General features: G+C 36.6%; 1 protein-coding gene across 1 annotated transcript; it reads right to left on the bottom strand.

The window, feature by feature from the left end:
* Positions 1-76372: 76372 nt before the first annotated feature.
* DTHD1 (death domain containing 1) lies at positions 76373-143676 on the bottom strand. Its single transcript, XM_078002614.1, has 10 exons — positions 143281-143676; positions 140814-141429; positions 134010-134340; positions 130890-131069; positions 129554-129798; positions 116124-116288; positions 113974-114263; positions 105914-106158; positions 82943-83000; positions 76373-78577 (listed from the first exon to the last, which is right to left on the bottom strand). Exons 1-10 carry the CDS (start codon positions 143549-143551, stop codon positions 78255-78257), a joined length of 2724 nt encoding a protein of 907 aa, XP_077858740.1. The 5' UTR covers positions 143552-143676; the 3' UTR covers positions 76373-78254.
* Positions 143677-144179: the final 503 nt, after the last annotated feature.

Raw genomic sequence — 144179 nt, 5'->3', positions numbered from 1 at the left:
GGGTTTTTGTATTTCTGTGAAGTCAGTGGTCACATCTCCTTTATCATTTCGAATTGTGTTTATTTGGATCTTCTCTGTTTTTCACCTTATTAGTCTAGCCAGAAGTCTCTCTCTCTTATTCATTTTTTTAAAGAACCAACTCCTGGATTTGTTGATCTTTTGTATGGTTTTTGTATCTGAATTTCCTTCAGTTCAGCTCTGATATTGGTTATTGCTTGTCTTTCAGTAGATTGAAGTTGATTTGCTCTGGCTACTCTAATTTTTCTAGTTGTAATGTTAGGTTGTTCATTTGAGATCGAACATTTTGATGCAGGTGTTTTGTGCTATAAGCTTCCCTCCTAACACTATGTTAGGTGTGTCCCAGAGATTTTGGTGTGTTGTATCTTTATTCTTATCACTTTTGAAGATTTCTTGATTTCTGCCTTAATTTCATTGTTTACCCAAAGTCATTCAGGAGCAGGTTGTTTAATTTTTGTATAATTGTATGATTTTGAATGACTTTCTAGTATTGATTTATATTTTTATTGTACTGTGTTCCCAGAGTGTGGTTAGTTTATTTCAGTTTTTATGAAATTGCCAAGGATTGTTTTATGTGTGGTCGATTTTGGAGTATGTACCATGTGGTGATGAGAAGAATGTACATTCCATTGTTTTGGGGTGGAGCATTCTGTAGATGTCTATTAGCTCCATTTGATCAAGTATAGCATTCAGGTCCTGAACACCTTTGTTAATTTGCTGCCTCAGTGATCTGTCTCATACTGTCAGTGGGACATTGAAGTCTCCCACTATTATTGTGTGAGATTCCAAGTCTCTTTGAAAGTCTCTAAGAACTTGCTTTATAAATTTGGGTGCTCCTGTGTTGGGTGCATGTATATTTGGACTACAAGAGGCTAGGGGTGAGTGGAATTACCTGCCCTGTCACCTTGGTGCAGAAGTAGGCCCACTGGACTGGAAGCTCTAGCAGGCATGCCTCACTTGGCTACCAGTGAGGGAGGTGGGTGGGGTCACTTGCTCTGCCTTCTGGGTGGGAAAACAAGAAGATGCATCCTCTAGATGAGTTTACACAGAAGTGGGCCACTGGACCAGAAACCTTAACAGGCCATTGTTCAGCTAGCTAGAAGTGGTGGAGATGAGTGACATCACCTGATCTGTTGTCCTGTTGTTTCCCAAGACAACAAGTGACTGTGCCCTCCAGTTGAGTTCCCACAGAAGCTGGACCACTGGACCACAAGCTCTTGCAAGTATTGCCTATCAACTATCATTGGTGGGAGTGGGTGGAGTTGCCTGCCCTGCTGTCTGGGTGCCTCCAGGGACATCAGGAGGCTGTACCCTCTGACTAAGCTCACACAGAAGTGGAGCCACTGGACAGGAAACTCTAACAGACGTTACCCACAAAGTTATCAGGGACGGGGTAGATGAGGTCACAGGCCCCACCATCTGGGTGTTTTCCAGGACAATAGGAGGCTGTGCCCTCTGACTGAGTTCATACAGAAGCAAGGCTGCTGGGCAAGAAGCTCAAGCAAGCGTTGCCTGCCTGGCTACCCGTGGCAGAGGTGGGTGAGGTCACGTGCTGTCCTGTACAGGTGTTTCCCAGGACAACAGGAAGCTGTGCCCTCCAGCTGAGTTCACACAGAAGCAGGACCCCTGGGCCAGAAGCTCTAGCAAGTGTTGTCCTCTGGGCAATCAGTGGCAGGGGTGGGTGAGTCTACAGGCCCTGCCATCTAGGTGTTTTCCAGGATATCTGGAGGACGTGTCCTCCAGATGAGCTCACAAAAAAGTGGGACTGCTGGACCGGAAGCTCGAGCATTGCCCACCTAGTTACCGGTGGTGGGAGTGAGTGGACTGGCTGGTCGAGTTCAGGCCAAAGCAGAACTCCTAGGCTGAAAGCTGGTGCCAAGCTCTGTCCAGCAAGGGGGCGTAGAGCAATGTTACTGCTCCCAGACACCACAACTATGGCTTCTATTGGGGCTAAGATGATGATGCACTAGCATATTGGTCTGCTGTGGGGTCAAGGATTGTAGAGGTACCCTTAGACTGGAGAGTTGCTCCTGCAAAATGTCTGGGTAGCTGTCTGCCTCAGTCTAGAAGCATGGTGGGGAGATGTGGGGTGTGGGCAGGAGTCTCCCATTCCCAGTCTTGCTCAGGTCACTGTGAAGATCATGAATCCCCCTGGGGGCGCTCACTCATTCACCCTTTCTCATATTGGAGAGGTTTTTCTGGCTCTGTGTTGAGCTCCGACAAGCTAGTGTCCAGCTTCGCTCTTTGCTTTCTGTAGTCCCTTGCTGCCTTATGGATCCTAATGTGGTTTCTCAGATGGTCTGCCTGCAGGATCAGTGTTCACTAACCCTTTTGTTTCCTTTCCAAGAGAGCGGTGCACATGACGTGCTTCTAGTCCACCATCTTGGCCTAAATTGCTCAGGATATTCATGTTGTTTTTGTGTCTGCTAACACAACGTCTATTCTGCAGCCCACAGATCAAGGAGTGTTTTTCAAACTTCAAGCCTTACTATTTAGTAAATACACTGCATAAGGCTATAGCTTCTAGAGACAGTGATTCCTCTGATGGATCTGGGCAAAGTAAGTTGAAAAATCTTCTGCAAAGGTTTCACCATTCTATATGAAATTAGGAACATTTGTAATTTATGGGAGGAGGTCAAATTATCACAATTACCAGGAGTTTGGAAGAAGGGGAGTCCAACACTCATAGATAACTTTGAGGGATTCAAGACTTCAGTGGAGAAAATAACTGAAGATGTGGTAGAAATGGCAAAAGAATTAGAATAAGTGGGACCCGAGGATGATACTGAACTGCTGCAATCTCATGATAAAACTTTAAGGGACGAGAAGTTTTTCCTTATGGATGAGCAAAGCGAGTGGTTTCTAAAAATGGAATCTACCGCCTTGTGAAGATGCTGCGAACATTGTTGAAATGACAACAAAGGATTTAGAATATTTCATAAACTTAGCTGATAAAGCAGCAACAGGGTTTGAGAGGGCTGACTTCCATTTACAAAGAAGTTCTACTCTGTGTCAAATGCTGTCAAATAGCATTGTGTGCTACAGAGAAATATTTTGCGAAAATGTCCATTGATGTGGCAAGCTTCACTGTTATTTTATTTTAAGAAATCGCTACAGCCACACCAACCTTCAGCAACCACCACCATGATCAGACAGGAGCCATCAACATTGAGGCAAAATTGTCCATCAGCAAAAAGATTACTACTTAACTGACAGCTCAGATGATCATCAGCTATTTTTAGCAACACAGTATTTTTAACTAAGCAATGTACATTTTTAGACATGATGCTATTGCACTCTTAATAAGACTACAGTATATAAACTAACTTGTATATGCACTGGGAAACTGACAACAAATTGTGTGACTTCCTTTTAATTGTGATATTCCCTTTTTTGTGTTGGTCTGAAACCAAGCCTGAAATACCTTCAAGGTATGCTTGTTTATCAAAGTCACCTACCTTTTTGCTTGAAATAGAGAAGATATTTCAATTGAAATAATATATTAAAGGCCAAGTACATACCTAAATCTCAGGAGAAAACTACAGCCTGTTTGTAAATTGGGTAACCTATTTTTCTCCTGCAGTAATAAATACGTGTCTCTGCCATGGTTTCTATAATAAGGTTTCAACATGAACTCCTTTTTGAAGAATTGTCACCTAGGAAACAAATTTTAAATTATTTTCAAATGGAAAATCTCCCAAAAAGGACTTACGATTTTGAATTTCATACTTCTTCAAATACATAATCTCAAAAGAGTATTCTTTCACTGACCTGACAAAAATTAATTGGATGAAGTGATACCTAAGTTTTTCATTGTTCTGAAAAATGCTCACAGAAAGCACAAATAAGAGTTTTCTTATTTACTAATTTTCTACAAAATTTCTCATTACTTGTGTCAATTCCAATGTCATTTGAAGATGGAATTTTTACAGCCCAATTGGCAAAATTAGCAACATTTTAGGAATATGGCAAGATTATCGTGTCTTTTGACATGTAACGTAATGGCCGTTATTTCTTTAGGAAAGAATTTAGCAAAAGGCAAACAAGGCATAAGAACACAATTCTTTCCAAAATCAAGCAGCATAATTCTAAAAGGAAGTAAGCGGGGGGAAAAAAAGAAAATTATTGAGATTGCATGTCACTTAGAAAATATATGGGAAATTAATATTGAACTAGAAACTAATGTGTCTTAATGCCTATTAATGCAACGTATACTTCATGTGTTTATATAGAATCATTTAGGTCCTACTATTACTAGTTTATGAAGGTTGATAACAGTTTTCCGGATGATTTTGTCAACCAGTATTTCTCTTCACTCTACTGGATGATTGTCTTAAGTTATTCTTATTCATCACTTAGCATTTTCAAAAGCATTAAATACCAATAATAGTAATAGTAATAGTACCATTTTAAAAGGTCATTATTATCTCTGCTCTTTTTACTTTTTTAAAATGGGTATCCTCTAAAACAGAGGAAGCCCATATCCAGGCATGCATTCTAGAACAGGTTCCATTTGTCAGGACACAAGTAAACTGAACGACCAATCTAGATATTATTTTTAACAGTAAAATGATTAATTGACAATTATTGCAGTCACACTACAGAATAAACCACATTCAGTTTAGGAAATAACTAACTTTAATATGTCTGTGTTAAACAGACTATAAAATAATATACAAATTGAGTTTTTAAAAAAAAATACACTTTTTTTTTTTTCTCTACTAAGTAATTGAGAAAACTCATAGCCGTGAGTGACTAAGCAATTGTTTCTGTTCTGGGTCTATACACTTTCTTGTTATCACCTTTCTTTCACGCACGTGTTTGTTCTCTGTTCGTCTTCAGTTCTAATGATTGTCCCTGTGTCAGGCTCATACAGCTTGGTCTCCTATAATTTCTTCTGTTGGTAAAATAAAGTGCATATTTTTATCAAATACTTCTTTTTAACCTTTAACTATTTCTATATCTATTTGCTGTTTGCACAATCTGTGTGAATGCTGAAAGTGTAGCTTTTTTTCCAAATCCTTAAAAGTTCTGGGAATGTCTGCCTCTGAAATGCCTTCTCCACTGTGGGGATGGATGTTTCAAGAATTATTGTGTTTCAGAGGGGAAAGGAAATTATTGAGTGTATTCCCACTGTTCCTTTTCTGTAATCCACTATAATTTTAACTAAATTAATTTCTTCTCTCACCAAATATTTACTAAACATTCCTGTATATAAGACACTGCATCTGATTCTAAAAATATAGCAATAAGTTACACATAAATATTTGCCTTCATGAAGCTTAACTTCTAGTGATGAAGATAGACCATAATAGTAATTAAATAAGTAAAATATGTAGGACAGCAGAGAATGATGAGTGCTGTAGGAAAAGGTAGGGAAATTCATTGAATAGGGTCAGGGTGGAAATTGTTGCAAATGTTAACCAGGTGGTAAGAGCAATGCCCCAATCTTGCAGAAGCAGACAAGTTTGCTTGTTTGTTTTTGTTGCTAATTACTGCCCTGAATGTTTTCTCCATATGCTTCATGTATTAAGCAATAAGCAATATGTTCCTCCCTGACTTGAGGGACGGAAAACAGAAAAAATGGGCTCTTGGCTCCTTTTATATCCTAATATAGTCTATACTTACAGTATGTTTAGTACAGTGAAAAATTGCTCAAGTTGAATCTACCTGCATCAAAATCATCTGGGATATGTGCTCAAATTCATTACGTATATCTCAGCTGCATTCCAAACCTATAAATCAGGATCTCTCAGAGGTGGGCTCATGGTGTCCACATAATGAGGCACCTTACCAGCTGATTCTTTTGCATGCTATTTACAATGAGGTAAATAGCTGCACTAGAATACTAGGAAGAAGCAAGAAGGGCCCTACCCTGGCCCTGCACTTTCAGGTGCCTTGCCCCGCTAGATAAGGCAGCTCAGTTCTCTGGAAAACAATCTCTGAGACAGAACTTAGGGTGCAGAAGGTTTATTAGGGAGAGCCCTTATGATAATTAACTGTGTAAGAAAGGGAAGGAAAGCAAGTTTGGGTAGAAGGGAAGTCAGGTACATGACAGCCTTGGCCCACCACAAAGGAAGCCCTGGAGCTTAAATCACTGTTGCTCCCCACAGGGACAAAATAAGCTAGACTTTACATGCTGACCTATATCAGTCATTGTATGTGGGCTCCCAAGGAAGAATGAAATCTTGAGCTAAGTGGCTGTCTCTCACTGAGGCAATTCCTGCAAGTGCTCAAGACCACACTCCAGGTACCCAAGACCCTGGAATTCCCTGCTTAAATAACTCTCAAACCCACATACAAGGTCTGTGTTGGCCTCTTCCCTAGAGCTAACAGCACCACCAGTGGGTACATTCCAAGCCCAGAGAAGTTGTCAAGGTGCAGCTGTTTGTAGATATAGACAGAGTTCACAAGTGCAACCTAACATTGCTACATGCTTATGTTCAAGGCCACTCACACAGCTGAAGTGGGATGGAAAGAGCATTGAATGGGCTGCCAGCCCAGGAGTCCACAATTTCTCTATTCAAACATGGGCTTTCAGGTTGTCATGTAGAGTTAAATAACAAGGAAGGGTGTCAGGACATATTTTATTGTACGGTTTACTAACTTGACTTATAATTTTGATTATTTACACACACATAGCTTATGGCTCCCACTTGTACTTATTTCTAGGCCATGCAAATATTTTCAGTCCTGTACAGTAGCATTTCCTGTGATGAGAGGAAAATAAAATATTTGGAATTCTTTCTTTTATTTGCACCATTTAAGTTATTGCTGTTCAGGAAAGTAAGGAACTATAGTAATGTATCATTTACTTTGAAGGAGTAATCTATTAAGCGGAACCATTATCATAGACTTCTGGCTCTTGCCTACTAAAGCAAAGAGATGTTTGTCTTCTCAATATTAATGATGATGATTTAATTTACATTATGAGCTTTACTGTCTGGTAGATTAGAGAAATGAGAGAATCCTATTAGTACATATTTCCAGGTACTTCCTAAGTAATTGTCCACAGAAGCTCCCCTAAAATGTTGGCTTAGGCCGGGCACGGTGGCTCAAGCCTGTAATCACAGCACTTTGGGAGGCCGAGACGGGCGAATCACGAGGTCAGGAGATCGAGACCATCCTGGCTAACACGGTGAAACCCCGTCTCTACTAAAAAATACAAAAAACTAGCCGGGCGAGGTGGCGGGCGCCTGTAGTCCCAGCTACTCCGGAGGCTGAGGCAGGAGAATGGCGTGAACCCGGGAGGCGGAGCTTGCAGTGAGCTGAGATCCAGCCACTGCACTCCAGCCTGGGCGACAGAGCGAGACTCCGTCTCAAAAAAAAAAAAAAAAATGGTTGGCTTAGTATAATATTGCAGGGGTCACATTTAGGTTGAAATTAGAAGAGTAGAAACAGCAAGTGTATATTTCCCAGTCAATGCCCAGGATTTGGGGTTGTAAAGACAATGCTGCCTCTGCAGTGGGATGCTCTCTTGAAGAAGGGTGACCTCTTTTTATTTCTTACTGATGATGATTTGAAGTTTGTTTACTTAAACCTCAGTTTTTAGGATAAACCTGCTCGCTTTTTGGACATTTAAAAACACTACATCAGCCAAATACAGAAAAGGATAAGAAAGAACATTTAAATTCCCTAAAACCAATTCTATTGCCCAGTCTATTCACAATTAATATTTTAGTGACTGCTCTTACAAACAAGAATGCACATGTAAAAATATAAAAATATATTCATTTTAGAAAAGTAAGATGGTACTATATATATTCTTGCGATCTATTCTTTGCTCAAAATGTTATACATCTCTTTTCATGTAGACCCATATAAACATACATTCTTATTTTGAACCACCACTTAGTATTCCATTATGTAGCTATAGATGTAACTTGTCTTGATCATTTTCCAAATGCTTTAGAAAATATATTTTGTCTGATCCCAAGTAACTTTTTTTAAATCAGTTTCAGTTAACCACAAAGAAGGAATAAAACAGCTAAAATTTGGTTTTCAAAGTGTCTTAATTGGTAAGATGCTAGATATTTTTTAACATATTTTATTTACTTATACATGCTTTAATGTGAGAATTCAGAAATTGATTTTTGTTTATAGGCTGGTAGTTTTTATATTCCTTTTTAGAATTACTCTACTGACTTGAAAATGTGAATTTTTTTAATGTAACAAACTTACTTCTGAACACAAATCTTAGGCTAAAAGGAATTGTTGCTAACTCATCATATTGAATTCTAAAATGAAGAAGTCACTTAAACTTAAATAAACTGAGTAATTTTTTAGTGCACAGACATTGGTGCTTTATGTTCATAGTGGAAAATAAAACAGGTTCTCATAATCAGCGTTTTTGAAGACATGCTCCATCATTAGTCAAGACATTTAGAGTCAAGAAAGTAACTGACTATCTAAATCACTTATTGGGAAAACATAAAAGCAAGAATACACTTAGATTCTGTAAAAATCAGCAAATTACAGTAACTTGTTTGACTTGTAAGTTATTTTTGACTTTTTTCCCTTGTAACCCATTTTTCTTGATTGTGAAAATAGTATCCTTACTGAAAAAAAAGTTAGCACAAGATCACATTCATCAAAAATTTTAAAACCTAGCTGCATAATTGTGCAATTTTAAATACCTCTTATATTTGCCTTTTAATGGCAAAAACTGCAATTACTTTTTCAGCAACCTAAATAGTTGTTTTAGACAATTCATTTATTTCAAATAGAAGACTGTGTGAACGACACTCCATTCCCCAGATAACATACAAACACAGATTCTCTACAACTAATTGGCATATCTGTATTGTCTTCAGTGACAGTATCAACTCATGAACTCACTGTTTGCAGAACCAAGACAGAAAGAACAGAGAGGCCGGGCGCGGTGGCTCAAGCCTGTAATCCCAGCACTTTGGGAGGCTGAGACGGGCGGATCACGAGGTCAGGAGATCGAGACCATCCTGGCTAACACAATGAAACCCCGTCTCCACTAAAAATACAAAAAAAAATTAGCCGGGCGTGGTGGCGGCGCCTGTAGTCCCAGCTACTCGGGAGGCTGAGGCAGGAGAATGGCGGGAACCTGGGAGGCGGAGCTTGCAGTGAGCCGAGATCGCGCCACTGCACTCCAGCCTGGGCGACAGAGTGAGACTCCGCCTCAAAAAAAAAAAAAAAAAAAAAAAAAAAAGAAAGAACAGAGAATCTGTCTGATGCAGGATTTTTCTCTGCCACTTTGCCAACCAGAGATCTCCAGCTGGCGATACCCCTGCCCAGGCCTTGCTCAGCCTCAGGTTCACCACAGGAGGTACCCCACCCACTGGGCCTGTGCGTGGTGCCTGGCTTGCACTCCAGGGCAGATCGTGCAGCCACCACCACTGGATGCTCATCCCTGTCAGTGGAGGGGTGGTGTGGGCAGGCGAGTGTGGGGTCTTGCTGGCTGGTCTGAGAGCTAGCACAGGAGTGGGCTCCATGTGGGGCTTGCAGCTGGACTAGGTGTGTCTCAAGCATCTTCTTCAAGGGACTCTGGTGTTCAGATGAGGGCAACATGGTGGCACCCAACCAGGGAAGCCTTCAACCCCGAAGCCCCGGAGGGGGTGTTACAGTATGTTAACAGCTCTTTGAGTCCCACTGCAGCCTGACTAATGGGGGCATGTTAACAGCTCTGTCAGTCAATTGTCCCAGTTTGCCCTGTGGCTCCCAGGTTGGACCAGTCCTGCCATTGCTTCCCATTGCATGGGGCAGCTGCTGGGCACTGGCAGGGGATGGAGGGCTAAAGTGTTACTGCATTCTTTATACCCACATCCAGCGGAATCCCAAGTTCTTGACCTGTGTCCAAGAAGAATTAGATTATTCTGACAATCAAAGGGTGAGGAGGGCAGAGAAGAGTTTTATTGAGTGACAAAGCAGCTCTCAGTGGAGAGGACATGTAAGGATGGTCCCCAACTGAAATCAGATGGACTCTCTCCCAGTGTTGCTGGGTCTGGGGCTTTTATGGGCTGAGAATGGGGGAGTGCATGCTGATTGGTTTGTGAATATGTAAAAAATGGCTAAAACAAAAGCATCACTCAAAGGTGGGCACAACAGTGTAAGAAACCAATTACGGAAGGGTATGTGTATGTAAGATAAGTGAAGGGTGACGATCAATCAGAGGAAAGCATGCCAAATGGGAAGACGGGTTCTCAACCAGGTCCATGGATTTATCCAAGACTTGTAGTTTGGTTTCAGGCTTTAAACTGTCTTTGGCTTAAAGGTGGGGTTTCACTAGGGACCCACCCCTATCTCCCTAAGGATTTGTCTGCCTTCTGCTGCTATCATGTCTTCATAGCATATGCACCTTATGATTCTAGTCTAGAATGTCTACAGCCTACACTTTAAGAAATATTCTTGTAGCATTTATAAATAAGAGTGTAACTAATTTCCTCGAAGTGTCTGGATGCTTTCTAGATAAATGAGAGTCTCTAAATTGACACATTTCTCTTCTTACCTTCCAATTCATGGCTGATAGAATTGGAGGCTTGCTCTGCCCTTCATCTGTGTGCATGAAGCCCTGACACACAACCTAACAGTTAATGGCTTCTCTGACTCTCATCACTGTGGCATTCCATTCCCTGGCTGCCAAATGGATAGAGCACCGGATCCACAGTAAAGACATCTGCCTCACCTGGTGTATCCCCACCTGCCATCTGTGATTTCTTCTCAGACATGCCTGTTGGATAGAATGAATGCCCAAACTCTGCAACATTCCCTAATCTTACCACATCAAACACTAACCTAAACTCTGCTTGAGTTTACTTCATCCCTTTCCAGGTATTGGATTATTCATTCAATTAAAGAGAGGCTTGCAACTGCCATTTCTACAATCTCTGTTTCTATTGAGTCTCTGTTGGCAAATGTTACTTAAGTTCAGCATCCGTATGCCTGAATTCCCTCATGTTATGAACAATATCTAAGCAATGATAAGCATAATAGATAAAATGAAGTAGTTTATTAAATTCATGAGTTATCAAACTGAGAATAGGACTCTGAAATAAAAGAAATCATGTCTTTTTCTGCTTATTTGGGTTAAGTTGTTGTTGCTATTGTTGTTTTGTCTTTAGGATAATGAGGAACAGTTTCCTGGGAATCTGCCTAGAATGCGAAAATATGGGTAAAGAAAAATTGAGTGCTTGGGCAATCTGGTGGTGGCATGAAGCCAGGGGTATATGTAGGAACAGATATAGATATGCTGACAAGATAAAAAAGAGTTGATACAATGAACAATATTGGGTATCTATTCTTGAACTCTTTCCCAAAGTTTCTTGGTTGTTTATTCAAAGCTCTGAATAAAGCTACTTAAAAAATCCATTGTATTCCAGTAAGAAGTCTTCCACTCTCTGCAACTGGGCGACTGCTGACTCACTTCTAGTAGACTAGAATTTATTCCATAAAGAAGGCATTAATGATACTCGGAACTGAAGGACACTAGGTTACAGGTGCAAGCAGGACTCTGGTACTGGAAGGAAAAACATGGAGGTAAACAATTGCATACTCAATAATGACACTTTCACTTGTCTTGACCAACTAGGCTCGTACGACTCATCTCTCCCCTGACCTGAAAGTTCTACTCTGAAGGCTCTGACCAGTTGAGGGGAAAAAGCTGATTATGCATGTGTGTTGGTTAGTGAAGCATGGTTATCTCTGGGTCATCCACTGCTTCTCTCCTTTATACTTTTTTGTATCTTCCCTTTTTATGTAATAAGCATGTGTTTCTTCATTTGGAAGCATAAAAATTAAAATTCATTGAGAAGTACTTATACTAGGCACTACACTAAGCAATTCAAATATATTATCTCATTTAATTCTCACAGTAATTTTATAAATTAGGCATTGTTTAATCTTAATAATTGAGGAGATAGGGCTTTAAATAAATTGTTCAAGATCAGATAACTAATAAGTGACAGGGTTGGACTTGAACCCAGTCCATCTGGTCCCAAGTCTCCTTAAGTACCCTAAAATACCCCAAATAATTTTAAAGCATTGGTTTTAAAGGAAGAGCTTTTAGATCTCTCAAATTGTTCATTCTAACACTTCTACTAAGTGGAAGTATGAAAACACCTGATGTTTGATACCTGACTCTGCTTTGATTGATATAAATGGGTAGAAGTGCTATGGGGTGCTGGTGATACTGTTGAGGTGATGTCTGGAGAAACTTCGGTTAGAATATGGTGAGTCTAGGTAGAGAAATGCAAGCTGAGAAGGGCGCTGCAAGTTGTTTACTTTCCTCTGCGCCTGACTCACCTTTAAAAGTGTATACATCTAGTTCATAAAATGAGATACTACAGAGCCATTAACCAGATATTTCCAAATAATATCTGAACAGTATTGATAGAGGCAGGAGGCAGAGAACTCTCCTAGGCAGATATGGGAGGGTCTTCCCAGATGGTCTGACCCACCAAGGACGTTGTGCCCAGGGGGCTTCCTTAAACATGCCCGTGGTGAAAAATTCCGTCCCTTAACACATGCACAGTAAGGGATATAAATCAATGTGGAGTGGCTCAGACTAAGGGCCGGCAAGCACAACTGGAAGGACAAGGTGCGGCTGCCAGGAATTGGCACTTTATAAACATAGAGAACCCAGCCCCATCAGTGGATATATAAAAGCCCTTGAATTCAACCTGCTTTCAGGACCCCTCTTTTTGCTGAGAGCTTACCTTTTAGCTTAATAAATTCTACTCCACTCACTTTTCAGTATCTGCATGCCTAAATTTTCCTGGTTGTGAGTCAAGAACCCAGATTTAGCCTAGCTAAGGAGTGTAAAGTCCTGCATCAGTATTAAAAATTATCGTAATGTAATGTTACTATGGAACATGCAAGGGAAAATTTTAATATGACAGATAAAAATAGAACAAACCAACAGAAAAATCAATTGAAAAAGAGAAAACAAGAAAATACTAACCAGGGAGAATAAAATAACAAAAAATAAAAGAAAAGGAAAACAAAGACACTATGCATACTATTCCTATTCTGAGAGAAATAAGAGATGTTACATTCATGAAAAGAACAAAGTAAAATAAAAAGGATAGATTCAGAGAACAAAAGAAGCCTTGAATGCTGAAAATACAATGGTACACAAGAAAGAATCAATAAGACGTTGAAAGATAAAGTTGGGGAAAACTGCCAGAAAGTAGAACTGAAGATGAAAAAAGAGAAGAAAAGAAAAGGAAAGATCATTAGAGAAAAACTCCAGAAAATCCCTCATAGGGTTACCAGAAATAAAGAACTGAAAAATAGAGTGCATGAAGTAATCAAAAAAGTTTCAGGATTGTTTCTGAGGACTGAAGAATACGAATTTTCTATTTTAAAGCACTCATAAAAATCACCATAAAAATGGAAGAAAAGCAGACTTAACCCAAGCCACTTTTAAAAAGGTAAGAAAAATGAGTCAAGATGAGATTCCACAAACTTGGATAAAGAGAGAGAGCAGAAAGTGTCAGATGAAAAGGGAAAGAAATAGAAGCTACAGGGAGACCTTTAGCATCTCAGGACAAATTAAAGGAGTTTTTCAGACATGCAAGTCCAGAACAGTCAACCTCCCATGTACCATTTCATAAGAAACTTTGTTTGAGGAAACCACACAAAAACAAAGGGGGAAATCAAGTAAGTGGAAGACATGAGATTTGGAAAAGAGGGGATACATCAGAGAAGCAAAGAAAATTTTCACGATGGTGAAAAATGTGACATCCTATGTTGAAATTGTATTTCCAGCATTGACGCTACCAGTCCAGTTTCAGACAAGTCAATAAACAGTCTCCAAGAGTGATTTCTAAACTGTATAAAATCTAAAGAATGCTTGACGCATCTGAATGTATTAAAAATGTTTTGGTGAACTAGAGAGAATTTCTAATGAATCAGGATACTAGCCCTTGAGTTCAAGTGTTTGCTACTGGCAGGGAAGTAGAAAAGTTAGATTAAAATTACAAATGACTCTAATATATAGCATTATATTAAAATATAATAAAAAGAAATAATAAAAACAAAAGAAAAATAACCTGAGAAGAGAAAAAAAGGTTACAAAGAATAAGAGATTAAAGAATTCATAAATTCTGTTTGCCATATTTGACGCTGAAGCAATATGAAGCCTTTTAAAAATTAAATTTATTCTCAGAGTTCTTCCATGTCAAAATTTCCAAAACAACTTGCTCTATTTTTTAATAAATTTTAAGAGTGTTGGGCATGCTTTGAACAATATTCGCATTGTTAGAATAAATATATATAAGACTGTTCCAATGAAGAAAAAACATCTGGATAAATTAGAATATGTATGTTTGTTTAAGAAATTGTCTTACTAATTCATAGTAAGTAATAGAAAATTAATGCAATCCCTAAATTTTTGAGTCAGTATTTAATAGATTAATTTTCTCATTTTGTTGAAGGTGAACATGTTTCCACAACCTGTATAATTCACTCAAAATTCTGAAGAACATACATGGAAGATTCTCAATTAAGATTAAAAACTCACATTTTGCACATGTACCCTAGAAAAATAAAATAAAAACTCTCATTTCTTCTGTTTTCCTGCCTCCAAATTTAAGAGCGGGGAGAGACGAGGTGGGACTATATCTTAGAAAAAATAAAAGGTATGTATTTTACATTTGAAAGATTTGCTACAGGGCAGAACAGGTTACTGAGTTGAACAAATCACAGTAGGTATATCAACAAGTAATTATACATCAATTATTCAGTAAAAAATGTAATACCACTGACATTTACCGAATCAGAGAGATAACAAAATAATGACGAAAACATAATCTCCCTCTAGAACTGATGAGATGATCATGAAGATTTTTTGTATCAGTAAAGTAAGTGATAATATTTTTTTGCTCCATATTATGGCTAGAAATGAGTACATAAATACCTATAAGGAAAGCAACTATTTGATGACCTTTCTGCTTTTAGAGATAGCCCATAACTTTGCCAGTCTAAGGATAGTGTTCCTTTCATGTAAGTTGATATTCGGAGTTAGAGAATTCTTTGTATTTGCCAAGAAAACACTCAAACTTCTCATATTTTCCTCAAGAGGTATCTACTAACTAAAACATTTTAGATAATGTGGGAAATTCAAGTGCTTACATGAATATTAGCTCTTGGTTGCTCTTCTAGATTTTCTAAGTAATTGAAGAATAAATGGAAAAGAAAAAACAACTGAACACAAGCCAGATTTCTTCTTTGTGCAGTATTTCTTGAGCCAGCAGAAGAAAAAATAGAAAGGCAGAGCTTGTGTGTTTTCAAAAGATAGCATTTCTGCCCCCTAACAATAAGAAAAAAATGTGCTATAGTTATTTTTCTTTCTTTCTCCAAAAAAAAAATTTTTTTTAATACTGGGGATTAATACAGACATCCGCAATCATTCCAGTCCCAAATAACAAATTAAGATTTGAGCAAGTGCAGAGAACTGTTTCTGAGTTTACAAGTGCCCCCGTGTGGAAATGAGCAATTATTACTCTTTCACAATTTCATTCTATTTGCTTGCTATCACACCTGCTACCTTGAGATTTATGAAGATTTCTGATGAAAGTCGTTCAAGTAATCATCCCAACAAGATCATTGTGAATTTTTTAGCCACTCAGATATATTTGATGGCACCATTGATAGATGTGAGCCAAAGATACAAACAAGCATCATTTTGTTTCTCGTATCTCTAATGCTTACTGTAGTTCCTGGCACAAAACAGAAGACAAAGACATATTTCTTGAATTAATAAAATTATGATTGTGCAGTCACATAAGCGAGAAATCAAACGACACGTTCATTCTTCTTCATACTCATTCGGATGGTGATTATGAAGTAACCAAGTTCCATTGATTGCAATTCTAAAATTTCACTCAAATTCAGACCTACTCTGTTTTGCTATCCAAGTTTAAGTCCAAAAAGTTTCTTCTCTGATCATTGGTAAACTTCCCCTAAATGACCTGGTTTGACCCAACGTTCACGACTAGCAGAGGTATTCTACAATCGAACACTGATTAACTGTCCTTCTGGCCTTTAAGAAAACTGAAGTCGAATCTCTAGTTTGTCTGAGTGAGAAGATTGGTACATTTCGTCCTCAAAAAAATAGCTGTAAATCCAAACAAAATGTTTAAAAACAAACTTTTTCAAAGCCCTAGAAATTGATGCATGGTAACAAGCAGAAATAATGTCTTTTCTGTAGCGGTCAATACTTAATACTCTAGTTGTCCATGTGGGTAATCATCCTTTGAAGTCATTAAAGGAATAATGCATGATTGAATTAAAATTAAAATTTCAGGTTCCAATTCACATTTGTAAAGAGCTTGCTTATCTGAATATATTTGCCAATGTTTTCATTAGATATTGCTTTGATATTTTTTAAAAGATATAAATACTTTGTTGAATTTTTTTTATCTTCAAGATCTAAATTGTTAGTAGTGCATTTAAATTAATAAAATTATTTGATAGTAGAATAATTCTAATAATAAAATAAAGTTAGATTTTTTACTAAACTAATGCTTGTATGTACCTTTGTGTAGCCCATTTTAATTAAAACAAACAAAAGCAATAATAATTTTGAGCTATCCTATTAGAATTAATTATATTTATTCAGATTTTATTCATGAAGGAAAGAAGGAGGCATATATATTTGACATTGAGAATTCAGAGTGCATTATCTTACAAGAGATTCTTTTAAAACTTCTCATTTTATCAAAATTATGAATAATTAGTTTTAAATATGGGTCATGAGAATTGACAATTGAGTAAAGAGGAATAAAACTTGTATTATTGCAATAATATAAAAAATTATTTTACTTATCTCTTTTCTGATCCCTGTTTCGTTTCTCAGTTAATTTATAATTATTATACAAAGGTTGAAATAAAATGGTTTCCAGCATATTAGGACTATGATCTATGTTGTCATTAATATGACATTTAGCAAAAATTAGTTTGAAGAGTTTTCATATTAATATGCCAGTGCTGCAACACAGATATGCATGTTGTGCAGTGGCATCATGCTGCTAGCTGGTAGGGATTTTTTTTCTCCCCATTTCAATGGAATTCCAAAAATTAAATTGATTCTAAGTGGACTTTCTACCTTTTGAATATAGGAATAATTTTCATCTAGTAAACTTAGTTGTTTCATGTTTTCTCATGGAAAAAACATGTTAATAATTCAGAACTTTTCACTTTAAAAAATGTTTACTACATATATTTATAATATACATTTCATAAAATCCTAATTATATCAATCAATACAGAAATCTAACTCCTTGTCTTATATACTCAAAAATATTGATATAAATAAGAACCATATATGTTGAAATCTTAAAATTACTGTTACAACTCCAAACAAAGAGATAACTTCAGTGAAAATACTTTTTATAAGCCTCATGACACACATTATTGTACAATGATCCCATTTTCTCTAAGGCTCTAACCCTCATTGTGATGCCCATATCATCTTTTCTTGTTTCCCCAACATGTATGTCCGTGGATACTACAAATGTGATGACATCATTGCTCTGTTTAAACCCCATCAGGGGTTTTCTGTTGACTGCAGAGAATAGTCAGAGCTGTTTGTTTACCTTCATAATCGTACTCCTGTTTCTCTCTCTCTGGCCAGATTAACTTATTATTACTTTCTCTCAATTATTATATCGGTAGTAATTGAGTATTTCCAGTTACCCAACTAAACCATGATGCTTCATGCCTCTTCCCATTTACTCAAGCTGTTTCTCTCTCAAGAATTCCCTCCTTTAAATATCATTAGACTTTCTCCACCTTCTTTCTGCCAAACTTGTCAGATTATTAATCAATCCCTAGATTCTCACCTCCAAGAGATGGCTAATCACACCTACACTGTGCTACTTGTGTTTCTTACCCATGATTCTATGTTGTATTTGTAACTAATGAGATTTGCTCATTTCTCTATCTCATCAGACAGGCTGTGTGCATCTCAAAATCAGGTACTACATCACCAACATTTAATAATGTTGAGTCCACACAGTGCATTCCAAATAAATGTTTGCTCAAAGTATAAAAGAGCAAAACTGGGGACCCAGAGAACCACACAGGAACTTGAGCCCAAGAACTACGCAGGAACTCTGTTCTTGTGGAAACAAGTCTACGATCGGAGATTGAACCAAGGAGAATGACTTCCTGTTAGGGGAGGTGCACATCTCTGAGCACCAAAGCCTTGGAAGCCACGCTACCAGTCATTTAATATCAACTATTTCATTTTTGTGTTTTCCAGACTTCAGTCAATGGTATATTCTTTAATGCCTTTTGCTATTTTTGCCTAAGTTGTATACATAATGTTTACTTAATATCTTTGTTTAAATTGACTCACTTTTTACTCACTAAATGTATTTTAATGAAAATCTTGCATTACTATAAATAGAAAATTCAGTGTTATGCTCCAAATTCACAAATTACACTTAAAAATAAATGTAACAGGAAGTTAGCTTTGGCTGATGGCACAGTAGGTAATTAGGAAAAATCTTCCCACTAAAAACAACAAAAAATCTAAACAAGATATTTTTAAAAGTTTGTTTCAATGCACTGGAGATCTACCAAGGCGAGGAAGAATTTCTTTAGAATTTAATTAGAATTTAAAAGCAAGATCTGGGAGAATATAGGAAACCAGAGGGTGGAGTTTCACACTTTAGAATCACCTTTCTTCCTACAGGTACTTGTTCTGTGATTCTTAGGAATCAATCAGAGCTTTCAAAATATTTGCATGTCTAAAGAGGAAAAAAAATAATTTCAGGGCTCAAAAAAGAGGGAGGCTAGTAAAACTATAGGCTTTTATAAACTGAAATCTCTGCCCCTAGAGAAATGGCACAGTTGTGATCATCTCAAAGCATTAAATTTTGTCTGGCCATGGTACTTTCTTCTCTTGTCTGTATTTGTTCATCCTCATCTAAGCCTCATCCACCTCCAGAAAAGACTCCCACTTTCCATTTTTCCCACATTATACCCGCAGTGCCCGTGTCTAACTTGTTAAGTGGTAGTCCTTCACTAAAGATAGTTTAACGTTGCAGTGGTCATGTTAGGGAAGTTTTGATTCTAACAAAGTTTTATGGCTCTTCAGAGCTCTAGGACAAAAGGGAAACAATGATCTATTGGACAATGGTCAGCCTTTTGAGTTGTTATGAAATCCGTCATGATGTGCGCACTCTGGAAATATCTCACCCAGATAAGTAGATCCTAGGGAGACTCAGCTGTGTTTTGTGAAACAGCTAACTGAGGGGAGTCCATTGAGGTTTCCTTAGGTAAAGGAGGGCTAATCTCCTCAAGCAGGGATATAAGTATTATTTTTCTGGCACAGAAGACTTGGTAGAACTTAAAGAATTCAGTATCCCCAGCTATATTAGAAACTGTCTAAATGTCCTATTTCAATTTTTAGGATCCCATTTCTTCCCAATCAATGCCCTGACTTTAATAGAAGGCACCCGGAGAGGTCAATTCAATTTGTCTTGTAATTAAGCCACTTGCAGGATGGAGCTCTGGATTTAGTTTTCAGAAATCTTGGCCGTATAACTGTAATTTTCTTTCAGGGAAGATATAGAAACTTTCAAATAGCTTATGTAGAACTTGACTTGGGGATTTCAAGTCCTGAGTTCATCAACTTATTTCTCCCTTTTTTCCAGCACAGTTAGAAGCAGCCAGCCAATTCCATTGAATTACTTAGTTCAATGAAAATGTTGTAAGGTAGCAAATACATAGTCACCCAGAACCTTGCCTGCTATAGATATTTGACTAGGAGTATCCAATAGCAATCAATACTTTGCTTATCTCTATTGCCACATCATGCCATGAACTATCAGTGCTCTCTTTACTACTGAAAATAGAGCCTTAAGTGCCTTTAAATCTAACCAGATTTGGTCTACTCAATTCCAGAAAACCCAAAGTCAATTCGTAACACTCCTCCTTCTGCTTCTGTTCCTCTAATCTACCAAAATTTGTATCATTCAGAGTTCAACCAAAGAAGCAGAACCAGTGGAAATTATATAAGAAAAGATTTATTGTAAAGAATTGGCTCTTGAGATTTTCGGGACTGGCTAGGCAAGTCCAAAAACCATAGATCATTCGGTCAGAAAGGGCCAATTGGAATTCTTGGGCACATGCAGATGCTGCTGTCCATAGGTGGAACTTTTTCTTCAGAGAAGCCTCAGTTCTGCTTTTAAAGACCTTTCAACAGATTAAATTGGGCTCACTCATATTGTCCAGAATACTCTGTCTTACTTAAAATTGATTATAACTTTAATCACTTATATAAAATACCTTCAGAGCAGTACTTAGATTCCTATTTGATGAGTAATGGAATTGTAGCCTAGCCAAGCTGACATATTAAAAGATGATCATGCCAGGCATGGTGACTCACGCCTGTAATCCCAGGACTTTGGGAGGCCAAGGCGGGTGGATCACCTGAGGTCGGGAGTTCGAGACCAGCATGACCAAAATGGAGAAACCTCATCTTTACTAAAAATACAAAATTAGCCTGGTATGGTGGCACATGCTTGTAATCCCAGCTACTTGGGAGGCTGAGGCAAGAGAATCACTTGAACCCGGGAGGCGGAGGTTGCAGTGAGCAGAGATTGTGCCATTACATTCCAGCCTGGGCAGTAAGAGTGAAACTCCATTTCAAAAAAAAAGGTGATCACATGCTTCTATATGTTGTTTAATATTTAACAGGAATTATTTTTGAAATTTAAAAATAATAAAATACATGATCGAAAGTTTTTTCAGTGAAATGACAGGGGATGTATTTTGAAGGTTGTTTTCTTCTTTGTACTTCACTTAGGCAATCACATTCTTGGGATCCATTTCCCTTCCCTCACTGACCTTCCTTCAGACTTGGCCCACACTCCCTGTGTTTGAAGTATCAAAGACTGGTGACATAGCACATATGATAGTTGTTGGATGGTAGTCCAAACGAATACAGCTTCCAAAGATAATTTTCTTTCCCTGAAACGATAGGTTACATCCCAAGATAATTTTACTTTTAAATCCCAGGAGCTCTATCATCTCTTATTACATCAAAGCTACCAGTTATTCTTTATAGCAGACTAAATTCTGAACTTCAGATGAATAAAAATGCACAATGACTATTAATCAATTTTAAAAGTCACATTAACTTGAAAAACTAAAGATGAGACACTTTGGCATTGTGACTATAACAGCACAAAGAGAATCCAATCCCACAGAGTGTGATATTCAGTCTCTTGGCTGGCATGGGCTATTATCACAGGAGATTCAATTATGTTAAAGACAAAATATGACATTCTTTTAACACATTTTATATCAATTCATTTTGTTCTGTAATCTTGTTTGGTCTCTGTCATGTTCTAAACAGTTCAGCAGAAAGATGTTACAAACCACTATCCCCATTTACACTGATTCATTTTCCAGGAAATCTCCATGCTGTCTCTTTTCATTAGAAAAGAAATGACTAACCATTCAACCAGATATTTTTCGTGCCCTTGGCAACAAAACAGGGTGACTTCTTTTTAATAAAGTCCCGTGGAAAAGTCATCTGTGTTCTGAAAACATTTATCTCAATTAATTTTTTAAAGAAAGAAAAAATTAATGTCATATCCTAATTAAAATACACTAGACAGAACCCTGTTAAAATATGATGAGAACAAAATCATATTTATAAGTGATTTAAAAGTAGAAGAAAGATGCTGCATAGAAAGTAACATACAGGACCCACTTATTTGTTATTCATGAATTATTAAACAGATAACATTTTTCTTCTTATCTCAACTTTTCAGAGTATTCCTCTACTTTGTCCTTTATCATCTTCATCAAGAACAGAATGAGAGGAAACCAAAAAAAAAAAAAAAAAAAAACTAAGAAGAAGAACTGAATGAGAAAGTTGTCCCTAAATATAATTGGTTCCAAAGAATTGCTGGTTTATAAGGAAAATATTTCATACATGTGACCTCTAAGGAGTTGTGGAATAAAATTGTTTATATTCAATTGAAGTATTTGTCTTTTCAGTTTGAAAGACTTGGGTGGCCTTTCCCGCCCAAGAAATAGACTGATGATACCTGAGCTGGTGTCAGTAAAGAGATATTGTATTTGTCTCTCTGAAACAGAAGATTCCCAGGATGGGTGGGGTGAACCAGGATGTTTATGTAATTCTTTACCGTTAAGACATCTTTTCTTAAAATTGTTTTAATCTTTTAATCTTCACAATTATCTCATAAACTAGGTACTATTGTTTCAGTTTTTAAAAAGAAGAACTTGAATCTTTGAAAAATTGAGTTCCTTTCCCAACTTCACAAAGCAGTTAGCAGACTCTGAATCCCATAGATCTTTCTGTTAGAATACCCTTCCATCTCAGAGGGTGTATCTTAGGCTGTGCTTCCTTCCAGAGAGATAAGAATTAGTATGTTTCATATAGGCTCAAAGATTTTAACAGTCGGAAAGGAATTCATTTTATAGAAAAATAGAGGCCCAGAAAGATAAATTAACGTATTAATAAAAACTACCAAATAATGGTAGAATTAGGATCAGAACTTCATCTTCTGATTTTCACAGCAGTACTCTTACCACTAAACAAAACAACTTTACGTCTTATGATTTTATTGTTCATAGATAGTCTTGCTATGGTACCTACATGGCAGAAGGTAGAGTCAAAGTTACCAATTTGGAAGAGACTTCCAAGGAAACCAAGTGAAATTGATCCAACTTGTAAAATAGTCTGAGCCAATATGGCCCCTCAAAATTACTGGCTTCATTTTAGTATCATAGCAGCCAATCTTCACAGGCAAGTGAGCACTAAGGACTCTCTTCTAGACACCTACTGCCAGGTATCAAAACAATCATTAGAGTGAATTCCATACACATACAATTGTTTATAACAAACAGGAGTTAAGCGAGTCATGCAACCTGTTCCCTAAGCTCAATGAAATCCCAGCTCTCTGTCATTTAAAATGATTTGATCATGATTCACACAAAATCTTTCCTTGATACAAATGTGACAATATGCTAAAGACACAAATCTGCTTATCTACTTGTAAGCAACAGACAACCAGATTCTTTCAAATTAGTGACTGAGTATCAGACTCCTTGGGAGTAAAAACCCAGGAACCACCAGAGACATAGACTGCAGGGCTTAGTGTTCCTGTAATGACCAGTGCCTCTACAGTATTTCTAGTCAAGTCACAATCTTGTTTACTACTCATTTTATCAATAGAGTTCTTTTTGCAACATGAGTTATCCTAGTTAAATATCCTCTAATGTTGATAAGAGATAAATAAAACTGAAGTCCTGTAATAGTCATTTCTCATGTATGAGCAGGGTCTTGCAAATTGTACCAAGGTCACCTGTAGAGTATGTTACTTGTGATGGTAATTAACCATATCTCCAGAGAGAGAATTAACAGATACATCACAATGTCTCTAATGAAATATTTTAAAGTAAACTACATAGCAAAGGGATAAAACATTGTTCTGGGTGGAAACATACATATTCTGATTTGTGCAATCCAATACGTTGCCCCCATCTGAGTCTTTCTGTATTGCGTTTCCTTGCCTTCCTAAAAATTATTCTCAGAAAGTTCTACAGTCTACATTTTCAGACATGCAAAAATCTGTTCAAAATATGTTTAAAATTATTTTTAAAGATTTATTTAGTCATACAGCATTCATTTATTATCATTCTAATAAAAACTTACGTGGGAGTCTTAACTATGATGGCAGTCCATGTGGCAATATATCATTTGTTATAAAAAGACTGCTTACGTTAAATAGTTATCACTTTATTCACCATTACCATTAGACTTTATAGAAGAAGGCAGTAGTGATGAGGCCAGGTTATTTTTAACATCACAGACACCAGTGTAAAAATCAGCAGCTGGGAACTTGGGAGGCAGGTTGGATCCCAGAGCTACTTATAATCAGGATTCCTTAGATGAGGGCCGTTAATTCATATATTTATGTAGCTGATTTCAATATATACTCCAAGTATGGAGACTACCATTAAAAATATTTCTGCTTCTTGGATAATTTTCCCTAGATGCCATCATATACTTAAATACAAATATAAGAAAAAAACTGCTCAATCCCTACTGATAATACTTTCAGAGCCCCTTTATTATGTTTTATTGCAGAATAGAAACATTTTTGCACCAACAGAAGGAAACAATTGACAATAAATAAATGCACTACATAAAATGAATTACATAGATCTAACCAAAGAGTTAGGAAGAGGTCCTAACTGGCTGTATTCTCAACACATGACTGATTTATTTGAACTACGAGTGTTTTGTCTCAGTTTTTCAGTTAAAATAGTTTCAAGCATTTCAGGGTAACACACAAAATATGTACTTCCATTTTCCTTTGAACAGAACTTGACATGATTCCACCAGGTCCACTTTCTCAAATGGCCACAGCAGACATGTCTGAGCCGCAGCTGTCCCACTGAGAATGGCATATCCATGCCATGTTCCTAGAGTTTCTAGTCCTTCCCAAGCCTAGGTTCAGTGCTGCGCGTGGGGATTTGATTTTATGACCTATGAGTTCATGAATCACAGACATACAATCAGTTAGCTAATGCATAATGTGAAGTAATTAGGGCTATGCATGGCTACATATTGAAGTCTCCGAAGTGTAATCATCAGAGAAAAATAAAACTACCCGAAAATGAGTACATAATGATAGCAGTTATGCAAATTTTAAAACAAAAAAAGCAATATTTTACTTTTAAAAAATATATAACAGTTGTATTGTTTATAGATACAGGCATAAGTAATAAAAAATTTAAAAAGTGGAATAAACACACACAGTGGCAGGATCATAAATGTTTCTAGTTAGAGAGAGAGAATATAGAAGAGTGACCACATTCTATCTCTATTTTCTCTAAAAGATAGAGACAGAAAGGGAGAGAATCAAATGCAATAAAATGCTATCATTTGATAAATCTAGGAGATAGTATTTTTCATTACATTTTCTGTAATGTTCTGTATATTTGAAATATTTAATAGTTACAATTAAAGTATATAGAGTTATAATTCTAGAATAAATTCATTCTTTGTCATAAAAAAATAGTAAAATCCATTTCCAATTGTGAGTAAACAAGTGTCAGGATCCCTTCTGTTTCCAAGCGGATACTGTGTCATCACAGAGTCTGTCTGTGATCTGTGTCCCTGTCATTTGTGACCCAAGCTAAGTTGTGCTGAAAGATGTATTTTTTTTTTCCTATTCTAGAGTTATTTGGTTAAGTTTTCATTTGGAAACTCAAATCAAAAGTGCATGCTCCAGAGAAGACATCAACTCATAAGCCTCATCTATTTTTACCTTTTATCAACACCAGAATTTTGGTTAACATAATGGATATTAGAAATGACTAGTTGTGGTGGGTTGTCCTGTTTCTGGAAGGAATAATGAGCTTGTGGATTTTAGGTTGCTAATGAACTAAGATGTTATATGTTTTACTAAACAATAAAGAATTACAACCTTTAGTTGCTAGTCTGGCATGTAAGGAACTTAGAGGTCACCACTCTGTCATAACAACAAGTAAAAAACTGAAAAATGTGGAAAATCATACATTCTTCTTAAATCTATAAGAGAAGTGAGGTCACAGGAAAAATCATTGTCCCTGAAATAAGGGAGACAGAAGGGCAAATATAGAGACTCACAAGCTACTGGAGCAGAAATCTGAGTGGGAACCAGTACTGAAGTAGGAAACCTTAAAATGTAATTGACTAATTAGGAGTTAAGAAAGGGTAAAACTGGGAGTAAATACTCCAGTAGGGTCCCATCATAGAGGACACTATTAGTCCATTTTCACACTGCTGATAAGGACATACCCAAGACTGGGCAATTTACAAAAGGAAGAGGTGTATTGGACTCACAGTTCCACGTGTCTGCAGAGGCCTCACAATCATGGCGGAAGGTGAAAGGCAGTTCTCACATGTGCAGAGCTTGTGAAGGGGAACTCCCCTTTTTAAAAACCATTAGATCTGGTGAGACTTATTCACTATCATGAGAAGAGCATGGGAAAGACTTGCCCCTATGATTCAATTACCTCCCACTGGGTCTCTCCCACAACACGTGGGAATTTGAGATGAGATTTGGGTGCAGACACAGCCAAACTATATCAGGTACCCCCACACTTTTTTGGCTTTACCTACAGGAGATGAAGTTCATTCTCCACAGTAAACATGAGAGATAAATCTCCAGCTTCCAGCAGGAGAAAGATTCTGTTTTTTACATAGCCTGTCCCTGAGAGAAACTATTTTATCAGATCCTGATCTGAAGGGGTTTTATAGGAGCCTAACGTACCTGGGAAAGTGAAAAACCCAACCCTAACCCTCTCTAGCTTTTCACATGGGGGATGAAAAATACTTGACTCCATCACCCTGTAGCCATCCTCTACTGGTCGATAAAACTGAGGGACACCTGTGAAGTTCACAGTCCAGGGACATAAGCTCATTAAAATACTGAGACATAATCATAGGACTCTAGAATGCTTGCTAAATGCCCACACCTTACCGGCACATCACTAAAGGCCTATTTACTAGAGTTTATTTTACCCACTACATCATGTCCAGCTTTCAATAAGAAATTACAAGGCATACTCATAAAAAAGCATGAAATCATGTCCTTCACAGCAACGTGGATGCAGCTAGAGGCCATTATCCTAAGCAAATTAATGCAAGAATAGAAAACCAAATACCACATGTTCTCACTTATAAGTGGGAGCTAAACATTGAGTTCACATTGACATAAAGAGAATAATAGACATCAGGGACTACTTGAGTGTGGAGGGTGGGAGAAGAATGACGGTCAAAAAATGACCTACCAAGTGCTATGATTACAACATATGTGATAAAATCATTTCTACACCAAACCTCAGTGACACGCAGCTTACCCATGTAACAAGCTTGCATATGTACCCTGTGAACCTAAAATAAAAAGATGAAGAAAAGGAAAGTAAAAATGCCCTAAGGCTAAAAAAAAAAAACAATTACAAGGCATACTAAAAGACAAAAAACACGGTGTAAACAAGGAAGGCATCAGAACCACTCTCAGACATGGCAGGGATATTGGAACCATCACACTGGGAATTTAAAATGATAATGATTAATGCGCGAAAGTGTCTAATGGACAAAGTACACAACTTGTAAGAAAATATAGGTCAGGTAAACAGAGAGATGGAAATGCTAAGAAAGAATCAAAAGGAAATGCTAGAGATCAAGAACACTTTAACAAAATGAAGAATTCTTTGATGTGTTCATTAGGAGACTGGACATGGCTGAGGAACGAATCTCTGCGCATGAGAATATGTCAATAGAAAATTATAAAACCAAAATATGAAGAGAAAAATGATTGAATGAATGGAACAGAATATCTAATAACTATGAGGCAATGACAAAAGATGTAACACATGTATAATGAGAAAGCTAGAAAGAAAAGAGTCATGAACAGAAGAAACATTTGAAGTAACAACAACTGAGAATTTCCCTCAAATTAATGTCAGACGCCAAACCACAGATCCAGGAAGTGCAGAGAAAAACAAGCAGGATAAATACCCAATAATTTGCACCTAGCCTGAAAATAAAAGGTCAAGAAAAACCTTGAAATGAGTCAGAGGAAAAAAAAACAACTTACCTATACAGGAGCAAGACAAAAATTCCATCTGACATCTCAAAACTCATGCAACCAAGAAGAGAGTGGAGGGAAATATTTAAAGTGTTGAAAGAAAAAAATACATCAACCTAGAATTCACTCTCCTGCAAAGTTATCCTTGAAAGTCAAGGAGAATGAAATCTTTCTCAGACAAACAAAATTGAGGGAATTTGTTAAAAGTAGATCAGCCTTACAAGAAGTTATTTAGAGAGAAGAAACATGATAGAGCTCAGGAATTCAGATCTGCATGATAAACAGAAGAGGATTAAAGAAGGAATAAGGGAAGATAAGAAAATTTTCATTTTTCTTATTCTCAATTGATCTAACAGATAATGATTTGTTTAAAATAATAATAGCAACAATGTATTTGATGATTATAGCTTATGCATTAGTGAAATAAATGACATCAATGATACAAGGATGATGCGAGGGAGGAATTAGGAATATTTTGTTATTGTAAAATACTTGCACCACACACAAAGTAAAATAATTTTATTTGGAAATAATAATGAATTACTCTTACCACTCTTGTTCAACCTCTTCCCTCTGCTCAGAACGTCCTCCCAGCCTCTGGTCTAAATGAAAAACCTCTCCTCTTCCCCTAAAACCCTAAGAAACATTACCTCTTCTATAAAATCTTTCCTGGTCTTCCTTCCCAGCCATCTATTATGTGGAAATATTTTGATTTATTTCTTTCCATTGATTTTTCCACATTGTATGTAGATGTCTACATTAGTGCATATTTCTCTGTGTTGTATTTTTTTCTGTTAGGAATAAAGTCTACATATTACTAATCTTTATACCCTAAGACTTTATAAAACTGTGAAGTCACATACATATAGAAGTTATTATTCATATACTGCTAAGACTGAACTAGGGTTTCTTGAGTATATCTCTTTGGGACAGCCCCCACTTATATTTTCCTATGAAATGCTAGACACAAAAAGAGAAGTTCAAAGTTCAATTGCCTGAATTAAGAAAAGTGCTGCAATAATGACTTTTGTCACCAGAGGGCATCACTGACTCAGCAGCTGCTTCTCTAATGCTAAGACATTTTAAAACTTTGTATTTAAGTTTCCTTGACTAAGTCAAAAAAGTATTTATTGAACACATACCTTGTGTCAAGCAATGTTCTAGGTCTGGGGAAATACAGCAGTAAATAAAAGTGACGAGGTTTCTTTCTTTGATCTTGTTTATATTTCACTCAAAACTGATGGTTGGAAACAGCCTAAATTCTGTCAGCCTTAGGAATCTAAACTTGCCTAGATTTTGTTTCCAGTATGGGAAACCGGGTTAGTTTCGAGTTCTCCTTCTGTCACTCAGTCAATAAATACTTACTAAAAGCCTACTATGTGCTATATTTGGATTGAGTATTCAACAGACAAGACAAAGTGGCCTTAACTTTCATGGAAGTTACAATATAATCGAGAACACAAACACTAATTTTAAAATGTACAATTGTGGTCAGTGATAAAAAGGTAAATAAATTACAAGGTGATTTCACAGTATACAAGAGGGTAAGCTAATTATTTTTTAGAGTTTAGGGAAAGTATTTTTGAGGAAAGAGAACATAACTCCACCACCACCACCACCAAGATGAAGCATGGGTAGAAATAACTTAGGGAAGAATTTCTATGAGGATGTTCTAGAAAGAAGTAACCAGAAAGAGTCTAATAAAACATGACATGATGCCCGAACAAGGGAAGAACTGTCTAATCACAAAGACAGTTTGATATAGAATAGTAGCTACATAGGAAGCTGTACTAACTTTTCTTTTGATGATCTGGGATATGTCTGCTAATCTGGCTCTTTACCTAATGTAATCTCAGCCGTACAACAGCCTCATGACAAATCTAGAGCCGTAAGAGTTTGGGACAAGACTGAGAGTGTTGCTTAATAAAATACAGCAAATCTCATTGAGTTTAAATAGAAGACTAGCTTCTATAGTAACAAGATATGGAATAAACAGCCAATAAAATAAAAAATATACAAAAAGTTTACAACAAAAGATGCATTATAACACCAGATAATTCAAATTAGTTCCACTTTAAGTAAGAATGGTAATTAATCATCTCAAAGGTACTGGAAATTAAGGATAAGGCCCACAAGAAACCAAAGTAGTCTCATGTATATGAAGAATAAGGCATGACATTTTAGGTATATTTAGCTAGCTTCACGAATGAAAAAAATAAATTTGTTATATTTTTGCTTTAAAAAAAAAAAAAATAGACCCAAGAGATCACCCTCTTCCAAACAGGGAAATCTCTGTTCTAAATAAAATACATTATTAAGCTGGCATGTTTTTTTCTCATTGACTTCCTTGGAAAGTGATTTGAGAATTCTATAATCCAGGAAAGTATAATATCAGGTAGCTGTAAGGAGAGACTGAAATGAAGAGATATACTATTATTACTTTTGTCTGTTTAGTATTTCTTTTCCATTCTTTCTCTGGCAACCAAGCTAATTTTATCTGGGGTGAAACAATTTCATGTGGTTCTATGGAGCCTAAGACGAGACAAACAGGGCTTTGAAGAGCTCTTGTGACAGTAATTAGTTCAATGATGATCATGTGATCCAAGTCACATGAATTTGCTTTTTTGTGAACTTTTCTTCAATTGATATCTTAAAGACTATTTTTCCACTGAGGTTTTAAGTTTGAAAGATATGAGTATACGGCTTGATGATGAGAGAGACAGGATGTGAAGTAGCTCCAGGATCTAGTCATGACTGAAATTTGCCATACTCCATAACTTCCAAGAAATTTGGTGTGAAATATTCTTACTCCACTTGCAAGTGAAAATAATTCTTACTTATACCGAATATATTACAATCTATTCTTGTTATATACATTTTTTTTTTAAATCTTGAATTTCAAACTTGAAATGTTTTTAAAGATAATAAAGTCGTAATTTCTGCATTAAATAGGCCATTGAATCCTGATATTTTGCATTGTTCATTAACAAAACTATCGTTAACTAAAAATCGTTCAAAAATATAAAAAAGCAAAGCAAGTTTATGAGATATTAGACTACGAGACTTCTGGGATTACACAAACAACACAACGGCTTACGTCAGATTCTGAGGTCATGAATTTCTCATGCAGATAAAAATACATATAGGAAATGAGGTGGATTAGTGAGTGAGTGCAGAGAAAGAGTCCAATTTAAAACTCATTATAAAATTTACCTACTAACAATGTAGGATGCTACACATGCAGTTATAAATGTACCTTAACAGGCTACAAAATGAAATAGAATTTTTGAAGTGTTTAGCTCCAAGCAGAAAGCTGCTGGAGTTGACAAGTCCATTTTTAATATTTGATTTGAAAATCTTGGGCACAGCAGTAACAACTTAAGATGCAAATTAAATTTTTCAGGAAACAGGAGAGACAGATATTTTAATTGCATTTCCCATGAATAAAATGTTATAAAGTTCCCCACTGGAAGGGAAGCAGCTTTGTTTCACAGTCTAAATTTCACTTTGGATGGTTTGGGAGGAAGTCTTAATGTTATTCTCTTTTTTAATTTTCTCCTCCAGTTTGTATTAAGAATCCTCCCATACCCTGATGTCTTAGGATGTTGTCAGAAGAACTACCAGGACATAAGCTTTATTTTAAAAGGAGTTAGTTACAAATGAGACCAAGTGAATGGGCTACATGTGACCTAGGATTAGAAGTGAATGCCTTGGAAAGGCAGTTCCCTCCAGGTCTACCTGCCCAGCTAACAATGAACTTGGGTTTGCATTTCAACACAATTTGCAATTTTTTTGCTTTAAGAGATATCAGTGAGCCTAAACTAAAAATTAAGTCCCTTGTTCCTTGACCAACCGAGGGTAACCAGCCTTTTCTCCAGATGTACATGTAGCTTGTCACAGCTTCATGTTCAACTCTTAAGACTAATGAGATGGTCTGAATGTTTGCCTCCCCTCCAAGTGCATATGTTGAATTCCTAATCCCTAAGATGATGGTAATAGGAAGTAGAGACTTTGGGAGGTGATTAAGTCATGAGGGTGGAGTCCACATGAACGAGATTATTGTCCTTATAAAAGAGGGCCTTGAGAGGTCCTTTGCCCCTTCCAACATGTGAGGTTACACTGAGAATATGGCCATCTATGAACCAGAAAGTGGGCCCTCTTTAGACACTAAATCTGCTGGCACCTAGATCTTGGACTTTCCAGGTTCTAGAACTGTGAGAAATAAATTTCTGTTGTTTATAAGGTATCTAGTCTGTTTTTTTTATAGCAGCCTGAACAGATAAATAAAGAAGGTTAAAAAATGTTATTACTAACTCTATTAGTGCTGTAATAAATTACTGTATTATCTCGCTGATAGATCCAGAGGCTCACACATGGGGGACTGCTACTTGATGTTCAATGCTTTCCCCATAATACAGTAAACATAGAGATACATAAGAGCTTGCAAAGAAAATAGCAGTAGAAGAAAAAAAATGACCTTAGGAATTACATTTTCAAAGGCAGTAAATTGTCATGTTCCTGTATTGACTGACAGTGACCAGATTGCAGACTTCAGGACCCAAAGCAATGTCAACAGATGAAGTTACAGGATCAGAGGTGAGAGCATGTGGCTTTAGCCCAGGGCCTGGGACTGTCATGTGACACTTGTGTAAAGTCAGTTCAAGCCCATGTTGAGCTGGTCATCACAGTGGCAGCTGGGATAAGAGACAGGTGAGGCCAAGAGGCTCTGACATGGTGCATAAGAGGTGTCTAATACACAGAGACTGATAGAAAACTTAGTTCCAAATTTGCATACAACCACTGACCAGTGCAGCGAGTTTACACATGCATTTTGTGTATTAACTCCATTTCTTTTAGACATTTCCAAAACTTAATCAATTTTTTTTGTCTTGAAACAAGCAAGACTCTGCAATTTTAACCAAAGGTATAACCAAAAAGAAAAAGTGCTATTGATAATACTGAACTATATAAAATACATAAGGGGAAGGCAAGATTCAATGTCATATATGATGGAGAAAATTTTACATTTTGACATATTTGAGATAGTTGGAATCCTACCAATACAAATCTGGCATCAGGGGCTTCTTTTCCCTCTTATGATCCAAGACATTTAGTGTATTGAAAATATCTTTCAGTTTTATTTTTATATCTATTTTATATAATCTTAACTCAATAATTACTTCACAAATTTTTAAATGTTTATAATGAAGTTTTTATTGTGTATTTATAACTGTATGTAGAGTATATATGTACATATCTATAATTTACATATATAGATAACATATAAGCAGATATATATGCATATGTATGTTATGTTTATGTATGTTATCTATAGACATAAATTATGGAGGTATACTATGTGTATGCATATATGTGTTATCAATACACATAAGTTATAGATATATACAGCAATATAGAGAGAGAAAAAGAGGGAAAAAGAGCAAAAACAATTATGTAAACTTTATAATTTGCTACTCTGAGGAAAACACGAAGCTGATGTTTGTATCATTTATTCTAATTGGTCTAATGCATATCTTAACATATTATATTAAACAGAAAGTCAATTGCACCTCACTGATGATACTGTCCTCATTAACAATGATCCAAAGAAGAAATTATACTTCAATTAGTTTATAGCTATTCTTGGGAAATGTAAACCATTACTCTGGAATTTTTGCATATTTAAATATTTATGATTGGTTTACACATATTTATACTTTAATAATTCTGTATATTAAAAGTAAATGAAAACTGCTCTAAATGTGTAGTGGAATTGAGTAAATAGATGGCAGGTGGTAGGTGCCAGATATGACTGGCATCTATAGAAAAGGGAAATTTGAACACAGACAAACACACTGAGAATACCATGTGAAGGTAGAAATCAGGATGGCACTTCTACAAACCCAAGAACTTCAGAGGGTGCCAGCAAACTACCAGCAGCCAGGAGAAAGACATGAAACAGATTCTCCTCACTGACCTCAGAAGGAACCAACCCTGCCAATGCATGATCTTGGACTTCCAGCCTCCAGAACTATGAGACAATACATTTCTGTTTGTTTAAGCCACTCAGCTAGGGGTACTTTGTTATGTCAGCCCTAGCAAACTAATATAGTGATTTGGTTCCAAAGAGTGCAGAATGGAAAGAGAGAGAAAAGAAGAATAACTTTAAAGTAGATAAAATTTACAATGATCTCAGCCAGGTGATCAAGGTGACATCAACAGTGATGAGTCATAATGATGGTAGGAACCCTTGGCATGATGTGGTGACAAAAGCACTTTACCTCTGTGACCTTCCTTGCAAAACCCCTAGCCCCAGTCTGGTCATGAGAGAAAGTATCAGACAAATCCCAACTAAGCAGCGTTCTACAAAATGCTGACTAGTGCTCCCCCAAACTGTCAAGGTCATCTAAATCAAGGAAAGTCTGAGGAACTGTCGCAGCCAAGAGGAGCAATGGAGACATGATGACTAAATAGAATGGAATTTTGAATGGGAGTAAGGAATAGAATATTTACTTAAAAGGAAGAAAATCTAAAAAACATTATGAACCTGAGTTAATAATAATGTATCAATATTGGTAAGTTAATCATAAAAGATGTGCAATATTAATATATTAATAACAGGAAAAATGGGTATGGAATATATGAAAATTCTCTGTACTATCTAGTACATTTTTATGTAAATCTAAAACTTAGTTCTAAAATGAAAAATGTATTTAAAAAATAAATGAAAATTTGATCAGCTGTATGTTTTGTGATGTGTTTAGAGTACATAAAACAAAGAACTGTGAAACACAGGTATGTTTAACATAAAATGCAGTTTGCAGTAACCCCCATGTGCTCATAAAAGTTAATGTACACATTAAATAAAAATAGTACTATCATAGGCCATTTATGTAAATAATGTAGTTCAGTGAGGCAGAATATAAATTTCAAATATTATCTACAGCACTTTTTAACCTTTTAAAAGTGTAATTAATAAATTATTTTCCCCTGTCAGGTTGCTAAGAATCATAATAATTTTTGACATAGTATCCTTAGACAGTTACATAAACAACCTGTGGTTCATTTATTTTCAGTGAAACAATAATTTTTGGTTCTACAGTAATAACTTAAGAGAAAATAAAGGAACAGATTGAAAGATTTATTGTAGATTTTATCTTCTGTATTATGTGCAAAATCAGATTGTCTGGGGATTTGCACAGAATTGTTCTGTCATTCTTCGCCTTGTCAGTTTCAGGCCGCTGCTTCTTAACATCAACACAAGACAAGATAGACCATTTACAAAAACATCTGAGGCACTAAGATACCAACTCATGTATGGTATATTAACTTTCCCAATAGAATAACACTTCTTACGAAGACATTAGAAATGCTTTTACTGAGAATTCTGTATCTGGGAATAATTAATTAATGTCTTGCTTTCTATTTGACTAATGATTAGCATTTATCATTGCTTCGGGAATCAACGCAGTTTTATCTGGTGGAGAACTGTCAGTCTGAGAGTCTTCGCATCAGGGATTATTGTAGAAAATAAGCCTTACTACACCATTGTAGGAAACACAGTTTCAGATGAAAGATTGAATCAGAGATTAAGTCACCAAGCAGTCAATTAGAGAAGCCAGGTCCTTCCAGCTAGAGACCTGAAGAGGTGTTTGTGGAGAAACCTATGAAATGCTCTTGCTTCTGCGTAGCCACTGCCTCTGTTGGTCAGCAGGACCAAGAGTAGGAAGAATGACCGAACACAGAAGAGGTATCTTTATGAACATCTGTCACTGTATAGAGTTGGGATAAGGCCTTTGGAGAATCATGACCACTGCTTTATTTCTGTCTTCAGAGTTCACAGAAGTACCTTTTACCACTCTAACTGGAAACCATACAGGAAAATGTAGCTCTCAGTATAATCAGTTTAGCCACAGTGGGTGTCATATGTATACTCTGTCCTTCTAAAAATCAGATAAAGCTATGAAGTATGTCTGTGCTTGAAATATTTTCGTCTACACATATGCAGGACTTTGTTAGAACACTGATTTGACCATTTGATTCCCAGAGTATACCCTTTATTAGAAAACTTAATGGGCTTAGATAATGACATTTTAGTGAGGATACTGTAAGTTAGGGTTTCACAATAATGCTGCTGGTAAACGCTTTCTTCAGAAATTTAAGAAAGAAAATAAGAGATACCAATGGTACAGCTGTGATTACATCTATGTCTGGATGCAGTCATCAAATATATTACACCTAGAGACCAAATCTATTCTGGAGTGAAATTCTGCTGGAAGAGATAGGGAGACGAAGCCCTTAAAGGGTCAAAGAATTCACAGAACAAAAAGCATACAGTAGGAGATAGCACAAATAATATTTAAAAGCAAGCATTAGACCATTAAACTTCTGAGTCAGATGTCAGACAAGCCTGGGTCTGAGGCTCAGCTCTCTCACTTACTAGTCACTGGACCCTGATCAGTGATTCACTCCCTCTAAACCTCACCTTTATCATTCTATGCTTGTATAATCCTTGCCAAAAGAGAAACTGCTTCAAAATTTTATCATGAAGAATAACAATAATAACTGCCTATGAAAACTCAACTGTACCTAGTGCCTGACACACGTGAGTACTCCATAAACAGTTCTAGGAAGGCAGGGATTTTATCTATTTTGTTATCATGAAATCATCAGCTCTTGGCCCTGCTTACTAGCCTCTCATTACATTAATTAATTGAGTAACTAATGACAACTATTTGTATTGCTATTCTTGCATTTGTTGGTGTCATGCACTGAGGTGTACAGTATTCATAAGGAGATATATCATGATTGCTTTGTTTGTCTCTCTCAAAACCACATAAGCATGTGCTGCTTTCAAAATGTTGAAAGAAGACAGATTCGCCATTGGGTTTCCAGTATACCAGGAGTCTCTAAATTCTGAGTGTAGCCATGATAATCAGTCTTTTCTAACATCACCATTGCTCAACAGCCTTTTTCCCCATAAAATTCTTCACATGAATGCTTTTTTAAAGGCTGGTGGTGATCACTTTTGATTTTTACTTCTGGCCTCAGGCACTATAGCGTATCTTTGCTGAACAAAATGCTGTTATTTCCCAGAACTACTTTCTAACATTTGAAGTCATATGTCATGCTGTCTCTCTTTTTTTCTTCTCAGCTCCTAGGAGTAGCAAATGCCATTGTTGTTTCATAAAATCTCTACAGAGTCTTGCATATAAAGTGGGGATCAAAATGTGCCATTTTAAAGCCTACAGCCATTTCCAAACTTCAGGGTAAATGCCAACATTCTCCCTTTGTACCTACTGGAGACGTTTGGGTGACCCTATTAGCCATGCAGATATAAGGCAGTGGAGAAATGAAAATGAATGTGCTTCAGACCAAGCTTTTGAGAATTCTGTTTAATCATTTAATCATGTAAAAGGCTCTATTTACTTTGAGTTGACTTAGTCTTTGCAGAGATAATTATGTGGTTAGGATATATAAGTTTCCTCTGGCTGAGTCAGGTAGGCAGAGTGAATAAAAAGCTGAGAAAGGATGAATTCGTCCACCAAAAGAGAATTTGATTATATCCCAATAATATGTATATAATTTTTATTATACTATGGGAATATAATTATTTTCAATAATATGGAAATAAGCCAGCAGCTTAGAAGACATGTCCAATGTCCAGAGAACTTGAATCAAAGAGAATATCCAAAAATAGAGAAAGTTATGAGATAACCAGTTTTAATGTTTTCATTTTTACATTGTAATTCCTTCCCCTTTAAGAGAATACACTCTACAGGCAGACTGCATGGGCTGAAATCCTGAGTTAATCGCATATTAGAAACATGTCCTTGGGAAATTTATATATCCTCTCAGTGCTTTAGAGTCTTATCTATAAAATGGAGAAAATAATACCTATATCCCAGGATTGGTAGGATAATTAAATGAATATATAAGTATACATAATAGAAATGATATTGTTAAAGCAGTGTGTAGTTCATAGCAAGTACTGAGTAGGTGATTGTTATTTTACCAACCGTATTATTGTCCCCAAAGGTAAGTAAAATCTTAATCTTGAGAACATTGCAATAGCTGTGTTTAGGAACTTATGACGATGCTTTGGGATGCTCAGGAATAAGATGTGGTAATGAGACGGCTGGAGATAACCTGTAACAGCAGAAAACAGGTCATGTGGAAAACAGGATGGATTTCAAGGACTTGTCGGGAGTGATCTCAGAAATCCTTGGGAAGAGACCTAGACTTCCAGCAATTATCCAGTATGGGGGCTTAGATTATTGGAGTGTGTACATTAAAAGTACAGATTGAGTATCCCTTATGTGAAATGCTTAGAACCACAAGTGTTTTTGAGTTTTGATTTTTTGGGATTTTAAAATATTTATATATACATAATGAGAGATCTTGGAAATGAAACCCAAAACTAAACATCAAAATTCATTTATGTTTTATATAGTCATCTATATATCTTTACCTATATATCTATCTACATATATCTATATGTCTTTACACATAGACTGAAGGTAATTTTATACGTTTTAAATAATTTTGAGCATGAAACAAAATTTGTGTATATTGAGCCATTAGAAATTGTCACTGCTTATTAGAATACCCCCTGGAAATTCTTTCCTCATTGGCTTCCAGGATGCTACATTCTCCTAGTGTGACTCCTGTTTTTCTGGATGATTCTCAGTCCCTTAATGGGTTCTCGTCTCAAAGCTGCTGGTTGGCATATACTGGCCTTCATCTCTACTCTACCTATACTTTCTAGATGATTTTCTCTAGTCTCATGGCTTTAAATATCATCTATATTATAAAGTCTCTCAAATGTATATCTTCATCGTGTACATCTACATTAAACTTCAGATCCACATGTACAGCTATCTGGTGGCACCACAGATGTCTAAGAGCTATCTGAGAGTTAACATGTTGAAAACATAGCTCCTGTTCATTTCTCACCACCTCGCCCCGCCAGAGAAACAACCTCACTCTTTTAGTAGCAGTTTCATTAGTTCAATTGTACAACAAAACCTTGAGGTCATTTTGACTCATTTCCTCTTCTTTCATCCTAGACCCAATTTATTTCCTGGTTGATTCCAACATCAAAATATGATAGAACTACTTAGTGTTATTTCCACTGCTAATACCCCAGGAAAACCATCATATCTGGCTTGGATGAATGCAATTGGCTCTTAACTGGTATCTCCATTTTTACTTTTATTTCCCTAAATGTATTCTACATATAGCAGCCACTAGTGCTACTTCAAAAAAAATAAACCTCTCATCTTCCAGCCTCCGGAACTGCGAGAAAACTTATCATCACACTTCTCTTTAAACTGCTCAATGTCTTCTCTTTGCAGTTGCAATGAAAGACAAATCTTTCTCTGTAATTTATTGGGCCCTGCTACCTTTTTGACATTATTTTCAAATACTTGCTTCTCATTCACTTTGCATCAACCACATCGCCCCCTTAGTTGTTTCTCAAATAGTGCTCTGTGCTCATTCTTCCCATTTCCTGGACAATTCTTCATCTAGACATTCACAAGGCTAGTTCACTAGTGCCCAACAGGCTATCAGCCAGGACACAGAAACTACATTAGGTATTTCAGGGGAGAAGATTGGATGTGGAATTGGTTAAGCAGGTACTGAAGGACAGGAACGCCAAAGTCAACATTAAGGCTAACACGACATAGTAAATGCAGGCGGCAGCTACCACTGCTCCAACTGGGACAAAAAAAGGGGAGGGTTTTAGATGATCAGAGCCTTGCCACTCAGAGGGGTGTCCATGGAGTTGTTACTCAGATATCTGATAGTGGGCTGGCCATCTGGCATTGGGAGCTTGGAAAATCAAAGGAGGAGTTCTATGAGGTTTGGTCTCATACCTCAGAGGAAAAAAACTGAATGGTGTCCCTCCTCCCACCCCAAATCTATGTATTGCAGCCTTAATTCTCAGTGTGACTGTATGTGGAGGTAGGAAATTTAAAGAGGCAGTTAAGGCTAAATATGATTATAAGAGTTAGGGGCCCTAATGCAATATGGCTGATGTCCTTACAAGAAGAGGAAAAGGCACCAGGGATGCATGCACACAGAGAAAAGCCATGTAAAGACACACAGTCAGAAGGCAGCTGTCTGCAAGCCAAGGAGAGAGTCCTCAGGAGAAACTTTGATCTTAGAATTTCTGCCTCAAGAACTGAGAAAAAAAAATACCACAGACCCAGCCTGTGGTATTTTATTATGGCAGCCAGAGCAGACTGACACAGACCACTACCTGTGTGTACTGATGCTCAGGGATTCGAATGGAGAGTGAGGATTCTGAGTCGGGAACTCTAAGGAGTCAGAATGTGACTGGTTCAGAAAGTGCCTGAAAACTAAGATCATTTATTTCTTCCAGAGTGAAAGGATCATTTCTAGAGTGATGCTGTCAGGAACAGAATAGGAAGGAACAAATCATTTCTTCCTTCTGCACTCCAGTCTCCCTCTAGTGAATTCTACTGGAAGAACTTATGAAATCATCTGACAATGGAGAAACAATTTGCAGAGTCCCAACTGCCAGCAAGCAGAATACAGCATCGGAATCACGTGATCCCTGACTCTATTCATAGGGAGAAAATACGGTCCCATAAGTCTTAAGTAAGCACTGAAAATCTGTGTTTTTAAGGTGTCCAGTTGATTTTGAAGTTCAGCTTCATTTGAAAGCTCCTGACCTAAAACAAATCTCTTGTTTTGTGGTGAGGAAACTGAACAAAGGGCAGTGAAGTGTCTTATGGTCTGTAACTCTGAGGTTCTGGCTACATGTAAGGAAAAAATTAGCACTGAACATCCTAAGCATTTGCCATTAACAACCACTGCCTGCTTAGCTTGGTTGATTTGTTTTTCCGTAATTGGGTTTATTCATTCACTGGGTGTAAATGGTGTGTTTCGCATTAGCTTGAATTAAAAGAGAATCCCATATATTAGATCATAATAATATATTGTATTTTTTCTAAATAGGAGATGGCCAATAGGGTACCATAAAACACAGCACTTAGCCCAGTGATGTCTAACAAATTGTTAGATATATAGAAAAGAAGTATAATAGAAAATCAGTAAAACATATGGGATGGTGGATAAGACAGTAAATGATATAGCTGACAATAAAGAGGAAAGTGGAGTTAATAGATCTGCAGTGGCTTTTGTTTATATAGAATGAACAAAGTGGGAATTCATATGACAAAATTCTCTTGTCAATGTAGTATGAAATGAAAAAATATTCTAGTAAGGTATGAGCAGTGTTAGACTAGGGTGTAGCTATCATTTTTGTGTAAGTGGAGAAACAACTCTTTTTGTCTTTAATAAGCAGATTTGGTGGTGAATAGCATTACCTCAGTCTAGGGCACTGAATCATAAATCTTTACAATTTAGTTTTTTCTTTAAAAAAAAATCCAGATCTTTTGTCAAAGGAAAAAAATCAACGTCAGTGGAAGGCACTCTAAATGTATCCTGTCCTCCATACATTTTAAAACAGCACTATTATTAGACAGTACACTGCAAAAATCAAATGAAGGATAATTATAGGATTTTATGTTTAAGATTAAAATACAAACCTGGCAATATCTGATTACTTGGCTTGCCTTTTCCCAATTGTATGAAAATATAAAATGATTTGTATTAAACTTGCTACTTCTCAAAGACAAAGGAGATAGTTCTTGGTGTTAGAATCCTGTGAGAATTTTTTCCCTGAATTTCATACACTGTTCTTCCACTGACAACAATAAGCAGAGAAACACATGCATAGGACTTTGCATGACATCTACTGGTTAAGTGTGTACATGATACAAAAGCTCATTTTTCTTTGTTCCAAATATATCAGTGGATAACCTCCCCAAGGCTCCCTGTGGAAGGACAATGCCCACAGGGCTGAAAGACTTCCTTTCTCCCAAAGGGTTCCATAGATCCATTCTGTAACCCATGGGATTTCATTTTACACAAATAAAAACTAATAAATTAGACAATAAAAGATACTCTAGTTGCAACATCTGGGTTTCCTCATCTCCTATATCTGATTATTTCCTTAAACTCTAGAGTTTTCTCCCTGAAATATATTAACTTGATAAATTAGCAAATGGAACTGGCTTAGAAGTTTGTGAATGACTGAAAGCAGCATCATGTTCTAGTAACACAGGAAGCGTGCGGTAGGGTTGGTACCTTGTCACACATTGGTAGTGATCTGAGGGTTAGGCGGAAGTCTTCAGCATCCAAAAATACTTTTTAACATTACCTTAAATTTCACTATTAGAAGGTTATATATTTAAACCCCTGCAAACACGTATATCCCTTTTTTAACATGAAAATAATGCAGTGTGTCTATTTTTGCGCTGACAGCTCTCCACTGTATTTGCCTCCTATCCAGATCCTTCCTTTGACCTTCTCTATGCCCCAGGTGTTGACCACCGCAGACTGAATCGCCCAGGTTCCCTTCTTGGCTGGCTTCTAGTTGAGATGGCTAGTGAAAAGCACTAGCAGGAGATCGATCAAAAGGCCGAAGGAGTGAGATATTGTGTCGTGGTGTTTTTTTCTCACTTCCTCATTGCTTTGGTGCTGTGTCTCTTGCAAGAGCTGTGACTGTCCATGAACACAGTTCCTGTATATGGCCCTTCCTTCAGAGTACAAAAACTCAGTATTGTCAACTTCTAAGTGCCCCACCACCTCCCTATATCCTTTGTTTGTTTTGTAGCTCTGCCTATACTCTTTAAGTAGTGACTTCAATAGAGACTCTATTTGAACCTTCGACTTATGTGCCAAAAACTTTAACAATACCTTTCTAGATGAGACTCAGTTTACATAAAAGGGTACATAAAAGGGAAGAAACAGAAGAAGGGGAGGGGTAGCATGCGAAGAAAGAAGAGCAGTGAAAGGCCAGGAAGCTGAAAAAAGGGACCTCAAACTCTCTTATTTGGCTAAGGACTTTTCCAAAATGGTACATGTATTTATATGAAAGGGTTTACCTCCTCATCTCCAAATTAACATTCTGTGCCTAGGGGTAATTTTGTGCTTTGTTGCGTTAGAACTTAAGCTCTATGAGAGAATGGTAGTTTTGGGGTTTTGTTGTTGTTTTCTGCCCGCATCTACTGATAACCAAATATCTAGAATTGATTAGACTTCCTTGTTATTGCAAATATTAAAAACATGTTTATATATTAATTACAACAAAGAGTTTTTGTAAAGACAATTGAATCTCTACTCTGTCCTTTGGAGAAGTTATTTAACCTTTTCATGCTTGCACTTTCTCATCTATTTAATAGGATACAGCGTAATATAATGGTTAAGAACAGTGATGTACTGGTAAGTGTTTATCAACTGTCTCTCCAGGAAAAAAAAAATTATAACATTTGCTGATCTCTTTAGAGTAAATAGTCCCACTAAACTCCTTAGTTTTCTATTGCTGTCATAACTATTTCCTTCTTATGCTGCATCTCTCTGACCCTACTTCTGTTTTCACTTCGTTTTCTCTGACCACAGGTGGGACAGGATCTTTACTTCTAAGGAGTCACATGATTATATTGAGTCCACCTGGGTAATCCAGGCTACTCTCCCATCTTAAGGTCCTTAACCTTAATCACATCTACAAAGTCCCTTCCGCCATGTAAAGTAATATCTTCACAAGTTACAGGGATTCAGACATGCATAACTTTGTTCATGGGGACCATCATTCTGGCTACCACACCCACGATGGACAATTTCAAGCAACCAATGTAACATCAACTGGCTCACAACAACCCTGATAATTCATCAGTTCTGTGAGCCAGATGAAATCACTCCTGCTACCAGAACTCAGAGTGTAAGTTTCAAAATTGAAAAGTCTGGGTTTGAATTTTGGCTTGGCAATATGACTTTGACCAAGTTGCTTCTTTCCTATATCTCAATCCTTATCTGTTTAATGTGTTTAATGGTGATAAAAATACTCCAATTTCACTGGGTTTTTAATGAGAATTGACAACAGAGATAATGCATGTAATTAGAAAATGTGGGTATTCAATGTATGTTAAGAATTATTTTTTATGTTTCTATCATCTTTTCAAACATTTTTATGTTTGATAGTAGGAGTACAAATGTTTCTTATCCCAGCAAGCTAAAACATTAAATACCAATGTATACAGTGATTAAGTAATTAGAAAGTTCAGAGCACTTCTTTTCTTCCCAAGGCATGTGTAATTTATGTTCATAATGATTATTCTAAAATGTATCAAGAGGCTCAAAGACCTTCTGAAACGTCAAAGAAAGACACATTCAATTTGGCAGTGTTAGTGTTACTTCAATTTTGAACTAGCCAAATTCTTAGTTGCTGCTATTAAAATTTTCTAGTAACTACAATATCAATGCTTAAGAACAAAGCACCTTAAGCTAGGTAGGAGTAAAGCTGGAGTAAAATGGTCTTACAGTATAGTCTTGGAAGAAAAAACATTGTTGTGAATATACTCCTCTCAGTAAAGGTATGGATGAAACAGGAGCGAGGGGCTGGAAAAGGTGGGAAGACTGACAAGAGGTTATCTTGAGTAAAGTCTAGGTTACAATATCTCATGTATTTGATACATGGGGTTGGAGATGTCACCTTACATCCCTCTTAAGACTTCTGACCAAATAAATGTTCTTCAAAGATTTTTCTCATCTCAAGTATCTAAGATATTTTATAACTTTGGAGCCACAACAAGACTGCCACATGGTACACAATTGTTCATTTATTTAATAATTAAATATTTATTGTGAATATTCAGAAATTATTCATAAAATAAAACAAAATTGGACAAAAGATATGTGAGGTTCAGATGTGATCTGCAAGTTTGCTTATGGCTCCAGCCACTTGTTCAAATTATAGAGAGTAGTTTCTTAGTTACCTAATGTCATGAAGTATTTTAGGTATTGATTCTCTGTCTAGTTCATTTAAATAATATAGAAATATGTGAAGGGAATATCCCTGATCTCAAAAACTTTATGATTGAAGTTAGGAAAAAATGGGATAATGTGTACCAGCAAGAGCTAAGTAATAACAAATGAATAGTCTAAACAAACAAACAAACAAAAACTACAAGAAGCATATGGCTAAACAGAAAAGGGTAATGGGGTGAGGTGTACAATGAGTTCAGAGATCACTGTGAGTTGGAAAAGCCATGAAGAAGAGAAGACTTGAGAACCACATCAACTGATTAGAGGCTTGAAGGGAAGAGTATATTACAAGTAGAAATAATTAGCATGTGCAACAGGCCAGTTCTGTATGTGACATGTTGTGGGACAGTGAGGAGAGTGGCTGCACTGACCTCTCTTTTTATTTGGGAATTTTCTCTTTTAAATCCCAAATAACGAATTTTTATTTCAGCCATCTCACACCAAGATTTGTAGCTTTTCTATGAATAACAAACAGAAAAAGCTATAAAAAACTAACTTCAGTTTTGTGTAATTTTTTTTCTTCTTTTTTTCTCATGCAACTTTTTTGGCATGGCCTCTACTTAAAGCTATTCATCTGTTTATTTTTAAAAATCTCTAGCCTCTATTAGCAGGTGTAAGATCAAAGAAACCTGAATTGTAACCACCTAGCCAGATTTTTAGGGACATCAAATGTCAGAGGACAAGATAGCCTGATGGAGAGAAGGCTGCATATTCAAAACCAGAGTCGTGACACTCTCCTATTCTCTTTCAGGCTCTTCTTGTTCTGTTTCGTGTCATTTCCATGTGAAAATAAAAGTATCCTGAAAACCATATTCTGATAAAAAGAACACTAAATAAAATCAAGGAAGAATAATTATTACTGTTTCTCTACGTTTTTAAATCAGTTTTGTATCTATAATCATACTTCCCAAAATTTATTTTGCATTGACCCTCATCCATGTTTCAGCACAATACACTGATATGAAAAATATGTATCAGATTAAACAGTTTATTTCACAACTTTTATTTCCAAGGCAAAGATTAACTGTGACTACTCCCCCATGAGGTAAATAGAAGAATCTCCCTTCCCTTTCTTTCCCTGATTCTATAGCTAGAAGAGGGTACTCTACTGGAACTACTTAGTCTGCTCCCCCAACCTCAAGCCACAGAGAACCTAATACATTTTATTAGAATTCTGTGAAGAATTGAAATGAAAACTCACAAAGAAAGAGAGCGGAGACTTAGCCATGCCTGGTTTTGTTTACTGTTAGGTCCTCAGAAACTAGCAGAGTGTATGGCACATGGACATTCAGATAGCGTATGCTGAATGAAAGAATTGGTGAATGAAAACTTCTTAAGGAAAGAAACTTTTACAAGTCCTTGAAGTCACAATTCTAGCATTGTATCTGACCCTAAGTTTGATGGTGTTCAATAATTTGTTTAATGAAAAAACTGTTATAAATAATTAAATAAAAGAATAAAATCATCTCCACTGAAAAAAATGCACATCTCTTCAAACGGGATGGCCTCTACATCACATTTTCTTCTTCTTCAGAATTAAAAAGTCTGGGTTTGAATTTTGTCTTGGCAATATGACTTTGACCAACTAGCTTCTTTCACTGAGTTTTTAATCATGGGTTTCTTTAATCATGAAGATACACAAAATTTTAACTTATCTGCTGACTCTACCATCTTGTCATCTTAAATAACAAATAGAGAGAGACTCTTTAATGGAAAAAATATATTTGGAAATAGAGCACTGAAATGGGAATAAGCATGTGTAAACTGTATGCGTATTCCCATTGCAAAGCTCAGTTCCCAAATAAGCATCTTTTCCATTAGAGAGCTTCTCTCTGTTTGTTATTTAGATTTACACATATGGTGACAGAACTGGGATCTGAAAAGTATCACTTGCAAAGAATCAGTGATGCTTGGGACCTGTGTGCAGTACCCATTTGAGCCCTTTGAGCTCTCCACTTTAATGGCCAGGCTTTTCCACCCTGTCAAATCTTCTCCCAGGTTGAGCCTCCCTCCTTTTGTCAGTGGCTTTAAATGGATCTGGTTTGGAAAAAGCCACCTTAATAGAGGACCATACCTTCCTCCTGAGATAACAATTTTTTTTTTTTTGGTCTTTTCTCGTAAGTCCTTTCTGATATAAACACAAGTATCTTTTTTGACTGAGTGCTTATGATTGCTACAGAATGCACATTCTGTCTATGAAGCATATCTTATCTGATTTGATCACCAAGTTTAATATTTTATCTGATCTGTATGCCTATGTTAATATCTTGTGAACATTTTTATCTTGGCTTCTTTTGATTTAGTTTGATATCCTTGCTTGTTTATGAAAACCTGAGTGTGGTGGCTTATGCCTGTAATCCCAGCACTTTGGGAGGCCAAGGTGGGCGGATCGAGAGGTCAGGAGATGAGACCATCCTGGCCAATACAGTGAAACCCCGTCTCTACTAAAAATACAAAAAAATTAGCCGGGCACAGTGGCAGGCACCTGTAGTCCCAGCTACTCAGCAGGCTGAGGCAGGAGAAAGTCATGAACCCGGGAGGCAGAGCTCACAGTGAGCAGACATCTCGCCACTGCACTCCAGCCTGGGTGACAGAGGGAGACTCTGTCTCAAAAACAAACAAACAAACAAACAAACATTCAAGGTGATAGGTGTAAGATGGCTAACTAAAAGCCACTATGGTGGTTGCAGCCATCTAAAACACGAGTTTAAACTCCTGACATTTCCTGATTGCATTTATAGGATTTTCTTTGCTCCTGGGAGATCATTAAGAAATGAAATGAGATTCTCAAATACTGACATGCCAGGTTTTCTGGGAGTCTAGCCAGCTACATATTAAGGTCTGTTCTTGTGCACATGTTAAACTGATAGACAAATTACATCAGGAAAATTCAGAACTCAAATCGTCATTACTGGAGAAATCTACAGCTACAGATTTAATATGCAGAGTCTTCTAATTTTTCTCTATGCTTTTTTTTTTTTTGCTTTTTTTCGATCTGTTGACTTTTCTACTGGTGTTAAGATAAAAGTAACTGCTTATAGCGTTCCAGCTAAAACATGAATATAAATAGATATTCCAGATAGATAGATGATAGAGATGTCTTAAAGGCCTTTCAAATTAATGACTTTGCGAACTAAAATAGCTCCCTGGTTTCCAAAAACCTAGACACCTTTTAGAAATATAAATTTAGGTGTGCTTGACTAGCAATTATCTATGGTGGTAGAAAATTCATTGAAAATTTAATAAGCCAAAAACAGAACTAGATAAATGTTTATAAGTTAGGCTCTCAGATCAAACAGGTCAAAATCTTGAGCTCAAGGTAATATATGGTATATGTCCAGCATAAAAATTGTGATTTTCCTTTCACACAGAGGGCAAAAAGAAAAAGCCAGAAATCAAAAATTTAACACTTGATAAAATTCTTTCCCATCTGCATTTTGCTAATTAAACGCATCTTACTAAAAAACAAAAGACAGATTTTTTATGAGTTCAAGGCTATTTGAAGACTTTGTTTTTCTTCTGTAATTCATCCAGTCCTAGCAAAAATGTAAATATTGAAAATTTAACCCTAAAGTTTATTTGAAAAGGAAAACAAAATGGTAAAAGGGTCTTTAAAAATCATATTGTCATACAAACTGCTTTACCGAAATTTTGATCTGCAGTATTTATTAGATTATCTATCAGGGCAAATGAAGTTTAGCCATATGAGCAGATTCCAATTTTGTTAGAAATATTGTCTTATACAAACTGGTTAGTTGGTATTACTACTTCAGTGCTAAAATTTTAAAATGAAAGTTGTAAAATCTTGTTTGTGTGTGTACATGTGTTTAGATTTGTTTTCCTGTATGTACATCTATTATGTGTTTTATCTACATGGTATGATCTAGCATAGTTGACCAGAAACCCCTTCAAGTTAAATGAGTCCTCACATAAAATATAAAATTATTGATTAAGCCAAATGCCTCCTAGTTCACATGAGTTAAGTCAATCTTTAATAAATATGGTGGTTTTAAAATTATAAGTACAACACAAATTGAAAAGTCTTAAAATAGTCAGCATATATTCTTGCCGGGGTTTACTGGTCAGATAGTTTTTATACTTGCCTTTACCAAATATTTTAAAGTATCAGGTTTTGACAGGAAGGTTATAAAACTATAAACCCAGCCTAAAACGGGGAGATCTTTGTGTGATTTTTAATAATTAAGACTAATTTAATATTATAATCATTAATATAATGAAACAGCTGTGTATTCTGAGTTATCAGAAAAATATCCATACATTTAAATTTTAGGTTCTTTCTTGGGCGATTATATAGTATTCACAGCTATAAATATAGTTAACAAAGAAATAACTTGAAATGATGACTAGCTTTGTCTGATATCTCAGTTCTCATAAATAATGTAGGTGAACTGTTAAAAATTTAAGTAAGTCTTTTCATGTAATTTGAAAACTTAAAATCATGTTAAGTTAAATAATACATACTTATTCAATGTCAGAGTCATTTCCAAGTAGGATTAAAAAATTATAGGAAAACATGTTTCTAAAAATTATAAGATAATTATTAATAAAACACTGATACGTTACAGTTAATTCAAAATTTTGCCTTCTAGTTTAGTTTTCACTAAAATTTAAGGCTACAAAGAGTTAGAATTTTTAATTAATAAAGTTCTGTCTACAAAGGGTGCCTTAAAATATATAAGATGTGCTTTTAATTAAAAAATAGTATAAAAATTATTAAAATATTGTTTATTAAGAAAAATAACAATTTTGTTTAATTTGGAGGTTATTTCAAAGTTGCTTCAAAATGTGAATTAAAAATAGAAACAAGATAGAAAGAAACCAGTAAGTAGAAGAGAGATGTGAAGAAAGTTATGAATATGAAGAGGTATTTTAGGTAAGGAAAGTTAAAAAGAAAGGAAAGTAATTTTGTATGAGAAAGCATCTCACATGGTGAATTTTTTTTCTAAAGTAAAATGACTGATTATTTAAGAAATATAGAACAAAGCAGAAAATACAAGCTTGTCATCAACTACCTGAGTAAAGCTGTGATAAGATTCATGAAAAGAATATATGAAAGGACTTTTGTGTGTGATTGACTATAATTAAAAGGGAATTATTTGTGATAGTCTTTCTAAAGATTGAAATTTGATATTAAAAATACACTAATACAACACTAAAAAATTGTGGTCTTCTATTTTAGAAGAAGATTTCTCTTACAATACGGATTTACTCAGTATACTTGTAAGAGGTTTTGATTTTTGATTCTGAAACCTGCTTGTCTTTGAAACATTCAGATTTAGATCTCAGGAGCTGAAGTTTTGCTTACCTCACTGCCTGTGATTTGCAGGTCATCCATCATTGCCTTCTGGTTTTTCTCCCCTTGAAAAAGCATATATTTTTGCTTGGGTGGGGTGACAACTCTTTCCTTCAACCTTTTTGTCAAATTCTATACGTTTATTTTTTAAAATTCCATATGTTATAATGACCTGGCACTGAAATGTTTATATGAATATCTAGGAAAAGTATATTTTCCTTCAATATAACTTGATTCTATACTCCTGGCTTCTGTTGATACGTCTGAGTTGTTCCACATAACGAGGTAACTTCTCATACCATTAGTAAGAACCACGTATTCCCCTCCTGAAGGTACTAGTTTACTTGTTTATGTTTCTCTATAATGTAGTGTACCCTTATAATCCCAGATGCACTCTTCCTATCTCTGATTAAATTCAAGCACTTTTATCAGGTTTGACTTCCAGTTTATCAAAATGAGCTTCCCATAAATAGGATCAGTCACACTACAGGAGGTTTTTCTTTACCTTTTAGGTAACTAGCCATAGGAAATGGTTTTGTTTTCTCAAAATAATTTCTGGGTTGTCTTTATTAGATTTTTTATTACTTTGGAAAACTGAGCTTTCAAAGGGTTAAAGTTTTTACATCCATATATATTTCTGTATCATTTTTGAAGTATTTTCATTATTACTCTTGTTAAATAAATAATTATTATTTAGCAATGACCTGTAATTCTGTTTTGATCCAGTGTTTTGAACTTTTTGAAATTTTTGGCAGATTTTTCCAAGATCAAAATACCAAATTAAGTCTTTCTGACCTAAAATTAACTCTGAGGTTTTGCAGTTGGACTCCTGGAAAGATATATATATATATATATATATTTGATATATATATAGTAATTATTTAATATTTATATAGATATTAAATAATTAGACCTATTTAGCAAATTGTATGAAAGGCATTTGGAAATAATAAATGATACTAGATCTTTTTTCAGTTACATCTATGAGTATGTTATTGATATAAATTTCTAAAATGAATACAAATTTATAAAAATCTAATGTTATCAATCATAATTTTGATTATATTATATCTTTTCTACGGTTATATTTTTATGTTACTAATGTGAGTACTCTAAAGATTATATGAAATTTATAAAGCTTGATGGTATTAATGCAACACTGTCAGTAATGATTCTGGTTGTTACATGCTGCATGTAATAGAAATAATTAAATTTCCTTGTCATTTGGGAATGTTCATCAGATTTTAACCATGGCTATCTTAAGTTTTTGTCATCCACAGTTATTAAGTTCTTCTTTAAAAGTATTTATAATCAGCTATAGTCCAAAATTGCTTTTAGTGGGAAAACTCTAACAAACACTTTTAAACACAAATTTCTTATAAGATTAAGATGAATAAGCTAAATATAAATTTCTAAAACTCTAAGAAAGAAACAAATGGGTTTATAAAACTGCTAATTAAGATAAAGCAAGCAAATATTAATTACATAAAATTAAATAATTAATAAAGATTATTTTTATTACTTTTATTTAAAATAGCATGAGTCCTTCACTTAAATGTTTTGTTTTCTAGATTTAAGAAAGTTTTCTCTCATGAGCTATCTATAGTTTTACAACAATTTGGTAAAGTATACTTTCATGAGTGAGGTGTGGATTGGTTGCCCTCTCTGCTTAGGCTGGGAACTCTCCAGGGCAAAGCCCAGAGACTCCAAGGATCATCAGTTCTCACTCTACCCTGAAAGTGATCCTTAGTGGGTCAGAAGCCAAAGTCAGTCCCCTTTTTCTGTGTGCTTTGGGAATACTGAACCTAGGGAAGAAGAGAAATTAATCATCCCTGAATTTTCGCTCAATCCTCCTTTCAGTCCTTCAAGGTGCTTACTATTTTCTCCTTTGGTCGACTGAAAAAGCCACATGAAGGACCAGGAATCAAATGTGCAAGGGTCTTTTTAAAAAACCTGTGTCCATTATTTCTACATTGAGATACCTCCTTCCAAGGCTTATAGAGGAAGCTTCAAGGAAGGAAACAGTCTACGAAGGCTCCCCACTCCTATGTCTTTTCTCATCATTACCAACATTCTACTCCACTCAAAGTAGTTGGCTCTTAAACCCAGTCCTACAATTCACCCCCTCGATTTCATTTATTCTCTCAGCAAAGATTGAACAGGCTTTCTGCTTAGTGCTGAAAATATAGCAATGAACAAGACATACAGGGCCCTGCTGTCTTGGACTTTACAATCTGGTAGGAAAAAGAACAAAGTAAATAGGCCTTGTCATTTTGCTTTTACCCTATAGCTTAATGATAGACTTTTAATTCGCCACTCAATTCTCAGCTCTGCCTCTTCAACTGCCAACTAATCTTTTAAAAATACCATATGGGCTAAAAATACCATATGGGTAAAAATACCATGTGGGCTATTCTTGCTTAAATCATTTGCTGATCACTCAGACCTAAAAGACTCTATGGTAAGTTCCTTGAGTGTGACAGTCAAGGTACTCCAGAAGCTACCCTTACCCTTCAGTTGTTACCTGCTATTTCTCCCCCATCATAAACACCGCAGTTCAACTGAGTAACTTCTTATCCTCCCAATATGCCATCTCAAATATTTCCAAACAGTTTGACTTCGTTGCCAACATTTTTTTTTGAAACGAGAGATCTCAATGTGAACAGAAATCTGTATCTCTACCTCATCTGTCAGCACTGCCCACATTTCAATGTGGCAACAATTGACTGAAGCCAAGGAGTGATTGCCTTCTTTAGATTGGGCATGGATTTTCTGAAGTGCCAGGTACCCTCCTGATCTGAGTGTACTTTCCTCATTTATGTTGTCTGCTGTATAGGCGTTTGTGCCGGTCATCCCCGTACTGCATTACCTTTTAAGTAGAACAAGAATGAGAGAGTGTGTATTGTATAATGTTAACAACATAGATATGAGTCAAAACCACCAGATTTTGAATCATGGAGAGGTTTCCTGGGGCAAAAACTTTCCCATAAGGATTATCTTTGGCAGACCAAAGACCAATAACCCAGAGACTACTGAGTTTGAAGTAAGCTTTAATATGACATGACTGTGCTTTACACACCTAGCCAGAAAATAGCATAATAGGTCAAAGAGCTCGTTAAAAAGAGACAAGTTTTTAAATAATACTTTTATGAACAAAAGTAGAGACATTTTCTTTTTATCCCTACCTGATTCCTTCAAAATTCAGAAAGTACTTATGAGTATTCTTATTTTTCTTTATATAAGCTCAGTAAAAATCTGCTTTGTAAGCAGGATACAATTGGAAATATTGTTTATATGACCAAGGCTTTGACTAAAAGTCAAAGAATGCACATTCTTAACTACAGTTAACTTAACTTAGTGCATAAAATCCCTGGCTTCAAAAGATCCCAGACATACAATGAATGAATAAAAATTGTCACTTCCTAACAGATCTCAGAACTTAAGACAATTGAACTGGATCTTGAATTCTCTTGATTTCCTCTAACATTTGGCTGTAGCTCTCCAACTCAAAACAAAATCTGCCCTGTTTCTAAAGCCCCGTGAGCTGAAACTAATAGATTGTAAAGAACAAACCTCATGCATGATATATGGACCATGTAAAAAGTTTATAAAGCTGCCTGAGGTCATGACCCAAGACATTAAAATTAAAACCAGCAGTTAATGTTTTCACGCTGTAGACAGCTTCCCCAAAATGATGGAACAAGACATTATATTATAATGAGACTTTTACCACCCTTAATGCTACCTTTTTACTTGCAGAATAATGGTGTAATTGAAATTTCATGGTCAATAGCTTCTTCTGGTAAATTAAACTTAAAAAAAAAATCCTTTAGTATCCATTAGTTATATAAGAAAATGGTCATGCTATTGATAATACCACATGCTATACTTGAATAATTTCCTTGGGAACGTTGAGACCCAGAAACACAAAATAAGTGAACTGGCCACATGGTTACAATAGATCTCACCTAATTCCTTTTGGTCATAGGAATAATTCAATTGTTTGTCTTTAAGCCCAGGTTCATGGCTCAAAGCCATTATGTAAACTGGAATTGTCATATTACTGTTAATTTTACTTTATATTTTTCCTTTTAAAACTTTGTGTCTATCACTTGTTAAGGTTTTGCAGATGCACAAGTCCTAAAAAAATAATGCTGGGCCAGCATTTTAAGATGATCGTTAAAGACACTGAAACAGACAAAATTGAACTTAATATGGACTCCAGTCACTTCCTTCAAACTTCCCTTGTCACTCAAATGTGACTGAAAGGGTTTTAACACTGATTTCTAATCATCAATCACTCCCTGTAGTATGGGACAAGACCAGCAACTAAGATAGAACCATCCCAACATGAGGTCACATCAAAACCTATCTACAGGATTATTGATCAGTGATACTTTTGGAGAAAGATATTGATCAAAAGGGGCAACTGTGAAAGTTGGCGAAATCAAGATGGTATCACTAATATTAAGAAAACCCTGGGCTGGGTGCGGTGACTCATGCCTGTAATCCCAGCACTTTGGGAGGCCGAGGTGGCAGGATCACAAGGTCAAGAGATGGAGACCGTCCTGGCTAACGTGATGAAACCCCATCTCTACTAAAAATACAAAAAAAAAAAAAAAAACTAGCCCAGCGTGGTGGTGGGTGTCTGTAGTCCTAGCTACTCGGGAGGCTGAGGCAGGAAAATGGCATTAACCCAGGAGGCAGAGCTTGCAGTGAGCTATCGCGCCACTGCACTCCAGCCTGGGCAACAGAGCAAGACTCTGTCTCAAAAAACAAACAAACAAACAAAAAAGCCTGAAAAATAGAGTTAAGGGAGGCCGTGAAGATAGGGTACTTACATTAGTATGCCTGATAATGAAAAATACTCCACAAAACCACAACCTTGCACAAAGGCCATCTCAACCTTACACAAAGAAAATACTTCCGCAAGTATATCTGTTCAGTAACTGCATATCTAACCTTGAACTGGCATCAGTCACCCTTGTTATTGATTTTTGCAGCCAAAGATAATTATTTAAAAACAATTATCTAATTCTCCTCATTATTTTCTTTTAAAACCTTTTGTCTTCCTTTACCTCTTTGAATATGCACACAGTGTACTACAGCCTGCATATCCCTGTTCTAATACCCTATTCCCAAATGAACATCTTTTCTCTCAGAAAACCTCTCTCTGTTATTTAGGTTGACAGCCCTAATGTAGCCAAATAAATACATTCCCAGTTTGCCTGGCAAACAGAACACCATGGAAGCCCCAGGCTTCAAACTAATGAATAGAGACTTTTCCACTGATGGTTGCAAATGGTGCCTGGAAGGTTTAAATTTTCATCTGTTACTGTCACTCATGATGCAAATGTCACTGCAGGTAGGCTTCTGACTTTTCACCTGCCAAGGAAAGTATCTTTGCAGAGTCCAGGAAGAGATGGATGTGTTTTCAAGCAAGTTTCCTGTGTACAATTGTCAGATTAATGAACAAAGCAGATATTTCAACTAACGAAAGAGTGGGCGTCCTTCTCTAACGCAAGGACCACAATCCATCAGTCTAATGCTTCTGCCAGGGCTCAGGGAGAGGCTTCCTCCTGTTCTTATTTACTTGACCTCAGCATCAATCCAGGTGCTTTCTATTGGATAGAAATCATTCAATTGTAATGCCCTTTAGAGTCAGCCTTAAGTTTCCTGTACTTTAACTCCCAATTTGTATGAAAAGCTTATCCGGAGATGACATTTCTTATAAAAGCATTGACATTTAGTTTTTCTGCTCTTCAAAATTTTTTCTTGAAACCTTGGCAGACACTAATTGCACTTCTGATCTATTTTCAGAAAACTGAACTAGAGAGAGAGCTATGCTCTTATTTGATGCCCAGGCTTTTGTACAGGCCCTTCTCTACCTTTTCTGCCTGGTGGATTTATGGTGCTTGACTCACATTCATTCCATGTACATGATCTACTTGATGCAAAAAGCAACACTACCTTCATTTTTACCCATAGCACCCCTTGTACCTATCTCTATCCTAGCACTTGAGTCCTGGAGCATATAATTCTCCCACACGAGTATCATCTTCTTGAGAACAAAAACTGACTTATTTATCTCTGTATGCTTGATAATAGTAAATGCTCAATAAAATGTTTGTTGATTGGTGTGATGAATGGATAAAGAGATAAATGGGCAGAAGGAAGGAAACTGTATGTATCAGAGTCAGATCACTCTCAATATGAAGACAGAGGAGGAGAAATCTGATTTATTTGCCCCAGGCCCCAGAGATGTAAAGATTAATGAAACATTTATCTAATTCTCAGTGTAGCCGATTAGTGATGCAATGTAGGGGTTGCCTACTAATTAGTCTTCTAGAAACACTCCTTATAAGTAGAAATTCTGAAAACCTTTTTAGTAGTTGTAACTGGTTGATAATCACAGTATCATCTTTCTCAGCCAGGAATAATCAGGGTGGCAGATAAGGTGAGATGGGGAGATGATTGATTGACTTTCTTCCCACTCAGTCTGAGTTGGAAAAAAATTAAGTTGAGGAGACTTACATTGGCATATATGATAAGCCAAAAGTGATTCAGAGATTTCCCAGAAATCAGGATAACTAGGAAGCCTTTTTAAAAATTTGAGTGATTGTCTTTTGGCCTCTCTGCTTCCAATAAATAAAATCCTATGCTATAAAATGAAACTTTTTACTTCCCTATGTTCATCTGAATTTATTTTCTTTTTCCATTACAAATGATAATAATGATTTTTTACTCATAATTTTTACCTAAAAACTGAGTTTCAGCTAGTCTCAAAAAGGCTTTTGCTGAAAATATGTGAAAAACTACCCAAAAGAGCAACCTCACAAATAGGAAGATTGACTAACCTTCTTATGGTTGGAACTGAGAGAGGCCAGGAAGGTCCCATGCCCACCTCACCACCTATCACATGTCACAATGTTTAAATTTGCACATGGAAATGTATACATTTCCGTATTACATTTTTCAAGCTTTTGGAGGCCATTCACGGGAGTGGTAACACTTACTAGTGTCAAATAGTCTTCACCTTGAGTTTGCCAGATATGTGACCCATGGGCTGTCATGCCATCTTCATTCTCCCTCCTTCTCCTACAGGCTGGTCTTGGCACTCATAGCCTCAGGTTCCTCAAGACAGATTTCCAGGCAGCTGTCACAAAGGGATTGAAATTGACCTTCAAAATGATACCTCTTTGTTAAATGTTAGCTGAACTCTTCCTAAAACTTGCTTGGAAGCCCCGTCTTTCATCTGTGATCTTTCAGGTGAGTCGGAATATGTGGCTTATATATGCCTCCGTAAAAGTACCTGTTTGCAAAATGATACCTGTTCGATCTCCCAGTTCTAAGGAGACTTACTGACAGCTGGCGAATATAAAGAAATTCACCTATCTTGATGTCAATATAAGCTGATGTAAGTGATCATGGAAAAATTCCCCGTGATAATTTTGTGATTATCGGTAATCAAAATGGTAGAATGACTCTAAACGAAAAGAGAATAATCTGGATGGCTCAACACTTGAGGGAAATGAGTGACATGTTTTTTTTGTTTTGTTTTGTTTTGTTTTGTTTATGTACAAGGAAGACTCCATCTTCATCCTAATTGACTTTGTGTATAATTACCCCATATCCATGTTGAATATTGTCATGCAGGACCCCAAGAGAAATAAAGAAAGGCATTTGGTTTTCCCTCAGGAAGTGTTCAGTCTGAGGGAGAGTTATGTTGCTGAGCTAAGAAAGCATAGAGAATCATTAAGGAATTGAATGAGAGTATAAACCCAGGACAGAGAAATCACAATTTTGTCTGTCAGTAAAGCTGGCAAATAGCATGGTATAGTCATTTAACTGTTTTAATTTGATGTTTCTCAAATCTCAATTCTTCTCAAACCATCTTTACAATTTTGTAGCCATTTCCACATACGACTGATATAATTATTTAAATGATATTTAAAAATCAACTTGTTGACTTTTAAACAATCTTTTTATTTGAGTATTTTTAGTCTTAAAAAAATGTGAAGCTAGTGCAGAGAGTTCCCACATACCTCACACTCAATTTTTCTTACTTAACATCTGGTGTCAGGAGAGTGCCTTTACCATGATTAATGACTCAAGACTGATACATTATTCTTAGCTAAAGGCCATAGTTTACTTATAATTCCTTAGTTTTTTTATTAAAATAATAAAAACATTACTTTTGCCATTACTTTTAATGACAAAAACCACAATTACTTTTGCACCAACTAGTATTTTATATCCTTTTCATCTTCTAGGATCCCATCCAGAATACACATTACATTTAGTCATCATGTCTGCCTAGGATCCTGTTACCTGTGACTAAGACTTTTTTTATTTTTGATGACCTTGACAGTTTGGGAGAGTATGAGTCAGGTATTTTGTAGAATGTTTCTTAACTTGAATTTGTCTAATGTTTTTTGCATGATTACATGGTGTTATAGGTTTTGTGAGGAAGACTACCGAGGTAAAGTTCCCTTCTCATCACATCCTATCAGGATTGCACACTGTCCAGATGAGTTATCCCTGTTGATGTTAGCTTATTTATTTTTCACATCAGCCTCACTTCACAAGTCAAGATCAGATCACAGTTTTGATGTGCTGTTTGTATCTTCTAACACATTTTTTCACAGTCTTTTATCTTTGTGTTTCAGTTTAGGCAATTTCTGTCAACCAATTTTTAAGTTCACTGATTCTTTCCTCAGCTGTGTCAAGTCTACTGATGAGTTTACAGAAGGCATCAGCTCTGTTCTCTACTTTTATTTCCAGTATTTTCATTTGACATCTTCCTGTAGTTTGCATCTCTCCACTGAATTATATATCTGTTCATCCGTATTGTCCAACTTTTCCACTAGAGCCTTTAACATATCAATCGTGGTCATGTGAAATTGTGGTCAGATAGCTCCAATATCTGGGTCATAGCTGAGTATATCTGTATGTATCACTTTGCCCATTGAGAGTGTAACATGTTGCTTACTTCTGTGTGTGTTTTGTAATTGTACTGAAAGTTTAACATTGTGTGTACGACAGCAGAGACTGAAGTAAATAGCATTCCCGCCTGGAAATGGGTATAGCTCTTCTGCTAGGCTTTTAGTTTATGGGAATGCAGGTAAGTAAGAGTTGAGCTGGATTTGAGTTTAGCTGTTGCGGTGATACCTTCAGTGCCTCACTGGCTTCTATTTTCTCTACTGTCACCTCGTGCTTAGGGGTTGGTTTTCTGGAAGGCTTCTCACCATATTCCTGCTCTACTCTCAGCTCTAGGTTTTGCCTGTGCTCTTGCCCTTCAGAGAGGCTTTCTCTGCAAGGTTTTGGCCCTCCCCAGTCAAAGACAGCCATTGCTTGTTAGGTAGTGCTTGCTAGCTTGCGGATGGTGGGCACCAGGATTTTCTATTGCCCCGATTCAGCCTCGTATCATTGCATCTCAGGGCTCTCACAATGATCCTTCTCCCTCAGTGGTAGAAAATCTCTTGTGGTTTGGCCCAGTAGGTTCTGTGCCCCTACCGAGATGTACATTTTCCTTTCATGACCTACAGTGTGTCCTGACCTGCGACCTGTGTGTGGTAGGGTTTGCTGTTCTTCTCCCCAGTGACATAGGCATTTTCTCCCAGAGGGAGCATTCCAATGGAATGTTCTGTCTTTCTCCCAGGTTGTGATCTCTCCCTTTCTCCGGGCCTGAACCACAAGGGAAGTTGTCTGTCTTTTCCCACCTGCCCCCAGTCTTTCTTGTGAACACCCAGTGGAGAACTGTGAATAGCCTGCGTGCAGATACAAATTCTCCTTCTGTTATCAGTTCCCGGGGCTTCTATATTCTCACACTTTTCCACACTCCATTTTTAGCAACTCTTCTTTAAATGTTAGCTGAACTCTTCCTAAAACTTGCTTGGAAGCCCCGCCTTTCATCTGTGATCTTCCAGGTGAGTCAGAATATGTGGCTGGTATTTCCCTCCGTAAAAGTACCTGTTTTCCTTCAACTTTGGGTTAGTTGGTAGACCTGTGACCTCAGCTCTCTGATGTATTCAGGAAACTATATCATTTTGCAGAATACCTTGCTATTTCTGACTGTTAGGGTGTAAGCAATGCTTTTCTCAGTTTTTATAACCTATGCAAAAGCCAGAAGTCCCTGGTGCATTTTCAAATAAACATATAATAACTTGTTAATGTTCATCCTCATCTACCTGGAATTATCTAGTTTACTACCATATTATACATATCAGACTTTGGGAGATTTTCCTGTACTAGAAGAAAAATGGACTGGATATCAAGAACCCTGGATTATACCCATGCTGTACCACTAACTAGGTGTGTAGCCTATGGAAAGTCATTTATACATTTTGGATTTCAGTTTTCTCACCTGCAAAATGAAGGTGTCACATCTCGTTGATCCTGAAGAGTCCTTTCTAGCTCTAACTTTGATTACATTTCATATTTTTAGAAGGAAAACATATTTTCACATGCTTTTGTGTGTACATTCTTTACTGAATAGAGAGTTGAAATTAGAACTTAGACAAATGTTCCCTGTAATTTAAGTACTTCCTAGCAGCAAGTTACATGCTTGATAAATTGCACTGAATGGTAAATGTTACTTTAGGAAGTGAGAATAGTAAACAGCCCATAAAGAAGGCCTGTGCTTTGCTGGCTGAGTAGTTCATTAATTTCAATAATTGATTTAATTATTGGCAAAATATAAATCCAGAGCAGCTGTGACTCTACACATAGAAAAAAAATGAGATTTTCTGTAAATAGTAGCCATAGAATTGCACCTCAAATTTCCAAAAGGAAGTTCAGTGTACAACTCACATGAAAATCAAATTTTACAGGATCTACATATTTTATAAAATATATGTGTTCACTTTATTATTTACTTTTTACACTAGAGTATCCAAATAAATACTACATTTATTTAAGTGTTAATGTTTGTCTGTTTTTAAGACTTCAAATTACTTGTTGAATTGTTTTACAGTAGAAAAGCACAGGATTTAATATAACTTTTAATAGTGAAAAATACATGCAAGCATATTTATTTTTGGCTTGTCATCTCTCTGCTTGTCCCCAGAAGAGATATTGATTTTTTAACCCATTTGTTTATTCTTATTGTCTAACTTTATTTGATAAATTTGACATGGAATTTGTGAAAATGTCAAGTATTACTTTAGATATATTGCATTTAATGATAAATTATTTAAACTGACCATAGCATTGCCCTGTCATACCGCCATTCCCTGAATCTTGTGAAAGAGCAGTGCTTCTGATTGATCAGCAGGGTTGTTCTAGGTGAAGTATGGGGTTCAGAGTCTTTGGTTCCCAAAAGCAGTGTTTGACTCAAGGTGGCCTTTCAGATATATTGTGCCCAAAACTCTACACCTCTTCTCTGCAGTGTTGGGTCAAACTCAAGAAATTTCTCCTGTAATTTATCTTTTTGTCCTTTGAATTAACTTATTACCATTAAATTTGTTGACTGCATATTATGCACAAATGTCACGTGTGATGATGTAGTAAGGCATATACAAACATAAGTAAGGCAATTTTTGCTTTTAATATGCTTACAATTTTAGGAAAAACATAGACAAGTAAATATTCAACATTGTGAGGATGAGCATCAAATCTGATAATCAAACAAGCTCTATAGTTTCCAACATGGTACCATACATTTTTGCAGTGCTTTATAGCAATGTTTGTGAAACCTGATTGTCAGGATTATCTGAGGAACCTACTAAATTAGAATCTCCAGTTTGGGGCCGAGGATTTGAATATTTGGAAAACTCAACAATGATTCTGATAACCATCCAGGTTTGGCAGCCACGTCTTTTGGGTTTAACAAAGTGAAGAACAGTCTCTTTAATCTATTTTTTTTTCTGGTAAGATACCCATAATTTTATGGAGGGATGTACTTTAATGCATAGATACTGCTTGGCATTAATGTGGATAAATGTATTGATTGCATTATTCCTTGTCACTATGAGTGTACCAAGTAACCCTGGCATTCTCCTGGTCATCAAGATGTATTTGGGATGGTCCAAATACTGTGAGGTGAAGGTTCTTGGTCATGGGTTTTGCTGTAATCTTTTCTCCTCATAGCCATGCGAAAGAAACACTGTGCTATAATCATGGGTGAAGGCAGCCTATGGACAGTCAAATGATTGATAATATTGAGTTTGAGAAAATCACTAAGAATTAGTAATAGCGATGAAGGGCTCCCTGTATATCAGAGAATGCTCTAAATCTCTCCCTACCTGTGCTCTTATCAGTTATGTGAACTAAAAGTTCACTCCGTTATCTAATCTAGTTTGAATTAAATTTTGTCCTACTTTCAACCTATATTACCTAATGAATATGTTCATGAAACATTTATTGAGTACCAATTATGTGTTACGCACTTTCTCAGCACTTGGGGCAAATAAACAAACATAACTGAGAATCTCCTTGCATTTTGTTGACTAGATGCTCACAGCTGTATCACAAGTTACTAATAACTGGATATAGTTGCTTCTTTCGGGATGGGGCTGCTACAGTGTTTGTACCTGGCCAGCAAGTCTAGTCATCTGATTAATGTGATCATTTATTCAGTAATGATTTATGAGAGCTTTGTGAGCTAATCATCTGAGTTAATCCACATTAATGTATCTTTTAGGTAATATGCTTCTTTTCCCAGATTATAAACAATTGCAACATCATTCAAGGGCCTCTGCTTCCAAGAGGAATTTAGAACCAGGGTGGAGTTTTCCATATTTTGGTTTCCATCAGAAGACTGCCTGCCATATGCGTAAAAGGACAGATCTTGTTTTTCACCCTTAATCACGATTTTGACTTACCAACTTGCCCAAAACTTTAGTTTGGAGTGGATGAACATTGTGGTTTTTTTTCTCTCATAGTCTACTATATCCTTCGGACCCCATTTGCTCATCTTCTACTCCACTCTCTATTAGAACATCCTCTAAGGAAAGGATTGTACATACATGTTGCCCTATGGAAAGACTTCAGCCAGGATCTCTCTTGCTTGGTCAGCATTCGAATGAAGTCCAATCCAGCTCACAATCCTGCACTCCCCAGCTGTGAGGGCTTTGCACTTTCACATTTCCTGCTTGTCTCCTCAGGTGTTTGGCTTCTCCTGCCCCAACCTGATGTTCTAATAGCAGTTACTCATACTTTCGGTAGAATTTTGCTCCGTGTGTTTACTCTCTGAAATATTCGTGCTATCTTATTTCTTCTTGGAATAGCAATGGCAAGCAGGTAAAGGAGACTTGGAAGGGAAACAAAAGCATCTGACTCAACCTGTGTATTCCAACACGGCTTCCATTTTACTCTGTCATCCCCTAAAGCTATTCAATTTTTTTTAAATTAACTTCTTTAAATCACTTGTGTTTCCTGTTTTATCTATTTTCTGTGTGTGATATTAGTTTCTGTCAATGTGGATTACTTAGTAAATTCTCAAGAGACAGATGGTGTTATGTACTTGGTTCGAGACTTGGCAAGAATACACAGTCACTAATGGACTTTTTGATGTTAAATATTTTAACAATTATGTTCCTTGGACCAGTAATACTAAAGAAAAATATTTTTAATTCAAAACCCCTTGTAAAGAGGGTAACTCTTGAAAACTAAAGACCTTGAAGTGCTCCTGTTCATGTTGGTTATATTTAACTATACTTTCCATGTTACTAATTAAAACAGATTTTTTTTTGTTTGTATTTTGTTTTTTGGTTTTTTGAGACGGAGTCTTACTGTGTCACCCAGGCTGGAGTGCCATGGTGCGATCTCAATTCACTGCAACCTCCGCCTCCCAGGTTCAAGCGATTCTCCTGCTTCAGCCTCCTGAGTAGCTGGGATTACAGGTGCCCACTACCTTACCTGGCTAATTTTTGTATTTTTAGTAGAGACGCAGTTTCACCATGTTGGCCAGGCTGGTCATGAACTTCTGACCTCAAGTGATCTGCCTTCCTCAGTCTCCCAATGTGCTGGGATTACAGGTATGAGCCACAATGTGTGGCCAAAACAGAAACTCTTGATATTTTTATTGATTAATTCATTTATAAATAACAACTATATTAAACCCATTATATGTTAACATAAATAACATTTTCACTAAAATAACTATATTTTCCAAAACAAATAATAATGAACAGTGACATCGTTTAAGTTTTTGCAAATTTCTTTAACATCTGGTCTAATACAACTCAGCTGAATTTTCATATCTTCTTTTTCGTTCAGTCATCACACATCACATAGCCTCTGTAAAATTCCACTGTCTACTAATAAAAATGTAAAAGAAAAGGGCAGATAACATATTAGTAGCACCATTAAGTGCCTTTACCTTGTCTTTTGAGATTCCCTGAAAAGGTTCCAGAGACCTCACCACTGCCACCGTGTTTTGAGAGCTGCTACTCTGAGTGATAATCAAACTTAAAGAAACATCACCATCCTGGCTAACACGGTGAAACCCCGTCTCTACTAAAAATACAAAAAACTAGCCGGGCGAGGTGGTGGGCGCCTAGTCCCAGCTACTCCGGAGGCTGAGGCAGGAGAATGGCGCAAACCCGGGAGGCGGAGCTTGCAGTGAGCTGAGATCCGGCCACTGCACTCCAGCCCGGGCTACAGACCAAGACTCCGTCTCAAAAAAAAAAAAAAAAAAAAAAAAAAAAAAAGAAACATCAGAGGCATCTCACTATAAGTGCCATCTGGAATAGCAAAAATGGCATATAGAGTTTCATCATGAAAAAGGTAAAAAAAAAAAAAAAAAAAAAGAAGCCATATAATTGTATTTGTCCAACCGTGCAGCTTGATATTTACCTGCTCAGATGGGAAGGCGACAAGAGACAGACATCACCCATCACCTCCAGTTCTGTGGCTGCCAGATTTTCTGATGGTACGGGTATAGCCACGAAGGTCCCGCTGTATGGCACACGACTTGCCCTTAACATCTTTATTATTCTCTTCGTTTAGAAAGAGAGTTTATGTCTCCCACCATGAACCCTTCTAACAAATTGACGAAGCCTATAAATTCTATCCAGAATAACATTTTCAGTGTTAAAAATGAAATGCATAAATTAAAAAGAAAAATTTATATGTAAATAAGTTACCAACATATTTTATTGAGACATAATAAGAAATGACCTTTTTAATAACCCATAACATAATCAAATCTAATGACAGATAAATAACCAATATTATGTCAAAGTGGTGATGTACATAAACCATATTTCAATATATCTGAAACCATTGTAAGGTGATATGAAAATATGTCTTATTTATATTGGGACAAAGTCAGGTACAACTAATATTTCTGTGGTTTGTTGCCTACATTCATAGTAGGTTAGTAAAATACAAATATAATTGTTTAAACCGTCTTTTTCTTTTTTATACTCTCCCTGAAATCTATCCATAGATGGTTGGAGATCTACTAACTCTAGCTTCAGTCATGTTTTAGAGAGAAATGTTTCTGATAATGTTATCCTTGGAGTAGCAGCATCACAATCACCTAGAAACTTGTTGGAATCGCAAATTCAAGTGTCTCCCTCCAGACCCCCTGGATCAACAACTGAAGTGGGGCCCAGATATCTGTGTTTCTCCAGATGCTGATGTACACGAATGTGTGGGCACTAATGTTCTAATAGTTCATTTACTGTACTCATGAGCAAAGTGTGTCCTGCATTAAGGAAAAAGCAGTCAACCAAGGCACATAGTCGAGAACTGGAACAATAGGGATCCCTTTTAAAGGTTATGTGAGATTTCTTTCACAGAATGATCCATGCGACTTCACAGAATACTAGGAAAATAGAAGAGGACTTGGAGACCATCTGCTCCAGGAGTAATATTCATGTTAAATGACAATTCGATTATGTTTACACGTGTGTTGAAAACTACAAAGTTTAAGAATGAGGATTTTGGTCAAATTTTAATAAATGAATGAATGAATAGTGTCAGGTTTAACTATCTGTATAGATGAATGTGGAGATGGCAGAAAGTAACAACCCTCATGTAGTATATTTGCTCTCTTAAATATTTCCAACTCTCTTATCTGTAACTAGAAAAATATTTTGAGGAAAATATGTAGGAACTTGCCAAAAGACAACAGAAAATTAGTTCCAGAGCCTGAACTAGGAACTCGGGACCTCTAACCCATAATCTAATACTGATGCTCTCTTATATATCATAGGGCAGTAACTTCACAGCCTGTACAATTTTATATGCTTGGACCTCAGAGTCACCTCCAGAAGATAGATTCTTTCTTTCCAAGATTTTATAAACTAGGTAAATAACTTATTTAGATAATATCATATTCTGGCCAGGCATGGTGGCTCACGCCTGTAGTCCCAGCACTTCAGGGAGGCCAAGGTGGGTAGATCAAGACCAGCCTGGCCAACACAGCAAAACCCCATCTCTACTAAAAGCACACACACACACGCACGCACACACATACACACACACACACAAAAAACAGCTGAGTGTGGTAATGGGCGCCTTGTAACCCCAGCTACTCAACCAGGAAGGCAGAGGTTGCAGTGAGCCAAGATCACGCTACTGCACTCCAGCCTGGTTGACAGAGTGAGACCCTGTCTCAAAAAAAAAAAAAAAAAGAAAAAAGAAAAAGAAAAAGAAAAAGAAAGAAGAAAAGAGAGAGAGAGATCATATTCCATAAATGATTAGGATTGCTGTGGCTGTTTAAGTTGTTTACATGCTATTTAAAACATTGGAAACCCCAAGCCAAGCCAAACCAAGTCATCCCTTCTAGAAAGACAATTTAAGACATCGATTTTATAAAGACACATGCACACGTATGTTTATTGCGGCACTATTCACAATAGCAAAGACTTGGAATCAACCCAAATGTCCATCAGTGACAGACTGGATTAAGAAAATGTGGCACATATACACCATGGAATACTATGCAGCCATCAAAAAGGATGAGTTTGTGTCCTTTGTAGGGACATGGATGCAGCTGGGAACCATCATTCTCAGCAAACTATTGCAAGAACAGCAAACCAAATACCGCATGTTCTCACTCATAGGTGGGAATTGAACAATGAGATCACTTGGACACAGGAAGGGGAGCATCACACACTGGGTCCTATTGTGGGGAGGGAGTAGTGGGGAAGGATAGCATTAGGAGATATACCTAATGTAAATGGAGAGTTAATGGGTGCAGTACACCCACATGGCATACACCAACATGGCACATGTATACATATGTAGCAAACCTACATGTTGTGCACATGTACCCTAGAACTTAAAGTATAATAATAAAAAAAAATTCAAAAAAAAAGACATCAATTGAAACAATATTACTGAACAAAGAGAAAGTAGGATTGTTTTCTTGAATGAAGACATATAATTCAATGTACCAAGTTAAAATGGAAAAAAAAAATTAAACCTGGAGAGAGGGCATTCTAATTGTAAATACCAACGAATAATGGAGCACACTTCAAGGGAAACACTAGAAGATTCATTGCTGAGGAATGGATCCGAGAATAATTTCTCATTTCAAGATTTCATTCCATAGAGTTTTAGGTTAGATGAACAATTTGCTGCTGCTGTACCTTATTTTTCTATTTGTAAACTCAGTAAACTTTCAAGACCATGTTGTTTACACTCTCTTACAGAATGTTGTCCGAACACCTCATAGACCTTGAAATTGGAAAGGAATTCCCTAAAAACTAAAGTCATTTATATTCCAAGTAGTTTAGCTAAGTGGCATTTTATTATAGATACATTTTATGTATAGGAAAAATTAAAACTATTCATGAAGTTTTTGATACAGAAGAATACTAAGGTTAAATAAAAATAATCTTACACAAAAATCATGGAACTTGCCTCCCAAAATTCAATGGTCAACGAATATTTAAGCTATGCTACATAAATAACAACAGAGAAAAAATACCTGGGGACAGTTCAAGGTTATTGTAGGAAATATGTGCATATAAATAAAAGACTATAGCAATGAAAGTGCCCTTATACTTGTTCATACTGTCACCATGGGGAAATCTTTTGAATAGGCTTCTGAGTCCACATAAAGAAAAGAATTAGGAACGCTAGTCTAACTGCTACAGAGAATTGTGCAGTCATGCCAAAGTTTCAAACAGGGTAACATTTAAATTAAATGACTCATGGCTCTGGAAAGTATTTCTTGTTCAAAGTAGTATAATATGGGTTGACCACAACAATTCAGAAAGCCTTCACCCAGATTCAACAAAAAAATCTCAATTAGTGTATATGATGAAATAATAAAATTCATAGGATTACTTTAAAAAGCGACTTGAGAGGTCATAAAATCAGAAAATAAAATCACAAGCTCTACAATTTAGAAGGCAACTTAGCAATCTTATAGTATAATTATTTCTCATCACTTTTTTTGCCTTACTCTACTGATCAAGCATATTTCTGAACTCTACTTTCCTACCTTCTATGCAGATAGTTCCAAATATAATTAATATTTGTATTAATGACTTGAAGTTATCAGTCTAAGACGACATTAGTTTTCTATTGTTTTGTAGCTAGTTATCACATACTCGGTGACTTGAAATAGCACCTATTTATATGCTTACTCTTTCTGTAGTTGGAATCTAGCACATTCTAGCTAGTCGTTTGATCAGGGTCCATCTCAGAAGGTCGAGCTCAAGGTGCAGCTGGCTGTGTCCACATCTGGAGCTGTGGCTAGGGAAAGATACACATCCAAGCTCCATCAGGTGGTTATCAAAATTCATTTCCTTGTGATTGTAGAACTGATGTCCTTATTGTATTGCTATCTGTCAGTGAAGATTTTTCTCTTCTTCTTGAGGCTATCTTTGGACCAGGTGCAGTGGCTGACACCTGTAATCCCAACACTTTGGGAGGTCGAGGTGGGAGTGTTACTTGAAGCCAGGAGTTCAAGACCAGACTGAGCAAGAGCAACATAGAAAGAGTCCATCACTACAAAAAAAATTTTTTTTGAATTAAGAAAAAAATTGAGGCTACACTTGGAGTTTCACCAGGTGGCTCCTTCTACTTCAGGAATGGAGAACCTTCTTCAACTGGAATTTCATTCATGCTGCTTTTGACTTCCCCTGCTGAGACCAGACACAAAAGGGCTCAGGTGACTAGGTCAGGCCCAGTTGAATACTTTCCTAATTCCTTTTAACATTACCAAATCCCATGCATTAAATCAATTTATATTCATAATTTGGGGAATTATTGAGTGTATATGACAAGAGGATGGGAAATCTGGAGGAGTCATCCTACAATTCTGTATACTATAGAATTCCATGGAATGGAGAAGACATGGACTTTGAAATCAGAAAGGGAGGGGTTAAAAAACCTAACTTTGCCACGTGATTTATTTATAATAGGTGCTTAAGAAATATTTGTTGATTGAATTATGAGTGAAAAAGTGAACAAGGGAATATGTAAATGAATGAGCTTAACATTTCAAAGCCTACTTCATCATTGAGAAAGAAAAATAACAGTTGAATTGAAGGACGCTTATGAGAATAAAGTGAGATTATACACAAAGAGATCTTGGCACATAGTTAATATTCAATAAATTGGTACCTAGTATTAATCTTTCCACAGCAGCATAATATCTGGGCTTACCACTTTTATAAGGACTTCTAATGTCTCTGGTTTGCTGCAGCAGTCTGCTGCTAACACCAGCAATAATTCCAATCTTTGCATTTTTCTTCTCTTTCCCTTGCTTGTAGAGCCCCTGGTTCTGCTACTTCTTTGATCAGCATTAAAGTCAGATATCTTTAATAGCCATATAGTGTTTTCTTCCTTATGCTTAGTAAATTAGTTGTATCCGTCGGGATAATAGGGGTTTACAACAAACAAAAAATGCATTTTTACATATTTACATACTACTTGTCACAAGTAGGCTATGGATCTCTCCCACGTCAGAACCCAGGCCAATGAAATACCCTTCCCTAAACCATTGCTAGCCTCAAGGCAGAGAGGAAGGGAACATGGCAGAACCACGCCATGACTTATTGAGTACTCTGAATCATATGACCGAGCATAACATCCATGGGGCAGAATGCATCATTCCCCCACAGCAGAGCAGCAAATATTTTAATACAATCAGCCTCATTTTAGTGGTCATCCTTATGTAGTTAGTGGTTTTCAATTTTGCTGCTCCTTTTTGCTTTATGTTCAGGGACTGTTTTATTGACACCACATTGTTGGTTTATGTGCTTAGAGATGTATTGTGGAAGAAGTCATAATATTCAGCTTTGTTTAGAATTTATCTCACAAAATACATTAGTTTAAAATTATAACTAAAAGTATTCTGGAAAATGTCACCTACTTATTTGTTTTAAAATCATCCTCATTTAGATATTCTTTTTTTATATTCATTTTTAATGTATGCTAGCCACTTTTTGTAAACCAGCAAACCACAGAAATACCCTTGTTCAGAACATTTCAAAATTGAGAAGGTAATTCTTTAGAATGTCAGTCAGCAGCATTTATTGGAGAGTGAATTGAATCAAAGGTACATTTATTTCATAGTACTATCCATAGTTTATACTTTCAGTTTTCATTTCCTGGTAATTCAGAGAAATTACAGTCATCAATTCTAATGATCAATAATATATGTCATCTTTACAGTTGCTTTGATTAAGGAAACAAGATACAGTGTAATGTAAAGACCTCCATAATGCACCAATTCTTGTAGATAGTACTTTGTTTCTTCATAGCGAATGGAAATTATACATTTCAGAACATTAGAACACTACTTTAGCCACAAAATAATGTACTATTGCATTGACAGTATATTGACCATAGGTCAAATTATTCCCTCTAACTCTACAATAACTTCATAATTTAAAAAAAAAAAAAGTATCCTGCAAAACAGATCTTTCACTACATAGAAGAATTTTTGAGATCTTGAACATTTCCTTAATTTTATCTGTGACACAGAGGCCCCCTCGTGGTGGCATCTAGGTATTTGCAGTGACTATTTCTAAAGAAGAGTTTCAGGCTGTCTGGCATAAACAGAGCCTTTCTGGTGGAGTGAGGCTTGGATCAGTTCAAATTTTTGAGGCTCTTGGCATATGTAAAAATTACCAAAAATAAGTCTAATAAAGACAGAATATATTGTGGTGTATTTTAATTTTTTTAGTATACATAAATGCAATGGAATATAATTTTATCCTTTAAACAGAGAGAAAAGATCAAAAATATTAATTCAAAGTTTTCTAGATGGAGGTGACATGTATTCATAGAACCAAGTTTAAAGGTGCACACTTAGCAGATTCCAGGGAATTCAGTTAATCTTTGTGATATTGGTGGGCTTTTCTCGTTAACTACAATTTTAAATTTGAGTTCTTCTGTTGATGGGGGATTAAGCCAAGTGTTCCTCCTTCCCAACCAGTCCAGTTCCACGCCTCAACTCCTCGGCTCCCCACCCTGCCCTGCTTATTCTTGTGAACAGATAAATCATCTCAAATGAGGACTCTAAACTAAGAGGAAAAAATGGGTATTCAGCATAGGACAAAGCTTGCTCTGTTTCCTTTTTTCCCTCCTATGTTACACTTGGTTCAATAATAATCATGAAAAGTAAAAATAAAAATTGAGACAGTGTTTTGGACAGGAAGTGGAATATGATAGGCAATGCCATTAAACTTCCATGGTAAGAGTGTGACTTGAGGTCTTCATTAACCTTACAGAATACTCAGGTACATAGCCAAAGATTGTGATTTAGAAGGCTGTTTTGGTCCTGTGAAACTGAATTTGAACATCTACTCCAGGGTATCTTGGATCAGTTTAGCGTGTGTGTGTGTGTGTGTGTGTGTGTGTATATATATATATATATAAAACCTTGGCTACAAATTAGAATCAACTGGGGAACTTTGTAATTCTGATTCCCAGAACACATCTCTGACTAATTCAATCAGAATTTCTCAGAAAGGGTCCAGGAATCTCCTCAAATTCTAATATGCTGCTAATTTGAGAAACACTGGGCTGGAAAACAAAAAGGTCACAGCAGTGTCCCCATCAGGCTAAGACAACCAGGGACACACCTGAAATTCCACAAAGTTAGATTTCTTAATTCATTGCAATGAAGGATTTGCACACAGAGGCACTGTGAGTGCCTCAGTAAACAAAAGCAAAGATGGAGTTATTTGAGTACACAGGAGGAGAGTGGATGCTAGTGTTTCGATAGGCTGAAAGCAAAGCAGAGCTGTGTATAAAGGGGTCAACATCAGGTCTGCAATGCAAAGTGGACCCAGAGTTTTCCTTCCTTGGCAGCAGGAATGTTGAGATAGAAACGCAATGTGGTACCCAGAAACCCTTTATCTGAAGCTCTGCAGCTGGGTAGAAATCAAGAATGCTTTTCTGTGTCAAAATGACTTAGATCTTCCAGGCAAGAAAACAATACGTCTTTCTCATAGATATGATTTCAGGCAGTACGGTTTCTGATAATCCATGATTTGGGAGAACAAAAATTTCTCAGTGTATAAGAGAGCAACAGTCACTCAAAGAAGCGGACACATTACAGCTGCAATATGTGCTTGGAGGAAACACTGATTCCTGTTAACTTTGCAGGTGACTTAATCGGTGTCTGTTATTCCAACTTGAATGGTGGGACAGATTTTTACAGTCTGAGCTAATTGTTTTACCTTCTCAGACATGGCAGCTATCCCCACAAAGTTGCTTCCAATAAGAAACATAGGGTGTAAAAAGAGGATCCCGATAACATGTCAGTGTGTAGATGTTATTCATGAATTAATTCAGCAAAGAAGTATTGCGTGCCTACTATGCGCTGGGCTCTGTGCAGGGAACTGAAAATTCACTGATGAACACTACTCAATCCTCAGTTCTCAAGAAACTTACAAACTGGTTGGAGAAAAGCACAAATAAATAGGCAATTACAATAGTGTATAGAAATGTTATAGCTAGATTTAAAATAGAATTCCACGGACAATTAATCCAGTCTGGGGTATTCAGAGACTCAAAAAACATTATCAGATGTTATGGAAGAGAGAGGAGTGGTGGGGAGTTGGGTGTAGGGAAAGGGGCAGAAAGGTGGAAGTAAAAGAAAAATGATTTTGAAAATAGAATCATCTGACTTCTAACCCAGACTCTACTGCAGTAACTCAGAGTTTTCTCACTTGTAAAGTTAGGAAAACAAATCAGAGAAATATTCATTGAGTACCAGACAGAGTTCTAAGTAACAGGAATACGTCAGTGAAAAAGAGACAAGCACCCTGACCCTTGTGTAACATCAATTAAAGCAGGTGTTTATTTGCAGAAAGTAAATAAAAACCATAACTAGTAAGTAAATTATTTGCTATGTTAGGTAATCAATGTCGAGAGGTGGTGGGGAGAGAATTGCTAGCGGAGGAGTCCTGGGAGAGGTGGCGGGGAATTGAAGATTCGTTGTGACGTCTTTCAAAATGCGTAGGCAGCACGGGGCATTCTGGTGAGGTTAGATCACAGAAGTCATGCTTAGCTAAGCTAAAAGGGAATCCCCTGGCCTGTGTCAGCCACAATTTTGACCTCACTCAATATTTCCCTGTTCTTCTGACTTCAGAAAGCCTAACTTTGTACCTTAGATAAACTTCTTATTCTATAGCACAGTTCTGGATTTCTCATTGAGATCATTTCTGAAAAAGCAATCAGACAACAGTTGACATTTCTTGCAAACACTGGTAGCAGTTGAAAAGTTTAAGGCAGAGCCCTGGTTTGCGTATAATGTTCTAAATTTCCCTTAGCTGTTCTTTCCCTTTCTTTCATTCCCTACTTCAACCAAAAGCTGATTAAACCATGATTCTCAACACCCATGCTTTCGCCCCCCACCCTCAAAACCAGAACGATGTGTAAGAAATTTGGCTTGTCACATTCACCAGGATGAAGAGGTGTTTTGTTAATTTGGTGGAGATGGTCAGGGATGCTGAATGGTCTGCAATTTATGAGCCAGTGCATGTTAATTTTTTGAAAATTGATTTCATTCACAATGCCAATAACTTCTCTTTAAGAAACACTGGGTTAGGAAAACAAAACTTTGCCCAAAAGATTTAGCTATTTCGAAAATTAGATTATAATGTGCTCAAAGCCTACCTACCTCATTTGTTAAGGTGTTTCTATTTTAGTTTAAAATATTTCAGAAGGGTGAGGTGTAGTAATGCCTGTAATTCCAGAACTCTGAGAGGTCAAGGCAGGTGGATTGCTTGAGCCCACGAGTTCGAGACTAGCCTGGGCAACATGGTGAAACTCCATCTCTACAAAAAATACAAAACTTAGCCAGGTGTGATGGTTTGCACTTGTAGTCCCAGCTGCTTCGAAGGCTGAGGTGGGAGGATCACTTGAACCTGGGAGGTCAAGGCTGTAGTGAGCCATCATGCCACTGAGCTCCAGCCTGTGCAACAGAGTGAAACCCTGTGTGAAGAAAATTAATTAATTAATTAATTAATAATAATAGTAAAATGCTTCAGAATATACAAGGAAATATGTATGTGTTCATTTAATCTATGTTTTAGTGATAGTCAATTGCTGTAATCAAGAATTTACACTCCAGATATAGTAAGTGTCTAATCAAGATGACTATGGACATATGTTTTGGTAATTCAAATAATAAATGTTACAAGATTTTATTTATAAAATTCGATGCTTAATAATTAGCAAAATCGTGACTGTAATGGTTTTTTCAATAGTGAAACTGGTGTTATTAAAAATACATAGATTCTAAATGGTAGAGCATTCTTGCACCTCCGTGGTGTGAAATAAACCCATGAATAATCATGTTCAAAGCTTAATTGCTAAATGGTCCTGAGTATAGAACACAGTTAAATGAACTATGGTAAACTATCATTTTGCTCTTAGGTATATACTTGGACTACAGTCTAATCGATGTGAAAATTTTAGCATAGGCATATAATAGAATAGTATACATTCATGAGAATGAACCATTGCCACACACCGCAACATGGATGAATTTCAGCAACATAAAGTTGAATTAAAAAATCAAACATAAAAGAATATATACTGTAAAATTTCATTTTAACTATTTTCAGAAATTGATTATACTAAAATTAATTGTGCTATGGTTATGAAATAGGATATTATACAGTTATTAAAACATTCAAAGACATTAAAAACTCATAATTTAATAAGATAATTTTTAAAACTCTATGTATTATATATGACTCCCATTCTGGGAATAAAATCTATGGATAAGTTGCTAGGAGCATAACAGATGTGTGCAGAGAGATAGCAGTCAGGGTCTCAATAAGAAATACAGTGATATACTCAAATTAGAATAATAAAAGAAGGCTTTATTTTAAAAACGGGAGAGCAGGATATAGGGGAACTACAAGGAATAAACAACACAGTTACTCCAAACAACAAGAGAGCTATTACCACCCCCAAAGTTGAAGAGATAAGAAGAAGACCAGTTACCAAAGCACAAGAGAGAGTTGCCTAGAGGTGGCCTTCTTGAGAGGAGCAGTGGTTGCAGGCAAAGGAGACAGCCAGGCCAAGATGAGCACAGGGAGGAAAGGGGGAATAGTATAATTCACTCTCCTTCCTCCTCTCTGTCTTCTGCTGGGACTTTCCATTCGCAAAAGCCAACAAGACATCGCTGATGTGGTCTATACAGGTTGGCTCACCAGACAGAGAAATGGGTACACAAGGGTATGGATGTGGTTATCAATACTAAGGGTGTTCAGGGGCAGGTCTCAACCCAAGTGGCACGGATTACACATAGGATTGATTTCCTGGGTTATCTTAGGAGATTCTGCAGGTATGGTCAATTGTTTTCTTTATATACCTTTATATTGCTTTACTGTAACAACAATATGTGCAGTATTTTTTTTTAATTCTAGCGGTAAAATGTATCTGTGTGTGAAGAGATGTGTATATGTGCCTGTGAATGAATGTATGTGAGTGTATGTATGAAAGAGAGAAAAAGAGGCAGGAGGGGTGTGAGAGGGAGTGGTTTAATGAGATTGTATGTGTGCAGGTGAAGTGGTATAGGTAAAGTGAGATGTCGTGTCTGTGTGTGCACGTGTCTGTGGGGGAGGCATATTAATGATTGTATGCGTATATGAAATGTGGAGGTGGGGTATATGTGAATGAGGACAGTTGTGAGAGTGTACGAGTGGATCTGAAAATATATGTGTATGAGGCGTGTGTGTGTGCACACGTATTTATGTATGTGAATAGGTGTGTTTCTGTGAGATAGTTGGGAGTGGGGTGTGCAGGAGGGGTGTGTTTTGACAGCGTATGTGAGGTGCACAGGTGGATGCAAAACCATGCAGACAAAGGGTAGGCCGGTGTGTTTGAGAGTGCATTTGTGAGACATGTGTGGCAGGGGTGTTTGTGAGGGGACATACATATTAGCATGTGTGCCTGCAGGTAAACACATATGTGAGTGTCCTTAGATACATCTATACACATAGAAATAGAAATATTTTCTTCAAGTAAAAAGAAAACCAGAAGGAATTATGCCAAAATGTTAATAATAGTAATCTCTAGTGGAAGGATAAGAAGCAAATTTCATTTTCTTTACTTTTTTGTTCGATTGCAATCAGGAAAACAATGAACATTTTGGTCTGTTTTATTTGCTCCAAGAATACATGAAAATATTATTGTATCTTTTTGACAGTATGTAAAAAAATCTTGACTAATAAAATATTCCTTTATGGGACTATGTTTGAAAATTGGAACCGCCTTTTTCAATATATAACTGAACGCATACCTAAATCCCTGGTTAATTTGTAGAAGGAAATCTTCCATTTAAATTTGAGAACCATTAAAACATTTAATTTTGTAATATAACGTAATTAATTCCTAGGTATTCAATAACTGAAACTAATTGCTACTGATGTTTTCAAGCCAATGACCTAATGGTTTTTGCATTAATGAGTCAGTGAAACTAGTTCAATGTCCCATTTATATCAAACTGCTTCAGAGAGCTAAAGGGCTTTAGGTTTTCCAAAAACTCAAAGCTTATACTAGACATTAATAGTGATTATCAATAGAAAGAGGAGTTTAGATAAGTTTTAAGTTTTCTTTCATTTTAGTGTTCTATTTACAGATGTTTTGTTTGTTTTTAATGATGTATATCTAGGGCTTATGTAATAAGGCTTCTGTTAACTAATTTTAAAGCAGGTTTTCTTCCTAAGTAGAAGAAATAGGCCTTGAATTCTTTCACTGAAAACTTATTTTCTCTGCACTGCCTCATTCCACTAGTAACAAAATATGGAATTTTACCTTTTCCAAGTTATGTTTTTATAAAGGAAAAGTTTGTGGCAGTAAATGGCTGAAGTGTTATTCTATTTTTAATTTATTTCGAGCTTAGACAAGTTTTTTAAAGTGAAATACTACCACCGACATCAAGTCTTTCAGCCCAATTTATTTTGTATTGTTTACTGTAGGCTCCATGGTATCTATGTAACTTGAATTGGTTGCCTGAGTCGACCAAAAATAAAATTCTAAGCCCCCCAAGATCTGAACAAGCCCCTCCTCTCAGCCAAGGGCATTCCAAAGTTATCCTGAAAAACTAGTTCAGGCCATGATGGGAAGGGGAGGTTGGACATGCCTCATAATGCCCTCCTCTCTTTTGGAATTCAGGAAAAGCTGACCAGCATAAACATCAACAGACCTTAGGTCTGATAATAAATATTTACAATCTATTCTCCCTAAAGCCTGCTACCTGGAGGCTTCATAAGCATTATAAAACTTTGGTCTCCATAACTCCTTATCATAACCCAGGCATTTCCTTCCTGTTGATTCCAGGTCTTTAGATAATAACTGTTTCAATCAATGCCAATCAAGAATCTTTAAATCTACCTATGACCTGGAAGCCCTCGCTTTGAGTTGTCCTATCTTTCCAGATTGAGCCAATGTACATCATACATGTATTGATTGATGTATTATAACTCCTCAAAATGCATAAAAGCAAGCTCTACCCCAACCACCTTGGGTATATGTCATCAGGATCTTCTGAGGCTGTGTTATGGGCCTGTCCCTAACCTTGGCAAAATAATCTTTCTAAATTGATTGAGAACTGTCTCAGATATTTTTGAGTTCACACTTGAAATCATGGAAAACCAGTTTAATTTTATGTAGATAGCAAATTAATGAGTAATTACATATATCAGATCTTTTCTTCACACTCAGCTTTTAAAATGTGAACAAGTCAAACTCAATTGCAAATGCTATTAAGTGAGGCCAAACTGAAGACACTCATGATTGCAAAACATAATCACTCAACCAGAGAGGAGCGCTCACACCCAGGAATGCTTTCTATTGTCTGATCTGTGCTTCTCTCTTTGTCTCATCTGATTTCTCAATAGCACATCATTAAGTAGACTGACTTCAAATAATATCATTTGGAAACTGCTAGGAAAATGTTAACAGAAACAGTCTTAAAAACCCACCATGTGCCTTTTCCTAGGGGTAAAGGAAGAGTGATCAGGCTTTTACTCGGCTGCTACATCAAACCACTGCTGTGGTTCAGTGAACACCTTATTTTCCCACTTGAATTTGAGCTCTTCTGCAAGATCGCTCCTGCCAATCTTGCGGAGATGTCGAGCCAGGAGGCGAAGTTTGTCGGTGAAAGTTGGAAGTGATTTTTTCCAGAAGCAAAGAAACTCGTGGATCTGTTCTGTGAGATCATCAGGGTTCTTGAGTTTGATGAGCTGAATGGTGCTATGGTGCAGAGGGAGAGTTGAGGAAAGAGACTCAGCATTTTCTTCTGAGAGCTCCTCAGCCAACCAATGGAGCAAGTTATCCCAAAGGGCTTCTGTCAGGCACAGGAGGAACACTCAGAGTTAGGACTCTTTCCTGAAGGATGCATGGGTCTAACCCTCCACACCTGTTTATAGGAAGTCTCCCTGCTCTTTGGTTTGGCCTTGGAGCGTGGTGCACAGATATGAGACTACCTAGAGCAACAGTCAAAAGCCTCTGAATCCCTGGTAGTCTGGGATCATCTCCTGGGGACACTAACTATTGCAGAGAGTTTTAAATGCTTATGAAATTTTAATGTACCTGAGAACCAAGAGGGTGTGTTAAAATGATTTTTACACTCTGCTCTACATAATCTAATTGAGAAAAACTAGAGTAGGGGCAAACTTGACATTTTTAACAAGCTCCCAGAAGATGCTGGTGCTGAGGTCCCCAGCCATGCTTTGAGTAGCACTGTTTATTTGTTTTTTGTTGTTGTTGTTGAGATGGAGTCTCGCTCTGTCTCCAGGCTGGAGTGCAGTGGTGCAATCTCAGCTCACTGCAACCTCCGCCTCCTGGGTTCAAGCGATTCTTGTGCCTCAGACATCCAAGTAGCTGGGATTACAGGCATGCGCCACCACACGGAGCCATTTTTTTTTTTTTCTGTATTTTTAGTAGAGACGGGGTTTCACATGTTAGCCACGATGGTCTCGATCTTCTGACCTCCTGATCCGCCCACCTTGGCCTCCCAAAGTGCTGGGATTACAGGTGTGAGCCACTGCGCCCGGCCAAGTAGCACTGTTTTTGAAGGGTCATTTTAGGTTCAAACCGTATTTCTCCTTATTAGTGCTAATCTGATGCATAAATTGTACCAGCAGCTAGCCAATCCTCACACACATCCCTAACTATACACACAGTCACACACACACACACACAAACACACACACGACACGATCTACCACCCAAAAACAATTCTGTGGAAGATCCTTTATACCAACACTTTCCACTGGGCCATCCTCTGTTGACTCCTGTTCACCTGTTGTTATGGTTGTTACTGATATGTAACTTAGATCCATAACTCTAAATAAAACCTTTTTCTCCGCTATCTGTCTCCTTTCACATTCCAGCCCTCTCCTGCATCGTAGCCACTTTCTCCCACTCTCATGCTCCACCCCTGCACCAGTTTCCCTGGTCTGGTGTTAAGCAAGCATTCTATCTGCTTTCCATTCATTACTCGACTATTCCTTCCTCCTACACACTCCTGTAAATTGCACTCTGATTTTACAATATAAAGCCACCTTTCTGTGAAAACAAGGAAAAGGGGCCAGCACTTCCTTCTTCTCCATCATCACTTTCAACCCAGTGTTCTGCTACCTCCATGCAATGCATTCAATTTGAAGTCCATGCTATCTGGGCAGGCTTTTCTTGTCCCATCCACGTCATCAGCAACACTCTGTAGGCAACTTCATCAGCAGCCCTGTGGATCATCATTCACACCTCTGACCCCAGATTATGTGGTTCCTTAATTTTGTCAACTCCAATGACATGTCTCGTGATGCCAAACTGGAAACTGACTTTCAAGGCCAATCTTCATGTTTCATGCTCAGCCAGAATTATTCTACCTCCATGGTTTCAGCCTCTTAATATTACTGTTGACCTCTACCTCCTAAACTTATTCCATGGCCTCTATTCCTTTGCTTCTGCTCAATATACTCTTTGCTGCCATCAGTACTATAGTGATCCCTTGGTGTCCCCCAGTCATTCAGTCACCTCTGCAGAGTCTCACATATCTCTGTACTTGCACTGCTCCTAGTGATCAATTATGCACATCAACGATAGTCTTGCATCCACCTTAAAATATGTTGTCTTTTTTAGCTTTCATTTTTCTCGGTTTGTCAATCTGAATCTTGAGTTATTCAGATTGCATTCACTTACCTGGGCTGCCTGAGGTTTGGAAAATATGTTGAATGCGATCAACAAACTGTAAGCTATGTAATACCATTTGAGCCCTTAGTCACTTGAAAATCCATTAAGAATAATTTTTCTAAACTCAATATAAATTTGTTTGTAACAAGGACATTAATCTTTTCTCTTTAGACCCAATCTCAATCTTATTCTGTTTCTCTCAGCCCATGTCTGCTTCTACTTCACCCAAAGTCATTTGACTTGATTTCTCCTAACTTTGTTTTCATTTCAAAATTACTTTCTTACAAAATCTCACCCCTCTGTGTTTGCTGGATTCCATCCCTCACACTATTTTTCATCGAGTATTTTCCCTTCACACCTGTCCCTTAATCTCCCCTTCACCAAGGCTCCTTCCTTGCTTCCTACAAACACTCTCAGGCCTCCTCTTCCCTTGCTTCTGCTACTGTGTCACGCTATTGTGCTATTTCTGTCCTTCTCTTTATCACATATTCTTTTAATGTCTAATGTAAACTTGAGGCCTCAAGTTCCTCACTATTGACTCACTACTTAAACCTCTGCTTAGGGGTTCTATTCCCTTCTTCAAAACTCTGTTGAAGCTTTCCTTCCCAGTCTTCTGAGAGGCCTCCTAATTATTACGCACTGCACGGATTCCTGGCCTGCATCTTCTCTGATTTCCATGGAGCATTTTACTCCTCTTCTTGGAGTCCCTGGCCTCCCCTGCTTCTCCTCTTTCCTCTCTTGCCCTTTGTCAGCTGTCCTTTCCCCCTGCTAACTCTCTTCCTCCTATATTCTTTTCCCTATGCTCACTCTTTTCCTCCTAATACTGCTGCATTACTGCATCCTATCTCAGACCTCTTATATTTCTGTCCTCTCCCCTCAATGAATGAATGCATCAACTCTTATTGATGTTACCTTATGGGAAATATCCTAGATCTACCCAATCTTTATCTTTTGGCATTGTTTTCCTAAATCCTGGCATAGCACTCCAATATTCATCTCCTAGTTATCTGTCAGTGGATACTACAGTCAAAACCAATGTCATATTTCTAAAATCAAAATAATCCATGATGGCCTTTCCTTCTCACTACTTGATCTTCCTTCACTCTATTCACTTTCTTAGTTAATGCGACCACTCACCTGAGCAAACTGAGACATGTGATGTTATTCTCATTTTTCAAAGCCTATTTCTTATCCCCTGCACCCAAGTCCTGATGTTCCTAACTCTGATAATCTCAAATATTTGCTCTACTTTCCTGCCTTGCTGACTCAATCTTAACCGTGTTCTACCTAGCTTCTTCCTTGCCTGTTGCAGGAACCAGGGTTCTCACTTGTATCCCTGCTGTCAGTTTTGGTTCACCTGAAAGTCTAATCTGATCTTGCCAGTCCCCTGTTAACGAATTTCTTGCAGGGTCTTCCTACTATCTAAACGTCTTTACTAGGCATTTAAAACTTTTCATGTTTTCTCCCACTCAAAATGTCTAAGCTCATCTACCGTCACCCTTCCTACAGCAGTTCTGATGGCATTGGTTCTGTGGGAGGACTCGTGTGAGGACAAATATCTCCTAACCTGTGTAAGAAACTAGAACTTCCTAGTACCCATAAGAAGAATCCTTCTACCTTTGTACTCTCCAGTGACTGTTGATGATGGCAGTGATTATGCTTTTATCTGGACATCAAATTCTTCAAAGATTAACAGCATTATTAAACTTGCAAAGCTTTCATCTATTGCTGTTGTTTTCTATATCATCTGCTCTCTTTTTAGACACAGTTTATTTATACCTGAAAGGGTTTCTAATATGGTGTTTATTATATCCTATTCCTAATGGAGTTTAGTAAGACCTGAACATTTTCTGTACCAATCTGTAAGGGCAACCCCTGATTGAAAGTCTATCATTCATAATGGGCCTGATGCACTAGTAAGAAAATCCTCGCTGATGTTTTTTCAAGACCAATAAATTATCACATTAGCAGCTACTGACATCACAAAATAAAATGTTTCAAGAGCTAAAATAGAATAAAAGTTTCCAATTGCACCCTGAAATCTATAGCATTATTATGTAACTGAATTATGCATAATGACAACCAAATATTAAATGTTTCTTGTGGTTTCATATCAACATATACCTCAATTTCAAATAGATTGACTTCAAATGTTGATTTGAATTGACCATACTTTAAGATTTACAACTTAGGAGTCAACATTTCAGCTCAAAGTATAGTCATCTATTTAGTAAACTAAGCAACTGCTAGTCATACAAGTCAAATAAAACTCAGTAACATTTGTATTTCTTGCAGATTTCAACTCAGCTTTAATTACATGCAGATTTAAGAATGCTAGCTTGGTTTATTTGTGTATGACTTCACAGGAAATAAGTATTTATTAGACCAATAAAGTTAACGATTGTTTAATTGGAAAGTCACTTTCTCCATTCCTTTTTATGAAATGATTCACATATATATATAACATATAAGAGGTGTGGGGAAGCACCATAATGATGACAAAGCGAATATTCCTCACCTACAGGATCCTTAGAAACTCTTTGGGTACTCTGTGGACGGTTGATTAATTTCTTATGCTATTGTGGGAAAGGAACACAAAATAAACAGAAGAAATAATTAATTTGTGAATAAGTTACAACAAAAATTCATCCAAACCTCATCTCTATTTGGAAGAAGTACTGAATTGCATACCTCACAAAATTAAATACTGTGTTTGTGCATGCACGCTCAGCACTTGTTTTCCTAAGTAAAGCAAAGTATACTAACCCAAATATTTCAGCACATTTAAATTTAAGAATACACATTTAAATATTATTAAAGCACTCAGATTAACTCTAAATGAACATTTTCCAACCAAAATTTAAAACTGTTAAACCAGCTAGCATAGAGCAAGCTACCAGCATGCTATAAAGATGATATTTTGTATTTTGTAAAATCCCCTGTGGGGCAGGCGCTTTGCCTCAACACTCAGCACAGAACCTGGCACCTAACAGGTTAAAAGCAATCAAATCAGTGAGCGGATATTACTCGAAAATCAACATTTTATCAAGAAGTAAATATATTTATTTTGCCAGCTTTCTACAGAGTCTGGAGAACAGTTTTTTCTCAGGTAATATGAGATAGTGGAGACAGCATATGAGATAAAATAAAATTATCTGGGTTCAGATACCTAGCCAGTGGTTGAGTAGCATTGCACTTTGGGGAATTTATTTAAGTGCTCAGCCTCAGCCCTGAAATGCCTTTATGGATGCCCACATCACAAAGCCTTGCACACAAATGTTCACATCATCTTTATTTGAATTAACCAAAAACTTGAAACAACTAAAATGTTCTTTAGTAGATACATAGTTGAACAAACTATAGAACATCCACACTACAGGATACTAAAGTAATAAAACAAAACAAAACATAGATACATGGGACAATTTGCAAGGACCTCCGGGCATGATGCTAAGAGAAGTATTCTAGTCTCAAAAGGTTGTGTATTCTGATTATATCACATTGTTGAAATTACAAGATTATAAAGATGTAGAACAGATTAGTGATTGCCAAGTGTTACTGATGGAGGGAGAAGGGGTGAGGGAGCACAAAAGAGATCTTTGTGGTAATGGAATAGTTCTATATCTTGAATGTGGTAGTTACATAAATCTATACATGATAAAATGCCAGAGAACTATACATACACATTGTATCAATGTCAACTTCCTGGTTTTGATATCTTGCCATAGTTATCTAAAATGCAACCACTGAGGAAATCTGGGTTGTAAAGAATACATTGAACTTCTCTGTACTATATTTTGCAGCTTCTTGTGAATCTATAATTACTGTATGTCAAAACGTTTTTTAAAGCTTATTTCACAGCAATGATACGAGGATGATGTAAGTGTTACATGTTAATGAGTAGCATACTGCTTCCCACTGAGCCCCCTAATACAAGTTAGTTGAATCTGAATATCACATTTTATAGGCATTCTTGTCACAAATATTATATAAACATGGAAACATATAAAACTTCCATTAAGAAGTTTTAATGGGAAAAAAATTAAGAAACATACCATGAGTTGAAGTATGTTATTATACTATAGCACTGCAAAATAGCACATATAATTTTCAAGGCATCAGCTATGTGTTTGAACCCCTCAAAATATTGAGAGAGAAATGCCAGTTTAAATAATGCAGCAGATTGTATCATTCCCATCAAAGGGCCCATGGCCTTGGACAAGAGATACATATTGAGACTTTTCTTTGTATCAGCAGTTTTTCCCCCCCATAACTGTTTGTTCACAGATGTCTCATCGCATTTTGATGCACACAGAATGCTTCCAGTGTTTAAATTTTTTTTCATGTACATGACAATGCAATTCAAGTACTTCATCTGATGCACAACCATGGAAGCAGTGAATTGGGGTAGCTCAGGCTCTTTTTAGACTTCCAGGCACTGTGCTGGTTGCCCATGTGGTCCCTTCATGAAGGATTTTCATAAAGGATTTTCAGTGTTGCCTTCTCTTCCCTTCCCTTTCATTTTCCTCCTCTCCATGCCCCCAAGCCTTTTTTGCACGATTTTGGTCTGTGCACTCTTTTCGCTTGCACACTACCTTTTGAACCTCCTTGGTGCTCAGGCTCAGCTACAAGCAGAACAGTCAGCCAACATTTGGCCTCCCGCAGTCTCCCCTCTCACAGGTTCCCAGCATCCCTACGTGGTTCGCTGGATGCCTTCCTTAGCAGAAACAGCTCTCATTCCCGCCGCCCCCTCCCCACTTTCCTCTCTTGCCTCCTTGCAATCAAAAGATGCCTTTAAAGGCACTTCTCTGCTTCTTATTTGGTTTTATTTGCAGGTTCTATTCCACAGTTTTCCAAGTCTAACTCTGTCACTGAGTATCCCAACCTCCAATCTCAAAATTCATTTTTAAACTTTTTTTTTTTCCTTTCTTGATTTTAGCCTTGACATATACTTTGAAACCGTTTGTTTCTCCCTCTGCCACCAGGCACTTCTGTGAACCATGCTTGCTTATCTAATTATGTGCTGGCTTAGAAATTCCAGGGGCCAATCTTGAAACAAACCAGGCAGAGAGACCAAGCTGTGAAATCCTCCCTCTTGGCGGGAGTTACAAACGGCCCGCCACTGCTAGGCTGAAGTCAGGATCGCACAAACCGGACCTCCAGATGGGCGATTATGCAAGATAGCCCTTACAACAAGACACACAGACCTGCGCCTTCCTGCACGACTCCTGCATGCTTTCCACACCTTTTCCTTCTTAAACTCCTTCACTCCGCCCAAAATGTTGAAATAGTCATTTGAAGGCATTAACTTGGCCTTTCCGCCACATGCTAGCATTTTGTTAGCGAAACTGCTTTCCCTTCAAAACAGTAACAATAACAACCACCACCACCACAACAAAACAACAAAAGGTGCCATTTGATTACATTTTCTCAGATTCTATTTGTGAAAGTAATATTTCTTATTCCTCTCAAGTAATCTGTTTTATGTTAATGTTGCATATTTTAATTTGCCACCTACGATATCTTAAATGCCACTTGCAACATGTCAGTGCGCTGGAGAAATGCTGGACAAATTTAAACGTGACTCTCCAGCTCTCTGTAAACTATTTCCTTGCTGCACAATCCACATTTAAATGGGTATAGTGGGGCTTATGTGGCAGTTTTCCCTGAATTATAAGCCTCTTGAGGGCATCAGTATAAAAATATAAGCAATTCAGATATGTACAGATGTGTCACATTTTACGCTGTTAAGCACGATGCAAGTCTTATCTATTTAGAAGTCATTTTAAAAATTGAAATCAAAGACAGGCACCTACACCAGAAAGAGGTATGAGTTTCTTGAGCTTTATAGCCACTATCATTAGATTCTTTTGATTACTGACTACTCTTTCCATGTTCCCTAATTATAGCCCCGTATTGAATTCTTAAAGCGAAGTAAACCATTTTTTACTTGAACTCGTATGTGTGAAAATTTGATCTTTTGTGTGCAACTCAACAAACTGGAGTTGGTTACATCCACTCAGTTACCCAGTGTTATCTCCCAAGGAACCTCCACGAGTTTACTGTCCTTGGGGCTTTTCAGTGCTCCAAGATCCAGCCATTATCAGTCTTCCCTTTACTCAATAGACTTAATGTTTTTGAGGATCAGGAAAGTATATCTCATTCCTGTATATGTCAGACATCATTGTAGATAAGGTGTTGTACACACAAAGTGGTAAAAAATATTTTATTGGCTGGGTGCAGTATCATGCTTATTATCCCAGCACCTTGGCAGGCTGAGGCAGGAGGATAGCTTTAGCCCAGGAGTTTGAGTCCAGCCTGGGCAACATAGCAAGACCTCATCTCTACAAAAAAATACAAAAAAAAAAAAAACAAAAAAAAAAAAAAAAAAAAAAGCCAGGCATAGTGGCTCACTCCTGTGGTCTCGGCTACTTGGGATGCTGAGGTAGGAGGATCACCTGAGCCTGGGAGGCAGAGGTTGCATTGAGCTGAAAGCATGCCACTGCACTCTAGCATTTGTGACAGAGTGAGACCCCCCCTACTCAAAAAACTAAAAAAAAAATTGTGTTCACATGATGATACCGTCTCTCGATTTAAATGATACGCCCCTTCAATATCTGCCATATTTTCAAGGAACTGGTCAAATTCTACCTCTTTTATCAATTGGTTTCTTATTTGGGAATTTATACACTATGCTATCACACAATTTAGCTAATAACTTAATATTATATTGTTGTTAATGCCATTCATATGTGTTGTTTTTCCTTCCCGAATTAGACACTCAGTGATTTATTGTGTCTTCTTCTGCATCTTCTTTTATATCAGTACTTACATTTACCACGTGTTAAGCACATCATACCTTTAATAAATACTTAATAGCCAGAGGGGCCCTCCATGGACAGTCACAAGGATTGTTATCATCATACATTTAAGGTCAGCAGTTTCAGCTGTTCACACAATCTGCCCAGCAAGGTTTTTATGTATCCATGAAGATTTCTTCTACTATTTCCTACAGAACACATTTCAGATCTCTGCTGCTTTTTGAAAACACATGCCTTACACCCTGTCTACCACTGTCTCACAAGGTGTTTATTTTTCTATTCGCTGAGAAAATTAAGCAGTGGGTTGGGCATGGTGGCTCATGCCTGTAATCCTAGCACTTTGAGAGGCCGAGGTGGGTGGACCACCTGAGGTCAAGAGTTCGAGACCAGCCTGGCCAACATGGTGAAACCCTGTCTCTACCAAAAATGCAAAAATTAGCCAGGTGTGGTGGTGCACTCAGCTACTCAGGAGGCTGAGGCAAGAGAATCGCTTGATCCCAGGAGGCCAAAGTTGCAGTGAGCAGAGATCATGCCACTGTACTCCAGCCTGGGTGACAGAGTGAGACTTTGTCAAAAAAGAAAGAAAGAAAGAAAGAAAGAAAGAAAGAAAGAAAGAAAGAAAGAAAGAAAGAAAGAAAGAAAGAAAGAAAGAAAGAAAGAAAGAAAGAAAAGAAAGAATAGTAGGCAGTGGTTCTCAAACCTGGGTGTTCCTGCCAATGAATCTTGAGAAAAGGGCAAAAAAGGGAAGCTCACACTTTGATTCAACTGGTCTCAGATAAGGCCACATTTGGAATAAGCAACTGGGTGATTCTGATGCTGAGGCTGAGTGACTGCACATAGAAAAAACCAATCAAGTATCAAACCCTACATGAATTATCAACTAGCAACCCTAAAAATGTATCCCAATGAATGCCTGGAAGAATGAAAGAAATATCTTTATCCAAAAAGTGATGAAAATTTCTAATGTCACATCAAGACAAAAGTAAACTTCAGATTGCTTCAACTTATCTAAATCTATAGGGATATAGCAATAAAAATATTAATTTCTATTAAGTAATTTCATAAATTACCTTACAGGAATCACACAGATGACCTAGCTCTGGGGCCCATCTCCTCATGCAGAAATTCCAGCTTCTGGAAAATTTTTCTCAAGTATTTCTGGCAGTTCCATGGGCTTTACTCTCTTGGTATCTACACTGTTCCACTAGGTGCCCCCAGTGCTCAGCTGGACCATGCAGCCCTCCACACTACTTCTGTGGGCACAGCAGCTTCTCCCCATGCATCTATCATCACGTAGCATGCCATGATGGTTTCTACCTGTCCTTCAGTTTTGCTTTCATGGTGCCACATAGCTTCAGCTGACATCTGTGTTTTCCACAGGTTTGCACAGCTGCTGTCCTACTGCTGCTCTGCTAGGTCCCACCAGCAGTGATACCACTGCACCTGCTCTGTACTGAGCTCTTGGTCCCTCTTGCTTCTCTCCCAAGGAAAGAAATTCTCGTTAGTGGCCAACCTAAGCTCTCTCTCCCGGTATATGAGCTGTGTGGCAAAACATGATAGGATGAAGAAAGTGGCTTCCTACCCCTCATGTCATATGACATTAAAGTAATATTCACTGTGCCCTGATATGCCACAGAACTAAATAAAATAGGCTTTCTGTTTTTCTAATTAAAACTTTTTTCCATCAGACATAATCATACATCTAAGGAGTGGAAATGGAAGATAGATTTTACCAATAGCTGCAGGGCTCAACCCTACACACTTACTGGCCTCTGCTGACTAGAGCTTTCAGTGTATAATTTATATTTATATATTTCACATATTTTAACATATATTATACATAATTATGGTATATAATAATGTATATTATATTTATATTATGTATCACATACTTAACATGCAATATTTAATACATTCATATGTATTTAATAAATTTATATGCTAAATTTATAAAATATGTTCACACGTTTTCAGGTAAAACCATCCTAACTTCCCTGCATACAGAATTCTGTCAAGTCATATCTCATATACCCAGTTATTTCTGAAACTCAGGTTCATTTCTTACCCCAGAAACACCTCAGCTTTCATGCAAATAACTTCTAGGCTGTTTACTTCTCTGCACACTCATAAGGCATGTCTGGAACTCTCAGAATTGAGCCTGAGCTCAAATCTGAATTGTATAAAAATTGCTTTCTCCTTAGTTACCTCATTTGCCTTTCGCTAAAAAAAAAAAAAAGAAAAGAAAAGAAAAAAAAAGTGTGGAAGATGGAGAGCTCTTACTGTTTTCCTCTGTGATACATGCAACATTAAGGATCAAGAGTGATCAGGTCTCCTGGTTGAGAGCTAACCACACTAGTCTCTGACAGTTCTTGGGACTGGAAAGAAGCTCAATACTTCAGCCTTGGCAGGGACTCACCCTCATTGTAATGTGCTTTCAGGGAGCTTTGGGGTGGTACTGGCACTGACTAAGCTGATGTCACTGTAGAAACATGTGCATGAAAACAAGAGTGAAAGACAATGCAGTGGAAAGACAATTGCCATTGTGGACCAGCTTTAGGGCTGATTTGTTTGGTGATATCACGTCATCATTGTGCCTTCCCAGCCTCACAGAATGAACACAGGTCATTATAGGGAGCAAAGCAAAGATAATGGGGCTCCTCACAATACCCAGTAAAACCTAAGATGAAAGTTAGAAAGGGGACAGTCAGGAAAATCATAAATCCTTCCCACCATTTTACACATATTTTGAAGGGCTAAGTAGAAAACACAAAATGTTACCTTTGAATACTAGTGCAATATTTTTATTATTTTATTTCATTTCATTTCACTTCATTTTATTTTATTTTATTTTATTTCATTTTACTTTTTGAGACAGAGTCTAGCTCTTGTAGCCAAGGGTCAATGACGCGATCTAGGGTCACTGCAACCTCTGCCTCCAGGGTTCAAGTGATTCTCTGGCCTCAGCCTTGAACTCCTGACCTTGGGTGATCAGCCCACCTTGGCCTCCCAAAGTGCTTGGGTTACAGGCATGAGCCACTGTGCCTGCCCAGAATGCCCTATTTTTAACTGTACCTTGTGCAGTCACTAATTTCAAGGGCAACCGAAACAATATTATTGCCATTTGGCATAAGAAGTTGTAAACTTTGTCCTCTGTAATTTCTACTGCTTCCCAGTTCTTGCAGACTCTAGTGCAGAGCAAATTTTTGTGTAAAGTAACACCATAAGAATTTTCTGATACTTTTAGCACCATTTAGCATGGATGCCACATAGCCTTATAGCTAAGCATCAAATTTATACAATCAATGAAAGAAAATGACATGCTGTTTTTATTAATTTTATTATTTACCCTAGAGCACTTATGCATGAAGACATTCTAATAGGTTATTATTGTGATACCTGTGGCAATAGCTCTTTCATCCAGCTGCCCTAACCTCACACTCCTCCCATTCCCACGCACTTACTGTAGGGCTTGCTTTTAAATAAGTCTTTTGTTATTAAAAGACATACAAGTAAAAGTGATAGGATTAACAATAGACTAAGAAAGTACATATAATTAGTATTTTTCTGTGTATCTTTAGCATGGATTTTTACCAGAAGCATTTAGGGTATTATAAGTCCTGACTTTTCCTGCTTACTGTACTTTGGATTTATTTTGCATATAGACCTCTTCTACCACGTAAGCATCAACATAAGCAAATGGCAATGCTTAGTTTATAATGTAAAATCATAACTTGTTTATAATGTAAAATCATTATGAATTGTATGAGTCATACATTATAAAATTCAGCATACCCTTTACTATTATGCAATAATGAGCTCCAGTTTTGCTTAACTTGAGCTCATTTATTGCATAATAGTAAAGGGTTATTTACTTTATTATAATCTTATCACTTTTACCTGTATGTATTTTAGTAACAAAATAAAAGACTTCTTTACCGGAAAAATCCTACACAGATATCACAATAATCGCCTATTAGAATGTGTTCATGCATAAATGCTCTAGGGTAAATAATAATAATAGTAAAGAGTATGCTGAATTTTATGACGTATGACCTCAAGTTTTGCTTAACTGGAGCTCATTTATTTCATAATAGTAAAGGGTTTGCTGAATTTTATAATGTATGACTCATACAATTCTTAATGATTTTACATTATAAACAAGCTAGACATTATATTGACCAAGAAAGTAATCTGGTACAAAAATTAATGCTAGTATAAAAACTCTGTGCTGTAGTAATGTGTTCAACATAATCACAAATCTAATAAAAGCTTATGTAAGTATCGAGTGAGGATGTACATGTAACTATATCATTGCAAACCCATAACAATGGTTTGAAGTGTTATTATCCCCATTTCACAGATGTAACTTTTCCAAGGTAATATGGCTAGGAATATGGCAAAATTAGTCATGAAACTGAGGTCTGTCTGAAGCTCTAACAATAAATAATACTTCCTCCAGATAATAATACCAGCTACTATAATTGCCATGTACCAGGAATTACTCTAAAAACTTAAAGTATGTTATAGAACCTTGACAGTATAATATGGTATACAGTCCATCATAAACACACACACACATCCTTGTGAGGTTCTTATGCCTATTTTATGAATGAGGAAACAAGTTTAGAAAGATAAAGTTATTTGACTAAAACATACATGCTAAATGACAAATACAACATTTAAACTGACATCAGTAAGAATCCAGGTCCTGTATTTGTAACTTTAAGTTAACATTTGTATGTAACATGAAGGTTGTAATGTGGAACTTTCCACTCAGTTACTTCAGTACCTCCAGCACTACGCTTACTATTTACATACATCAATTTTATTGACTTGGCGGTAGTATTAGATGGAAGTAAAGAGCTCAACTCCTAACGTATTATTCATTAAACTTGTAACCTTAAACAAACTAGTCCCTTTGTGCCTCAGTCTCCTCCTTTTAAAAGTAAAGATATACAATGTCATTAGAAAGAGGCATTGAGTTACATCATGTATCTGAAATTAGGGTATCATATGTAATAAGTGCTCAAAATAGTACCGGTTATTACTTAAAGTATTTTAAAAAAATATTTGTTTCCTACATAAATACATGTTAAAAGAAACACTTCTATTTAAACCATAAGTGAGAAAACAATTTCATCTACATAAACACAAGAAAACCTTAAAAAATACAATTAAAAAATAACAATATTATTAAATTCTGTTGCCAGCCAAGATCTCTGAACCTGAGAGTTATTTTTTTGTTAAAAAGAAAGCTTTGCAATTGTTAAGGAGATAGGAAAACAAGTTAACAACAACCTGAGTTCCACTCAGATTAAAGTGTAAAAAGAGAACATTGTTTCACTGTTTTGATTCCTTTTTATTGAAAGCTGGTGTGTATATTGTACTAAAACAGCACCTGCAATTCCAAACTTTGGGAAACAGCAGTATAACCAAGCAACCCTTTTATTTGCTGTGAGTCATATCATTCAGTGTAAACTTATATGAGAAGCATTTTTGTCTTTCAAAACTGTACAGATCACATTTTAAGGGGTATGAATGATAAGTCATAAAAAAGTGCACGGAGCATGAACTCATAACTTAAGATGGAAAAAACTGGAGCTGTCTTGCTCAAGGAACGGCTGTCATCTCTGCTCTGACAATGAGCTAAGAGCTGATGTCACCATATGGATAGAACAGAAAAACACTAAACTGTTCAGAAGTGGCAAAGCATTCAAAATCAAGATGGCTGAAGAAGCCTGCTTCTGACTCCGGAGCTGAAAAAATTTAGGTAAAGAGAAAAACCACTATCCAAGGCTACAGAAGTTCTATTCCAAAGCTTAGTTGCAGCAAAAGGTACGACCTTCCCTCCTAACTGGCTCTTTTGAAAGATCTAGATTTGCCAAACATTTTAAAGGTACAAAGGAAATGACAGGCGATATGACATAGTGGTAAAGGTGGTGGCCATAAGGAAAACAAGGATCTGGCTTGCCCAAGGAATAGAAGGAAGCTAGTAAAGCATAAAAGAAAAACGACCTTGTAGTCTGAGTCCTCATATGGTCTCTGCTCCTGTGCAGTTCTACAGGCTGAGCCAATCAATTAAACTCTCTTACTGAAGTCTCTAACTGATTGAGATCATGTCTACAAATGACAGGGCCTACATCAGTAATTCAACAAATGAACCCACATGCAGTGTGTAGGTCCTGATTGGATGCTGTTTGTGAACACATCAACTGCAAAAAGAAAAAATATAGAGTCACTAGGAAAATAGGGTAGGGCTGGGCAGTAGCTTATATCGTGTAATAATTACTAATATTATTGGGTGTACCAGTAGTAATGTAGTCTTGTGTCTTTTTTAAAAGTTTTTACCCCTTAGAGAAACATTCTGAAGTATTTACACGTAAAATGATATTGTACCTGTGATTTGCTTTAAAATACTCCAACAAAACAAACCCACAAACCAGGGTACTATACAAAATAAGTATGGCAGAAAATGATGGGAGGGGGGTCCATGTAGGTTCATTGTATATTTTCTCTGTTTTTGTGTGTATTTAAATATTTGTGCATGCTTACATGCATGCCCACGTGCACGCACCCACAGACACACACACATACACACAGTTGTTTTTTTTTTAAATAAGTAAATTAAAAGATACCAGTACCAGCACTCGCCAATAATCTGTTGTTGTCTTCATGAACTTTCTTATAATTGCACAGTGTAGAACTTCCTGAAAACCTAGGCAGAAATGTTTGGCCTTCAACAGAAAAGGAAGTACCTCCACATAGAGAGGTCTGGAAATCAGCACAAATCCACAGAGAAGTAAGATTGCAGTGGAACAAAATAAGAACAGAGTTTAGAGCAAGCAGTGCTGACCAATAGTGGTCCCACTTGGAGGTAAATACAGAAATTAGATATGGAAACAAAATCAGGCTACTAGCCATCATGGAAGTAGTGTAGATCTGCGACTTTCTTTAGCTCAGATCTTTGCTTCAAACCCATGCACATTTTTTTATCCAGCCAGCTTTATATTTTGCTTCCTCATTATTTTTTCAGTTGCTTACTTCTTAGAAAATCACTCTTTTATAACATCAATCTCATATGGTTTTTTCAAGCAGAGGGAGAATTGATACATTTCTCAGTCCTCGATTGGACAAAAGAAGACAGCTTTAGGCCCCTGGTAACCAGATGGATGAATTCAAATAATTCCAAAGAATCTAAGGAGTGAAGACAGATAGAAGGAAGGGGCATCCAGGAATGTCTACAGATATAAAGTGGGCAAAGATCTAGATATTTCAGAAAATATAAATGGAATATATATATGGAAGCAGTGAAGAAAAATTATCAAAAGCAGTCTGGAATAGATAAACCTGATTTCTAAATGCATGTCTCTATTTTCATTTTTTACCTATTAATGGGCAAAGTAGGTGCACCGCATGAAGTTGCCATGAGGGTTAAATGACGTAATGCACATAAAGCACTTCAAACATGCAAGCACTCCATAATTCTAAATAACTGTTACAATGCATAAGATTTTGCTCAGTATTCCAAGTAATTTTGGCAAGAGCAGATGTCCTTGAGCCATAAATGCAGCTATGTGGAAGACGCTATCACTTCTTAAAGCAGTTCAACAAATCAAAGAAAGATATACAGCATTGCCAGAACTTGCATTAATATTAACCTCCTGTCTTTATTGTTCCACCTTTAGATTATAATCCCAACAGGTTTTGTCAATCCACTTTAATCCTGACCCTATTTATTCCTGTGCCTATTTAACTCTTAGCATAATTCTTTCTAGGTTATTCTAGGAGATTTAAAAAAAATCCTGGGCCAGGCACAGTGGCTGATGCCTGTGATCCCTGCACTTTGGGATGCCAAGGCGGGTGGATCACCTGAGGTCAGGAGTTCGAGACCAGTCTGATCAATATGGTGAAACCATGTCTCTACTAAAAATACAAAAATTACCTGGGCGACATGGCAGGCGCCTGTAATTCCAGCTACTTGGGAGGCTGAGACAGGAGAATCGCTTGAACCCAGTAGGCAGAGGTTGCAGTGAGCTGAGATCGTGCCACTGCACTCACTCCAGTCTGGGCGACAGAGTGAGACTCTGTCTGAAGAAGAAAAAAAAAAAAAGGAAAGAAAATTCCTGATATTTTGTTTTGGTTTGGCTTTTCAGATCATAGCTAGAAATAGTTTTTCCAACAGAAAGAGTAATCTGAATGTTTCTGGGAAAGGCCTGGGCAGCCACACACCAAATGTCTCCCTCCCAGGTCTTGCCACAGTGTATGAAATCCTATTAGTCATTCCTTTAAAGTCATGAAAGGCTTCTGCTAGATGGAACTGCTAGCTGGAAAGAAAACAGGTAAGGCTTCTGTCAGCTATTAAAACTCCACCTTCGATTGCTTTTTCAATTTCCCCAGCATGTTTTCATTTATTCATTGAAGAGTTCAGCAAAACATTATTGAATGCATCCTCGGGGAAGGGATTACAAAATTGAATGAGCAGTGCTCTCAGTCCTGAGAAACTCAGTCTCAAAAGCAGACAGTAATATAATGTTAGGAGTGTTGCCATTGAAATCAGACAAACTTGGCTTCAAACAGTAGCTTTGCCATTTTCCCTTGGGGAAAACCTCTCTATGCTTCAGTTTCTTAAATGAAGAAACCTTTTTTTAAGGTTTTTCTGTTTTTTTTTTCAATAAATAAGTTAACGTGTAAATGCTTTGTCAAGTTACAAGCAGGAAATAATTTAGTAGGTATTTGTTATTATTATCATTACCATGATTTTTATATAAATAAAAAATTATAATGGACAATAGCTTTACATATATATATAAAATTATATATATAATACATGTAATATATATTATATATATAATATATGTAATATATATTTTATATATGTTATATATATATTCAAAGTGCTCTAGTTACAGATACAGTGTATCTAGTTACAGATACAGATACAGTGCAGTGTCTAATACTGCCTGGAAAATTTAAAGTCTTCTTTTAAAGAGGGTATAATAGGGTTAAGTGTGGAGTCATTGCTGTCACAATGGCAACCTGCGGGAAGAGTCTTGGAAAGAAATAAGGCTTTAAGTAGAACTGGAGCAAAATACGTTAGTTGGGGAAATGTAATATAAAAAGGTTATGACGATGAGCTGTGGGAGTTTGTAATGGGCCCTATATGCCATGCTAACTGGCTTGGACTTTTGATCAATAGACATCCGGTGAGGAGTTTTGGAAGAGTGATAAAATCATATTTGTTTTAGAGAAAAACCAAACTGTCAATTGTGAGGAAGGCAGCCTAAAGCAGATAAGGGAACTGGTGACAGGCCTCCAAGGAAAATGTTGCTATCATCTATGTGTTAGGCAATATTAGAGGAACTGAAGATGAAATGCAAGTTTAAACAACACTTCCAAAGTAAAATCAACAAACACTGTATTATATCACAGGAGAGTAGCTCAAAACAGTGTACTGAGAGCAACCTTGGAAATCCCCTTCACGACTTCCTCTATCTGCCAATATTCTCCTGCCACCCAGTCCCACGCACATTCACTCTATTACCAAGACCTGTTGATCTCAAATTCTGAATCTCTCTCCAACTCTGTTCTTTTCTTGCTATCCTTACTGTCATGATCTTACATAGGCTCTCTCCCTCTCTTCTATGGACTATTTCATTAGCTCTTTATTTTACTATTGCTAAGCTCATCCATTTCTAGTTTATCCTTATAGGCTGTTGTAGTAAAGTTGCTGACAAAACTTGATCATATCACTCTCCTAGTTAAAATTTTCCAATGGCTTTCCAATGGCTTGAGCCATTACTCAAAAGATAAAAGATCAACTTAATTATAAACAAACCAGATACCTATGTCTCCATCCTTAATTATGGCCATGCCAGTTTCAAGAATACCAGTAGATGAGAGATTTTGTTGTTTACTCAAAAACTGAGGGTCTTCGGTTTGCATGTGCTCTCTATGTCATGAAATCAATCACAGTTTTTTGGTGAATTTTGACAGAAAACTTGTTTACCACAATTACAGTATCATTTAGTTAACCTAAGTAAGGAATTAAAGGCCCTCCATAATCTTTCCCCAACTTATTTCCAACATGACGTTTCCAAATCTTCCCCTGAAGACACACAGTTGCATTCATCATCCTTTCTCAGAACACATCTTGTGCTTGACCACTTCAAAGTTTCTACTCATGCCATCTCTCTTGTGTGAAACTCCTTGCCCCTTTCTGTCTTCCTCTCCAGATCCTAAATATTCTCTGCAATCATTTTGCTCTCTGAAGCACCCTCTGATCACCTCAGTCCACAGAGATCACCCCCTTCTCTGAAATGCCCTAGCATTTAACATCTTACTATTCATTTGCAATTAACAATCAGTTCCTGTCTTTTGTTATTGCTGTATTGTTGTATTCAATTATTATTTATCTCTTGCTTTGTTTTATAACTTTTAAAGTGTTTATACTTTATTTCCTAAACTGGACTGTAATTTCCTTGAAAACTAGAACTTTGGCTTCTATTATTATTATTATTATTATTCTTATTAGGCCTTACACAATATCTTGTAGGTATTAGGCACTTTGTGGTTGCTAATTAACATGTTGACTAATACAATACATATACAGAAGAAAAAATAAAAACAAAAACAGTTGAAGTTAATGAACTAAAATCTGTTTGAGTTAATAAGCATAACTTTTTACTTACTGTTATAATTTTAAGAGAATAAATGCATACACATCAATGACTTTTTAATTATTAAATTTATTTAAATAGGCAGGAATATGTGTGCTTCCTTTGTAAAAGAAATAGCGAAAGCTCTATGACAATATAGTGACCAATTCCTGTTTAGCTATACTGCCCTCCAAGCAGAGGAAACCTTATCTTTTAAAGTCAAGGGTTGAAGGAGGAAGAAGGAGGGAGGGGTTAAGAGGGATCAGAGAAGGAGAAAGGGGAGAAGGGAAGAAAAAAAGAAGGTGCAGAGGAAGAGATAAAGGGGAGGAGAGTGGAGGGGAAAGGACAAAAAAATGGAAGGGGAACAATAGAAAGGGATGGGGGGAGGAGAAGGGAAAGAATCTCTTCTCATTAAACTGGTGGTCAAAGTACTTTCCAAAAAAGAACACAGGATCCTGTTTCTGACTAAACCAGCTTTGTTCATGTTCCCCTCATGTTCCTCTTAGTGACATGGTCAAAACTGTGGCTTTGAAGGTCATTCTGGTTGCTTGTAGGAAAGTGGGACTGCAGACATGAGGATAACATGTAAGGGAGATGCATGGAGTGCCAGAGTTCTCCCTTCTCCATCCATCTTTCTCACTGGAAAGAGAGAAGATTTTGGAAACTTTCAGGGGTTAAAAAAATTAACATAATATTTCTACTTACCAAGATCCTAGTGGCTTTCTTCTGTAATTGATAGGGGAAGGGACATGAAGCACCAAATATGGTATTGGCATTAACTCTAGTATAGAAAGTATGACACTAGGTTATGGAAAACTTAAGAAACACCTTGTGGCCACTATTCCCTCAAAAACCACAGCAAGAAAAAAACAAAACAAAACAAAACAAAATCCTGATTTTTCTTATAAGACTTTCTTCTAATGTGCTCTTTCAGTCTCCTTTTTAAAATGCCTAGCAATAACAGAATAAGTTTCATTTTATCCTTGAACCCTAATATAATTTTGTAAAATTACTGCAACTGAGAAGTCTGAGTAGAATTAAAATGCTTGTGGATGTAAATATTTTTAATGGTTCAGAATCATCTCATTTATCTAGTCAAAATTGCTTTGGTATTTCGTATTGTTGGAAAAAATAATATAGGAACAACATTACCCCTAGCAGAGCAGTGAGATGGTAACGAAATCCAGTGGTGAAAGTGGCGATTCCGACCAACTGATTCCTGCATTGCTATCTGCCTGCTTCCTGCCTTTGACACAGCAAGTTATTTAATGTGGTGAGAAAGAAAGTGTTGAAGCTGTATCATTATTTACTAGAAATCACATGTCAGGAGTTCAGTTTTAAAAAAACAATAATCCAGGAAGTTCAGGCTAAGCAAAACTTGGGTCAACAGGTCGCTTACGTAAATACGTGGGTTAGATTTTACTGGGAAATTCCAGCCTTGAATAGGTGACAGCAATCAGATCTGCAGCCCTTCTTTCCTTCAAAGCAAAACCTCCAAGTAGGAGGAAGGAGTCAAAAGCAGTCACAACCCAAGCTAGCACAAATAAGCAAACGGCCTGCAGTCACCTATCTGGTGTGACTTCAGAGGCACGCACACACGCACACACACACAAAATATTCTCTCCACTCCCTTCCACCTAAAAAACCTTTGAGAGTTTTTTTGAAACTTGCCTTGTTTTTGCCAAAGTACAATTATGTACAGTGTGAACTGAATTTACTTGAACATTTTGTGAAAGGAGAAAGGCTGAGGCACAACTTAAGAAAGATATAGGGGTGAATCATTATTCTTTTCAGCCACATATTTTCAAATATATTGTTTATGGGATCATTTTCAGAAGATTATATGCAATATGAAGTGTCACCAGGACGCTTCCTATCTTACAAACCTCATCATCTTTCTGTAGCCCTCACATGTGCGCTGACCATCACAGCCTTCCTTCGAGACCTTGACTTGAAACGCGTGCCCATCTCGGAGTCTTGGAACTTGCTGCATCTCCCACTTGGATGCTCTCCTGGCCACATAAGAAGGTTCTGGTCTCCTGTTGCTCCTCAGCCCAGTAGTTCCCTCCACAGTGAGGTCTTCCCAAACAATCCCACCTGCCATTTCACACCACGAATTCTGTGTCCATCTTCTAATGCTAATTTATTTTCTTCTTTGGCACTTCTAACTTTCCTCCTTACATTTTTGGTCCATAAAATGCAAGTTATATTGATATATACACATTCACTCATGTTTATCGAGCATCTCACTTACGCCTGACACCATTCTAGGTACTTGTGATTTGGCAGTGAACAAAAAATGTTCCCCATCTTCACAGAGCTTACTTTCTAGTTATGGAATAGAGGGTTTTTCTGCAAGAAATGTACAAATGAAGAAATACATGTAAAAATGGAGAAATGATTTAGAGGAAAAGAAATAAGGCAGATTAAAGAGGATTAGGAATGTCAGGGTGTAGGGGTAAGAGTAGATTGCAACATTAGAGTCAGGATAAACCACAGAGAGAAGGTGAAGTTTCAGCAAAGAAGTGAAGGACGTAAGGGTGACAGATATGCAGGTATCTGATGGAAGAACATTCCAGCAAGGGGAATCACTAGCACAAAGACCTAGAGCAGAAGCAGGTGTGGCATATTCCAAAAACTCAAGAAGGTCACTATGATTGAATAAGTGAGGAGGAGAGTAGAGCAGAGAAGGCCCTGGAGTCAGTGAGGGCCAAGTTCACACAGAGCCTTTATTCTGAAGGAAGCTGGGAGCCACTGAAGGGTTTGGAGCAGAGGCATGAGATGATTTGACTGATACTTTAAGGCAGTAGTCTCCAACTATTTTGGCACCAGGAACCAGTTTCATAGAAGACCATTTTTCCATGTTGCAGGGATGGTTTCGGGATGATTCAGGCAACTGACATTTATTGTGCACTTTATTTCTATTATTATTATATTTTAATATATAATCAGATAATTATATACCATAAAGTAGAATCAGTGGGAGTCTTGAGCTTGTTTTCCTACAACTAGAAGATCCCATCTGGGTTGATGCGAGACAATGACAGATCATCAGGCATTAGATTCTTGTAAGAAGCACACAACCTAGTTCCCTTGCAGGTGCATTTCACAATAGGGTTTGCACTCCTACAAGAATCAAATGCCGCCACTGATCTGACAGGAAGCAGAGCTCAGGCAGTAGTGCAAGCAATGCAGAGTGGCTGTAAATACAGATGAAGCATTGCTCACTTGCCCACCATTCACCTCCTGGTTCCTAACCAGCCACGGACTGCTATCATTTCATGGCCCAGGGATTGGGGACCTCTGCTTTAAGGGATAACTCTGCCTCTTAGTTGAAAACAGGCTATAGGCCGGGCACGGTGGCTCAAGCCTGTAATCCCAGCAATTTGGGAGGCCGAGACGGGCGAATCACGAGGTCAGGAGATCGAGACCATCCTGGCTAACACGGTGAAACCCCGTCTCTACTAAAAAATACAAAAAACAAGCCGGGCGTGGTGGCGGGCGCCTGTAGTCCCAGCTACTCCGGAGGCTGAGGCAGGAGAATGGCGTGAACCCGGGAGGCGGAGCTTGCAGTGAGCTGAGATCCGGCCAGTGCACTCCAGCCTGGGCAACAGAGCGAGACTCCATCTCAAAAAAAAAAAAATAAAAAAAAAATAAAGAAAACAGGCTATAAAGAAGAAAGGGAAGAATGAGACCCTACAAACCAGAACACCACTATACATTGAGGCTTTGGGATACACTGTTTGTTGAATTAATTAATATATGAATGAATGAACTACAGAGGCTGTAGAATAAGAGACACAGAGATCCTCACAAGTATGAAGTAAAAGTGATATGTCTTCTCATCTGTATGAATCAGATACAGTATATTTACATCACACTCTATAATTTTGTGTGTGGTTCTATGCCTATATACATATATGTAAATATTTGCTGTGGGTTCTCCGTGAAACACTTTTAATTTGTTTTATGCTACATGTATAAATACCCACATAGTGTCATGTTCATTAATGCCAAGCTGTTACTATATTAGGCTACTTCCATTTCCTGAAAAATAGCACATTCTAATACTGCTTAGTTGAGGTGAATTTTTTAAATTCTGAACTTTATGAAATAAGTCTCATCTTGCAAAAATAAATGTCATGGTTTCAATTCCCATTTAGTTACACTAGTTTGAACAGAAAAAAGTTCCCACAGCCACAGATTCTTTTTCAGCCCGACAAACTTATTTCTGAAGACTTTGGGCACAAGAAAGGGCCCAGGGAGTGAATTTGGAAAGCCCTATACAAACCCATCTGGGATAAAAAGAAAGCACAGATGGCCTATTGGCAGTAGATTCATCTATGAAAGGCAGCAGACATTTAAATGTACTATTTTTAAACATGCCAATATAGTTTCAGGATTATCAATTTCAAGGCTGAGTAATTGTAAGGTTTGCAGAAATTATCTTGTTCATCTAGTTAGTCACAAATATTTATCAAGCATGTACTATCTCTCCGCACTGGCAATAGAGAGTTGAGTGGGACAGGGTCTGTGCCTGCGCAGTTTATTGAATGCATTCTCAATTTTGATAATGTCACCCTTGGGGAGAGAAAATTCGTCCCTGGGTGAGACACAAAAAGGCTTATTCTTTTAGATGTATAAAACACAGATAAATATGTAGTATATAAACAGACACACAATATATCTGTGGTAATAAAATTTCACAAGGAGGGGTGATTAGAAAAAAATATTTCAGGAAAAAGACTCCCTGAAAAACCATTACAGCAACAAGGGAAGGAAACAAGCAAGTGGTTGTCATGAAATATGGTAACTACAGTGATAAGGAGAGTACAAAACGCTGTAGGTCCATATACCAGGAACACTTAACCTGCTACAAAGGAGGAGTGAGGGAAGGCTTCCTTGGAGAGGTTGCACTTAAGCACCAATGTGAAAGAGGTTCAGTAAGAATTATTCAGGCACATAGGTAAGGAATGGTGTGTTAGAAGCAAAGCAGAGAAGAAGCTGATGCAAAAGTACTGGACAATCGTAAACACAGACTTTTACTGAGGAAAATCTACACAAACCCCTAAATTATCTATGTTGGCTAATTTGGCTTGACTAATTTGGCTACTTTTATAAAGTCAGGCAACAGAGAAAACACTGATAAGTGAAAGCTGAATTCCTGTCACATTTTGGGACTTCACGTCTGTCCTCTCTGACATAAGGGCCCTTCTTTCCATGGTCTGCCGTCATCTCAGTAAGGCCCTTACCCCCTCTCGCCAGAGAATTCCAACCACCCCTGGCTTGTCTCCTTTTCATCCTCTCATGGAAGCACAGCAACATGGTGCTCGCTGGAAGTAATGTGCCGGCTGAGCTGCCTGGAGAGCAGCCCTTATGTACCCCTCTCCACTCCAGATCTTCATGTTGATCCACATCGATGCCTTAGTGTGCCAGTTAAGAGTTTGTAGAATCAAGCTCTAAACTATGGAACAGAGAGAATTTGAGTATTCCTTCAAGTCAATAGTTCTTAAACTTTTAGAATCTGGAGAGAAAACTATAGACCTCCCCTTATTCATCAAGTCATAGATATTTAGGGTGCCTGCTATGTGCCAGGCACTTTTCTAATCACAGAAGAAGGAACCTGGATAGAATAGACAGGATCCTTCATTCACAGAGTTTGCTTTTTAAAGAAGCAAAGAAAAATAGAAAATATATGAACAAATAAATCTAAGAAAATCAATGATGGGTGTTAGGAAGTAAATCGAGAAAGGGTGACAAGTTAAAAAAGCGACTTCAGATTGGGAGATAAGGGAATAAGAATAACAAGTGACATCTGAGCTGAGGCCTGAATGATAAAGAAGCAGTTATGGGACTATCTCAGGGAAAAGTGCCGCATGCATAGGTAACGGCCATATGGTGCAAAGTCTTACAGTGGAAATGAAAACGCACAGAAGCAAAACTGATACTAGATGTACACCAGTTTGGCTATACTGTCATGAAAGTATCATTTTCAGTATCAATGGCTTAATCAATTCCTCTACTTATGCGTACTTACCAGGGACCCCGGGATCTCCTCAAAAACAGCAAGTAAAGTTAATGTCACCAGGAACCTACTGAGGGCTGCTTTCAAGTTCACTGGTTGGTATTCAGGTCATATCATTTGTTAAATATTTCTAATATTATCTCTATAGTAAAGCATAGCACAGACATCATACATCAAATGTGAACCTAGATGCCCTAAAATCCATCTTGTATCTTTGACTAGTAATCCTAGCTTTATGTGCTAACAAAGTGACAGCATCATAGCCATTCAACACACAGGAAGCAGATTTCTTGGGTCTGAATTTTAGCTCTGCCATTTACTTAGCCATGAGAACCTGGGCAAGTTGCCTAAAATGTCTGTGCGTCAGTTTCCCACAAAGTAAGAACAATTATGTATCGTAGGACTTTTGTGAGGGTTTAGTGATACAATGCATGTAAAGTATTTGAAAGGCCTTTGGCATATTAGACATTATTACAATGGTTATTACACAGCTTGTGAATTCCTGCTAAGCTATGCTTACCACCCCAGTCAAATGCACTGTATTTTCTCCCCCTAACTTGCCTTTTTTCTTCATTTCCAGTGGCTGAATTTCCACCAACTTACAAAGTTCAGATAAAATGCCACAAATACCACAAACTTCTACTGGTTACAGATTGTGGAAAAGCCATTTCCCTTCTCTGAACAACTATTAATACCATCTAGTACCAACTGTTAGTACCACTGCTTATATCATCTAAATATAACTTCAATCAGTTACTATCTTACAACGTAATTTTGTGTATATGTTTTGTGTACTTGTTCACTGGATTATAAATTCATTTACAGAAGCACTATTCCATAGAAATATAATTTGAGATACATATATAATTTAAAATATTCTATTAATAGTAACTAAAATGTTTAAAAAAATAAAAGAGGAAGTTAATTTTTATATATTTTTTATAACCTAGTATAACCAAAATATAAATTTATCATGCAGTCAATATAAACAAATTATTAATGAGATCATATATATATTACTGAGTCTTTGAAATGCGGTTATCTTAAACTCACTGCCCATCTCAGTTTAGACTAGCCATATTTCAAGTGCTCCATAGCCACATATGGGCAGTAGTGACCATTCAGAACAACACAGCTTTAGGGCATGTATTATCCTTTACAGCTCTGTATTTATCACAAAGCCTAGCGCAGCACATCCCCTATTTCAGAAGTTCAATATTAATATTTGCTAAATTACTTTAATGATTTATTTTAAATCAGAACAAAATCTAACCACATGGTAAACACATTTCTGCTAGTCATACACACAAAAAATATAAACATGGGAAAGTGATTTTAGCTTTCTTTAAAGAATAAGAAGTTTGTTTTTACCTCAAGATTAATGAAGTAAGTTTTTCAGTTATATTTCTTATTAAAAATGTAGTTTAGATTCAACAAGTCCTGTTTCACTGAAAGAAATTGTAATATACAGCAATAAAATGTATTTATTTGTGTGTTAGACATATTCAAAGAAATAATTTAATCCTACTTTCTGACATGAGTAAGAATTTTAGGCAAGTATAACTCATGAAACAAACACGCAGAATATGGTAAGTTTCAATGTAAATATTTTGAGGTCATTTTGCTCTTCACCATGACTTTTCCTTAAAGTGATGTGCTCTGAAATGCATTTTTTTTTCATAAATGATTTTCCAGTGACTCAGAGGCAGTTACAGAAAATGAATGACATTATTTTCATAGTTAGCAACAACATACTGTGAGGACCAGACCAATCTGAAGCATTCTTGTTAGAAAGGCTGATACGAATAAAAGGAGAAATCCTAACACGTTTTCTGATACTCTAAAATTGGACCTACCTACTCCTTCTTTATTAACTCTATTCTTACCTTTTCTTTTAACTGTGTGTGTCTCTATGCCTGCAAAACTGATTGTTACAGAATTTTAAATAAGTAACAAAATGTAATAATTAGAAAAGTAAAATAACTCACCTTTGGCAATTTCAATGGTAATTTGCAAATTGGCAACTGAGAATGGTTTTCATTAATTACGAGAGATTGATTCAAGTTGGGGACTATCTTTCCTTTAGGTACTTTATAAACGACAATGGTGCCTTTATAATGAGGGCAGCTATAGTTTCCAAATTCGTCCACTTCTTTGATTTGGAGTTCCAGCCTAGGTTTTCTTTGCAAGTGAAAAATAAGTGTGTAGTCTTTTCCATAATCTTTCCCATTACCTAAATAGAAGTAAAATGCATTTATTACCATTAAGATATCTCACTTTGGGAGGCCGAGGCGGGCGGATCACGAGGTCAGGAGATCAAGACCATCCTGGCTAACATGGTGAAACCCCGTCTCCATTAAAAATACAAAAAAATTAGCCGGGCGTGGTGGCAGGCGCCTGTAGTCCCAGCTACTGGGGAGACTGAGGCAGGAGAAGGGCGTGAACCCGGGAGGCGGAGCTTGCAGTGAGCAGAGATCGCACCACTGTACTTCAGCCCAGGCTCCAGAAGGAGACTCCGTCTCAAAAAAAATAAATCAATTAATTTAAAAACAACAACAACAACAAAAAGATGTATCACTTTGTGTTACTTAATTTTTAAAAATCCAAATAATTATTTTACTTTAAAAATATGACTAAAACTTTTGTGTATCATTATCTTTTGTCAAAACATAACTGACAAAGGAACAATAGGCAGAGACCATGTGGATTGCTCAAAGGATTTCTCATCGGTTGTTGGGCCAGGTGCTCTCTGGCTGCTTCTAAACCAAATAATCTTTAGCTTTTGTTTCTCTATTTCATTTTGATATAACCAGAAACTACTAGAAATATTCAGCTTTTGCAACATTTAGAAAATTATTTTCACCCGTTGAGAATTATCTTTCTCCTTTCCCCTAACTATTCATATTGCGACCTCACAATAGACGTTCCAGAACTGCACTCTCCTATAACATGTGGCAATTTAAGTTTAAATGAAAATTAATGAACAGTAAATATAATTAAATTTAACTCCTCAGTCTACCTACATTTAAAAGTCTCAGTGACAGCATAAGCATAAAGGCTACCATAATGAATAGCACAGATATAAAACATTTCCACAATTGTGAAAATGGACAGTGTTGATCTAGAACTTTCAGGTGTGATAGTTATTGAATTTGTGTTACTGAAATTTCTATGAAAACCTGACGGATTCTCCTAAAATGATAATATACAAATGTTTTATCAACTCCTTACTGAAAATTCTAAAGTTTTTGTGAACATAACATTTCACTCATTGGGGTTTCACCATGACAATCAGAATATTTTACCTTGCTATTTCAACAGCAGAATAAACACTACCATGTTTCCTAAGGCAATATATGTCTGCATCAAAATTTGTAAAACTTGTAGGAAGCTATAATGTAGCATTTAAGATAATATGCCTTGGATGTATTGATCTAGGTTCAAGTCCAGCCTCTCTGATTTGTGTATTCTGTAATATTTATCTGTTAATATTTGTCCATTGTTTTTCAGATCTCTGAGCTTTTTAGAGACTTCCCTTAGCTTCCTTACGCTTCCTTAGCTTCCCTTAGCTTCCCTTAGCTTCCTTACCCTTAAAACAGGAGAAATAAAGCTTAACTCCTAGGATTGTTTAGGAAATGAAATGAGAAAATATGGATAAAATAATTATCATCGGACCTGGCACACAGTAAGTGCTCAATAAATGACAGCAATGATACCAAATGATAAAAGGCAGGATTCTTGCACTATTTTGAATTTGCACACACAAAAAAAATAAAACCAAAATCAAAACCAAAAACAAAAAAAACTCAGTTTTTTTAAAGAAATGTCAAGATGAAGCTTTTTTTTTTTCTTTTTTTGAGACTGAGCCTCACTCTGTCACCCGGGCTGGAATGACACAGCTCCACAGTGGCACAATCTCAGCTCACTAAACCCTCCACCTCCCAAGTTCAAGTTATCCTCCCACCTCAGCCTCCCAAGCAGCTGGGACTATAGATGTGTGCCACCGTGCCTGGCTATTTTTTTTTTTTTTTCATAGAGACAGGGTTTCACCATGATGCCCAGGCTGGTCTCGAACTCTCCTGAAGGCAAGCAATCCACCCTCCTCGGCCTCCCAAAGTGCTGGGATTACAGGCATGAACCACCACATCTGGCCAAGATTTAGCTTTCATGTCTACATGGAAACTTCCTTTGTCTACTGTAAGTCAACATACAGTTGACTGCCCAGAGTTTTCTCTCACGGAAAACGTTCCGTTTTGCCCAGGGAACAAAGACTTCAGTGAGAGATGTAGATGATACCAGGACCCTTCCCCCGGTCCTGACTGCTTGAGGTCATTTTGGTGATTTTTCTAAAGCTCAGTTAAATCTAGAAATAGAATAACTCCAGATTACAGAAGGTGTAGAAGTAGATCCCTTTGCAAAACTTTATATTTGAGAGGCAACCTGGCTACTTAGAGAAAAAAACAAAAAACAAAAAACAAAAAAACAGATTCCTAGGAGACGAATGACTAGCCAGGGTTTGTCTTCTTAAGAGAGTCTCACTTTGGTTAAAAAATAAATAAATAAACAAATAAAAAATAAAGTGGATTATTTGGGGTAATTTAAATGTTATCTAAATAGTAAATTAGGTAAATTGGAGTTTCCAGCTCACTGGAGTGACACCTGGCTAACTTCTGCTTCTATACTACTAGAGTGCTATCAAGAAAAATTTTACTACTTTGGTCCCTGTGGAATACAAATTAGTAAATTTCCCCTTCTACCCCTTGAAAGACATTATACTCTCTGTTGGGTGCACAATTATTCATAAGAAATGATTTATACAGAAGATATAAGGATTGAGGGTGAGGCATAGCCACTCTGGTTCAACTGAGACCTAAAACATTTACCAATTTTTAAAACTAAAGATCTCTAGGGAAACTCTCTAAAGATCACATTTATATGTGAAGTAGGGATGAAATTATTGAGGATTTACTAATAGTAAATAGCAAAATCTTCATGTTGTAAACAGAAACCATTCTGTAATTTTTTAAAGTTGGAGTTTCATCGTTGTTAAGGCATAATATTATATTTTAAAGACGTCTGGTCCCTGAACAAAAAAATAGATCCAAAAAAATAGAAGTTGCATGAAGAAATTGCAGTACTCTGTTTTTTTCTCCCTCACTGGCATATTTAAAGGAGAAATAAAAGAAAAACTCATTCATTCCATACCCAAAGTGTAAAATCAAGCACTAGTTGACCTTCTGAGAATCTTTTTCTTCTTCTCAATATCTTACGTATATAGTCCCCTAGAAGTGTCTTGAGATAGTAGCTATTTAGTAAATACCTGTCATGTAAAAAGTTCGAGAATTTACTTATATTTTGTGGATTATCTGCTGTCCCTTATAGTAATATATTTTCTTCTCTATAATGGGCATTAAATATTTTTCATTGATGCCATAGAAAATACAAATGTAAGAATAAATGTTTTTGCTCAGAAAAGTCAGATAAAAAAATTGAAAGGGCTAGCAGTCCAGGAAACCAGAAAAACCCTATGAGAACCACTGGCTCAGTGTATTTCTATATTCTAACCCATTCTCCACCAGCTCTACCTCTAAGCCATGCCATCTTTTGCCTGGTTTACTGCAATTAAACAGTAGTCTCCCTGCTTCTCCTCTTGCTCTAAAGCCTATTCTCAATGCAGTTATAATCTAACTCAGATCACTTCTCTGTTGAAAAGCCTTCATGTTTCCCCAAGTCACTCAGCAGAAAAGGCCGTCTTTCCAATGCCTACAAGGCATGATCAGTTCTCACCTCATCTCCCACAACCTGTGCTCACTCCCTCTGATCCAGCCATCTCAAGCTCCCACTGTTCCCCACACACACAAGGCAGGTTTCCACTGAGTTCACTGGCACTGGCAATCCCTCTGCCTGGGATAAACTCCCCTGAGATAGGATTATGGCTTGCTTCCTCACCCTCTTAGAAACTTCTTTTTTTTTAATGTCACCTTCCCAGAATGGTCTTCCCTAAGATAAAACTGCAAGCCTGCTACATCCCTTAAGATCCCCCTATCCTTTCCCTTCTTTATTCTTCTATAATTCACTTTTCAGCCCAAATTAAGCTATGCATTTTATTTACTTATTTGCTTATTCTCTGTCTTTCTTCATTAGACTTTAATATACATAAGGTCAACAAATTTTTGTTTAGCAAATTAAAGAATGGTTATTATATAGGTGTACAGATACATGTAGAGATACATCCCATAGAATATCTAGGAAAATCACTGCCCTAGGCCAAAGGGCATTCAGGGCAACTTTAAAAGACAGACCTCACAGGGCATTACTAGATGTTATGGGTGATGCTATGTTGCCATTATATAAAATCATATTAAAATACTTTCTGGCACTTTCTGGATTTTGTGTGCAGTGGGGGCTTGGTTATCTTGCAATAATCCAAGTGCTAAACTGACAACTCTCACCTAGAGAATGAAAGCTTGCTGTAACTTGTGTCCAGAAGAATGCCAAAAACCATTATAAAAACCAAAGGACACACCTATCCATCTTCCTTCCTATTAGAGATAGAAATATAGTCCATGTCGTGTGACCTTCACTGAAAAGCCATTCATATTCTCTATAAGTGAATAGAGAGATTTTGGCATTTTCAAAGGGCAGTAATCTAAATTTATTAATTAAAGTTTTAAATACTTTTAATTGCACTTAATATTATAATGTTTTTTTCTAAACTTTAGTCTTCATTTCTTTCAACAAATACTGAGTTTCTTCTAACTGTCAGACTCTTTCCTGGGTGTGGGGACTGAATGCTGACCACCAACAGGACAGTGCCTCCACGGATGGGACTGTGGTAGGAGAAACTGGAATTGATCAAACAATTAAACGAATGAATAGAAAATTGCATGTGACAAAGGCCACAAAAGAAAAAAGGAGGATCTACAAAAGTATAATAGAACTATTAAAAAATAAAATAAGTTCTGACATAATCAGGAAGGACAGAGAAAGCTTCTCAGAACATGATCTTTAAGGTGAGACCTGAAGATACAGTAGGAGAGAACTGGGGGTGAGGGTGGGGGTGGGGAGGGCGAGGAGAATCCTCCAGGCAGAGAATCTCTAGCTTTATCTCTTTGAGCTTCACAGAGACTATTCTAGGCCCTGATAAAAGGATGGATCAATTCTTTTACCAGGATGAGGTATCAATTGTTTACTGAGGATCTTGTCCCTCTTAGGCAGAGAAAAACCCAGTGAGGCTCCAGATCTGAGCCTGTCTCCCTAGGAAAAGCAAACCTAGGATTTGGGTATCCTGCCTGACTCATTTTCCTTGAATGAAGGCGAACTCTTCCCCATCCCTTATACGGAGGAATTGCTCAGGTGCCGGCTACCTTGGATGCTCTTGGTTTAGCAGGTGCTCCCCAGTCTCCACAGCAGGCAGTGGGATATTCAGTACCACTGCTTGTGAGTAGAACAGTAATGCGCTCCTGTTTAGGGTGGTTGGTAAACACAGCTGCTGTCCACAGTATTACAGGAAAATCATTTGCATCATTAGTTTGGGTGGGACACTTCTGGTTAGTACTATATCTCATTAGAGAGATTTCTCCAGGGTGGACGCTGTGGTTTCTGCTCCGGAAGCCAAGTAGGAAGGGGCCTCTTCCACCCTTCCTTCCTCTCTCTCCTCTCTCCTCCCTGCCCCCTTCTCTGCCATCTTTGTCACTTGCTCACTAAGTCCTGTCAGCTGGTTCAGATGCTGAAATCCTGTATGTAAGAGTAGAATAGACACTTAAAATTCGGACATTTTAGGTCTCACTTATTCCTGAGATATCAAAAAAGGGGGGAGAGCAGCATCAGCTTCAAGCCTTGTCCCTTCTTTGAAGCAAAAAAGAACCAATGAGGTTGGAGCTATTTCTTGAATCAGAGAGAAAATAGGCATAATGAAATAAATGGGATCCATATTAATTTATAAACAAACAGAGCACATCCCCTCAAGTCAATGTAGAAAGCCTCCAGAGCCAGAAATCTTCATAAAATCTGTCCTGAATTTTCCCTCTCACCTCATTTTTATACACACACCTGTTAGACGCTATTTCACCACAGGGCAAGCAGTTAGAAAGAGGAAGGTGTTGACTTAATGAAAAAGAAATTGTTGTGATGGCAACTCTTTCAAAGAACGTTTGCTTTCTATTCCCACAAAGCTGTTTTCTCTTCATGTTCTTTTTCTTCCTTTTCTCTTTCTCTTCATCTCTTTCCTTTGGCCGCTTTAGTCTCATCTATTCATTCACTTCTCTAATCTCTCCTGCCACCTCTCATATTCATCCTGCTTGCTTTCCTCATCACTGTTATATAATCATTCATTCACTACACACTTATCAAAAGTACTTGCATGTTCATTGCGGCACTATTTACAATAGCAAAGCCATAGAATCAAGCTAGGTGCCCATCAACAGTGGACTGGATCAAGAAAATGTGGTATATATACACCATGGAATAGCATGCAGCCACAAAAAAGAACAAAATTATGTCCTTTGCAACAAAATGGATGCAACTAGAAGCCATCATCCTAAGCAAATTAATGCAGAAACATAAAACCTAATACTACATGTTCTTATAAGTGGGAGCTAAACTTAGATGCACATGGACATGAAGATGGCAACAATAGACACTGGAGACTACAAGGGCTGAAAAACTCATTGTTGAAATCACTCTCTAGATATAAGTCTATCAAACATTGTACAGAAGAGAATGAAGGTGATAGTTTGTTTATCAGTCAATGATATTTCTTCAGTGTATTTGATTACGGTGTACAATAACTGGTAATACATTACTTGTATCAATGTTTAGTTGGATTGATATCAAAAATAAAGCATTTTGTAAAGAAAAAAAAAAAAAAGCTTTGGATATACCAGTTCCTATGTTAGGCTCGGAGAATGTATTAACAAGAAAGACATGGTCACTGCCCTCATGAAGTTTTCATTCTGGTGAAGGGTAAAGGACATAGCATAACTATATGAACAAAAAGTAAATAAGTTAATTAAATAATTTCAAATTGTGATAAGATTTAGAGTGAAAACAAAAATAGCACTACAGAAATACGGTAAAAGAAGTAAGCAAGGTACATACGTCATTTAGATGATCTCAGCTCACTGCAACCTGCAACCTCTGCCTCCCAGTTTCAAGTGATTCTCCTGCCTCAGCCTCCCAGTAGCTGGGATTACAGGCACTGGCCACCACACCAGACTAATTTTTTTTTAACTGAGTAGAGACGAAGTTTCACTATGTTGACCAGGCCAGTCTTGAACACCTGACCTCAAGTGATTTGCCTGCCTCAGCCTCCCAAAGTTCTGGGATTACAGGGGTGAGCCATGCACCCAGCCTAGATCAATTATTCTTAATTTCTTTTTTGTCATAGACTCCTTTAGAGTTTGGTGAAAACTGCCCATTGATTCTCAGAGTAGTCTTTGAAAAATATAAAATAAAATACATGGAATTAAAAATATGGCAATTATACTGAAATATAGATCTATTCACATATCTTTTGGGAGTCCACTGATGCCCAGGTTAGATTCTTTGTAAAACATCTTAAAGAGTTTGGATATTATTTTATAAAACATCTTAAAGAGTTTGGATATTATTTTAGATAGAATAGGAGGTAAAAATAAGGTTGTAATCACTGGTATAATATAGTATGATTTATGTTTTTAAATGATCACTCTTATTACCACATGGTAATTGATTTCATACGGCCAATAATGGAAGCACTTAGAAGGCAACTTTACTGTCGTAGGAAAGATATGATCCTAGTTTGGATTCAGATAGTAACTGTGGAAAAGGCTGTTTCTAAAAAGTATCACTTAGAATCTTCCTGTAAAGGAACATGCATTGCCTAAGTAGAAAATAAAGAAATGGGAATGGAAGAAGTATAATACATAAGTCTTTTTCTCTTCCTACTTCCTAAAGTCTCTCGTCAATCCTCTGAAGGTTTCCTTAGTAACACAAGTTTAGCAAACTCTTTTGAAGAGCTTGTGGCTTATAGCCCATAAAATATATAAAAAGATTTCTTTATACGTACTTGAAGCAAATATGTTTCCAGTAAATCTTAAAAGAAGTTGTTCTCCTTCTCGAACTTGGAAATGACGAGATGGCTCTGGAGGTCCCCCAAACCCTTCCAAGCGCAGGTTCTTAAGTGCCTGGCTTAAATCTTTGGGAGGCACCACTAAAACAGCTATTCTATGTGGATTGTCCTTCTGGTGAGACAGCACTATGCAGGCAGTGGTGCTGAGCATGGCTTCCTCTAAAGATTTCACAAAAGTAACCAAACGACTATTGTCCATGGTGGAAGAGAGGTGAAGTACAATAAACCTGCATGGAAGAAAGAGGTGAGACCCGAGGGAAAAACGCAGCATCAAGAACATCACTGATACCTAATAACACCCAAGCAAAGAGCCGTTATCAAACAGACGTCTTTTAAAATCAAGTATTCTCAAGGCCAACAAGTTAGATTCATTAATGATTGTAAAGAAACTCTTGGCCATCAAGAAACCGGCTCAGGCTGGGCACCATGGCTCACGTCACTTGGGAGGCATCCCAGCACTTTGGGAGGCCATGGAGGGTGGATCTTTTGAGCCTAGAAGTTCAACACCAGCCTGAGCAACATGGCAAAACTCAATCTCTGTAAAAAAAAGAGAAAGAGATAAAAAAGAAACCAGCTCAAATCAAACTAAATTCTAAAACATGTTCTTAAACGAAGAAATCATACAGTCTCAGCTCAGCTCTAAACATGGCAGCATATTTTAAGTTATATTTTAATTAGAATTACAAAAGAGCATATTTAAAATATAGAAGAGAGAGATGAACACAATAATTTATTGACTCTCCATAGGATGCAGAATATATACCATAATTAAATGGGGATTGAAATATGCATCTCTGTGTAGGTGGGAAGGATCGTTAGGATGGACCTTGGGAGGGACTGCATTATGTATCACCGTCTCTGCACACATACACCTTCATGTGTTGAAGTAGTATCCCCTGGTACCTCAGAATGGGACCTTATTTGGAGATAGGGACTTTACAGAGCTAATCAGGTTAAGGTGAAGTCATTAGGGTCTTCTCTAATCCAGTATGACTGGTGTCATAAAAGAGAGAAATTTCAACACATAGAAATGCATAGAGAGAAAACACCCTGAGACCATGAAGACGGCCATCTACAAGCCAAGAAGAGAGGCCTGGGCAGCTCCTTCCCTCACAGCCCTTGGAAAGAACAAACCCTGCTAGCACCTTGATTTTGTACTTCTGGCCTCCAGAACTGTGAAACAGTAAGTTTCTGTTGTTTAAGCCACCAGTGTGTGGTACATTGTTACGGCAGCCTTAACAAACTAATACAGACCTCTTTCCCTGGACTGGGATACCCGTTCTCAAATTCTTCTCCAGTGATTTGGCCTTAAAGAGGCCCTCACCCAGAGTAGCCCTACATCCACAGACAAGGACTAACCAATGTGGGGATGCAAAGCCAGCCACCTTGGTACTGCAGAGCTCCCCAGAGGGTGTCAGGCTACAGAAATACTTCATCTGAAACCATCGTTTTTTCCATCTTCCTCCTTTGCCCTACAGGATTTACCCAAGAGCTCTCTTTCAATGAATCACTTGCTTTTCATCTCAGACTCTATTCCTAGGAAACTGGATTCAAGAAAATCATAAATGTAAAACCTCCCATTATGAAATAAAAACTGTCTTTAGATACTTTAGATACATGATCACCCGTCTCTATGAGTGGCTATCCTTCATGAACCTTAAATCTGTCTAAAACTCTTCTCATAATGGGCTGTGTAGAAAACATGGAAATGAGAAAGCAAAATGAGGGCACTGAAGTAACAAATTCCGCTTATCTATACATAGTTATAAGATATGCATAATATGAACAGTTAATTACTATCTCCATGGAATTTCAGAAATGAAGGTGCTATTTTAAAACTATTTTGGAGTTAGCAGAAACCTGTAGTTATGAGTGCTTTCCAAAAGCACTTGTTTAACTATCATAAATGAAATTACAGATAGCATATCCGTGTCAATTCTGGTTTGCATTTTAAGTATCCTTTAAAGAACGGTTAATATTTCTATTTGAAGGATTAAAATGTAATCTTACTATTCCATTTCTATAAACTCCATTTATGACCATCAGAAAAGAGTATCATCAACTTTGATTGTTTGTTATTGTATTACCTCTGCAAATGTTCATTCAATTCAACTGATATCAAGCCGCTCTGTATGGTTTTCACAACATCATCATCAAGCTCACACCAACCACTGTCTTGGCTTCTGAATCCCAGTAATTTCAAACATTCACTGGCATTTTTCCCAGGTTTTCTTATGGAGGCACCTTTTGTCCTATATGATGGTAACAGAAGAGATATTGGTACAATTTACACGGTTTAAATATTATTTAATGCATTCATTCTTTCATTGTGAATGATCTAATAACAATTCATTAAGTACATACTATGTGCCAGTAATTATGCTTTGCACCAAAAATACAGAGATCAAACTATATAACCCTTGTCCTACAGAAGCACGTAGTAACACAGTATTATCTGATTACAGCACAAAGTGACCTGTGTGATAATTAAAGAAACGTACACGGTGGTTTAGGAGCAGAAGCAAGAGGCTCGGGAAGCCTGCAAAGTTAAAATGCTAATATTTGAGATGAGCTTTGGAGAATGACAAGCTTTTTAAAACTGGCAAAATAGATTTAAGAGAGTACCCAAAAACATTAATAAACTCACTGATGTAAACCCAGATACTCTAGAATAGCAAACAGTGGTTGTAAAGCAAAAAAGGTAAGCGCACAAACCCAGGAGCAAAACTGCCCAGTTTCAAAGCCTGGGTGGCTCTGCCTCTTATGAACTGTATGACTATGAGCAAATTATTTCATTTCTCTGAATCTGTTTTCTTATCTATCATATGAAAATAATAATTGTACTGATATGGTTTGGCTGTGCCCCTATCCAAATCTCATTTTGAATTGTAGCTTCCATAATTCCCAAATGTTGTGGGAGGGACCTGGTAGGAGACAATTGAATCATGGGGGCAGTTTCCCCCCATACTGTTCTTGTGGTAGTGAGTAAGTCTCATGAGATCTAATGGTTTTATAAGGGGTCTCTCCTTTTGCTTGGCTCTCATTCTCTCTCGCCTTCTGCCATGTAAGACGTGTCTTTCACCTTCCACCATGATTGTGAGGCCTCCCCAGCCACATGGAACTGTGTCCATTAAACCTCTTTTTCTTTATAAATTATCAAGTCTTGGGTGTATTTTTATCAGTGGCATGAAAATGGACTAATACAAGTACCAACATCATGGGATTAAATGAATTAATATTTGTAAAGCACTTATAATTGTAGTGAGCGTAAGTAGTATTAATATTCTAACTCTACTTTCTACTGTAGGCACAGCCAATTTACTTTCTTGTACAATTTTCCTTCTTGTGTAGCCTGCCCCACCCAAAGGCCCTAAAGAAATTGGCTGTATGTGCCATGTGATATTTTTCCCCAACCACAGCTCATGTGACTAACAGTATACCAATTTCCAACGGCCAGCCAATTTGATTATCTTTCTTTGGAATTTGACTAAGTGGTCCAGGGACTGTAACTTATCACAGTCCTATTTCTGTGGTACCTTGGCCAATGAAAATTAATAAGCAGAAAGATTATTCAGAAAGGAAAAATAGATGCTAAGAGAGAAAAGGAGAAAAATCAAGAGGAGAGGATCCATATAGTCCTAGAGATCCATATAGTCCTAGAGATAGAGAAAGCAGAGGTTCACTATTGTAGCCTCAAAATAAAATATTTTATTGAATTTGTTTAAGTGAACATCTGTTCCCTACAATTGAAGGAAGAAAAGTCCCTAATACTGAACATCTTTGGGGAAAAATACCTAGTCTAATGATGCTACCTACACTCCACAAAGAGACAGAGCCATGGTATATGAATGGAGACCAGAATGTGAATTTCATATATTCATTTGTGAAGTGAACTAGAGTTAAAGGCTTAAAAACCAACTTACTTTCACAGGTTGACGTGTCCTATGACCCATGGATTCAGATTAGAAACTGAACTTGATTTAAAATGTCTACTCTGAAAACTTCTTACTCTGTATTGGTTACTTCAGGGGATCAGCTAGATTAAAATTAGGAGCTTAGGGGAAAAATAACATTTACTTTTATGCTACTGGGTTATAACCACAGATATGGTGAATTCTGTAACCCTTGGAAGTTAATAATTTATTTACACAGGAAGTTACACTCTCACTGAATCCAGAATGTTGGTCATTTACTAGAAATTGACTTGAATGTAATTTTTTTTCTGATAGCATTCATTCACTTTTTTTTCTGTCGAAAACCTAAATTATCTGTGGAGACCGGCAGGCTCCCAAGGGTGGTGGGGCTGTCCCTAATCCTAGGACCATTGGGTATATAACCTAAGGCAAATAGTGTATTTGTCATTCATTAATGCTCCTCACCAGAATATCCAATTTCGCCCTGATCTGAATATATGACAGGGTTACACTTCCTGGACTCTGTGGTTGAATGGGGCCAAGTGACTAGTTCCAGTAAATGATGTGAATGAAAAAAAAATATGTGTCACTTTGAGGCCAAGCACTTAATTGCTAATATGGGTCTAGCCAAAGATCTTTCTTCTGCCACTGTCATAGCAACCGAACAGTGGCTGTTCTATCTAGAGTAAGTATGACCAAGAAGCAGCCTACGTTTGATGGCCACGACAGATGCAAAGATTGTCGTTTAAGCCCTTGGGATTTGAGAGTTTTGTTACCATGCCATAACCTAGGCTAATCTGCACTATATCTGTCTTCTGGTTCCAGTGATCCATTCAGTGATGAGTTTGTGATAGATCTGGAGTGAGAATCAGGCCCTGGGCTTTTATGCATATTCATAGGGAAAAAGCTTCCTCTTTTCCACTGAACTTGGACTTATAAAGATGTAGCTATGTTGCCAGAATGAGGAACAAGCATGTCAGAGAATGGAATTGGCACAGAGGAAAGCAGATAGAGATGAGGAAGAGAGATTAGGTTCTTCCTGGTTGAAGAAATATATATATAGATAGATACATCCTCAGATTTTTAATTTACATATATCAAAAATTCTTTTTTGCTTAAATACTTCGGATTTGCTTTCCTGTCACTTAAATCAAGAGTCCTTAATGATATAAAGATTAAACTTAAACTTTAATAGGCACAGTCCACATTCAAATTAAATAATCTGATGGTATACTTGTGTCTCGCAGCTGTTAACAGCTCTGCAACTAAACTATTTCCTTCATATATGTTATTAGCAAAGTTTGACAACTAGTATTGTCTGACAGTGAATAGCACTTCATCAAACTCCATAAAAGGCAACATGCTGACATAGTGATAGTTCCAAAAATAGTAAAGATTTATTTTTTAAATGTGTTTATTTTAAAATGACCAATTTTGCTTGGGATTCACGCAGACAGTACTAATCTCTCTGAGGTTACTGATTAAAATGTCATGCTACTTTTTCTGTGGAAAAAAATAATATATGATACAGAACTTGACAAGCATTCAAACTATCAAAATTCTCATTCTATATTATATTTTACTTTCGGGATATTTTCTTTGTGATATTCATCATGCATAGATATTTAAACGTGAATGTCACCAATGTTTTGAGGTTAACTTTTTCTCAGGAAACTATAATTATTCATTAAAGTATTAATTTTAAATGGTATGCTGTATTCAAAAAACTTAAAATATTTTCCCATTTTAAGTTATTCATGTTGATTATAAAATTCCTTTAAAATGGAAAAGTAAAGGGAAGAAGAAAGTCCACATAGCCACATTGTCTGAAGTCAAATATTACAATATATAGATACATTTCTGGTAGTTTTTATTTTTACATGGATTTTTTGACTTTAAAGTGGTGAAATATTTGACGTATTTTAAAACATGTCATATTTATGTTAATATTATGTCATAAATATTGCCATATTTATGTCAATATTTGACATATTGTATGACAAATTGTGTACCTTAACTTTACCATTTGTAATCAGTGTAATGGTTGTTGGATATCAATTCAAATGACCTGAGTGCCTACCACACAGCTGAGAGAAACGTTCTCTCTTGATATAACTGTACATTCTGACTGTAGGTCCATCTACTCTTGGAGCTTTACTCAGTTCAAGGTGTCACAGTTACAATTATTGTACAGAGGAAAAAACCCTACATAATCTAAGTAGTCCTCGGTCTTCATGTATCGTCCCATTCTCCTTTGCTTTGCTGATGTTGCTGCCTCACTGCTACTGAAAACAAAAGATCCTCCATGATCTGATGCAGTGCCCTCGTTTGGTGTATTTACCTACGTGTGCCACTACTCTGGCAATAGCTTTTAAGGTGAGGAAAAAGAAGAAAACTCTCTTTCCACTGTTATGCTATATGTGATTCAGTTATTCCACCCTGAGCTTGAGCTCCCAATGACACTGTACCTTAGTGGACCCATGCACCCTGGCCCCCAACATGCCCACACAGTAATTTTTTTAAAGAAATTTTCACAGTGCTGGAACTGTCTTATATTTTATCCAGTTTCTGGACAATAAATGAGCACAGGTCATCCTAGGCTGAAATTTAGTCATCCATTCAAATTTCTTTCTCTATTATGCTATCTTTTCTTGCCAGCTGACAGCAGAATATCCACTTAAATCCAACAGAAACGTTTCAATAATGTTGCACCTCAGGAAAAAAAAAGGGAGTGATGACTTCAATCTCTTTCATCTCAGGAGACTCTGTTCACTCTGTAGATTTGTCTGTGTATCCCTAGGGACAATAAGATTCATATACCAAGGAGTATACAGATAAGTAGATGTATTGGATACGACTCTTTGGGGTACAGGTAACAGAAACCCAAATTCATTTTACTTAGTTATAAATTAATTATAGTAATCCTTGATTGTTAATGGGGAAAAGAGACAAATGTGGAGGGCCTCAGATATAAACTCTGTCTGGAATTGGAATATCATCTTTGTCTAATTACTTCTCTTCTCTGCATCTTTCCTTTTTTATCTAGTACTATTAATAATCATTCTTTTTCCAGCAGCAGAAATCACGGTTGTTGACAACTTCTGAGTTTTATATCCTAAGGTATGAGCTACACCCAAAATTACCCTTTTTATTAGGCATCAGGGAATTACAATCAGCCTCTTGTGGTTCAAGTGTTTAATTATACGTAGGGATATTAATGAATATAGAAGCTCCCATTGCATCTGCATGGATAGAAAGGGCAATTTGCAGAAATTGTGGTACAATTCCCAAAACATAAGGTGTCTAGCAGGGAAAACAATAGATATATCCTCCAGTCTGCATTTTCTCAAGCCTAACAGTACACAATTACATATTTCCCAGTTAAATTGCCTAAATACCACACAAACGACATTCAAAAGATTTTTCACAAGATTAAAAAATCTGCTCCAATGCACCTTAATATTTTGTTTCTGTAACTAGGAAATAGACACTATCGGGAATTTTTCAAGGATAGTTTCTTTTGTATTTAAAAACTAAATTATTTCCCACTTGGCATTCCAATTCACAGGGAACCTTGTTTTCTTACAGAAAATAGTACATATGAATTAAAAATACTTCTAAATACACTACCTCCAAATTTAACACATTAAACAAATCTTACTTTCTCTGTAAGCATTTACTTCAATGTTTCATTGAAACAATTTCACTCCATTAAATGAGATTTGCCTGTGTTGACAATACGGCACTCACTGATAAGCACAAAGGAAAATGTAGTATGTGCGATTTCATTATTTATAAAATTGTCATTTCCTTCTTAGGTAGACTGTCTAAAATATTATAAATTTAATACACAAAATCCACAATTATAAATAACAAATTTAGAATAATCTCTAGTTTAAAACAACTAGATCTTGATAAATGTGCTTTTTGATACTTTTTTTTTTTTTTTGACTTGCATACTTTTGAAAGAATTTTTTGATACAAATTCTTTTGAAATTTTCCAAACTCCTCTCCAAATAAAATGTGTGAAGTCAGGGTTGCAGCTAAGGGAGAAACCAGGCAGGAATGAGGGGATTACTAAGATGGCAAGCACCTTTCCTATAATGTAGATGCAGGAGCATGCAACCATAAGCAATAATCAAGTGAGCAGAACATGAAGCTGTCAGTCCTTGGGGTAACAGCCATGTGGGAAAGGTGAACTTGAGATCTTCACCAAGACTCTCAAGAAGGTTAATGTAGCCCCAGGTAAGTAGCAGATGGTTCTCAGCAGAGGTGGGAACAAATGCCACCTTGAGGAAAGCAACTCCATTATGCCTGAAGAAACCCCACGTTTGCATGCTCACAAGCAAAAGTTCTCAAACAAATTAGAAGGTAAATGCCATGGATGACAGATATAAACACTCCCAAAGACTTCAGATGTTAGAATTAGGAGATTTAAGATGAAAACAACTATATATGAAAAGTTTAATAAAGGACAGTATCCCACAAATAAGTAAGCAGGAGGAAACTCTAAAGATAATTAGGGAGATTTAAATAAGGGCCACGTAGAACTTTTTTTTGTTTTTTGTTTCTGTTTTTGTTTTTTTAAACAGGGTCTCACTCTGTCACCCAGGCTGGAGTGTAGTGGCATGATCTCGGCTCACTACAGCCTCAATCTCCTGTGCTCCCACCTCAGCCTTCCCAGTAGCTGGGAAAATAGAACTTTAAGAAATAAAAAATATAATTGTCTAAAACAAAACTCAAATAATAGATTAAAAGTACATTTTTAAGGTATGCGTTATTTTTGCCATTTCAAACTGGAATGTGAATAAATCGCACAGAATATGGCACATAGAGACAGGGAGATGGAAAACATAAGGGAAGTAAAACAATACGGAATTTAAAAAGAGGTGGTCATTTGTCAATTTTGACTTTTGTTGCCATTGCTTTTGTGTTTTAGATATGAAGTCCTTGCCCATGCCTATGTCCTGAATTGTATTGCCTAGGTTTTCTTCTAGGGTTTTTGTGGTTTTGGGTCTAACATTTAAGTTGCTAATCTATCGTGAATTAATTTCCATATAAGGTGTAAGGAACGGATCCAGTTTCAGCTTTCTACATATGGCTTGCTAGTTTTCCCAGCACCATTTATTTATTTATTTATTTATTTTTAGAAATATCTTAACAAATTTTATTTTGCTGATATCTTTCTTTTATGTGTGTGCCAAAGTGATGGCCAGTACAAATCCATGTCTAATTAAGTCCAGAAGAGCTCCTTCAATAAGTGCAAAATGAAAGTTATGAGTGATAAGAAAGCGTCATGTCAGTTTCATTGGCAGCATTTTCTCTTTCTTAGTGGTTCATAAAATAGCGCAGTGCTTTGCTGTCGATGGTGTCTTAAATTCGGTGAATATTCAAAGTTAAATCTAATGCTGAACAGCGGCTGTGTGCAAGCCGGGTGATGTGTGTGCTGTGTGTGTTCGCTCATCTAATGCTCATGACACCTTGTCAGCTGTGAGGGAGGAGAGGGAACTGGGGAGCCCCGGGGATGGGAGTGCAGGGTGCAGTTTAGAAAGTGGGGGGTGGTCAGGGGTGGCCCCTGGGAGAGGTTTGAGCCAAGACTGCAGGTGGCAAGGGGGTCATGCCTGAGCCTGGGAGGGGGGGATCCCAGGTCCCAGCAGTTCTGTTTATTTTTTGTTTTGGAATCCTTTCCCCATTTCTTGTTTTTGTCAGGTTTGTCAAAGATCAGATGGTTATAGATGTGTGGTATTATTTCTGAGGGCTCTGTTCTGTTCCATTAGTCTATATCTCTGGTTTGGTACCAGTACCATGCTGTTTTGGTTACTGCAGCCTTGTAGTATAGTTTGAATTCAGGTAACATGATGCCTCCAGCTTCACTCTTTTGGCTTAGGATTGTCTTGGCAATATGGGCTCTTTTTTGGTTCCATATGAACTTGAAAGTAGTTTTTTCCAATTTTGTGAAGAAAGTCATTGGTAGCTTAATGGGGATGGCATTGTATTAAACTAAAGAGCTTCTACACAGCAAAATAAACTACCATCAGAGTGAACAGGCAACCTACAGAATGGGAGAAAAATTTTGCAATCTACTCATCTGACAAAGGGCTAATATCCAGAACCTACAAAGAACTCAGACAAATTTACAAGAGAAAAACAAACAACCCTATAAAAAAGTGGGCAAAGGATATGAACAGACACTTCTTAAAAGAAGACATTTATGCAGCCAACAGACACATGAAAAAATGCTCATCATCACTCACCATCAGAGAAATGCAAAGCAAAACCACAATGAAATACCATCTCACACATTTAGAATGGCAATCATTAAAAAGTCAGGAAACAACAGGTGCTGGAGAGGATGTGGAGAACGAGGAACACTTTTACACTGTTGGTGGGACCATAAATTAGTTCAACCATTGTGAAAGACAGTGTAGCGATTCCTCAAGGATCTAGAACTAGAAATATCATTTGACCCAGCCATCCTATTACTGGGTATATACCCAAAGGATTATAAATCATGCTGCTATAAAGACACATGCACACGTATGTTTATTGCGGCACTATTCACAATAGCAAAGACTTGAAATCAACCCAAATGTCCATCAGTGACAGACTGGATTAAGAAAATGTGGCACATATACACCATGGAATACTATGCAGCCATAAAAAAGGATGAGTTCGTGTCCTTTGTAGGGACATGAATGCAGCTGGAAACCATTATTCTCAGCAAACTATTGCAAGAACAGAAAACCAAACACTGCATGTTCTCACTCATAGGTGGGAACTGAATAATGAGATCACTTGGACACAGGAAGGGGAACATCACACACCGGGGTCTGTTGTGGGGTGGGGATACAGGGTAGGGATAGCATTAGGAGATATACCTAAGGTAAATGATGAGTTAATGGGCACAGGACACAAACATGGCACTTGTATACATATGTAACAAACCTGTACGTTGTGCACATGCACCCTAGAACTTAAAATATAATAAAAATAAATAAATAAATAAATAAATAAATAAATAAATAAATAAGGTGGTCATATATACATCTATACATCTATTTGGAAACTCAGAAGGACAGAGTGCATACAATGGAGAAGTGCCATCATTTGATTAGAAAGCACATAAAAACTTTTCAGAAATGTGAAAAGGCATACATCCACTTGTTCAGGAAGCACAATATATTGTATTCAGAAAAAGTTTAAAATTTGCATCTAGGCACATCATAGATAAATGCAAAACACCAAGTGCAAATAAAAGATCTTGAAAGCAGCAGACAAAATAAAGCAGATGATCCATAAAGTTATGAAAATTGCGTCCACTGCAGTCTTCACAATGGCAATAAAGAGTGACATAATATCTCCAAAGAAGTGGAAAAAAATCATTTTTATCCTAGTATGTTATAGCAAATGTGGTAGGTGGTCTCCAAAGATGACCCCTAGTGAACTATGCTCTCTCCCAAACAAACCACAGTGACTCAACTTTAACATATGGAGTGCTGCCGGAGAAGAAGAATAAAATGTGTCGGGACAAATATAAGTATATGTGATCAAACAGAGAAATAAATAAAAGCAAAAGAATAATTGAAAATTTCAGAATAGTGGTTAAATTTGGTGGGGATGAGTGACTGTGGTGAGGACAAAGGGGATTGAATGAGGTGGGGCAAGTAAGGAGATGCATAATTTTATCGATAACGATCAGTTTATCATTTGATATTAGCTGTACTAGTTGTCCATTTCATTATATGGTATGACTTACATATATTTTATAAATATTCTCAGGTATGAATCGCATATTACATTTGAACAACTTAATCTTGAAAGCAATTGCATTATGTCGGAAATGTCATTTTTCATGGGCAAAAACCATTTTCCTGTCTAACTCTCTAAAATATTGATTGCATAGTAAGGAATAAACTCCTATTTAATAAGGTATTTTCCCCCTTTACTGCCACGAGAAATCTTTTTTGGCACATAATTAAATGACTCTCATCTTTTCCCTAGAAATCATTCAGACATAAAGGAACATGACACAATACAGACCTTTCATTCTTAATCTTCAGACTATGCTTTGGCCTCAGATAGTTTTCATCTTTTTCATTACATGGGGTATGGATTGCTTTTTGTGTTTCTATTTCCATAGAAAATGTCCAACTGGCTTTCATTCTTTGATGAAAGAATGCTAAATAAACAGTTGAGATGGATTCTCATTTGCTTGTTTTATGCTCCACTAGATGAAAAAAAAAATGTACCTACTATTTGAGACCAATAACAACATAGCACATTGTAGTGTGTCAATTTAATATTGTCAAAAAGTGCAGATGAATTTGCAATACAATTTACATTTCCACGAGTTTACTCACTAATTTATTTAATTTACCTAATGTTTTTAGCATTTACTATGCTGCAATTGTGCTAAGTGATGACATGTAAAAGAGAATATATATTATTGCTACAGGAGAATGTAGGGTGTGTACAAAGGATGGGGATGGCACAAAAAGAGAGCACTTGATTGCTCCTAGAGAGCTTAGGATATCTGCGCAGAAAAAGAAAAAGTTGAACTGAAACTTACAGAATAGGCAAGAGTTTATCAGTTAAATGTGGCAGAAGAAAGATTTTCTAGAAGAGAAATTATGTACAAAGGCAAAAAAAAGTGTCAATTTCTAGCAACTTGGCCAATTTAACTGATGACAAATAGCCATTTTCCCACTCCACAAGAATTCTGGACAAAATGTCACATAAACACACACACACACACAGAAACACACACGTGCACACACACACACTTATATGAACTCAAAGGCTGAAAAAGAAATCCCCTCTACATCTGGACTCAAGGATCTAAAAAGTAAGAATTCTCTTTCTTCCTTAGGGAACTCGAGGAATTGATTCTGTGGGTGCTCCTTCCTCAATCGGCCTCCTCTTCTCAACCCCAAACATGCACACATCCCAGGGACTCGAGGTACATTTTAATATCTATTCCCAGTCATAAGATGCAACCTCCAGCTGCGCAGGGAGGGAACTTGAACTAAGTCTTGAAGCTGGGATCTCAGAAGGGCATCACTGGCCATGAGAGAGGCATAACCTTTTCTGGTTATTTGGTTATTGGTAGCAATAACCAAAACCCTGTTGCTTGTTGGCTCAAGAAAGTAGTCAAGAAGCACACACATACAAAATTAATTGCTTTGGATTGGGGGAAAAGGGAGAAGAAGAGTTGATATTTATATCTGATCAAAAATTAAAATCAATACTTGGAAATGAATGTCTAAGGGTAAGAGCCTAGAACAGAATCAGTATGAAATTCTGCAAGATTACACTATGCTCCCGGATAGATGATATAGTGTTATACATCATGTTAATAAATAGATTATTCTAAAAGAGACCATAAAATAAATATGCTTAAATAATTAAAGGAATAAAGGAAGAAATACAGCTGAACCTTGAACAACACAGGTTTGAATTCTGTAGGTCTACGTGTACACAGATTTTCTTGCTCCTCTGCCACTCCTGAGACAGCGACACCAACCCCTCCTCTTCCTCCTCCTCCTCAGCCTACTCAAAATGAAGATGACAAGGATGAAAACCTTTATGATTATCCACTTCCACTTAATGAATATGATTTTCCTAATAACGTTTTCTTTTCTCTAGCTTGCTTTATTATAAGAAGCAGTATATAGTACATATACCTTAAAAATATGTGTTAATAGACTGTTTATATCATTGGTAAGGTTTTTCTCCTGGTCAACCATAGGCTATAAGCAGTTCAGTTTTGAGGAGTCAAAAGTTATACACACATTTTCAACTGCTTGGTAGTTGGCACCCCTAATTCCCCTGCATTGTTCAAGGATCAACTATATAAAGCGTAGTAAAACAATGAAGCAGATTGGAAAAAGCACTAAGCTTTTAGAAATGTTAATTATAGTGAATAAAATGAATAATTTAAACAAATGATAAAAAATTAATAATGTGTATAATAAACCTTAGGAAATCACCCAAGCACATCATATAAAGTATTTAAAAATATCAAAGTAAGATTATGAAATATGGACAATAATATGAATTATGTTTAACTCATTTATATTCATTGTCATAAGATTATTTTACATATATTATCTTGCTTACACTTGCTTTTAAAAGTAGACACATATCACCATGCTGATGTTTTGTTTACTTTCCATTATCTCTTTCATATAAATTTTTACTTTTGAATTTTTCTGCTTTTATATTATTTATGCTCAATATCAAATTTTAAAGATAAGAATAATACTTGCTTGTTCTTGATATCTTGAATCTTATTAAGTCAGCCTATTAATTTTATCTACTTTAAGAGCATGTGAGTAGTCCATTCTGAGAGCCCTTGTATTTAAAAACAAAACAGAAACAAAATGGCATCTTTGTAGGATGAAAACCCTAATTTCTCAATCTTGCCCTTTGAGAACTTGAGAACTTTGAAGATTTTGGTCCATTTTTATTTCCTGATATTAGTGCTGCAAAGAATAAAACTGACACCAGATTGATTTCATTCCTTTTTTGCATAATCTGTTTCTGGTTAACGGATGCTTACGGAATTATGTTTTATTTAAACCTACATTTCAGTTTGCCATGTTATGTCTAAGTTGGGTCTTTTTTCATAAATTTTTCTAGTAACCAATCAGCACTTTTAACTCAAGGCTTTAATCAGCATCAAAAAATCAAATTCACCTAGGCCTTTGATTGTTGCTTTTTTAATGATTGCTTGGCCTCTTCTTCAATGGTACCTATAATTATCAGTTTGCAGCACTTTGAAATGACTCCTTATCATATTTTGGTCCCTTTTCATCTCATCTTGTTATCTTTATGCCACATCCCTTTGTCCTTTCATCTTTTCTTCATCTATTCTGATGATTTTCTGCTAGTGTTTCTTGGCAATTATGCTTACTGGCTACAACTAAACTTATAAAATAGGTTTCTTTAATATTCTCCAGGTAACTGTAATTCTTATTATTCAAATGACTGAGAAACATCAGGATGATGCTATCTCTCTCTTCCTTTGTATTTCTACAAGTTTGTTTTTTGTTGTTTTTGATATTCTTTAGAAATCTTGGTATTGATTTGTTTTTCTTCAAACACCACGTAGGATTTTGGTTTTTTTTCTTACCCTCAAATGAATGCTCATCCACCAATTATTGTTTGGTAGCTATTTGAATCTCATTCTTGAATCTAGAGATGAGATCCCTTTGCATAATACCTGATTCAATTGTCAGCATCTAGCCATTTTTACTGAGTATAATTCCTCTGGACTAAGGTATGTCTTTCTCCTACCTCTGCTGACTAAATTTCCAGTGCTTTGAATAGATTGAAGCTTTCAAAATGTGCCACCCCAGCATGCATTTCTGCTAGGGTTCTTACTGTCTCCATCTTTATCTTTATACTTGTAGGAATTTTGGGGTCCATAACAGCTAAAATTATTACCTTTTTTTGGATCCACAGTATTTTCTTTCTAGATTAAAGGTATTTCATACTATTTTAATACAGAATTTAAATACAAGATATTTGACTGCAAGTTTTAATCATCTAAGCTTCTTTGTTTGACATTAAGCCAGTCACAATATTAGAAACTTACTCACCGGCTGAAATATGAAGATGTAATCCTATTTATTGTGGCACTTGCTCGTCTTTTATGATCTATCTCAGAATCAAGATTGTTTTTATCAAGGTATGGAGAACAAGGTAAAAATACAGTCACTGGCTTCTGAAAAGGATAAGTTGATGGGTGCTGAATGTGAATCAGAGGGCTTGTGGATTGGACTGAGTAGAAAGTATCTTGCTGTGCTTTTAAATGTGCCACCAGAGCTGGGTCAACTGGTTGGATCTAAACAAAAAATATATTTTTTCTTACATTTTAATAGAAAAGATGCAAACTGTTGGTACATTTCTAATCCAGTTTTTTGAAAATTTTATGGAGCATAGTTTTATACATTTCTCTATACATTGTTAGCTGTAATCAACATTGCATTTTATAAAATATTTATAATGTATAAAAGAACACAGTATTTGGGCGCTTTTTACAAAGTCTTTCTGAAATATGGGTTCCCTGTTTTATGTTATAAATAACTAAGAAACAGACTTAATTGCAGGCAACAAAATGACCTAGAAAACAAAATAGATGTTTTATAATGATTTCTAATTAGGACTATTATTAGATCAAGTGATCTTTAGAAACTAGAAAAACATGACTTGTTTCTTTTCACATAAGAATGGTTAAAAATAAAACATAGCTAAGATGATTCCAACATTTCAAAGTTCATGGAAAATATCTATAAATAAGTTATTTATTATATGTTTTCTTCCTAATCGTTCTTCTTCACTTACCACTTACATTAACAACTGGAAGAAATAGAGAGGAGAGCATGGGAGGGGAATGAAGCTAGACGAACAGAGAATATTATTTGAGGAAATAAGTCTTGAAAAATATACATTTACATGCCCTTTGCAAATAGTGTTTTCATATATTAAATCCTTACTCCCAGAAAATGGCTGTTTCATAATTAAATATAACCAAATATTTATTATAATAAATATTGTAATTGATTGTCCTCTTTTTTGCCATCCTCTCTGATCAAAATCTTTGAATTATATGAATGTTCCAAAGTCTGTCATCAATTCTTTCATAGTCATGCAACATAAATTTTCCCAATAAATATCATAAACAAAACAACACAACACAAAAGACTAACTGCGAAAATCTTTTGAATAAAGAGAAAATTTATTTTTTAATGATATTTAATATGCTCAAAATCATTACATTATTGCTAATATCACTATGTATTAGGCCATTACAACTATATAAAATAATCCATTTATTGTTATATTAAATATTGGTACCTTCTTTGTTGTTTAGAACCATGCTTGATGACCCACAAAATCTATGAGCAGGAACTCACCTATTTTTAATATGTTTACCTTTAACTGCACAAGTACTGGAGAGGTAAAAACTCCTGGAGGGTAACTTAAGGATATTCGGGAATCCATGCTTGACTTAAGAGTGAGGCCTTTCTTTGTTACTGTGAACGACTCTTTCTTTAAACAAGACACAACAGAAAAGATACCCAATTTGTAAACTTTTACTGAAGCACAAGTCCCCTGTATGGAATAAAGAACATTAAAACAAGCTATAGCACCGATTTGAAAAATATTTGCTGTATAGACTCTATGGATTGTCAAAAAAAATCTCTACACTCTTTATTTAATCACCTACGATTTAAAATGATTCCAGGAACCTAAAATGGACGGTTATTTTATGAGATTAAGTAGAAATCGGTAAGAGTTTCTCAAATTTAGACTACAAAATAAAAAACAAAAATAAACATATTTCTTAAATTTAAATTAAATCTTCCCCCAAAATTGTGCGAATAATGGGCAATTATTTTCAGTGTCTTCACAAATATTATTGTTCCTAGAATTCTAGCCTCCATTAGTGAGAATTGATTTTAAATACTGACCTTTATCCAAAACATTCAACACTGTTTTAGGGAATCCTAAGGACTGGAAATCCATTATTTGTGTAGTTGGCTTAAACACTATAACACCTGTGCTGTCAGCAAATTCTTTCTTCTAACAGCTCACGATAACTTAGGTTCCCCAAATAAAGTCATTTTCTCTATGTCTCTCTGTGCAGTGGGAGCAAATGACTAAGATATTTGTGTTTCTTTTCATATAACGACATTCAAATTTATAATGCATATATACAGACACATACTGAAGGTTTTTTATTGCACAAAAGGCAACTGCGTACATAAATGAAAACAAAATGATCTTTTCCTATAATCACCAAAGCTTAAAAGAAGGAGGCAGAGTTAGAAGTAATTTGGTCTATTCATACTTCCCCAAACAGCAGCCAGGCTCTGCCCCAGCATGAGTGGATAATCACGCTCACATACACAGAAAAACATTTCAGGGACAATCACAATGGAAAATAGTCTACCATTTGAAAGCTGACTAACGAAGAGATTTCACAATATCGCTGAATGAATCTGTCTCTGGGAAAATTCAGGGCATGGTGAATATTATTAATTGGCCAGAGGGAAAATTGTGAGAAGTGAAAAAGAAAGATCTTCTAGAAACCAATGGTAGTTGCTGTGCACTTCGATCATATTTGATAGATTCTGAAAAGCCAAAAAGGTTTTAAAATAATTAGAAATTGAAAATGTCATACGATCCACATAAAAATTTGGAAGTAATCCAGAGTTTAAATTTTTTTCTTACTATAAAGAGAAAAATTCATGCCTGTATTTGTTATGATACCCAATGATTCCCTCTCTCTCTCTCCTTCTCTCTCTCTCTTTTGTTTTAATTATCCATTTACTAAACATTTCCCAAACCCATTTTATGACAAGTGGGCTATGAGCAGTTTTCGCTTTTATTGTGATAGTTACACAGACTGGCCAAAATTTAAGAGCTCCGATCGAGGGCAATGCTGACTAGACTATCATACCTAGAAACCTCTGATACTAAATATAAAATGTATTAGTTGCAGGAATTGGAGTAAGTACATAGAATAGGCTTAGCTTTCATATTCAACTATAAAACCTTATTTGAAACCCAGAGAAAACCAAAATCACAAAATAAATATATAACAAATAATTCCATGTATATATGGATTTTTTTTACATTTATTCCCTGCCCTCCTCATCAAATGACAACTTACATAAAGCTGAAAAAGAGAAATATTTTAATTGCTTAAAAAAAAGTTAAGTGGGCCGGGCGCGGTGGCTCACGCCTGTAATCCCAGCACTTTGGGAGGCCGAGGCGGGCGGATCACAAGGTCAGGAGATCGAGACCACGGTGAAACCCCGTCTCTACTAAAAATACAAAAAATTAGCCGGGCGCGGTTGTGGGCGCCTGTAGTCCCAGCTACTCGGGAGGCTGAGGCAGGAGAATGGCGTGAACCCGGGAGGCAGAGCTTGCAGTGAGCCGAGATCGCGCCACTGCACTCCAGCCTGGGCGACAGAACGAGACTCCGTCTCAAAAAAAAAAAAAAAAAAAAAAAAAGTTAAGTGGCCCAAAGAAAAACTTTAAATATTAGTATCCATAAACTCCAAACTAAGTTTATTATTATTATTTTTTTATTTTTTTGAGACGGAGTTTCACTCTTATTGCCCAGGTTGGAGTGCACGGGTACAATCTCGGCTCACCGCACCCTCTGCTTCCCGGGTTCAAGTGTGAGCCACCGAGCCCAGCCTCCACACTAAATTTAACAGTTATTATATTCTCTCTTCACAGCATATGAATTTGTGATCATACAGAGCCTCAGAGTTATTACAATTAAAATCTGACATGAAAATGATAATTTATCAACAACTAACATGTATTTATAGGCTTCTTTCTCTCTTCATAAGTGTATTATCTATTTAATTCTTACAACCATACCAGGTAGACACTATTATCATGTTTATCTCTCAGATGAAGTCACTGAGTCACAGCAAGGTTACATAATTTTCCCAAGTTCACACAGCAAGAAAGTGTAGAAACCATATGTCAAACCTAACCAATCTTCTTCCACAGGCCACATCTTAACTACCACATATACTTTCTTCTATGTATAGACCAAATTTCATTTCTAGACTTATTAACAATCTCAAGGCATACACACACATACACAAATTTTTAAATTTTTTGTATATTTTCCCAACCCATGAATAATAACAATTAAAGCTACTATCATCTGGGGATTCTAACATTCTTAAATTTAGACAAGGGTCCATCATATTAGAAATGTTGGTCTGAAGTTAGTCAAAAGCACAAAAGTAATTAAGCCATGATTTTGATTTTGTTTCCTAGGTGAAAAAAAATAACATTTGGTAGGTGTTCAAACCAAGCTCTCCATTCCTAACTTTGGCTAATCATTTCCATCCTTTGATCTTTATTGATGGCAATAAATTGTGAATGCTCTGGCACAAATCCAAAAATCCTTCCATTTATTACTAGTGGAGCAATTATATCTACACTACAGTCTATTAGTCTGAGTAATATTTAGAAGAGGAGCCAAACAGCAAATGTAGATATAGCCAAGAATTTACTAACCTTATAACCTCCCTTCATTCCTTCCAGTGAATTTGGGTTTAGGTAACTTGATTGAAGGTTTGTGTCACACACTTTCACCATGATATCTCTGTAATTTCCTCTGTAACGTGCAGTAAATGGAATTGCAATGCCTATTGGAAATGGAATTCTCTTTTCCTTATCTGAGCATTCAATAGTTACGACGTTGCTAACTAACTCTTCATTATCACCCACTATTAAAGAACTCATGTTATTTATTATCCGGCATTCCAGTTGTTGTAGAACATATGATGGTGCTGTAATATAACAAGACACTTGGGGGTCAGTATCATCACTCAGCACATCAAGATACCTGAAGGGGAAAAAAGAATGTCATTTTTCCAATTATTTGATTTATGTACTTTACAGTTAATGCAGAAAAGCACAGACTCTAGATCTACATTGTCTTGGTGTGAATTCCAGTTCTGATCAAACCTGTGACCTTGGGCAAGATCCTCAGCCTCTCTGTGCCTCAGTTTCCTCGATGGTAAAAGGGTGATAACATAATAACTGTCTCATGGGAGTATGAATTGAATTAAATGAACCATTACATGGGAAGTAATTAGAGCTATGTCTGGTACACCATATGTGTTATATATATCAGCTATAATTCGTTTTGCTACCATTGTTATTTAAGCAATTGATTCATTCCACAATATAAAGCTGAAGATTGCTGAAGTTTCTTGGTAAAATCAGTACTAATACTTGAATAATTTCCTCAACTGTGAGGAGAGGGATTCAACATATATGAAGTATTGTAATTGTCTAAACACACTAGATCAAATGATGATGGTGATTATATATTTTTAGAAAAGCTGAGAAAGATACAGAAAAACTGTAAATTTATCATTAATCATAATAATTAGGCAAAGATCACTTACAATCTCCCAAAAAATCAATCCAAAATTTTATTTTGATCATTCATTTTACTCTTTTTAACCATCAAATTTGCCGAGGATTTGAGAGTCATAGATTTGAATTCAGATTTGAGATCAGTCACTATTTACTTGACCTTACAAATTAATAATTTTTATTAAAATAGCTAATATTTTACTGCTTTCTATTAAGTAGTTTTTAGGCTACACACTATTCTCACAACTATTGTATCAGGCAGGTGCTACTAATGTAACTATTTTACAGATAAAAACACTGAGGCTTAGAAACTTTAACTTTCTTTCAAAGATCCCACAGATGGTGAATTTTAGGACGGATAATTGGCTCCATCTAGCTTTAATGTAAAAGTCCAAACTCTTGAATATAATATCATAATTCCTTAAATCATTCAAAAATGCTGGTTACTTTATTCATTGCAAATTGAAACTAACATCTAATTCATAATAGTGTGAAGACTGAATGCAATGAAACACTTAAACATACAATAATGTGTTGGCCTAAGAAGTGTGCTCAATAAATGCTGGTTTTCTACATTAAAATGACCAACTTGAGTTCCTCTTTTTTTACTACTCATTTATACCAGTGAAATGATTGAAATACTGGCAATGTTGAAGAGAAATAAGAGGATCTATATTTAATAAAGCATTAATGTCCAGCTCTACAATAATCAGATTTTAGACATTTTTCAATTACTGGTGAATAGAATTATAAAGTGCAATTTAACATAGAAATCCAAAAAATATGTAGAAATTGCAGAGAGAGTCATTGATTTATGTTTACAATTCTAAACTCATAGTTAGAAGGAATAGAAAATGACTCAGCACATTGTTCTGCTTGAGTATTCTTTGGTGATGGTGATCAATGTAATTCAGAAAACGAGAAACATTGTTTAATAGAGGATACAGTGACCCAGCATTGTATAACTTTAGGAATGACTCTCCTCTGTGCCTTGGAAACCATATTAATACACTTTTCTTCCAGGAGTTATGTTTCTCAACTGACAGATGAAGTAGGACAAGGAGACTTTTAAACAGTTCCATTCTCTCTAGCCCTAGTGAAATAGATCTAGACTAGACACTAAAATACAGTTACATGGTAGTTACCAAAACAGCATGGCACTGGTATACAAATAGGCACATAGACCAATGGAACAGAATAGAGAACCCAGAAATAAAGCTAAATACTTACAGCCAACTGATCTTCAACAAAGCAAACAAAAACATAAACTGGGGAAAGGACACCCTATTCAACAAATGGTGCTGGGATAATTGGCAAGTCACATACGGAAGAATGAAACTGCATCCTCATTTCCCACCTTACACAAAAATCAACTCAAGATGTATCAAGGACTTAAATCAGACCTAAAACCATAAAAAGTTCTAGAAGATAACATCAGAGGCCCAGCACGGTGGCTCACGCCTGTAATCTCAGCACTTTGGGAGGCCGAGGCGGAAGGATCACCTAAGGTCAGGAATTCAAGACCAGACTGACCAATATGGTGAAATTCCATCTCTACTAACGATACAAAAATTAGTTGGCGTGCTGGCAGGCACCTGTAGTCCCAGCTACCCAGGAGGCTTAAACAGGAGAATTGCTCGAACCCGGGAGGTGGAGGTTGCAGTGAGCTGAGATCGTGCCACTGCAATCCAGCCTGCGGGAAAGAGTAAGACTCCATCTCAAAATAAAATAAAATAAAAAATAACATCAGAAAAACTTTTCTAGACATTGGCTTAAGCAAAGACTTCATGATCCAGAACCCAAAAGCAAATGCAACAAAAACAAAAATATATAGGCCTTAACTAAACTAAAAAGCTTCTACACAGCAAAATAAACAATCAGCAGAGTAAACAGACAACCCACAGAGTGGGAGAAAATCTTCTCAATCTACATATTCGACAAACGACTAATATCCAGAATCTGCAAGGAAATTCAAACAAATCCACAAGTAAAAACAAACAATCCCACCAAAAAGTGAACTAAGGACATATATAAACAATTATCAAAAGAAGATATACAAATGGTCAACAAACATATGAAAAAATGCTCAACATCACTAATTTTCAGGGAAATGCAAATCAAAATCACCGTGCAATAACACCTTACTCCTGCAAGAATGGCCATAATAAAAAAACAAACAAAAAAGATGTTGGTGTGGATGTGGTGAAAAGGGAACACCACTTTACATTCCCACCCTCAGTGTAAAAGTGTTCCCTTTTCACCGCATCCACACCAACATGTTTTTTATTTGTTTGTTTTTTGATATGAATGAGAAAATAAAACGTTTGTTTTTCCATTCCTGAGTAACTTCAGTTAATGTTCTCCAATTCCGTCCAGGTTGCTGTGAATGCCATTATTTCATTCCTCTTTATGGCTGAATAGTATTCCATGGTATGCATATATGTGTGTGTGTGTGTATATATATATAATATCTAATATATTATATACATTTCATATATAATATATAATATTTATATAATATATAATATATAAATATATATTATACATAAAATATTTATATACAAATATAATATATAAAATATAATATTTACATATAGCATATAACATAAATATACAATATTATATATAAATATAACATATAATATTTATATATAATATAACATAATATTATATAACATGTATTATATATAATATTTATATATAATATATAAATATAAATATATAATTTATCTTATATATTATATAGTATATATTTATATAACATTATATAAATATATAACAGGCCTATTATATAAATATATAAATTTATATATTATATAAATTTGTATATTATATAAATGTATCATATAAATATATAAATATATATATTATATAATATATATAATTACAAATATAACATATTATATAATATTTGTATAAATATTATATAATGTTTATATAAATATATAATATGTGATTGATTATATAATCATATAATATTTATGTAAATAAATATTATATAATATATAATATTTATATATAATATTTCATATATTGTTATATATAATATGTAATTATATATAAGTATTACATACAAATACATTATATATTATATAAACATATAATATATAATATACATACATATAATATGTTATATTATACATAATATTATATAATATATAATTATATAATATAATATATTATATATCTATATGCACACACACATATATGTATGCCATGGAATACTATTCAGCCATAAAGAGGAATGAAATAATGGCATTCACAGCAACCTGGGTGGAATTGGAGAACATTACTCTAACTGAAGTTACTCAGGAATGGAAAAACAAAGATTTTATTTTCTCACTTATAAGTGGGAGATGAGCTCTGAGGATGCAAAGGCATAAAAATGATACAATAGACTTTGGAGACTCTGGGGAAAGGGTGGGAGGGAGGTGAGGGATAAAAGACTACACATTGGGTACAATGTACAGTGCTCAGGTGATGGGTGCACCAAAATCTCAGAAATCACCACTAAAGAACTTATTCATGTAACCAAACACCACCTGTTCCCCTAAAACCTATTGAAATAAAAAAAAGAAAAATTTTTATTAAAACTTTAAAAAATAAAATACAGGTATGTAGAACATGAAGACATACCAGTTAACAATGGACTGCACATATAATAGTGATCCTAAAAATTATAATACTGTATTTTTACTGTACCATTTCTATGTTTAGATATGTTTAAATACACAAATACTTACCATTGTGTTATAGATGCCTATAGTATTCCGTATAGTAACATACTTTACAGTCTGTGGCCTGGGAGCGATATGCTATACCATATAGACTAAGTGTGCAGTAGGCTGTACCATCTAGATTTGTGTATGCACATTCTGCAGTGTTTGCATAATTGACAAAATCACCCAACCATGCATTTCTGTGAACATATTCCCATCTTTAAGTAACCGATGACTGTAATCACACTGGTTTATTCTAGCCTTATTTTCCCTTTTTGTGTACACCAGGACAGCCAGGAAGAGATAGGTTTCTTTCAGAAAGCTATCTGGGTTTATCACACACATCTTTTATGTGGCATGATAGTTTCCTAGGCCAAGGGATTGCAATGAGTACTCAACTTCTCAAATACACAAGCGAAGCACAATTGGTTTGGGTGCTGCAAAGAGGAAGTCACTAACCAGGAAACACCTAAAAGAGGTGTTAGAGGGAGTAGTTCAGGCAATGACTCATTAACCGATGCTTTGAGTCATTTCTGAATGTGAGAATATGAAGCTTCAATGTTTTTCTCAAGTGAAACAGGTAACCACATATAGACTACTTTAGCAGTTGTTTTGTCAGAGCAGTAGTTCTTACAAATCATGTAGGTCTATCATGCACTGAATACCCTCAAACATAAAATTCATCAGACTCTCTGACCTGTAGAAACATTACAGCCAAATTAGAACCACCTCTTCATTTTATAGCAAGATAACTAGTGTCAAGGTGAGTAAAATGACTTGCCTAAGGTCATAGTCCTCAAAATGGTATCATACACCTGAAAGGGCATCAGCATATCACAGCAGAGATGGAGGTAATGGAACAATGGTGGTAAGTGGCAGGTGAAGAAAGTGGGAGTTTTTGGAGCTAAAATAAACAAATAGACTAACATTTACCTGGTGTGAATATCTGAAAAAGTGGCCTGGTGTTAGGTCATTTAAGTGATTTTCTCATTTGACCTTACCAAATAATCCCAGGATGTATATATTATTTCTACAAATAAGAAAATGAGGCTAAGAAATGAAGCAAGTTGCCCGGGGTCATAGAATTAGTATATAATAAAACAGAAAGTGAAATTTAAGTTTGTCTGATTCCCAAAACAAATAATTTTTTTTCACTTCTAAGCGTGTTATGTTTGTCTGGGAAAATATGGGTGTGAATATCTTATTTTATATGGACAAATAGGGCCTTATTATCTCTTTGCACAGGAGATAAAATTTACAAAATAGATGGGTCTTTCTCACTTTTTTGAAGTCATGGTCTCCTAGAGAATCTGATGATAGTTCTAGACCATATCCAGGGAAATGAAATAGGTCTGAACATACACATTCAATTTTAAGTACCTCCCAAAGTTCATCCATGAAATCCCAAGAGTTCTACAGACACAGGCTTAAAACTCATAATGATTTTCTTGAGAATATAAATAAAGTGAATCCAAGGATAAAACATTCTCTCCAAATCTTCTAACTCCCTACAGTCTTCTAGTTTTTGTTACTATAATTGAAATAGTAGTAATTTGCAAAGTGTTCATGATCTGGACAATTGATCATTTTAACTACTTTCCTGTCTACTCAATTCCTTCCTCTTTAAAAAAAAAGGTAGTGTGTTTCCTAAAGCTATAAGAAATACAGCTTTAAGATATATAACAATATTAATAATAGTGGCCATATAAATTTTCATAGGAGTGATTCAAGCTGAATTACTAATTTACAATATCTTTGGGAGATATGAAATGGAAATTTTGTTCATGTATAAATACTATGCATGTTGCTATAGTCTAAATGTTTGTGTCTCCTCAAAATTCATGCAATGAAATCCTGGCCCCCAAGGTGATGGTATTAGGAGGTGGGTCCTTTTGGGAAATGATTAGGTCATGAGGGTGGAGTCCTTAGGAATGAGATTAATGCCTTTATAAAATAAGCCCAAGGGAGCTCATTCACTTTTTCCACCATGTTAGGACAGAGCAAGAAGCCACCTCCCAGACACCAAATCTGCCAGCACCTTGATCTTGGATTTCCAAGCCTCCAGCACTGTGAGAGATAAATATCTGTTGTTTAAAAGCTACCCACTTTCTGATGTTTTGTTACAGCAGCCTGAATGTACTAAGACATGTACTGACTATAGAAACACACATATAAGTAGGCATACTTAAGCACTTCCCACATTGCATTTACTTACTCCTTTTCCATTATGTTATTCTTGTGCTTTATATTCTCTGAATCATTGGGAAGAGTACTATTTATGTATTCCTTGGAGATATCACATATTATTGAGGACGTGGTCATCTCTTCTCTTGGGCTTTCTGAGGTTTCTTGAATTTCTCTCTCTCTTGTCTGGATTATGCCATGAATCTCTTTCCTGTTGCCATTTATGTTCTCAACAGTCGTGTGTTCTATTTGTTTATCATCTTCATTTTCTGCATTATCTGGGAACATTTTGTTCTGTGACTCTTCTTGCCCCAGTACACATCCTTTTAGTGATGTATTGTTTTCTTTTTCCACTAATGCTGAACTCACATGTGTTTTATTTTTTTCTAACTGGACCTGGTTTGTGTAATGACTGTCCTCTCCATTTGTGGGAGAAACAGTAACTGTTTCTATGACATTTCGTTCCCCTCTTGCAGCAATGTCTGCTGCTTTGGTATCTTGAATGGAGGACATTGTCTGCTGTGGAGTACATTCATCATGCATGCCGCATAAATTACACATCTCCTTTTCTTCTTTCTTTAGAAGTGCAGCAGTGCTCCCCAAATGTTCAGTTATTTTTATGAGGCAGTCTATGAAAGTAACGATTTCTACACACACATACATAGACACACAAAGAATAAATACAAAACTAAACCAAATCATGTTTCTGCATTGCCATCTAATGAAACATGGCAAGATAATTTTAGAAACCTACAAAGACCTTTTCTGGGCATTTAAGCCAATCTCATGAAGGAGAAGTAATTGTACAACTGTCACTCTTTTAACAATTGTAGGATTGAAAACAAACCACTTTTAACATGGTAGCAAAGAATAAATCTAATCCCTCTTGCTTATAAAGATATTTTGAATATTTAAAGATAAATGTCATAACTTCTCGCTCCTCCAATAAGAACTGAAGTCAACATCTCCCTCAATTGTTTTTCATTTGCTATGATTTTGAGAACTGTTCTTTTACCACTGGATGTACAATAGTTTACCAATGATCCATTTAAAATGCTGGGCTGAAAATTAGGTGAACACTTCAGATGTGGCTTGGTTGGCAGAAACACCATAACTCCATTATTTCTGCCAATGTAGATGCTATGTTTTGGAGCCCAGTTACTACTATAAGAATTGGATTAGGTTCATATTATTCCTCCTGATGAATTTGTGATCACTGGAAATTTTCAAATTAGTCCTTTAGAGAATAGCTCTGACCATACCAATTCTCTGATTGGAACGTGAAGTGACTTTTCAAAGCCTGTTAACTCAGGTCAACCTTCTTCATTCTGGAGTAAACTCTCAGTATGGTCAAATCTGATATAATCTCTCACTCCATCATCATTCTTCCCACACTCCTATTTGTTCATCCTGCTTCTCCTCACTACTGAGGTCACCTGATGACTTCTTGCAGGCTTAGTGCCTCTCTAGTCTTTAGAATTCAGTTCTAAACTAAAGAATATGTAATTTAAGGCCCCATAACTTAGTGTTTTTAAAACCATCACCAAATCATCCCTTCGCCAAGTCCTTGCTTTTTTCTGAATATATATTTGTCTTGTTATGTTGCCAAGGACCGTGTTCCATTCCCTCCAGAGATTAAAGGTCTGATTTTGGGCTGCAGCTGATGGTGTCTCAGTCATGCTACCTTTGGAAAGATTTCCCTGATGCCCACTATTTGCCCTTTAGACTGAATTTCTTAATATCATCTACCCTGGATTTCATCATAGATGGAACCTGCCCACTTATCTTGATACAGTATTATTTAGAGTTGAATTTCATGATGCCACCTAGATGCTTATCTGGAGTAACTGTTGTTATCTAGGATTATATTCATCAGATTCCACATTCTTCCTGCCCTGCTGTACTTTTCCACATCCATAACTGGACCTATTCCCAAGAATCCCTCTCCAGCCTCAGTGTATAGGGATCCAATTCCCTATCCCAACCCACTCCAGTCTTCCCAGGAATTTTGCAATTAATAAGTCTAAGCTCAAATGACCCTAGAAATAGAATATTATATTCTGATTAAAAAAAAAAAAAAAAAACAGAAAACTACTAGCTCTGCCTCAAACTAGGCCTGTATTTTCCTGTCTCTTAAGTCTTGGATCCTACAAAAAATACCAACTCTCTATTTCCTGCTGCATAAGTCCAATTCACTCTTTAAGCTTCAGCTTAAATACTACATTTTTCTAGCAAACTTCTCAATTCCCCACCCTACATATGGGATTTAAAATGCTTCTGAAGTCCAAAAGCACTTCATTCAAGTGTTTCTAATGGGACTGGCCCCAATGTCCCTGGCATTATTGTGCATTTGTCTCGACTTATTTTCCGTATGAAATTGTTAGTCTCTTGCGGACAGAAACTCCGTCTTAGCCTTGTTGGTATGCTCATAGTCTCTCTCAGATCTTGCCCTAATCAATATTTCTTAGAGAAAGAATAAGTTATAAAAAAATACTTGCCTTTTCTCCAGACACATTGATTCTCCTTGTCAAGCAGCACATGCAGCTGCTGGCAGGTGGAATGCAGGGTGCCTGCGGTGTGCTCCAGCAGCTGGTGAAGGGCCCTGCTGAGCTCCTGACCCAGAAAGACCACAGTGGCCATCCAAGTGGCCCCACCAGCCCCCTCACAAAGGTCATCACCCAGGAGTGCCTGCTTTAGCATCTGGTTTTGTCTCCAAATCTGCTTCAATATTTGGCCCAGTTTCCCTGAGCCCATGTATTCCGTATCCATTTTATGGTCCAAAAGTGGTATTTTCTCTCCTGCCAGCAAAGCCTAAAGGTTTTGCAAATTCAAACTTGGTGATGGTTATGTCTCCTAAACTCTAGGAGATGATCCAAGTCAGCTAGCCAAGCACCTTCTCACAACATAGTGGTTTATTCAGTTTGGTGTTGACTAGTGAAAAGTTACTAGGTGACCAAAGAAGGGGCGTTACTGTACCGTGTGTGCTACTGTGTACAGAATACATTAATCACTGGGGTAGAGCTAACTCACACGATCCAACTCTCTATGTGAGTTTTACTAAATCAATATACTGTGGAAGTCCCAAGTACTTTTCAAGTTTTCAGGCAACAAAATATGGATTCCAGGTGGGATAAGAAGTTTATTAATCAAAGGTAAACTGTTAGAACAATATTGCTGGCAGGATTCCTGTAAACTTAAAAATATTTATGAATAAAATAATGTGATGTCTGATTTGCTTCTAAATAATCTGGGAGCATAGGGGTTGGTAGAAGTATAAAATGTGCTGTAAAAATTAATAAATGTTGAAGCTGGATATGGTTACACATGGGGTCTTGACAAGTCACTCTAACTAATGTGTATATGTATAGTATTTTTATAACCAAGAGTTTAAAAAGAT

This window comes from Macaca mulatta, chromosome 5 (genome assembly GCF_049350105.2).
Source record: "Macaca mulatta isolate MMU2019108-1 chromosome 5, T2T-MMU8v2.0, whole genome shotgun sequence".
NCBI classification, from domain to species: Eukaryota; Metazoa; Chordata; class Mammalia; order Primates; family Cercopithecidae; genus Macaca; species Macaca mulatta.
The sequence above is the reverse complement of the archived record's forward strand: the minus strand, read 5'-3'. Positions and strand labels throughout refer to the sequence as shown.

Bases quoted from the DNA above. Each gene is read 5' to 3' on its own strand.
- DTHD1 (XM_078002614.1), bottom strand. From the start codon at position 143,551: ATGGATACGGAATACATGGGCTCAGGGAAACTGGGCCAAATATTGAAG. The intron at 134,341-140,813 runs GTAAGTAAATGC...TTTCCCCTTCAG, and splicing joins AATAACATAATGGAAAAGGA to GTATCTTGATGTGCTGAGTG. The intron at 106,159-113,973 runs GTACGTATAAAG...ACTTCTATTTAG, and splicing joins TGGAAACATATTTGCTTCAA to GTAATGGGAAAGATTATGGA.